We start from the raw sequence: 144,179 nt of genomic DNA on the forward strand, positions 1-144,179 counted from the left end.
ACACACGCACACACACACACACACACACGCACACACACACACTCACACACACAGTTCTACAGGTTCATCTGCACACCACAAATGCTTCAAACTGCTAATTTACGATGAAGCGAATGTCAATTATTGAAAAAAATAAATAAAGTGATTTTCAGTTTTGTTGACATTGATCAATACCAAACTTCAACTTTGGATCAACGCCGCTGTTCCTTTAGTTCAGTCTATAAATCAACTATTAGTATCATTTTTACAAGGTTAATTGTAATATCAGTTTGTGTTTTTATTGTCTTATAGGTCTAAAATATCCAACGTCCATCTACAATAATAATAGCTGCTATTTTTCAAAATTAGCCAATTAGTCATTTTTCTATAATAATACGAACATTTTTCTGTAAATGAGTTTTCTTTACAAATTGAGTCACATTTATTGAAATAACCCCGCACGATCAATGTCAGCTTCTTGGCACTGAAGTCAAATGTATTTCTTTTACTATTAGTAGCCTATTATTTATTAGGAACTGATGACGATGTATTCAGTATTTTAAATACGCACAAGATGTACACACGTCGATGAAATCCCTAAGTTTTTGATTCAGTTTATCAATATTGTCAGTTCAATATTTAAAGGGATCGTTGCTGCTATTTTGGAGGCTTGGCAGGAAGGGTTTTGATTTATCGCGACACGTTCAGAATAATCTAGACCAAAACTCTGTCACTGCAAGTTGTTTGTGTGTGTGTGTGTGCGCGCACGTTATTTTAAGAAAACAAATTTCCAAAATGCGTCACAACTTTACCTTGTGACTTTTTTTCACTTTGAAAAAAATAATAATAATTAATGAGGCGTTACTGTGAAAGGTGTCAACGATGTTACTGTTTAACACGTGCAGAGTTGTAGTGTTAACTTCAAACTGCATAATCACCGGTTAACGGGACAGATGGTGAACAAAACATAGCTGGGGGCAGAGAGCTGCCGGTGTTCTTTTTTCCGAGGGCCTTTTAACCTCTGAGACACACACACACACACACACACACACACACACGGGACTAGGCTAAGACACGCCGCCTCGGAGCAAAGATACCGTCAGAGTGGGTGAAATAGTCCGAAAACATTCCGAAATATGAATATCATAACGCTCAGGTCTGATCGGGGGGACTGTGGAGAAAATGTAGGCCTCCGGTCTGCTCTGCGTTGTCCCAAGAAACTGGAGCCAAACTGCGGTTAAACGAGAACCAGTCCTGCTGCAGACCGTCACGTCAGGAGCAATACGTTGTCCTGCACTAAACATGGGGGAATCCAACCCACATCCCCATCGCCGTGGACCCTTTTTAACAATCAAGTGTGCACTTGTAGCCAGTGGTGTAGTCTAGTCTACGGGATACGCAGGTATACGCAGTGTAGGCTACCATTGAGAAAGCTCCAGGATTTCCATATAGCCCCTTAAAAATGCCCAATGACACGCAACAACATACTTTCCGTTATATTTTTGATATATTTTGAATTGTCATCTGTGTGTTTCTTCTTCGTATAGGCTAAATAAAGGGATTTCCACCGTACATTGATGCATAAAAGTTTATCCGAACACAGGAAATGAAGTCGTTGATGCTCAAAACATCCCTGGGGGAAGACACCCCCCACCCCCACCACCACCAAAAGGCAGATTCTGGCCATATATACGTATATACAGTGCAGTATACCCATTACAATACATTAGACTACACCACTGCTTGTAGCCAGGGTCCAAATGAACGTTTTTTGTCCACTAGCCAAATAAAATGTTCACATTTTACCAGCCACTCAATAGATTGCCATTGTTATTTTTTGGGGGGCTGGTGAGTGGAGCAAAATTTACCAGCCACTTGAATATTTTAACCAGCATTTGGCTAGAAGATGGTGTTTATTTGGAACCCTGCTTGTATCTATCTACCTCTTTTTTTTCCCTCTACGCGTTCGGGCTGAACTTGGAAAAACTTTTTTGGAACTTTTTTAGTTTAGTTTTTTAGAGGACCAGTCCTGTTAGCAGACCGCCATGTCAGGACTCTGTCCTGCACTAAACATGAAGAAATCAAACCCATATCCACATCGCATGAACCCAATTTTTTTTATTAATATTTTTTGACAATCAGTTGTGCACTTGCAGCCCTGTTTACTTACATCTTCTTTTCTCCGAGCTCGGTCTGAAGCTGCTTTTTTAGTTTTAGTGGACCTGACTCGTGAAACAAATCAACTCGCCTGTGCCTTTTGGACAATTTAGAAATCTAGCTAAATTTGTGGACGTCAAAACTTCTAATAATAATAGGCTAAGTAATTGCTTGACATAGTTGCATTTATTTTTTTTTATTTTTTTTAATCAAATAGTTTTTCCATTTCGGAAGGTTTTGGTATCTTTCTCTGTTCTTATGATGGTGCTGCTGACGGTTGGTTGTTGTAGCCTACAAGAAAGCAGAGAAGTTCATACTTTTCTTCTTCTTCTCATTTATTAAATCGACCGGATTCCTTCAGCCCATTTCTCACACTGACAGCAGCCTCAAACCCAAAACTCTCGTCCTCTCTGACCTTTAAAAAAAAACACACACACACAGCAGGCTGACTCATCTTTTCCAAAAAACCTCCAATCCGAACTGCGTTTATGCTCACACTCTTTTTCTTTTTCAAATTAAAGGCATTGTGAAACGCCTGCTGCCGTTCACACACACACACACACACACACACACACACACGTCTCTCTTATTCCTGAGGGGATTTCTAGTTTAGTTTAGTTTATTGGTTTTACACATAATACAAATACTACAGATTGGTATACATATAATCAATATAAGATGTGATGGAGAGATGAAAAAAAAGGGGCTTAATCTGGGAACTCTCCAATGCATAGTCCAATTAAGAAAAGAAAATAGATTAAAAAAAATGCCCAAACTAAAATGACACACAATATCAGTTCTCACCTGAGCAGGTAACCTAAAGTGTGGATGGAAGAATTTGGCTAATCCGGATTCCTATTTAGAGCAGAGACGCAATTTACACGTAGCAGTAATTAACAATATTTAATATAATTAAAATAGGCCTGATGATGAAATGAAAACATACTGACGGCACGGTGCGCTCCACGCCACTGTCAATCATCTTCTCTTTCCCGCAGGCTACAATCACCAGCACTTTAGAAAAATAACATCACTTTTTTTTTTTTTTTGAAGCCAACCGCGAGGAAAAACCGGATTCGTTTCAGCTGCTGTGATGGTGAGAGTGCATGTGTGTGCAGCCGCTGCAGGTTTTTCTGGCCTCCATGTCTGCTTCAAGTTTGCGCACACGTTTCCAAAAAAACGGGCCGCGCAGACTCTGTCAGGGCGTCAAAGAGTTCATGTGTATAACATTTGCGTATCCAAAATAACAGCGACCATCACCTTTCCTTTGGCTTTCACTGAGCTGAAGAAGCTTTAAGCTTTGAGGCTTTTTCCTCCCTCATTCTGCCGCCAAGATGCGCACATTATTTATGGTTTGCAATTTCATGCATATAACGAGCACTGTTGGGCTTTTTATTTTTTAACTTCACTTTGCAGTTTTTTGCAGCATAGCTGAAATATTCTTGTTTCGTTAGTCGTTCGTTTTCTAAATATCTGAAAGATCAATGTCACTCCATAGTCTCATAATTATGAATAACAGTTTCAATCAGACACAGTCAGACCAAGACATTCATAATTCAGATTCAGATGACTTGTTTTGTTCATTAGATTTGCATCAGATAGAAATTTGTCTTTGGCACTGGCACATCAGACAACACACACAACGACATTTACAACTTGAAACCCTCCATTTTTTAATTCTTCAGTGACCCTCCTGCTCTTTTTTCTCCCTGCCTCTGTGTGTGTGTGTGTGAACTCAGCTATCTGTTTGCCGGAACATGGGTGTGTCTGCGCTATTAAACCGCAGATTAGATAGCGGAGAAGCTCTGTGGGCGCTAATGATGCTCCTCTCTGGCTGGCTGTGGGCGTCACTCACAGATCCCGATAATGTCTCACGTTCAGCCATGCCTGGTGCATATTTTATTCCATCTGCGGCTCGCTGTGACTCTGGATGATAAATTCATGTCTTTAAAAAAAAAAAAAAAAAAAAAAAAAAAAAAAAAGGAAAAGGGACGCAGAAAACTCAGGCAAGTGTGCGCTGAGACGTGATCTTTCTGTGTTTTTTCCCACTCTGGTGAGGCTGGTGAGAGCTGTGGTGGATGGGTTTGGCATCTGTGTGTGTGAGTGTGTGTGTGTGTGTGTGTGCGCGTGTGTTACAGTAACGTTTTCCCCTCTAAATGTGTGACAATATAACAGGAACACCTCATGATGTAACGCAGTTCAAGCGTCACTTAAGTCCCTGGACTACAGCATGTTGTGGCACTATTATTATTTATTATTATTTTGTCCCCCCCCCCCCCCCCACACACACACACATATGTATACATGCACGTGTCTTATTCGTCCCTGCTGTGTGTGGCTGTATTCTCTGAGTCAGTGTGTGGTCCCTGGAAGTGTTAAAGCAGAGAGTCTGGCGTGCTGGCTGTGGTTTGTGTGGCTTAGTGTCTGTGTGTGTGTGTGTGTGTGTGTGTGTGTGTGTGTGTGTGTGTGTATGTATAGAGGAGTGTGTTTAAGCATGCATCCTCTAGCTGGAAGGGCGAGGCCATAAATGCTCGCTGTTAACTCTTCATCCCGTATTATCAAATGAGATGTTTACGAGGGAGCCAAACATGTTTGCCAGAAGGCCTTCGTCTCGCCCCCTCACCCTGGTTATTTTCCTCTGCGACTCTCTATCTCTCTCTGTGTGTGTGTGTGTGTGTGTGTGTGTGTGTGTGTGTGTGTTTGCGTGCGTTTGCCGTAAAGGTCTGTCTTCCACTCACACCAACTCTCCCCACATCACAGCGTGACACATCTGATGGCCATAAACGGCAAATTCCACAGTAATGTAACCTTCCCTAACAGCAATCATTTCTCATAAACGGCCACATAAAAATAAAAATAAAACTTTTATGTTGTTCTCCATTTTGTTTTCAGACTTAAAAAAAAAAACCCAACAACAACAAATTTTGGTTACTTTTTGTGTGCTTCCTTCTTCTTCTTCTGGGGTTGTTTTTCTGGAAAGCATTTTAACACATCCCAGCTTCATTAGTCTGTCCCTCCCTGTGCATACATTCGGTTTTGACAGCAGGGCTTTTAATATCTCTCCCCTTCTCCTCCTCCTCCTCCTCCTCTTCCTCCTCCTCTTCCTCCTCCGTCTCCTGCCTTCTTTTATCTGTGCTGCTGCAGAGCCAAGCATTAACCAATAGCTTGATAACCCTGCTATAAAAGTGGACGGCCTGTATCTGGGATATTTTCCTACATAGGTGACGCCTCCTGTGGGTTCTTCCCCTGCTATCAGTGCTAATAATGCCCTCGCAGGTCACTCTCTCTCTCTCTCTCTCTCTCTCTCTCTCTCTCTCTCTCTCTCTCTCTCTGTCTGGTTTTGCATGTTAAAAGGAACAACCCTTCATTAGCAGACATAGTATCTTAACGGTCGAAGAGATACCGGAGAGGCAGTTAGAGAGGAGAGGGTTAGTTGGGTTAGTTGGGTTTCTTACTCACACTTTGAGATCCATTAGTTCCATACGTATAGGACAGATTCAACGTGATCCTGCTGTTTTCGGATGATTGCGTTCGCTTTTCACCCACAATTATCCCTCTCATGCTTCTCTCTTGTTTTAAATCTCAGAGAGTAAGTGTGCGAGTTGCTGCTCTCTGTTTCCTGCACACTTATCACAATGGGATTACAGGGAAGTAGTGTGTGTGTGTGTGTGTGTGTGGAGGCAGGAGGCCACACAAAAACTGCTTTCTGTGGAGCATTCCTTTTACCCTACCTGTTGCTTCCCCTAAATCTTTACATTTTGTTCTAGAGCTGCAATAATGAATCGATTAGTTGTCAACTATTAAGTGGGGGAAAAAAAGTACTAATTCTCTGATTCCAGCTTGTTAAATGTGAACATGTTCTAGTTCCTTTTCTCCTCTGTGACAGGGAACTGAATATCTTTGAGTTGTGGACAAAACGAGACATTCGAGGACGTCACCTCTGGCTTTGGGAAGCACTGATCCACATTTAAAAAGAAAAAAATCTTTTTCTGACATTTTATAGACCAAACGACTAATCGATTAATCCGACTAATCGATTAATCGAGAAAATAATCGACAGTGAAACGAATGGTTAGTTGCCGCCCTATTCCGTACACACGTTGCTTCATCTGAGACCTAACATTTAAAAAGTGTGGTAACACTTTACTTGAAGGTATCTACATAAGAGTGACATGACACTGTCATGACACATGAACCCTAACCCTAACTTGTCATGACAAAAAACGAATGACACTTACTAAAAGAAGCATTATGTCATAAACGTTCATGACTTGTTTATACTATTCATGACACGTTCATGACAATGCCGTGTCACTCTTATGTAGATACCTTCAAGTAAAGTGTAACCAAAAGTGTTTTCCAAAACTTTACAGGTGATGCAAAAGTAAAAGCACAATAGAGAGTGATGGGGATAAAAATACATTAAAAAAAATAACATAACGCAGCTTTCATGGACCATTTGAACCAGTCATTACACCATATGTCTTTGAAATGAATGGGACTAGCAATCAGTGTTTGTCAGCCGTCTGATTTGTAGAGTTTAGACTGGCTTTGAATTACACGTTAGCCTTCGTTTGTGTGTGTTTACGTCTTTGAGCTGGACATATTGTTTAGAGGTGTGTTTGTTGTTGTGTCCTATACTCTTCTATTTCTCTGGGCGGGTCTACATTTTTGCTCCGCAATCTTGTCTTTGGCTCTCGATGTGTATTTGTTATGTCTAGAACGCGTAATAATGTGGAATTTGATAGTGGCTTATCATCAAAAACACGATGTCGTCCCAGCGTCATACACAATGCGGGACAAACAGAGCAGAGGGGGGCTTTTATTTCTTTATATCTGACCGTCTTTAAAGCAGAACTATTTAAAGGGGAGACTGACTTACGTTTTTATCAAAGAGACGGGAAGTGACGAAGATACAGCAGCTCAGTTTGACTTTTATTGACGATTTCATCGACAGGTTTGAAAGGAAATATCTCTAATAATTCATTACATTGTCTCTCTGAGAGGTGTGACAGTTGAGCAGAGAAGCAATAAATTGGGAAATGCATCATGACCGCTCTCCTTATCAAAAAGACATTACATGGTCTCCATAGCAAATATATAACAGCTCCTCTTATCACTTCTTTATTAACTGCTCCAGCTATCACACGCCTTATCAAACAATGCAACACAGATGGATTTAGGATGAAGAAGATAACCATTACAGTGTTTGAAGGCTGATATCAGGCCATGATTTAACCCTCGTGTTGTCCTCGGGTCAAATTTGACCCAAATTTTTAAAAGTTTCTATATCAGAAATTGGGGTTTTCTTTCAACCAAAATGTCAAAAAAATTAATAAATACAGTGGACAGTTCCGTACAACGCTCCTCGCGGGTCAAATTAATGATCAGTTCACTACTTTCATTGAATTTGGGTGTTTTATTCAATTATATAGCATCTAAAAAAAGAACTGATACAAGAACGTTGTAAAAAGTGACCAAAATATTGGAAAACAAATTTAAAATGTGGGGAGAAAAAAAAAAGCGCAGAAAAAAAGTCAACAATAAAGTGACAAAAACGTCTGGAAAGCTTCCAAAACATTGGTGACACAAAAGTGACAAAAATGTAAAAAAAAAAAAAAAAAAAAAAAAAGAAGTGACAAAGACATTGGGAAAAGCTACAAAAGTGTTGACCCAGAAAACCAAACAAATTGCACGGTCGATGGGAGGCAACACAAGGGTTCATGTGATGCACTGTGCAGCGTCACACACAGAAAGACAGTGTTTAGAACAAAAGGCGATTGCTCAACACGCCCGTAATAATTGCATAAAACAGATTAGCATTCATCAGTCTGTGGCTGGATGTTTCTTTGGGCACGTCCGAGTCATTATATTTGGCTTTTAAGATTGTTTGCCTTTATTAGACAGGACAGCTTGAGATGTGAAACGGGAGAGAGAGGGAGAATGACGAGCGGGAAAGGGCCAATAGGTTGAACACGAACCCGCGGCCGCTGCGGTAAGGACTGAGCCTTTGTACATGGGGCGCACGCTCAACCAGGTGGGCTATCCAGGCACCCCCACATCATTCATCACCTTTCTTAAGGTGAAAAGAGAGAAACTGGGAGGTCAGCAGGGGCGGAGCCAGACGTTTTTTACTCCTATTTACGGCAGCTATTTGCACTATATTTCAAGCCATTTGATAAAAATCTGTACATCATTTGGGAAAATACATGAAAGTTGTCAAGGAAAAATAAATCCTCCTGTTGAGCCTTCATCCTATTTTGTATCTGTTTGTTCTGTCTTCATCGTTCTACAACGAGAACACAACAAATGTTGAGCGTGACTCACTTTCAGTCCTGTGGCAAAGAAATTGTCTGATGTGTCTATTTTTAAGTTGCGTGACGTAGGTAGAGTAGGAATTTGGCATAAACGGCATTACTAATCTTGAAACGCATAAGCAGAGTAGCAGAGAGCATTTATTTTGCCGGTCCAATCACAGAGACTGAAGGGAAATGACACAAAGTTAAAGTTATTTTAAAAAGCTAAATGATTTGGAGCTTTTGAGAAAACATTTTGAGGCCGGAGCCCCAGAAGAGGAGCTTTTCTTCGCCACTGTCGCACTAAATGCTTGCTCTTGGGGGAGCTGGAATTGTTGGGTCTTAGTAAATCATAGAGTGTGGTCTAGACCTATCCTATCTGTAAAGTGTCTCAAGATAACTCTTGTTATGATTTGATACTATAAATAAAATTGAACTGAACTGAATTAGAAGCCTACCCCTTGGACATCAGGACATGTATACAAGTTGTCAATGAATCGATCTCTCCCACATATTTCTTTACTGCACATCCAGTGATGCAGCATCTGCATCTTGGCTCTCTGATCTGCACGACACAGTTGCACTCACACTCATTTATGTTACTCAAAAACTATATTATTACACAATGCTTTACTGCTGGAATGAGACGCCAGTTGTAAGATATACTAAAACTCAGTTGCAGACTGGAAGTTCATTGATTCTTAAATCAATTAGAAGATCTTTTGGTATGAACTGAAATATTCAGCACAAAGCACCAGCTACAGCACAGCGACACAAAGTGATTAAAGTTGGGAGCACCCTCCCAGTGTTGGAAGAAGTATTCAGATCCTTAATCTAAGTAAAAGTACCAATACCGCGGTGTAAATATACTCCATTACAAGTAAACGTCCTGCATTTAAAAATGCAAAGATGTTTGCTTTACTTTAACAGAAGATGTAAAAAAGCAAAAAATCTGCACAATTAGGGAGTGGGAACCAACAAATATTTGATATTTTTGCTTGAAAAATGACTTAAAGGATTAATCAATTATCAAAAGCTGTAGATTAATTTTAACGCACTTCCTGTTTCAGCTTTTATTATCAGATTGTTAACACTGATCAAATGTGAGAGCAGCATGTTACTGTTGTAGCTGCTCCAGGTGGAACGACTTAAACTTCTTTATACACACGAAGCTAGTTTAGTCCAGTGGTTCCCAACCTAGGGGTCGGGCCCCTCCAAAGGGTCACCACATAAATCTGAGGGGTCGTGAGATGATTAATGGGAAAGGAAAGAAGAACATCTGTTTTCATCTTTTGAACTTTTTTCCAGGGGCGGTTCTAGGACCAGACCTTTAGGGGGGCTCAGCCCCTAATGAGAATGGTGACACCGATACAGTGCCTTGCAAAAGTGTTAACTGCTAATTCAGTAATTTGATTAGCCAATAATCTCTGAGCTAACTACTGAACAACCACGTTAGCTAACGTTTTTTGACACTATGATGGAACTAAACCTGATACTTTATAAGTCACAATAATAACGTAGCCTGGCTCCGCCCTCCTACGTACTTCCGCTCAATTTTCGTTTTCCTTCAGTATTCCGTCTGGGTTCGCGGTATATTCTTGGGTTTTCTCCGGCCAAATCTTTACCGGTCCAATCAGCGAACAGAGGGAGGGGCTGAGAACGATGACGTTGAGGTTGTGCGCTAGTTTGAGTTGTAGTTCCGTAACTGCGGCGGAAAAAGATACGAGCGAAGCCATTCGGTCCGTTGTGGCAACGCTGCCGAATATCCAGAAGTTAAAGCCCGAGCAAGACCAATCTCTGCTGAGTTGTGTTGGTGGACATGATGTCGTGGCCCTCCTCCCCATGGGGTTCGGGAGAAGTTTGATTTTCCAGCTCGCTCCGTTAGCGGTGAAGGAGTTGGCTAAGGTGAACGCTAGCCATGCTAAGCCAACGTCACGACCAAACGTTAGCGATTGGTTCTGGCGGATCCAGAGTGGCTCTGGGCAGATCCAATAGTTTTAAACTTCAACAGAGTACCCGCCTTCAAGGAAGTTGAACACTTGTCAATGGAGAGAGGCCAGACTCTCTGGACTAATGAAATGGACCAGAGTCTGGTAGGACCAGGCTAATGGACCAGAGTCTGGTAGGACCAGGCTAGTGTACCAGAGTCTGGTAGGACCAGGCTAGTGGACCAGAGTCTGGTAGGACCAGGCTAGTGGACCAGAGTCTAGTAGGACCAGGCTAGTGTACCAGAGTCTGGTAGGACCAGGCTAGTGGACCAGAGTCTAGTAGGACCAGGCTAGTGGACCAGAGTCTGGTAGGACCAGGCTAGTAATAACGACCAGTTTGACACAATGTTCTAACATTCAACAATTTTAGTTGCTTACGTTTCAATTTGGGTACTAATCTGCGCCATGAAATGACCAACTTTTTTTTCTAGAGACTACCAACGTTAAACTTCACAACCGCACTCCTGCGCTCCCTCTGACAGATCAGATAGAGACTCAGCCAAATGCTTGTGCCCCCCTAAATAGGGTCTAAAATCAGCAATGCTTTTTTTCTAACATCTCCGACAAAATGCAAATAAAAAGAGACTTCTTCTTTTTGCGAGGAGTCACAAACCAAGAATGTTTGGGAACCACTTGTTTAATCTTTGACAATGGGTTGTATTTTGTAAATATATATAAAATCTTACTTATTTCTTACTACAACTTGAAATTACGTCAGATTCAGGAGGATGCGCTGGTCTCTAGTGATTGGCTAGGGAAAATGGAATTGCCCTCCCCCATGGAAATCTTATAGAGTGGAGGCAACGTCAGACTGAAGATGGAAACAAAGTGTAACAAGTTGACAGTTCTGTCCGACGTACAGCTCTCCCCACAACATATCAAAATGCTTTAACAATGTTACATTATTACAACTTGTCTAATTGTGTACCTCGTTGGGTCATAAAGACATATTGTCATATTTATTAATGTAACGTATTTGTCAAGAATCATAGCTTGTCCTACGAAGAATATCTAATATTATTACAACTGTGTTGACCGAGCCCTGGGTATCCTGCTCTGTCTTTGAGAAAAGGAAAGCTCAGATGGACCAATCAGGAATCTTCTCCTTATGAGGTCATAAGGAGCAAGGTTACCTCCCCTTTCTCTGCTTAGCCCACCCAGAGAATTTGGCCCACCCATGAGAGAGAGACATCATGGCTTTCAAACAAGCAAAGTGGCAGTTGGTCAAGGCCACACCCCCACCCTCCACCTTGCCCCCCCCTCTCTCCTCCTCAATAGCTACAGACACAGAAATGGCACATCCTAAGGAAAGCTCATTGTGGGACTGGCTCTAGTGGCTGTAATTCTGCACCAAGGCTGAATTTCGGGAAAGAGATTTCAGATACAGTATTAGGGGACCACTAAGGTCTATATAAAAGAGACTTCAGATACAGTATTAGGGGACCACTAAGGCCTATATAAAAGATACTTCAGATACAGTATTAGGGGACCACTAAGGTCTATATAAAAGAGACTTCAGATACAGTATTAGGGGACCACTAAGGTCTATATAAAAGAGACTTCAGATACAGTATTAGGGGACCACTAAGGTCTATATAAAAGAGACTTCAGATACAGTATTAGGGGACCACTAAGGTCTATATAAAAGAGACTTCAGATACAGTATTAGGGGACCACTAAGGTCTATATTAAAGAGACTTCAGATACAGTATTAGGGGACCACTAAGGCCTATATAAAAGTTACTTCAGATACAGTATTAGGGGACCACTAAGGTCTATATAAAAGAGACTTCAGATACAGTATTAGGGGACCACTAAGGTCTATATAAAAGAGACTTCAGATACAGTATTAGGGGACCACTAAGGTCTATATTAAAGAGACTTCAGATACAGTATTAGGGGACCACTAAGGTCTATATAAAAGAGACTTCAGATACAGTATTAGGGGACCACTAAGGTCTATATAAAAGAGACTACAGATACAGTATTAGGGGACCACTAAGGTCTATATAAAAGCATCCATAGTGCACCATGTCATGGGACCTTTAACTTCTGGGTGCCAACAGGAGGAGTTATAGTTATTAACAAATACACGAGTAAACACTTAAACAATACGTTTCATGTGGCCGCACGTGACCTGCTGATCATTCGACGTGACAATTGTCACTGTTGTCGCGGTGGGAGGACTTATCTGAGCGAGGGTTGAAAAAAGGAATACACATCGCGTTATCATTCGTTATCTCCTGGGTCAAATACCAAATGAAATGTAATTGAAGCAGTATGTGCTCAGAGATTAGATGATGCTAGGAAACTGTGATTGTGTGTGTGTGTGTGTGTGCATGTGTGTCACAGTCTGTATGAGCACTAGGAAGGTATTTCTCTATTATGTTATTTCTTCAGTTTGAACTCTTTAACCATCAGCTTCATCAGAATCAGAAAAGGATTATAACACTTACAAGGAATTTGTAAGTGTGTGTGTGTGTGTGTGTGTGTGTGTGTGTGTGGTGGTTAGATGGCGAGATGTCGGCAAGGCCAGGTCTTGATAGAGATCAGCAGCGGGGGAGCTGCAGCAGGTTGGGACCTGTCGGTGATAACAACAGATTCTTTGGAGGATTTTCTTTTAAATAAGAAAATTAAACCATTTTAGTTTCGGCCCCCTCTAGTCCGTCACACTTTCACAAGGCCGGTCAAGTTCCACTTATCATCGTGCTGAAGAGCACACTGGATGGAAACTGCAACTGACAGCAGCCAGTGAATGCCTCTCAATGTTCTTGTCATATTTACTTGTTCTTTTATGGGAGCTACAACATAGTTAGCGGTTAAACTCATTGCTTTCCACTCAGTGCAACCCTTTAAACTTGTTTTCTTCCTCTCTTTTTTTTTTTTTTTTTATCAAAACCACTTTTATTAAACTCTGCCTCTTAATTTGTTTGGCCTCTTTGCCTCCCACACTTTTTAATCACGCCAAAGCTAATGTTTTTAATTTATTATACATTTTCTTTTTAAGCTCTTAATACTTCTCAGATTGAGAGTTTTATTTTTGTGAGTTTGTGGTGGGTGTTTTTTTCTTTTCTTTTTTAGCTATGGTGTTGTTGTGAAAGAAGAGTCGAAGGTAGAGAGAAGGCGAGAGGGGAGAGAGAAAGAGGAGGGAGACAAGAGAGCTACACCACACAAAACATTGTCTTTTGTTCAGATTTACGACAGCCGGAGCGGCGAAAGCTGCCGAAATAGTACAAAGCGAGAGAGGGGAGGGTGCAGTTTCTAATCAAGCGCGGTGGAAAATGCCACACTCAAACAATAACCACGGATTCTCCCTCTCATTTGTTCTGGTGGATAGCTGGCCAGTGTCCCCGCCGTACAGAAACCTTCTGTGTTTTTCCACTCCCAAATCTGCTCCCTAACTTGATTCCCATACTTGCTCTCTTCACCATTTTTCTTTCCGCAGACACTTCTTCTAATCTCTCTCTCTCTCTCTCTCTCTCTCTCTCTCTCTCTCTCTCTCTCTCTCTCTCTCTCTCTCTCTCGTCATCGGGGGTCACACATGCTGGCAGATATTGTCCAGGGGCTCGTGTGTAAATAAAAGCAGTGCATTTGGCCTGAGCGAGCTGGCTGCTCTTTCACACGTTGGCGCGCGTCCGTCCTGTCTGGCCTGTCAGCGTTTCTAATGGCATCACCCTGTATTAGACGTTTGGCTGACGCTCCCTTATCAGGGGACACCGCCCCTCTCATGAATGTGTCTGTGTACATGTACTCGTACATATTAAACACACAAGTGCTCCTACGCTGTCACCGCCTACTTTACACTCCCAGCGAACACTGATAAAGGACTGTCTCTCTCTCTCTCTCTCTCTCTCTCTCTCTCTCCATTGTCTTCTTCTGTCTCTATTTGTCTCTGTTTCAAATCTTTCATTAAATCTGACACATTTGCCATTTCTTTTGCCACTTAAAGGATCAGTCTGGTGTTCTTTTTTTATTTTTCTTATTGTCAACAAATTCCACGAAAAGACCCAAACACAAGAAGACATAAATCTTTAAAAGAAAAAATGGGTCTCAAATATAAAGTTGTAATATACAGCTGGTCACTGTAGTTTGTAGCAAACGTTACTCAACCAGGAGGAAATAGTGCTTTTGTTGGGGACTATTTTCACCTGCGTATTAATACACTTTTACAAATCATGGCTGGTTTCGGTCTTTTCATGGGATTTGTTGATAATACAAAAAATAACATAGAATAGCATCGACCTTAATAGTTGAATTCTATGGACTTTTAACAATGCCTACCTCTCAAAAAAACTATTTCCCTTACACGTTTCCAGACTCGTTCTCTCTGGCTGGAGCTCCTCTGGGGATCTGGAGGAGGATGGAGCGAGGAGGGGAGAGTCCCATGACCCAGGACAGTCCTGAGCGGAGGGGAGGCAGCCCGGACCTCAGCGGCCTCCCACCGCCGGGGAAGAAGGGCCGGTTGGAGCTCAATGGGAGCCCCACTGGGCCACGCATACGCCACAACGGAGCCCCACTCAGACCCCTAGGAGGTGAGCAAACATGTTGATCAAGACAGAAACGTTTATTTATTGCATGACGAGATTCATTTTCACGTGGTTTAAATAGCAAATGCACCTGTGCACCCATGGGCGTGCTGGTCTTACAGGGAGGTGTGTTCAGGTGCATTCTGGGCGTATTGCTATCTTAAGGCAGCGGAAGGTGATCGCCCCATTGACCAACAAAATCCTGATCTAAAGTCAATAGCGCAGCATTTCATTGTTATTTTAACAGCAAATTAGTAAAATGTGCCTAGGCTTATGCACAGCACGTACACACTATGCTTGTTACACACACACAGGGAGGTGCAGCAGCACACAAACATGCAAAAAATTACAAATAAAAATATTACGGTGCAAATCCGCCATGATAATAACAATGTACCAAGGTACAAATGCGCCTGGCTTTAAAAGGGAATGGGAGGTGACCCTCTGATTGGTTTATTACATGTTACGCCCAAAACCCACCTATGAATTAATGAAGACACTGAGTACAATCCTTTAGAACCATGCGCCCGGCGCATGGACCCTTTTTTCCGCCGTCAAACTAGCAAAAGTGGATTTGGACACGCCCTAAACACACCTGCGCCAGGCGCTTCACGCTGTGCGCTTATATCATTAAAATAGGGCCCTAACAGTGAAAAGAATGCTATTTTTATATAGTTTTTGGTACGGCCTCTGCCCAGGTTAGATTTTTCCCATTTTTGGGGGGTTAGTGCGCCGAAGGGAGGGGGAGGGGAAGGGGACGAGATGAGGAGGAGGGACAGGCGAGCTAGCCTCCGTTTGTTAACGACAATACTTTGAACGTCAACAAGATAAGACGTCACCCAACATGGCTCAGAGCACCTTTAATGCTTTGGCTCGTGACCCAGTGACAGTGATACCCGGTTTAGCTCACGAGACATCCAAAGTAGGCAAAGTTAACGTATGCAACAATCTGTAACGTATTCTCTTATTGAAATTGAATGATTTTCTGTCTGAGCAGAACATTCATCGTGACTATATGACCACCCCGTTAACACTTACTCTGTAATCTACAGTGGGCAATACAGCACCGTAAAGAAAAGACCTTTAAGTCAGCAGGTGTGGTAAAAACACTTCCGCTTTTCCCCAAAGCGGCCCCTAGAATCAACACAAACTGAAAGGTACATATAGCCACTTTAATACATGAAACCACTGATAAGAACTGGGTACATTGTTAGAGGCAGTGGCCCATGAAGCCAAAAAAGTTCAACTTCTGCGTACAAAAGGACGGCGCTGTGCGGCCCGTAGAGCAGGCGCTCTAGATGGCGACATTCTGCTTTAGCACTCCACTAACTTCAATGGGGATTCAATGGCTTGTGTTGTCTTCGGTTCAAATTTGACCCGTTTTCAAAATATCTATATCAGAAATACGGGTTTCTTTTTAACTTCCTAATTTTAATTACCCCAAAATAACATGGATGTTTCAATACAACGCACTTCGCAGGTAAAAAAAATGATCGGGTCTCTACGTTCATTGAATTTTGGGTGTTTTATTCAATGTCTCGCAACAGTATACTGACTGAATGTTGACGTATACCAGTCTGTGATTTTTCTTCCTTTAATATTATGCTTTATTATGCTATTATGCTTTTTTAAACTCAATAAATAGGTATAATTTTCTGTAAATGAGGTTAATTGACCATGAATTCCAAAAAATAAGTGTAAAACTAGTAGAAATAAGTTAGTTATCTGTGTTTATACAAAAAAAAGAAGCATTGAACTTCAAAAGAAGTGCCAAAAACATTGGAAAAAAACAACTTGTAGACTTTCCAAATGTTATCAGACCGAATGGATCGAATTCTGCTAGTGAAACGAAATATTTCGTGGGGGTTGTAACGCTAAAAAATGTATCCACTGATTTACAGATGTCTTTTTCACCATGTAAGTCTATGGGAAAAAGTCTTTTTGGGCCCTATGGCATCACATGACGGACACGGAGGTAGAAATTCCATTATTTGGCTGCTCTGTTAAATTGGCTTCAAAGCCCGGCGCTCTTCCTGGGGGCCTGGTTTTCAAACCGAAACGGGAGCAGCAGTGTTTCTAAAAGTTTCCACTTCAGGGGCTCGGAATGGCCATGTCGTGGGGGAGCAAGGTGTTAACGTAGCAATATATATTTGTTTTTAACATAGTAGTTTAGAGGCCTAACATTAATACATGAAACAAACCATTATTTCCATCACATTGACTATCTCATTAACTAGCATTTTCTTTTTGTAGATGTTTTGGAAATCTGGTCAAAATGTGAGCTAAATTGAGATAAAAGCTCGATTTATGAAAAGTGAATTAACGCCTACTCTTAAAATGTGGTTTATGACTAGAAAATAAAATATTTGATACCTAAGGAATTAACAATAGGGGCCATCATTTCTTTTTCTCTCCAAATTGAATACATAATTGGATTCTTGCCGAAATAAAGAAAGCTAGATGACGACATCTCAGAACAGCTGTCGCCATTTCACTCAGGTGTCAGAGGTTCTGGAGTACCAAACCCAAAGGCAGCGTTTGGCTCGGCATCGCCATCCTGGCCGCGAGGCGAGTTGTGTTGTAGTGTGGCAGCGCTGCTGGGAGAAGCCGGGCTGTTTCTGCCCTGTTAATCTATAAGCCTGGGGGGAACTGTATAATACAGGCTTACCAAATAAAGGAGATTGCTCCATATAAACAAGATTTATACAACTCACTCTGGTTTATCGATCCCTGCATTCATTGTGAAAGTTGTTACTTGTATACGTGCGTGCATGTGTGTGTGTGTGCACTTGTCCCTCTGTCTGGGCGTTCGTGCTGCCATATGTTTGCAGACATGCCTCAGGTATTCCCTATATTTAAAAAGAAATCCTTTTTACGCTGTTTCTACAGTCTGCTTTGATGGATTCAATTCAAGGATGCAATGGTTTTAGCTTCGTCCGGCAATGTGCGTGAGCATTTCTGCAAATCTCTGGGATCTTTGCCGGATGAGGGAAGCTACATTTCTGTGGGTTTGAACAGTGCTTGGCTGCACAGTATGAGTTTGTGAAGATGGACTTGTTTGTGGCTTTGGAAAGAGTTAAAGGTTAACAAAGCAACGTGGAGCTCAGATTTGACCGCAATAAGAAGAGAAAATGAGAGCACTGTGTTAAAGTGAGAGAATGACATTGCAAATGTTGAAAAGGAGGAGAGAGGGACATTTCTGAGTGAGAAAAGTGTGGAGGCATCGAGGGAGGGACAGAGAGAGAGAGAGAGAGAGAGAGAGAGAGAAGGAAGGAGGAAGGGGTTTCCTGTGCTGAACGCAGGGTTGGCCTGTAATGACGACGGGTTGTCTTTGAAGACAGGAAACTCGACGTGTCTCCTCCAAACCACACTGCTGCCACGAGAAAAGGGCCACACACACACACACACACACACACACACACACACACACACACACACACACACACACACACACACACAGCATATGTCCACAATCACAAAAATGTCTACGCTGTGACACTCACACCCAAGAAATGCTGCCAAAACACACACCCACTTACACTCCACCCACCCATACACACACACACACACACACACACACACACACACACACAAATATCTTATTTTAATATCCCCGTTCACTCATCCCCATACATATTAGAGGGATTAGAGGTTTGAGGCAACATCACATCATCCAAACCAGATCACACAGCGGGCGGAATCACAGGACACTGGATATAAGAGAAGACAGACTGGAGAGGTGGAGCCAGAGAGAGAGAGAGAGAGAGAGAGAGAGAGAAAGAGGAGTGCTGGTCGGAGGGAGCTGCTCTGTGTTGACAGTTATATTTCCCTGTTGGGGGAAATTCACTTACTTGAATTGGCACCGTGCTCCAGTGTGTAATTCACTCCATGAGAGCCTGGAGGACTGGGAGCGGAGTGATTAATGAGGAGGAAATAGAAATATAGGAATTGACTGATTAAAACAACGGGGTGGGATGGATCAGAGGGGAGGGGGGGGAGCTGATGCTGCATGCACCTCATGGACGAGCATGTGTGTGTGTGTGTGTGTGTGTGTGTGTGTTTGGTATTGTGTGGTATCCATGTGGTAAAACCCATTGCTGTGCCCTGTATTATTAGTGCTGGGACGCTGCCTAATGCTCTCACTCCATCATTTCTTCAGAGGGCTTTAATTAATTGCCAGTTGACAGGTGGCCCAAAACCAAAAGCCTTTTAGGAAAAAGGTTCATATTGGAGAGGAAGGATTGATATTAGCGCAGGGAGCCAAAAAGGACAAAGATGCTGGGAATCGGATACGTAACGTAGCCAGATACTGAAAATACTGAGCAGGAACAAGAAAAAAAAATTAAAATAAAAAACAATAATGCAAGTCCAGGTGTCTTGATATGAGATTGAGATGTAAAGCAGAGGACAGCCTCATGTACATTATTGGCTCCTCAGAGTCTATTATAATGCAAATACTGCAACAAGAAAATAATTCAATTATATTCAATTTCATTTATAGTGTCAAATCATAACAGAAGTAATCACAATTACAGATAGAGTAGGTCTAGACCACACTCTATAATATACTGAGACCCAACAATTCCCAACATACAGGCTGTTCTTATTCGCTGTTTGTACTTACACCTATGAAAAGTAATGCGCTTTTAATTCATATATAGTCTCGCATTGCCAGACCGCACTGCGGAGGAAGGTCTGGCTAGTCCAAACAGTGTTCCGCGATGGGAGAAAAATGTGCTCTGGTTTATTGGCATTTCTTTAAACCAATCACTATCGTCTTGGGCGGCGCAAAGTGCCAGACGGAGCCACGGTGCCTCTGCAAAATAGCCTCGGGAAGGAACTTGTTTTGGTGGAACATATGTACGTTCAAAAGTAGTTTTAGTCGTGTAACAGAAAACTCAGATAGGACAGACAGTCTAGCTAGCTGTCTGGATTTACCCTGCAGAGATCTGAGGAGCAGTTAACCATAGTCCTCATGAATCTACCGGAGGTTAGAACGTCAACACAAAGAAAGCGTAACGTAACGGACATCCGGACGTAAAAAAAAGAAACATCCGGCGGAATTTCATTCATATATAAACCACATAATCGTGAGGAACAAAGTCTGCTTAGGGAGGAGGTCAGGGTGGATGGATGGGTTGCTCCCCCACGAGACTGCTGTTTGTGTCTTTTGCTTTCCGTGTGAACTTACATACTTATTTGAACCCAAACCTTGATATTTTAATAAACCTAACCTAGTAGGAGTTTTGTTCTCTAAACTGATCGCTCGTGTTGCTGGATATTGGTAGTATAGTCCACGAAATTGTGCATAACTTTTCGTAAAATATCATGAAAACTGTTTGTATGCATCTTTGCATAGTTAATAGCGAATATAATTGTTAAAAAAGTTTTCCCTTGTGCACATGTGCTGCTGTGAAGTGGTTCGAAGAATTATGCAGACTTTGAAAGTATGTCAAGGTCTGTGTGTGTGTGTGTGTGTGTGTGTGTGTGTGTGTGTGTGTGTGTGTGTGTGTGTGTGTGTGTGTGTGTGTGTTGGCTTGCTTCATGCAAACTTTTCTGGAGAATCTGGTTTGGTTTTCACCTGGCCTGAATTTGCATAATTGAGGAACACTCACAGCGTCATGCAAATTCATATACATCTGTAATAACAATTCTTAACTGCATTAACACTAATATTTAGCACAGCTTTTGCTTCAAATTATTGTTAAATTGCCATTTTAAGCTGTAATTAATACTCTAATGAAAGTAGCAGCTGTTGTCAGTGTAAGTCTTTTGTATATTTGTATATGTTTTGCATATCTGTCAGAGCAGCCATTATTATGACCGCCTATCTAATAGGCCGTTAGATTAAATGCCTGAAAATGTCCAGCGGACAGTTAACAGCATTGTTGCAGTTGATTTAGGAATGCATATCATTTGTTTTACACCCCAGGTTGATCGTAGCGTATTGAGAACTTCAGGTGTTGCAACACTCAACAGTGTGAAACAAAAATCATGACGTGATTACAAGCTTGACCCACGTTAAATGCAAGCCAAATGTCTGCTGTTTATGAGGGATACACTGTGTTCTGATCACAGACAATAAAAGCCATAAATTAAAACCAATCTTTTTCTTGTTGTCTTTTCCTTTTTGTCCTCGTCCACAGGTCTGATGATTCCAGTCTTCTGTGTAGTGGAGCAGTCAGACGGAGGGATTCAGACGGACGGATGTGAGGGAAGAGAGGAGCATGCAGAGTTTGTGCTGGTCAGGAAGGATATTCTCTTCTCTCAGCTGGTGGAGACGGCTCTGCTGGCCCTTGGGTACTCCCACAGCTCGGCGGCACAAGCCCACGGTCAGTCAGAGAGACACTTCTTATTCGCTGTTTGTACTTACACCTACGAAAAGTAATGCGCTTTTAATTCATATATAGTCTGTGGAGGAAGGTCTGGCTAGTCCACACACACAGTGTTCCGGGATGGGAGAAAAATGTGCTCTGGTTTATTGGCATTTCTTTAAACCAATCACAATCGTCTCAATGACGATGACTCTGCAAAATAGCCTCTGGAAGGAACTTGTTTTGGGACATGTGTACGTTCAAAAGTTGTTTTAGTCGTGCGAGAGAAAACTCAGATTGGACAGATAGTCTTGCTAGCTGTCTGGATTTACCCTGCAGAGATCTGAGGAGCAGTTAACCATAGTCCTCATGAATCCACCGGAGGTTACAACGACAATACAAAGAAAGAGAAAGTGTGACGGACATGAGGCCGAAACTTAGGGACATCCAGCAGAATTTCCAGCGGGAACTCAAAAATCCCAGAAATGAAACTTCATCGATATAGACAACACTGTAAACCTTTTATGTAAATTTACAGCTAAAATACAGTATCTTAGAAAATATTAAAATTACACCGCTATCTGCAAATGTTACAGATTACAGATATTTACTGTTAATACCAATGCATCTTGGGAAAATAAAGGAAAAGGTGGGAATTGCGCTGCAGCCAGTATATTACTGTAAATTCAAATAATACAGTAAGAAACTGTCTGTTTACAGTAAAATACCTTAAAACAGTATGCATACTGTAAATAAACATAATAGTTTATTGGCGAGGCTGCTGCCAGTATATTACTGTAAATTTATGGTGAAAAGGTTGACAGTGTAGAGGGACACTGCAAACACCAGCACTGTCACATCTCTTCTTCTTTCCATATACTGTAAGAAACTTGAAATTCACTTGAAAGTGGCCTTGACCAACTGTCAATTTGCTCGTTTGAAAGCCATAATGTCTCTCTCTCATGGGTGGGCCAAATTCTCTGGGCGGGCAGAGCAGAGAAAGGGGAGGTAACCTTGCTCCTTATGACCTCATAAGGAGAAGATTCCAGAGTGGCCCATCTGAGCTTTCATTTTCTCAAAGGCAGAGCAGGATACCCAGGGCTCGGTTTACACCTATCACCATTTCTAGCCACTGGGGGACCATAGGCAGGCTGGGGAAATGCAAATTAATGTTAAAAAACCTCATAAAGTGAAATTTTCATGCCGTGGGACCTTTAAAGCAACACCATGCTAATGCTACGACTACGATCTCCCCGCCAACTGATTAAACACCAAAACTGCCGAGCAAGCAACGAAACAAGCAAAATGTATCTGTGAATCAAGATTTCCGAGCGTCTGACAGGGACAGACATCACGTTTTGAGAGTTTACACGGACTGAATTCATGAGTATGATGGAGGTTTTGAACGCACAATAACAGCTGTGTCCCTAAATTCTAGCGAGCTACAGGGCATGCTTGGCTCACGAAGTTGCATTGACCTCTGGATTGTGCATCCAAACCTTTCTTTATGCTGATCTATACTTGCAACCTTGAAGGAACAGTTAGGAATAGACATGTTGGGAAAATAGCTTATTTGCTTTCTTTGCTTTCTAGATTTTTCAAAATAAAGCTACAGCCAGCAGCCAGTTAGCTTAAGCATAAAGTCTGGTATCTATCTAATAAAATCTGCCTACAAGTTCATCTAAAGTTCACTAATTAACACGATATGTCTCCTTGGTGTAATACTTACAAACCAGGGTCGTTTAAAACAGATATAACGTGTTGATTAGTGAGCTTCAGAGGGCCTGGTAGGCAGATTTTGTTACGTTCAGACAGAGCCAGGCTAGATGTTTCCCTCTGTTTTCAGTAGTTATGCCAAGCTAAGCTAGCCAGCTACATGTTTATCGTACAGACAAGAGAGCGACGTTAATATTCTCATTTAACTTTTCCCAAAATGTCAAACTTTGAATCTGTCCTTGCGCACTTTTAACTTGCAGGACTGATTACTTCTTCACTGTGTCTTTTCTTGGTCATTAATAAAACGCTGTAACACTTAGAACAAAACCAACTTATAAAAGCAGATGAAAGACTTTGTCTGGTAGGTAATTGCTCAGAAGTTATGTGTTTTTAGTGGTGACAAATTGAAATTAATAAGAAAGAAAACAGAAGAACTCGTAGCTAGCTGGAGAAGCAATGGCAGTAGAGATGGCAACAAACTTCAAACAGAAAATCCAATAAATTGAACAGATTACTAACTTTAAAGTGGTTTGGCTTGGCAGAGAAATACATTAAAACAGTAATATTATAGGTCCGAGGTCTTTTGTTAGTATGAAGAGGGTTTTAATCAAAGGCATTATTAATAGTCATGATTTTCCAAACTACAAGTGTCTCTCTGTGTAAACTATGGTGCTACTGACTCAGAATTAAATACCGGGCAGCTAAGGGGTCAAGACGAGAATGATCCCTTGAGAGGAGACGCTCCCTCTAATCAGCGCCCTGAGAAGGAAACTGAATGTGAGGTTGTCTATTTAGAGCAGACACTGTACTGTTACGCTGGCAATAAGCACAAGAATGTTTTAAAAACACAACTAAGACACAGACAGAGCCTGTAAAACTCATTAAAGACACAACAAAGAGCTGGACGGGAATGTCTCCGCAAGACAAAAATACATTGTGCGTCTGTCTGTGTGTGTGTGTGTGTGTGTGTGTGTCTGTGTGTGTACGTACAGTATGTGTGAGAATGTTTATGAAGCAGAGGAAAAGAAAAACTCTGTAATTTACTGCTGCACACATGGTAGTCATCTGCAACAGGACAGTGTCATTTACTGCTGTCTTTTCTCAAGTATGCAGAAAATGCCATCTGGGGAAGTTGCCTCACATCGATATAAAATGGTAACAACAGAGCGACAGTAAGCAACAAGGCTATTGCAATAGACTGCAAATGGTGGGAGATCCCCATCTGTTTGACATCTCGTTCCAGAGAGGGAGAGAGAGAGAGAGAGAGTGTGTGTGTGTGTGTGTGTGTGTGTGTGTGTGTGTGTGTGTGTGTGTGTGTGTGTGTGTGTGTGTGTGTGTGCGTCATCTCCACCAGATCTCGTTTGAATCAAGTCTGCATACCCATGAGTGTGCAGACGTGTAGGAGACTGTGTGTATTTGTGTGTGTGTGTGTGTGTGTTTCTCCCCATCTCATAAACACACTGCTGCAGGTAATCCCTTTACTGCCTCAAGGCCAGCAGCTCTTATCAGACCGGCAGCCCACCTGACACCGACCGTGTACTCTCGACCTTAGTTAGGTACTATAAACCTGGATCAAGATATCCTGAATTTAAACCTGAAATCTGACTCCAGTTACTCAGATTAATCACATCTACTTCAAGGCAGGGTTGGTAACTACTCCCAATATACACTTTTTGTTATATATTGTTTGAAATGGTTTTTACACCCCAAATTAATTTAAGCAATATATGACACAAATGCAACAGCGTTAAAATGTAACTTAAAGGTCCCATATTATGCTCATTTTCGGGTTCATACTTGTATTTTGGGTTTCTTCTAGAATATGTTTACATGTTTTAATGTTCAAAAAACACATTATTTTCCTCATACGGTCTGTCTGGATATTCCTGTATTCACCCTCTGTCTGAAACGCTCCGTTTCACCGCCTGTTACTTAGAGCCCCCACTCCTGAAAAAGCCCAGTCTGCTCTGATTGGTCAGCGTTTCCGGGTCCTCCGCATCTACGCTCTCGGCGTCTCTGCACCGTCATTGCAGCCAGGGAATAACTGTAACGGCACTGGAGCAGCACTTATAGCACACTATACCTATATATAGTATAGTTGTGACATCACAACCGTACAGAAATGCTGACAGCTCGTTTAAAGGCACAGTTTCTGAATACGGACTGTGTGCATTTCTCTGTGGATTTAGCGTTTTGATACTTTTACAGTATTTATACAGCACCCTGACCATAGAATAATAGAAAAAGACATTGAAATCTCAATTTTTACAATAAGGGACCTTTAAGACATGGCTGAAAAGCAGTGTTTTCAGTTAAAAGATTCAAGCCTGTGACACCTCTAACCACACCCAACTGTGACATCACCCTGGAGTACACCTGCACATCACTGCGGTGGGCTGAGACGGCTAGCCGCTGGAAGTCCGTAGAAATCTTTAGGGAGGGTTCAGTTACTCAAATTATGCCAAATGTGTTACTATTACTGGTCCTTCCAGTGTAACCATATACGTATATATATATATATACATATATATGTATATATTGCAGATCTTTTTTTTTTGTTTCTTTTGGTTGTAAAATTCAGAACTGCAATTGACAGCCTGTTAAAGCGAGTTAGAAAAATAAACAACATGCAGATGCACATTATACTGCAGCGATGGCTGAAAGCAGCCCACTAAATTGCACGCCGAGTGTTTGCTACGGTTTGCAGATGAATGCCATTAGTAGCACTTTTAGCCTCAATGTTTTCGCCAAGTATCAGGGGGAGGTTTTTCTCTCTCTCCGTCTGTCTCATCAGTGTGTGTGGAAAACAGTGAGCCACACTGGTCCTCCTTTCACATCAATGCACTCCCCTCTAACAGCACCACACCAGGGGCTTCAAAGGCAAGACTAGACGGGACATCACAACTCAACAAACAATACTCTGAGAAATGACTTGAGCACTGTTTACTTCCAGTGTGTGTGTGTGTGTGTGCCAGTGTGTGTGTGTGTGTCTTGTAAACTCAATTTAACCCTTGTAAGGTTGCATTTGCTCACACTAAAGTTCACGTACACTCGGCGTGGAATACCGTGTAGTCATGCAGTATCACGGACAAAACACGCACACACTTCCCCCGAGCTTCTCTCAAATGAATACTTTTTGTTTTTTAAAACAAGCGTTTATGTTAAATGAATAATTTCTGGCTTAAATTATACATTTTTTCCCTTGCGGTCCATGACCAAAATTACACAGAGTCCCAGCTATTTTCTCCCAGTTTGAATTGTGTCCTGCATTCTTGTGTCTCAGCGGTGTATTTAAAGTCTCCGCCGAGGACCACGGCCTTTCTTTAATTAGCTTAGCCCAGTAATTAACTGGGAGATATTGTTTATTTCGATTATAAGGGTCTGAAGGCTTTTATAGAATGGATGGGAGCAGACCTGTACTTTAAGGCTTTAGCCAAAGAACAGTTAACAGTGGTCAGTGAGAGCGAGAGCATTGTTGCAGTGCCACGTCTAACAGGCCACAAAGGGTCACTGCTGCAGACCTCGTCAGCAATTCACTGGACATCTGAGTCTTAAGTCCTGGTTCTAGCAGTGTTCCTTTACTTTGGAGCTGGAAAGATGAATCGATTAAGCGATTAGTTGTCAACCATAATATTAATCGGCAACTATTTTGATAATCAAATAATCAGTTTGAGTCATTTTTGTGTGGAAAAAAAGTAAAAATTTCCTCTGAAAAAAGCCAAAACTACTTTCCACAAAGATAACAATGTCAGGCCACTTGTCCATGACTACGCTTTCTTCTGCGCATACAGTTTCCTGGATGTAGTTCGGTAGAAAGAACAATGCAGCCTGATAATTAGCACTACAGGTAAGAGAAAAATTATGTATTTCTGATTTTGGGGTGAACTGTCCCTTTTAGAACGAGCAGTATTCCCCAAGACAAGTCAGCTGAACTTTGTGTGTAAAATCAGTGGATTGCCCCTTTAAAACACAACCAAGTCAATTGTATTTGGAAGAGAAAATATTATTTTATCACGCAAACTAACTATCCATTGGAATCAGCCATCACAGACTTGGTACAACATTGATGCACTTGTCATATTTGTGCACACAGTTTACATGTGAAATGAGAGATTAACACCAACACGGCGGGTGTTCCCTTTCGGTTTTTACCTCAGGGTTGAGTGTTTTTAGATCATCTGTTAGTAGCATCAGACTTTGTTGTAGTGATGTCTCCATTGTTCCCAGATCCCAGCAATAGGCCACGAGTTCCCTGTTGTAAAACAAACATAGGTATAAACGTTACAACGTAATTTATCAAAGATTATTCTAATTTAATTAATCATATCTGAACTTGGAATTGTTAAGAAGAAGTTAAGAAATGGATCTTGCTCTGCCGCTTTAATCCACCAGGCAAATGGTCTTCTACAAAATGACAGAGTGAGCTAAAACGACAAAGCTGAAGATAAAAAAACTCAAAGTGTTCTTATTTATGGCTATCAATGTAATAATTATAATTGACCATTAATAAAGACAAATCCTGCATAAGGTATGCCTTATTAGAAAGTTGCAGACTTGTTTTTAAGTATGTTGCATTAAAACTCCTAATAAGCCTGAAACACTGCAGTACTCTCAGCGGAGGGTTTCGACCTTGTGCACATTGTCTTTTCTTTTTTACAGATGAGCATTTCAGAAGCGTTTCAGCTAAGAGGAGCACTCCTTAAAATAACAACATGACAGATTTTCATCAAGAGGAGTTCCTCAGGGTGCAGTGATGGGTGATAGGCTTGAGTCAGGGGTATGAGGTTTCCCTCAGTGTGGGCCAGGGCCGGGAGCTGGAACCAGTTTGGAAGAAGCCTCGCATGCGTGTGCAGGCTGCTGCGGCCATTATGACTTATTCCAGCACGGGACAATGGGATTGCTGTGTGTACACGTGTATTTGTGTGTGTGTGTGTTTGTGTGTGTGTGTGCGTGCACGCAGGCCTCCTGCAGGCATGTGCGAGTGTTGACGAGAGGAGTCAGAGACATCAGTGTGTGTTTGTGTATGGATTTGCGTTTGTGCGGATGGGCACACTCAGACATGAGCCAAGCCACCAGCCGGCCACATAAAAGCGTGTCTCTGGGAGGTGGAATTTTAATGTGGAAATGGGAACAATGATTTCTACTTTTAAATGTGGACAAGAAACAGAGCCCATTGAACAGCAGACCAAAAAATGATGGATCAATTATTAATGCATTTACCGTCACACTGTGAGCGTGTGAGTGAGTGTGTGTTTGAGTGTGTTTGTGTGCTTGCATGCGAGCGGGTAGATGTAGATGTACATGTCCACTTCACTGTGTGCTGCCATGTGTCCTCTGTGAGTCTGTGTTTGTCTGCTTATTCAAGCGTTTGCTTCCACCTAACTTGGCATTAGTGAAATTGTTATGTTATTTTCAGATGCTACATGCTGAAGATGGACTGTGTGTGTGTGTGTGTGTGTGTGTGTGTGTGTGTGTGTGTGTGTGTGTGTGAAAAGAGACAGACAGAAAAAATAAGAAAAACAAAAGAGGAGAACGTGCGTTCAGTTTTTTCCTCTGTGTCATAAAATGATCTGAGTATTTTCTTCCATCTCTTTAAAATGCATTTCATTACGTCTTCCCTTACAATGAAAATACACAAAACTCTTGAAACAGGTCGTCCCAAGTGCAATATTCCACATAATAGTTTTAGACATATATGTGAAAATCTAATTTCAAATTTGAAATTGATGATTTTACATGCACTGACTTAAATTTAAAGTGCATCTTCTGAAAGTCACATATCATGTGAACTTATAAAAATGTGTAATATCTTAAAACCACATGTGCATACACTTTTGACATGTTTAAAAAGAGTACTGTTGTGTGAACACTTTTTACATAAGTAGATAAAATGTAGATATTGTTTTCACATAAATATGACGATACTTCCTATAAATAGAGAGAAAACCAAGCTTTCATATTGAAAAAGAAGATGCCAATGCAGCCCAGATGACTTAAAACTAAAAATCTAATGTTATAATATAGCTATCGGGTTCAGTTTGGGTTCTTAAACGTCGCCGTGGTGGTCTTAGGTTCCTCTGGGGGTCTTCCCAGCCCTGAGGGGTCCGAGTCCATTCAGTTCTTAGTGGAGTTAAATGATGCTCCCCCTGTACGGCCAGATAATTAAGAACACAGCTCGGCCTGACGGGAATCAAAGATATAACTGAGATATAAACACAGTGGAAGAGAAAAAAAAAGAAAGAGAGAGGAAGATCAGAGGGGTCTGGGGAGATGAGACGTCTGAAGAGAGGAAAAAGAAAAGAAGAGAGGGAGATATGGGAGTGAGGAGAGAGGGGGAACAAGGGGACAGAGAGAGAGAGAGAGAGAGAGAGAGAGAGAGAGACTTCTCAGGACCCGTCTGGATCTCATTTAGAGGATAGTAATGCGATTAGCTTTGTTTAGTTTTCACAGCTCCAGCCAGTCCTCGTGAAAAACCTCAGAGTGTGTGAACGAGTAGGCGAAGTGCACGTGTGTGTTTGTGTATTATGTCTTTTTTGTGTATTATTCTTTTTTTTAGTCCTTAATTCAGCTAGAGATATTAACATATATGACTGCACTGCTGAAATACAAAACACCTACTAATTCACAAACACACACGATCAGACACAGAAAGCTCTTTTTTCCGTCGGTAATTTTGGATGATTTTTGGTGGCTGACATACAGTAGGCCTACACCCCAAAATATCAGCTAAACTACAATTCAACCTGATGAGAAGGTAGCATTGCTTGCAGGATGATATTGTGTCCATTGCATGGATACTTGTGAATATGAGCCCTCAGTTGTGTAAGTCTGAGTGTAGTCTCAATACACGACAATGTGGACAGCAGTTATTCAGGACATTGTTACGGTAAAGTCAAGAAAAGATTTATTTTAAAATATACCTCTTCAAAGCCTTGAGCAGCTAATTCAATTCACCTTCGTTATATTTGGGTGGTGGATACATATCGCAAAACTTAAAGGTCCAGTATGTAATATTTTTACTGTAATAAATACAAAAATGACACCAATGTGTCATCATATATTAAGGAAACATGCTGAGGTGAAATACTATCTTTTCTGACAACAATGCCAATGCCAGTATTTTCTCCTTTTGAAATTTCCGTTCCGTGACGGAATTTATGTTTATGTTTTGGTCTGTGTGTTGTTATCAACGGCCCAGTTTGACAGCCAGGCCGGGTTGCCAGATATACCTGTAGAAACGTAAACCCACCACGCTACAGCTGTAACAGTAGGACAGCCATGAAAGCAGCAAACACACGAACAGGATCAACGGAGATAGATTCTACCCGCCCTAAAAAACAACGGCATGTTTCTAACAGTTGCGTGACCAGAGACGTAACAAACACTGAGTAAATATTGGAGATGTATTTGAAAGATGGAGACAGCTTAGAGCCCAAAAGGACGCCGAGTCGGCTAATTTCCTCCTGAACAGGTAGCTAAGCATTAGCTCCAGGCTAATTTATGCTTCAGGGACGTTTCATTTCAACATTTGTGTACTCATATTGAATTATATAGCTAGGGTACCCGAGTTGATTACTCGCAAAAAAAGCCAGTAAAGTGTTCCCGAATTGTCCTGGCTAACGCCGCAATGCTAACCCTGCTAACTGCTAACGTTACCCGGAGGACCAGGAAAGCGGGCCACGGCTGTTAACAACGTGTAGCCTATTCAGCGGCCGTAGCCGACAACGGTGAGTTATTTTAGGCCAAGAGAGGGGTGCTGTAAATTGGGAAGAGAGGACCGTGACTTTGCAGTGTGTTTAGCGATTGTTGTCGTAATTCTAAGCCAATAAGGTGTGTACAGTCGGGTGGAGAGGACGGCAAGGTAGTGTTATTTTTAGCGGTTCCTACCGTAATTCTAAGCCAAAAAAGTGTGTCTGTTAGTTGGGTACAGAGCTCCGCGTGAGCACGGGGTTCTATGACTGTCAATATAGCCAGCCTCTAACGTTAGCTACTCCGCTGTGCTGTGGAGTAATGTCTGGCTATGTGAGACAAGTGTCTAGCAACATTGTTGTGGATGCTCCTTCAGCACTCTTTGGAGGAGGGTCTGGCAAAGCGAGACTATGGATGCTGCGGTCTCAGTCTGGCAACCTCCGTGAACTTCGAGTCTGGGGAGCAGGGGGTGTGGGAGACGACTCTCTCCAGTATTTTAAATTTGTACTGCAGTAACTATTTTAAACACTACCTATATAGTATATGAGATTTTCTTTTCTTTTGTAATTTGGTCAAATAAATCTCAAGTACTCAAACTAGAATATGAAGAAACTGGAGATTAATTTGTCAAAGGGATCTTGAAGATTTATGGCGGCACCATAGTGGCTGGAAGAGTCCACATAGACACGACACAGAGCATGGTTAGGAGTTAAACTCATGACAGAAACTGCCAGGGTAAACAATGTCCAAAGCACAACCAGCCAAATCTAGTAGAATTTTCGGATTTGGAACATCTTAAAGAGGTTATGAGATACTAGTTAACAAGATATCAAAGGAATAGTTGGGAAGTGTGGGCGTACGGAAGAGGTACTGGAACTGAAGCAGTTATCTCTGCTCTTTTCAAAGCCACCAGACTCCTTTGACAAAAACATTTTAGTCATTTTACCTCGCAGAACACATGGGAGTTGCTGCTCTACCACTGCCTCGATCGGTTAGTTTGTTACGTTTCGTTAATTCCTAACCCCTTTAAAACACCAAAGTCACACATTAACACAAACAAACTAATCGATTGAGGTAGCAACTCCTGTGTTCTGCCAGGTAAAATTACGTTTTTTTTTTGTAATTTGGAGTCTGGTGGCTTTAAAGAGAGTATAGATGTCGGCTTCAGAACTAAACTTGATCCTGGCTCCCTAAAAAATAATTGCAAAAAAAAAAAAGCCTGTGTTAATCTATTGTGAGTTTAGATGTTCTTCTCTAAGAATATCACAACATCATGAAACTAACCCCAGAATCTAGATCTTTCAGAGAAAAAAATTCTGAGCCATTTCCAGAAAATAATGCTTGTCAGCCATTAGTCAAAAATCGCCTAAATCTCTAATTTTCAAAAGTTATTGAAACTGTCTTTAGGAAATGTCTGCTTTTCCCGAGATACATATCTGAGTTCATTTATAATACCACCTCACCTTTGTAGTAATGTCCGTGTGAATCAGTATCAAAGGAAGTTTTCTCAGAATTGTTGGTGTCTTTCTAGTTACATAATTCAGTGTTTTCCCCTTTCATGACGGTCCACAATGACGTTAAAATGCACACGTTAGCACAGTAGAATGACATTTAAAAGGGTTCCAGGCATCCCTGAAGCTCTGATCCTAGAATCGCCCCTGCCCTCACGTAAACTTAATCCTCTCTTTTATTTTGCTTTCTCACATTTGTGCAATCCGTAGGCCTATTGTTGTACAATGTCAACACGTTAAAACCAATAAAAACTAAAAGTGACAGAAATCTTTAATGTCTCCGTCCAGGCATCATCAAGGTGGGAAGGTGGAACCCCCTGCCTGTCCACTTCCTGACTGACGCACCAGAAGCTACAGTAGCCGACATGTTGATGGAGGTCTACCACATGGTCACTCTACGCATCCAGCTGCAAAGGTCAGATTGAGTTTTTGGTTTCACTTTTCCAGACATATTTGGGTCCAAATTCATTTGTTGTTGTCATGTGTGCGACATTTCAGAGCGAGAAAGTAGAAGTCTCTCAGTGAGAAACAAACCTGGAAAGACTGCATGTCCGTATTTAAGCACACACATAGGCGTACAGGGGTGATGGAGGGGTTACAACTAGGGATCAGCCAATACTGTTTTTTTTAAGGCAGATACCAATGCCGCTTATTAGTAGTTAATGAAACAGATTTAAACTTTGTTTAAATGCTTTAAGCAATTATTTAATAACATAGAAATGTTCAATATAATCCCCAGTAACAGAGAGTCAGACAGTGTTGTGGGGGGGACATTAAGTCAGACTCAGTGGTGAGTGAAACCGAGCTGTAGCCGAGGGGCCAGGGCCCATAATGGGTCTATCCCTAGTTACAACTAGGGCATCGAGAACCGATTCCTACTTAGAATCGTTCCAAAATTTACAATTCCATCGGAATCGTTTCTTTATTGGAGTCGTTTGGAGGATTTGGTTTCAAATCTGATCATCGGTTCCAAATTTAACATACGCAAGTTTTGGTTTCCATAGCGGCCAGACACTTGTTGTGTTGCAGCCTTGGAGCACAGTAAGCAGTGCTCTAGTCTGGCTTTGTTTTACGCCCGGTAAAACTGCAAAACCACCGCTGAATCAAGATAAAACTTTCCTCTTATTTGTGAAAATAGGCATGTGACCCGTTTCAACTCCACCACTCAAAGAATCGGAATCGAGAATCGTTGAGAACCGGAATCTAAAGGAAGAATCAGAATTGGAATCAGAATCGTTAAAATCCAAAAAGTGCCCAACCCTAGCTACAACCCCCAATAATCAAAACTGGCCAGTGCACCTCCCCAAATATCTCATTATAACGATAAATGAAAACTATTAACTGTTGTAAAACATGATAAGTGGTTGGCTTTCTCAATTCAATGTAACTGGCAAGCAAAAAAAAAAAAAAAACTTTCGTCCGTCCGAATTGTTGCTGAAAAATTCACCAGAACGCAGGAATTGAAGTGTTTGATGCCCCAAATTTCCTAGACCCCCCCCCCCCAGTTATAATGTGTCCCCGCCCCCAATGTTGAACCCAAAGTTATGCCCTTGAGCACACAGTAAGGCTTTTAAACCAGACACTTGGTGTGTGTGTGTGTGTGTGTGTGTGTGTGTGTGTCATTGATGTCATTGCATCTTATTGCAGTTTGAGAATTTTCCATATCTGTCAAATTTGAAAGCAAGCAAACACTAAACAACCCGGTGGGGATTTATCTATTATCTGTCTCCGCCAGAGAGAGTCCGTGTGCCAGGAACTCCTAGTTCCCTCGAATAAGTGAAGCAGGGTCCTGATGGACAGATAAAAACAGATAAACTCCAGATGAGAGGGGTTATTATTGTTATTGTGTTGGAACATACCAGCCAGGTTTTGTTTACATGTTTGTGCGTGTCTCCATGGCAAAAGCAGCGCTTCGGCACAATGCGCTCAGTGTCGCAAATGATTCATTCGAGGTTCAGATGAAAATAAAAACAGGGAGATTGTAGGAAGATAGGTTCATACAGGAAGTAGTGGGGTTGGAGGTTGAGGTGAATACAGGATGTTTGAAAGATCAGCGGAGCTAGGGCTTAATTTGGGTTTAATTTAGGATTAAAGGAAAAGTTTGATGAGAAGATTGATAACACTCTCAAAGACTGTACGGTAGGGAGTGGAACCGGAGGAAACGGCTAGCTCGGCTCCTCTACAGATCAATAATTAACACATCATATCTTGTTTGTTTTTAGACATATAAAAGTTAAAGCATAAAAAAAGTGTCGGTTTTTACAGTGTGGTTCTGGGTCTGACGTGAGAACTTGCCGAGCAACCAGATGTTTCATTCACAACCCCTGGCCAAAGATTAGTCCAGAAAAATGAAGATGATAAATCCTAGGATTTGTTTTGCTGTGTGATGGAAAAGGATATGAAAAATACATTTATTATGTTCAATTTTTTTCTCAAACCAATTTATTACTATTATTGTTGTTGTTTGTAGCTATTTTTGGGGGCGCTGGAGCGATTGGGGGGAAGTGTGATTGTAGAGCTGGGCAATATATCGATATTATATCGATATTGTGATATGAGACTAGATATCGTCTTAGATTTTGGATATCGTAATATCGTAATATGGCATAAGTGTTGTCTTTTCCTGGTTTTAAAGGCTGCATTACAGTAAAGTGATGTTTTTTCCTGAACTTACCAGACTGTTGTAACTGTTGTATTATTTGCCTTTACCCACTTAGTCATTATATCCACATTACTGATGATTATTTATCAAAAATCTCATTGTGTAAATATTTTGGGAAAGCACCAACAGTCAACACTACAATATCGTTGCGGTATCGATATCGAGGTATTTGGTCAAAAATATTGTGATATTTGATTTTGTCCATATCGCCCAGCCCTGGGTGATTGATTAGTTTGATTTCTTGGGACGTCATTTTTCGTTTTTTACACTTCTGTGCTAGAAAATGGATGTTGTTACCTTTGGAGTAACTGACTAGCTGTTTCCCCTTGTTTCCAGTCTTTATGCTAAGCTAAGCTAACAGGTTGGTGGCTGTACCTTCACATTTATTGTAACTAGTGCAGTGCTCGTTCGGAACGGGCCCAATGCTTGGCCTCTGATATTGCCAGCAGCTTTCTAGGGAATTGTTAATCTAAACTACTTCAAACTTGACACTGCGCTCCCTCATGTCCTCAGCGATGCACCAGCCGAGTGTTAAGCCGATCGGATGGAAGGTTGTCGAGAAAAAACCTAAGGACAGACACAGTCTCATTTTAGTTAGAACAGACGAGAGCGATATCAATCTTGTCATCTTAACTCTTTGCAGGAAAGTGAAAGCACACAACTATTTCTTTAACTGTCACTGTTCAACTGTTACAAGTTTGTTTTGTGTCTCAACTTAATAAGCCAAAGATGGGTCTGACTCCTGTGCGTGGTTTTGGGCTCGTTGTAGTTTTTCGAAGCTGGAGGATCTGCCGTGTGAACAGTGGAACCACGCGACTGTCAGGAATGCTCTCAAAGAGCTGCTGAAGGAAATGAACCAAAGCACTCTGGCCAAAGAGTGTCCCCTGTCACAGGTAATAACCACGAGATACTGCTACAAAACAACATTAACAACAACAACACAGACCCTCATGTTCCTCAACTTGAATCAAACGGTGCTCATCAGAGAACTGCTCATCAATTCAATAATTCATTCTTTAAGATGTTCTTTATGAGTGTCAGTCTCTCTCACTGATTAGACCATCCCATGTCTAATGACTAATGACTAAAGTCAGCCCTCATGAGATAGACATTTAGGATTAATCCAACATGCATTGTATTGATTATTGCTACATTTTAACCAAACTCCACCCCACAATATAAAGCACTGTCTCCTCAATCACGTTAATCTCCCCAGCTGCATGTTTAGCCATCTATCCTGGTCTCATAATGACTGCTGTGTGAGATTTATGCGTGTGTGTGTGTGTGTGTTTTTGTGTACTGTGTTTAAATGCAGCTCTGGTGGGGGTGTTGATCGCAGTATGAATTGCAAGCATATGTGTGTGGGGCAGGAGATTCCCTGTCTGCACTGTACTGGCTCCAGTTTCCATGGGTGGCTTCGAATCATGATTAATGTTTGTCTATTTCTATTGTGTGTGTGTGTGTGTGTGTGTGTGTGTGCGTGAGCATGCCATGAGGTTGTTGCGTGAGTGTAAGCATTTCACATTATGTTGGTTATTAATTATCTTTCTGCCCTCTCTTTTTCTCTCTCAGAGTATGATTTCCTCCATAGTGAACAGTTCGTACTACGCCAACGTCTCCACTGCCAAATGCCAGGAGTTTGGTCGTTGGTACAAGAAGTATAAGAAAATGAAAGGTGAGCTGTAGACGGTGGTCCAACTTTTTTCAACGCTACAGTTGACTATGGGTTCCCAATGTTTTACATTAAAAGCTACTTTTAGGCTCTTTTTTTTTTTTTTTTTTTTTTAATGAAGCTTCGCCATATTTTATGCCGTCATCACCCTACAAAGAAAGAAATCCTCGGAACAAAAATCCTAAATCCGAATGAAGCGATTGATCGGATTAAATGAGTTGGTCTTTGTTTTATTAAAACTAACTTTCTTTGATAAATATAACTCGTCAGTTTCGTCAACATAAATCCATGCAGCGAGCAGGCTGATCCAATTAGGACATAAAATAATGATGAAAAAATAATCGCTCCCTGAGGCTTACGGCGACATTTTACAACGACAGAAACAGCACTCTGGAGTTATTGGAAATGTTTGAATCACACGAGTTGGAAACAATCCTACGCAGCCACAACTGGAATCTAATTCTACAATTAGTATAAAACTAATTATATTAGTGTGGCTTAATCTTTATCTGCAACTGTACAAAAATACCAGCTTTAAATATAATGCATCTAAAACCTGCACAGAATTGTCAGCATTATCAATGAAGCTTCAAACTATTTGGGACAGCCCTAGATGGAACTTTATTTATCCCGAGGGGAATTGTTGTGCAGCAGTCCCAGTGTAAAGTTAGGAAAAAGTGCAAATATATGAGTAAAAAAGTATTGATGCATATTGGTGCATATGAGGGTAAATATGGTGCAAAATGTGAGAGCTTGTAGAATACGATGTGAGAACAAAAAAATCTGAATTTGTATGTAAAAATTTGCACTTGTAAAAAGTGTACACATACACGTGATCTTAATTTGAAGTCACAGAAAGTAAGGATGATCATTCTTGGTGGGTTGAATATAAAATGTATGAGAAGTGGCTACATACAGTAGATGTGTATGTACGATATCAAATCTCGAGTAGGTTGTTCATGATATTGCACATTATGTCCTGTTAATCAGAGAGTTGTAATGATTGTAATCCAGGGGTCGCAACATGATTCCTGAAATAAGAAAAAAGTAAACTTTTTGGACTTCTTGGGAAATATTGTACAGTTTTCCTTCTAAGAATTAGTGAAATCAAACAATCGGAGAAGGGAAAATCACCTTTCTACTGAGCTGCTAACAATTCTTAAGATAGATTTATAGCTAGCTACAGAACCACCACACGTAAACACATAGCTACGCCCTTAGATGATGTGCAACTCCTTAAAAAAAGTAACTTTACCTTGGGATTACGGTGGCTGCTGAGATACCACGATCTGTTGGTTGGGTCACCCCAAGAATTGTTTTTTTTTTTTAATTGAGCCAAAGATTGTTGTACAGACAGTAACATAGTCGAATCAGTGCTCATATTTGTAGGAAAGTGAAAGTAAGATTATAATAATGAATCTATAGGACATTTGGTCCAAAAATACAGAATTAAAACAACAAAAAGAAACATAAAAAAAAAACTTCATTTCTGTGGTTGGGTCAACTTGAGTTGCTTCTGATGCCAGTGGGAATTATGATACAGAAGGAAGTTGAAGAAGGCTCAGCAAATCTTCTGCTTTTCAGTAACACACATGTATTTTCTGCTGGCCTCTCTCTCTTCCTCTCTCTCTCTCTCTCTCTCTCTCTCTCTCTCTCTCTCTCTCTGTATGATTGGATGAACGTAAACACAGCGATTGCATGGCAGCCGTCTCCTGTTCAGTAAAAGACGAGGCGGCGCGCACGCAGTCGCTCTATATCATAAAGTAAATACAATAATGTAAACACATTTAGCTGTGAGGAATATAATTCAAGCGCTGTGGCCTGATCACAGGGGGGTGCAGGGGTGCTTTCATTGAGTGCAATCTGACACTGGACTATAAATCAAAACCTGCGCTGTAGGTATCGATGCATCGGGTATAAATCCAGCTTCAGAAAACACCACCTGTGATGAAGGGATGAAGTCAACGTGGCTTGGTGTAAGAGGTTGGGAATAGACTGATCAGTGTTCATCTAGTGCAGTTTTACAGTGAGTCTGATCAGCGGAGATATGAAATTATGAAACTGAAATAGCAACAGGTCCTCTGACACAGAACAAATCATCTGTAATGACTCTTCTGTCTCCCTCCGGAGAAGCTGCACTTATAATCATCACATTAAACACTGGGCCCGAATGGAAAAAAGGGATATAGGAAAAGAGAGAGAGAGTGAGAGAGGATGGGGTGATGGTGGGATGTTGATTGACAATTTTCACCATTTTCTGACATTTCATAGACCAAACAACTAATTGAGGAATCGAGAAAATAATCAGCAGATTAAAGGAGAAATCTGGCGCAAAATGAACCTAGGGGTTAATAACACATGGGTAACATAGCTCACGCACGGCGTTCGTCGTTCGACTGATCGTGACTGTTTTCCCAAGATGGCACCTGCCTGTATATGTGAACGGTACAGTCTTTATAAACTATCAATTTAATAAACTGTCTGTACACTTACAACGTTCTCAATGCTTCAGTTTACATGTAGGGACCCTCATTATGCTACCGTGGAAGTGTGGTGCTATTTTGAGTCTTGTTAGTTGTGTTGAAATAGCGATTTCTTTTTACTTTACCTGTGCCACCGCGACTAGTGTTATAAGCTAACTAGCGGTTAGCATTAAAACTGGTCAGATTCAATTAGCATGAAAACATATCCCAGAGAACGGTCGACTCGGTACACATCTTATTAACCCCTAGGTTCATTTTGCGCCAGATTTCTCCTTTAATCGACTATGACAATAATCGTTAGCTGCAGCCCTACAACGAATATTTCGGGGTTTTTTAATCGGAGTTTAGAATAAATCTGTTCATGAGCTTCAAAGTTAATTTTGTTTGTTATATAGACCTTGGGGATGAGAGTTTTGGCTACTATTTGGTCATGTACTGTACGTAGATCAACCACATCCCCTCTGACTGATTTTCCATATGTGTTTTGCTGAGCAGTAGATTACCTGGAGAAGATGTGGTCTGGACGGGATGCTGCTGACATCAAAAGTAAGAAATTCAATCAATCTGACTCTGTGCTCATGTAGTCTACTGTATATCCCCCACGTTCCACTTCCGGGATTGCTCATTTCGCCCGGATGTCTGCCACCTTCCTCTTTCTTTGTGTTGGCGTACTAACCTCCGGCTGATTTGTGAGGACTATGGTTAACTGCTCCTCAGATCTCTGCAGGGTAAATCCAGACAGCTAGCTAGACTATCTGTCCAATCTGAGTTTTCTGTTGCACGACTAAAACAACTTTTGAACGTACACATGTTCCACCAAAACAAGTTTCTTCCAGAGGCTATTTTGAGGCACCGTGGCCCCGTCCGGCGCTTAGCACCCCCCCAAGACGATTGTGATTGGTTTAAAAAAATGGCAACAAACTAGAGCACGTTTTTCTTCCATCCTGGAATGCTGTGTGGACATTGCCAGACCTTCCTCCACAGCGCTTTGGAGGAAGGTCTGGCAATGCCAGACTAGTGCTCATGTAAAGGTGTTTGACCCCACTCACTAATGTCTTCTCCTCTCCAGTAGAGAGAGACAACATGGCCGACTTCTGCGTGCTGGGACAGAGACCTCCCCCCCACCTGGCCGGCCTGGCCCAGCTCAGTCACCTGGGAGCCGGCGGCCCCCTCCTCAAGGCGGGGTCTGGAGACCTGCAGGCGCCCTCTCAGCCGCCTCAGCAGCCTCCCCAGCAGCAGCCGTCGCCCCACGGCCCCCTCCACCACAGCCCTCCTCTCCGTACGGGCCAGGTGCCTCCTCCTCCGCCCCCGCCCCCGCCCGGCGCCCTGCAGCCCCTGCTGGGGCCAGGTGGGCTGCTCTCCCCTCAACTCTCCCCGCAGCTGGTGCGTCAACAGCTCGCCATGGCCCACCTCATCAACCAGCAGCTAGCCGTTAGCCGCCTGCTGGCCCATCAGCACCCGCAGGCCATCAACCAGCAGTTCCTCAACCACCCGCCCATCCCTCGGGGTTCATCCAAAGGCGGCGGCGGCGGCGGCGACCATCCCGGGAGCAACCCCTCGGCCTCCGAGGTCTCCTGTGAAATCTACCAGCAGGTCAGAGACGAGCTGAAGAGAGCTAGTGTCTCCCAGGCCGTGTTCGCCCGTGTGGCTTTCAACCGCACACAGGTAGGAAAACAGGACAGACTGTGGTCAAGAAGGTTAGGAGACAGTTGGGAAAGTGTGGTGGTGAAATGATCCCAGGAAGAGGAGAAGCAAGGGGACAATGCGTCAACGATGAGAGAGGGTAGCTTCAGATGGAGACACAAAGACGGAGATAATCTGAATTAGGGCTGCACGATACAAGGAAATTATGCAATAATGTTTTTGAAAATCAAGATAACAATATTACCTGGGAGAATTAAACAGATATTAAAGTGGACGTAGTTCTTCCTTTCTGCTGCTTTCAATATTCAGCTTAAATATAACAAATTGCTTGTTGATTTTCAAACAAATGAAAGTAAATCATTTCCAACATTCTTTTAATGAACAAATTGAACATTGAATTGAATATAAAAGGCCCCACTAAAAAACTGATGACGATTACATTGTAAAGTGCAGTTTTCTACTGATATTTTCTTTCAACTAACACAAAAGAATCTCTGTAGCAGCCTCTTGCGATGTGTTTATTGTGCAAGTTGCTATCACAATGACGATAACAAAAGACAAAAAAAACCAATATATTGTGCAGCCCTAATCTGAACATTAATAGATATCATCCCGTGGTGGCATCGAGTCAGGCAAGACCGAACGATCCCTTATTGAGCCACGTTTTCTCAGACTAAACGGATCATAGTTCTCGTTCCCCGCAACATCTCAGGTGAGAGCAGCTATTTGGCAGAAATAAATAGAAACTGACGTCACTAATAGACTAGGATTTTTCACACAGCGTTGGTCTAATTCTGCACCGCGTGGTATTTTCAGCGGCTTAGCGGAAGCGTGGCAGGGTATCTTGCTGGGTCATTGGGTCTCCTTCCCCGCCCTCGCAGCAGCACAAACACCTGATGCATTCAGGCTGTGCTAAAGCGGTTAGCACACGCCCCATTAGATCAGTGTAATGGGAGGCGACTCATAGACCTGTTGGTGTAGAGGCCAGGTGTGTTTCAGTGAGTTTTTGCACGTGTGTGTGTTCAAAGTGTGTGTATTTGTGTGAGCATCCAACCTATACTATATGCTAATACTGTATAAAGTTCATCGTTTTAATTTTTTACTTACTTTTACCCAAAAATAACTGATTTACTCAAGTGCTGTACCTATGAGTACAAATCAAATGAGGTACTTCACTTAATTATTTTCTTTTGCTTTTGACTTTTATTAAACGACATCTCAGAGGGAAATATTGTACTTTTTACTCCACTACGATTACTTGACAGCTTTAGTTACTTTACAGGTTAAATTGTTTGCATTAAAAAAACAAACACAAAAGCTTCTAAAATATGTTTTGCTATAAATTAAACTACCCAACAGTTTATACTAATAGGTAAAGCTGAAACGATTAGTTGATTAATCGATCGTAGTAGTAGTAGTTGTTAACTGTTTTGATATTTATTCATGCAAAAATGTCAAACATGTCATTGTTCCAGCTTCTTACATGCAAGGATTGTCTGCTTTTTCATAGTCAATCAATCAACATTAATAATGAACTAAAAATGTCAAAAAATAATAATGTTGAGGTTTGGACTGTTGGTTGAACAAAACAAACATTGTGAAGGTGTCGCTTAGTGCTTAGAGTAATAGTGAAGACATTTCTCACTATTTTGAGATTTTTACACAACCAAACAATACATCAATTAATAAAAAACAACCATCAGATTAATCCATAATAAAAATAATTATTAGTTAATAGTAGGGCTGTGCTCGATTGAAGAAATTCTTAGTCGACTAACACTCATTCAATTGTATCGACTAATCAATTAGTTGATTTAATCGACAGATCTGAGTTTCTACGCAAAAGAGTCATGCAAAAGCACCACTTTAATTCTTGTGTTTACCAGAGATGTGCTCGTACATTTCTTGGAAATAAGTCATTCAGCATGAAAAAAACATAAAACATGACTAATCGACTAAAGAAATCTAAGTTGACTAAGACCAAAACGACCGATTAGTCGACTAATCGACTAAGAAGGAGCAGCCCTAGTTAATAGTTCAAAATGAGCTCCAACTCCCAACAGTGAAATCCAGCTTTTACAAGTCAAGTCAACGTTATTGACAATTCTGCTGTATGTGCCAGACACACAGAGCAATTGAAAATACATTTCTCTCCGACTCAACATTAATGCATGAGTCATAATCATCTAATGATATGATATGTAACAGTTTAACAGCCATAGGGGACATTAATATACTTTACTTAATGCTTTAAGTACATTTTCTTGATGATACTTGCATACTTTGACTTAAGTAACATTTTTAATGCAAGACTTTTACTTGTAACGAAGTACACTTGCAGTGTGATATAAGGTCAGTGTTTCATTACTTACAGTAAAAGCTTTTTCAACATCAACAGATAAAACAACTTGCTAAAAAGAATAAGCAAGTAAAGCAATATATTTATGTAAACCCATTTATTAACAATCCCTCTAAAAAACTAAAAAGCCTTTCCTAAAGCCGCCTACACATGATCCGCGGTAAAAACCGCTCTGTGCTGGCTGTTCCATTGTTTTCCTATGGGGAGAGCAGCGCTTCCTTTGGCTTAAATCAAGCGACAGCAAGTACCCCATCAGCCCACATTTAAAAAGAAAATATGGTTTGAGATAATCCACTTTGGTAAATATTAGGCTACGTTCAGACTACAGGCCTTAATGCTCAATTCCGATCTATTGCCAGATCCGATTTTTTTTTGACTGACTGTTCACATTACGCCTGAGGTCGCATTTTTATTTTATTTTTTTAAATCGGACCTGTAACGGATTTGGACCACATATGAAAGTGGCCCAAATCAGAACTGGAAAAGATTGGATGCCATGTGACTTGGGCTGTTTACACTGTTCATCTCATATGAGCAAGAAAATCGGATTTGGGTCACTTTGGCCTGCAGTCTGAATGTAGCCTCAAGTTTGTGTATTAGAAATAGAGGTTTGAAGTTAGTTGCTGCAAAGTTAAGCTCACAGTGTAAACGCGTCTCCATGTGTGTCTTCATTGATTAGGGCTTGCTGTCAGAGATCCTGCGGAAGGAGGAGGACCCTCGCACAGCCTCGCAGTCTCTGCTGGTGAATCTGAAAGCAATGCAGAACTTCCTCAACCTGGCCGAGAGCGAGAGAGACCGCATCTACCAGGAGGAGAGAGAGCGCACCATGAACCCTTCAGTCGGCCTCCCGGCCTCCAACTCCTCCAACCCCGGCCCTCCACGCCTCTCACAGGTTAGTGGGCCATGTAGTCACTGTGTTGTTGACATTTGTGTCAGGACTCCACGTGTATTCATAGTTATCTCCACATCGCTGCGGAGTAAGGTCTGGCTACAACCACAGATCCATTCTGGGATAGGAGAAAAAGATCAAAAATCAAATAACACTTTTTGTTGGCCCTAAGCTCTGTTTGCAGTGACTCTGCAAAATAGTCTCAGGGAGGAACTTGTTTTGGGGAAACATTTGCACCCTGCAAAAGAAAAAGCCACATACAATATTACATGAATTAACTGTTCACACAATACAGTAATGTGAGCTATTTAAATTAGCTGGATACATGGTCAAACCTCATTAGCTCTTACCAGTGTATCTCCGTGTGTACTTGGTCCACAGCGATCCCACCAATCGGTCCTAAAACGTCCCAGTTAGAGAGGAAATGCCGTAAACTTCTTTGTAAATCTTTACAATCATTCCCCGAATTAAGCAAGCAGGCCTGCCTTGTTGCACGATCCAAATTTTCTTCAAAACATGCTGTTTTCAGCGTGTAGTTTGCTAGCTCGAAGTTTGTTGTTTTTTTGGGTAGTGAAGGGATTTTGAGCAGAAGGAGAGGGGCAAAGCCTGACGTCCAGCATGTGAGCCATGTACCGGATGTCAGTCTTTATCCTGGAAATGTGCTTCTGTTGATCCAGACTATATTTATAGTGATGCAAACATGTGATTGCAACATGCCGTGTGTCTTGTGTGTGCATAGAAAGTGTGGGAGAGGGGCATGGATGACCAGATAACCCCTGATACCTGGGCCTCCATCTGGAAGAACAAGACTAAGATCTCCAACTCGGTGAGTTATCTGCAATCTTGAACTCCCAGAGCAGCCTGCAGGCACGGCATGCGCTGTGTCTTAAAACCATAAAACAAATTCCATTTATAATGGAACAACAGCTTCAAAGCCATCATAGGAACATATTGTAAACAAAAAGGACATTATACAGCATTTGGACATTTCTTTCCATGTGCGCATAACACTTTAGCAACCATCAGTGATAAGAGGCTCCCTCTGATGTCAGGGCAAATGCCCATTCATGGCTGTGGGTGAATTTGTGTGCTATTCTTATTATGTCTATGTAAAATAATCTCCGCATCGTTTACACTGTGGGAATGTAAGCTAGCTGGTCTGTACATGTCTTGCGGACGACTTCAAACACTGTGTATACAAGCTTTCTGAGAGCCAATACATGTTCATTCAAACAGAAACAACAAAAGACAGACAAAAGAGCAGGACTTAATGACTTTGATCTGTAAACAATATTCATGTGGAGACGTGCGCTGCAGATGTGCGGCCGATGCTCGCACAGGGAACACTGCATGTCTGCTCTCGGAGCAGCTTGGCCCGATCATCAGCTGATAACCTTTTCCTCATATGTATACACATGATTTGCTTTTGTGGATAGATCTCTCTTCGGAATATATACTATACGTCTTTGATATTTCCTGTCCAAACTTATCTGACGCTATCAGATAAGCTCGGAGGAACCCGCTAAACATTAACCATTCAGAGGGACTTTCATTTTTACTCACTGTGGTGTTACATCATCCTGTCGATCCCCTCTTCCAGCCGAAGCCGTCCGGCCCGCCCCCCGACCTCCCACTGAAGCTGGAGTCGCTGGTCAACATCACGTCAGGCATCTACGACGAAATTCAGCAGGAGATGAAGAGGGCAAAGGTGTCCCAGGCTCTGTTCGCTAAGGTGGCCGCCAACAAGAGCCAGGTGAGGGAAGCACTTGAGAAAAAAAAAAAAAAAAGAGTCTAAACTGGCTCTTGACAAGTGTCTATCAAAACAGCTTTGAAAATCTCATACAAACCACAGAACTCAGGGGGGCGTTCAGGGCCAAAACACACTACTGCTAGGCTGGAGAGCTGCCACCGAGTTCACACTCAGTCATCACTATCTATATAAATATCTATATTTATAACATTAGTCTTAATTACTCTAAAGCAGAGATCTTCAACAGGGGGTCCAGGAGTTACTTCAGAGGGGGCCCCAAGTTATTGTTTAATCATTTAAAAAAAGAAAGAAAATTGTCAGTAGAAAAACACCATTGCATAATTCAACGCATAATCAGCCAAAGTCCGCATATTTATGCGGGGGCTGCATTTTTTCAAACACGCCACACTTTCGCCGCATAAATGGCCGATTTCCACGCAATATATGCGGGGCTTGCATGATTTCATAATCCCCGCATTTTAGTTGCAACAAAGTCACATATATCTTAGCAGAAAGTTTACTTGACACAAGAGCAGCCATTTTGCCCTGTTGCGACGTGAACATCATCGAAAAACAGGGTGTTGGGGGAATCACTTAGTTTTCTTTTTTTCATCAAACTCTCAATTTTCATCGCATAAAATTGAACAACCCCGCATTTTTCTGGAAGGACTGGAAAATATACAAAAACATGAGTCCAACATATTTTTTGCAAAGATAAATTGGCCCATGATTTTGTTTTTACATGTACACAACATTGATGACAGGCATATCGGCCTGTAGGTAAGGTAGCCATTAAGGCAGCCAACCACCGATACAGTTAAGCTTAAGGATTCACTGTGCTTCATGTATGTATACCATTAAAACACAATGTATAAATATACGAATGTCAATTATTTTTTTAATAGCTCAGTATTGTATGCACCGCAAAAAGGTATATGTAAAGGCTTTAGGGCGCCCAACATGTTATTGTAGGCCCAGTTTAACATGCAACTCAATTTAATACAATATGTAGTAGGGGGTCCCTGCTGTCGTTCAGCTAAGAAAAGACCCCTGCTCTAAAGGTACTGCCCATTTGATCCCTTGAAAGTGAACTTTTTGAAGTGCAGTGTCACACAGAGGCACACATGCGCAGCGAACCGCTGAAAAATCTCTTTATTTATGGATATAGTCCGTTCAAACATGTGGCTATGCGTGAGAAAGATAATTTGTAGAGATATACGGTATGTGTACAGTAGATGCACGCATGCTTGTGGGTGTGTGTGTGTGTGTGTTTCTGTGTGCGCAGTTAGCGAGGTCCCCCAGGTTGGCGGGTCTGGGGGTGGCGGAGGGTCACGGCTCAGTGCACCCATCTGCTGCAGCTGGCCACAAGGACAGAGAGAGAGGAAGAGAGAGACGATCAGGCTATTAGCGGTGCATGCTGCCCGAGGTGGCTGGTTGAACACAACAGCTGGTGTCACAAACTGAACCAGTCTAGCAGATATAATTGAATCTTTTCCATCTCTCCTTCCCCCATCTTCCTCTCTGACATTTACCTCACAGCCCCTGCACAATTTTCAACTTTTCTGTTCAATTTGTATCTCCTGACGTTTACATTGTTCTTTGTCTGTCGTTTCCCCATCTGACTCTTCCTGTATCCCTTCATACCTTAACTTGTCTTTTCTCTCATGGACCTGATCATCCTTCTTCTTCCCTGTCATTGCTAGTAGGTGAGAGGTGTTGATTATTGGGCTCCACAGCTGGAGAAGGCTCATAAAACGGTTCATAAAACAGGAAATACAAGGCTGGCCCACTGTGATATTCTTTCAGGGAGAACAGAACCCTCTGCTTAAAAATATTTCTATAAGACAGATTTAACAGAATAGTCATTTGGGAAAGTACTTATTCACGTTCTTGCCGAGAGTTAGATAAGAAGATTGATAACACACTCATGTCTGTGTGGTAAACATGAAGCTACGTCTAGCAGTAGGTTAGCCTAGCTTAGCATAAAGACTGGAAACAACTTTACAGTGATGTCAAGACTACAGGAAGTCACTGCGTCTGGGGGAAAAAATGATTCCTGCACATAATTTACCGTTTTTACACCTAAAATATGACATGTTCATTAGTGAGCTTTACCTTTGGAAAAATCAGACAAGCGGTTTCCGCCTGTTTCTAGTCTTTATGCTAAGCTAAGCTAAGCTAACTGGCTGTCTTCTTAAGCCCAGTTCAGACCAAAGATTCCCAACAAGACTGACCGTTTTAGAAGACTGCAGGGAAACGTTGCACCGGTCTGAACTGGCCCGTCTCTGCGACTCAGCTGGTCAAGTCTCCAGATGCTGTTTTTACAACATATAAGCAGGGCTTGACATTAACACCCACTACCCTGCCAAATGCATGTAGATTTTGGCAGTGGCGGGTAACACAGTCACTCTCACTAGCCACTTTGGCGGGAGGCATGCCTTTATATGCAGCAAGAATCTCACTATCACTAACGTTATCCACATTCATATTTATCCTCAACAAATGATATATCCAGCTACAAAAATGCCTGAAAGTCGGAAGCTGGAACGGAAGTACAAAGAGTTGTTGCTATGGGGATGACACAGCGCCTCGTCTCGCCACATTGGTGTGACCTGGCAGGTTTCAGAACGCTCGTCTCGCCGCTTATCTTTGGTCTGAGCTGGGCTTTACTGTACTGACATACGAGTTGTTTCAAACTTTTCATATAACTCTTAGCAACAGAACAAAAAGCGTATTTGCTAAAGTATGGACATATTCCTTCAACTCCACCTCTGTGTTTAACCCCCCCCCACTCTCCGTTTCATCCCCAGGGCTGGCTGTGTGAGCTGCTCCGGTGGAAGGAGAACCCGAGCCCGGAGAACCGCACACTGTGGGAGAACCTGTGCACCATCCGGAGGTTCCTGGCGCTGCCGCAGGCCGACAGAGACCTGGCGTACGAGGAGGAGTCCAGACACCATCACTCGGAGAGGCTGCACACCGTCCTCCACCTGCCGCAGGACACACAGGTAAGACATGTCTACAGCTGCTGTTAACCTGCGCCTCGTATCTCCATGTCCATGACATAGAATTGCTGTTTTACAGCGGCTTATGTACTGTATATGACTATTTCTTGGCTTGGAGTCTGCACTGGTGTCCCGGCAACTGGTCCCAGTCAAGAAATAGTTCAACACATTAGTACCAGTATAACTACAACTTGCCGTTTTTACACTTTTGGTTTTGTACAGATTGAACAAATGAGACATAACATGCTAATTTGTGAGCCTTAAAGGTGCTGGTTGAGGTAACTGTTGTTGTAAGCTGTTGTCTGTAGACTTATATTGCTAAATATGTTCCACCATTCCTTTTAGAATTAGGGTTCAGTTAAAGTGCCCATATTATGAAAAAATCACTTTTTTTCTGGGATTTGGGGTGTTATTTTTGTGTCTCTGGTGCTTCACACGCATACAAACTTTGAAAAAAAAAACATCCGTGCTGTTTTGAGTGAGATACGGTTTCTGAATGTGTCCTGCCTTCAGTCTCCGGCTGAGCTGTTCAAAATCTGCACGGCTTTCTACGTCACAAGCCGCAACAAGCTGGCCAACCGCAACCGTTAGCATGCTAGCGCTAGCATGCTAGCGCTAGCATGCTACCTCATTCTCAATGGCAAAGCACTGCTACAACACACACAAGTCCACCATAATCTACAAAAGAACTACTTACACGTGTGCCCTTGTTTAGAAGAAGTCTCCCAGCTAATCCTGCCTTGTAATTGACCGAAGTTGGAGAAACAGCCTTTCTTTTACTGTCTATGGAGCTAGCTAGCTGACAGGATCTACATCTGAGCTACTGCGCATGTGCGAGTGCAATCAAAGATAGTACAGAAGAAAAGAGGTCTCACTCTGTAGCTAAAACAGAGACCAGGTGAAAAGAGGTTCTGCAGCAGTGAGAGAGAGCTGTGAAATACAAGAAAAATATGGTGTTTTTTGAAAATTAAACCATGTAAACCTATTCTGGTACAACCTTAAAATACAATTATGAACCTGAAAATGAGCATAATATGGGAGCTTTAAAGCCGTTCTTAGTCGACTAACACGCAATAGGATTTTGTCGACTAATTGATTGACAGATCTGTTTTTCCACAAAGAATCATGCAAAAGCACCACTTTACAGTAGATCTTGTGTTTACCAGAGATGTGCTTACGAGTATCTTAAAAAATAAATCATTCAGCAAGAAAAAGCATTAAAAAAATTCCTAATCTACTAAAGAAACATTAGTCGACGAAGACCAAGGCGACTGGCAGCCTATCAAATAAATGTAGTGAAGTAAAAAAGAACATTATGAATCCCTCTGAATGATAGTGGAGTTTAAGCGAATTTAAGGGTTACACTTTACTTGAAGGTATCTACATAAGGGTGACATGACACTGTCATGAACACGACACAGTCATGACACATGAACTCTAACCCTAACTCTATCCCTAAACCTAACCCTAACTTGTCATGACAAAAACCAAATGACACTTGCTGACAGAAGCGTTATGTCATTAACGTTTATGACTCGTTTATAATGTTTATGACACGTTTATGACAGTGTCATGTCACTCTTATGTACATACATTCAAGTAAAGTGTGACCAGTTTAAGTCAGTGATTTTCAACCACTGTGCCGCGGCACACTAGTGTGCCGTGAGAGATCGTCCTGTGTGCCGTGGAAAATTATTTGATTTTACTTAATTGGTCCAACATTTTTTTTAATCGAGTTATTGCAAATAATTTTCCATTGTTGCGCATCTGTGCCTCAATATGATGACTGGCAGAGAAATTAAATACTATTCTGTGTCATTAGGTGGCAGTATAGCGCAATAATGACCTTGTTGATTTAAGACAATAGAATTAATTATAAATAATAAATTTTGCGACCAAAATTTGAGAGTGTGCGACTGAATTTTACATCCAGTCGCACATGTGCGACCAGTAAATTTGCCCCCTTTCTTTACACGTTAAACGTTGACTTTTCGGTACCTGAGAGCGCGTAAGCCCAAGCTTATCTGTCCTCTCTGAAACACAGAGACAGAGAGCAGAGCTCTGACACACTCTGGCACACACACGCAGAGCTGCGGACGATGCAAACTACGTCGGCTCTGCAGTTGTGTTGAAGTCACAGTGAGTCACGGCGATGCCAATAAAGTGGTTTCAAGTGTGGTTACAGTTTTTCATAACTTCAAGCAGACAGCGAGCCGAAAGTGGTCGCGGTGCTGTTGACGTTACGCTTCCTCGGAGCCGAGCAGGCACAGCAGTAGTTTCTGTGCCCTGGTGACTGACTGATAGGCTGAGGTTCTTTATTTCTACAGCACCTTTTGGTTGTGCCCCTAAAATTTTCAGTTGGGGGCCACTGTGCTCCTAATGAAAAAAGTTAGTCTGGAGCCCTGCTGCCCCCTTTCGCGCGCATCCCGCAGTGACAGGATGTAAGCAGTAGGGCCGAGATCATCGATGTAAGCCTGCAAAAGCGATGGATACATTTAAAAAAAGGAAAAATGCAGATTCTGATTATTAGGCTACAATGTGTCATTTTTGGTTGGTGGTGTGCCGCGGGATTTTTTTAATGTATAAACTGTGCCGTGGCTCAAAAAAGGTTGAAAACCACTGGTTTAAGTATTAAGTAGCCTCGTTGCTTACTGTCCACCGCTGCCAATGAAAGCGACGGTCAGAAGAGGATGAAACTGTGTCTATCCGGCCTCTGAGACCACGCCCGTCGCTATTAATTCCTCATTACATTCATTTGGTGTCTAAGTACGTACTGTAGCGTTTGATCTCGTTGTGTGTGCGATGTGTTTGTGTGTGTGTGCGTGCCCCAGTGGAACAAAGAGTAAACAGTGTTGCTGGGTGGTGTGGCACTGGAGGAAATGCCCCATTAGTGTGAGAGGAGGGAGGCAGAGGCTGAAGGAGGGCTGAGGGAGATCGATGCAGGAAACACGATGACGTGAACAGTTGTCCTCTGTCATTACTGGAAGCATCCCACTCTGACACACACACACGCACACAACCCTGTTGTCTTTATTACTCTTCGGCTATATAGCTATTATATTGATAATATCTTTTATCTGTAGCAGACACCACAGAAATATACGTTCTTTTCTCACACTCTACAGACACCATTGAGTGCCCCAATTCTAGGTCGGGCCAGGTATCGCAAAAAACTACAATACCAGTACCCTTAAAGTGATACCAATACCAATAGATTATTCATTCGATACCTTATTATTTCTGTACTTTATTCAATATCCTATCATGTGAATGGAAGCATCTCGGCACGCTGAACTGCCAACTCTGTCTCTACACCCTGCTCAACTTCACCGCACCACAGACTATTTGGGTCGTAGCTGCTGCGGCAGTAGGCCGATCACACGTCGCATTAAATCAAAGAACGCTCGGCGCGAGGAACTTCCGAAAACCACCAAAAAGTGACTAATCAACTAAAGAAATCTTAGTCAACTGAGACCAAAGCAGCGATTAGTCGTCAAATCGACTCAGAGAAGGCAGCCCTACAGCCCACTGCCTGCTCAAACACACTTAAGACTAGGTCCTTCAGTTCAGAGATAGTCTGTCTAACCACCAGCCCCCCTTCGCCCCCCCAATGCAAAGCCATTATATAACACATAAAGTATATACCATATGTCATACATCAAAAACAGGCAAATGCTGAAACGTCCCATTTAGCATCTTGACACGAATCCTATGGTGTTGTCCCGCGACCCCACCACCGAGCCATCTTTCCTGTCTTCCCATTCGGAGCTCTGTATTAAAGGCTGATGATGGTGAAGACTGGGAGGAAACTGTGGTGGCACCATTAACACATTCCTCCGCTCCACTCACACTCTCAGCAAAGACCCAAAATAAAAGTTAAGCCTCGTAACGCCTCCACCCCCCACTACCCACCTCGAAAGACACAGGGAGATGAACCATGGTGATCACAACTGGTGATATATTAACGGGAAATGAGGTGTGTGTGTGTGTGTGTATGTAAATATGTGTGTTGCTGTCTTCAGACCCCCCCACACACCCCTCTGTACCAGATGAAGCCCCCTTACCAAACCTCAGGCTCCAGCCGGCCTGCCACTACAGACCACACATGTGTCCCATCTGCCACACATGCACGTACACAACGTCTCACACTGATAGTTGGTAATGTGAGCGCTCCTTTGTGTTGTGGACAACGAGAGGGTCTCTAAAACTGCAGCAAGCAACCACAGAATACACATTAAACATGAATGTGGTGCTAAGACATCGCTGTACAGTTAATCCACACACCAGCGATGTGAATGTGAGTCTGCGTGTGTGTTTAAACTGGACTGCACGTACAGTAGCATGTAACATTTCTGCATGTTGGGGGCTCTGGGAGATCTCTGACTGTGTCTATTAAGTCTGCAGGTGCTGTGTGTGTGTGTGTGTGTGTGTGTGTGTGTGTGTGTCCATGTCAGTAACCTGCAGCATCACATTTCTTCATGACTGACACGGCCCTGGTGCTCGCTCCACAGCTCTTATTCATACGGCTTTAGCGGTTAAGTGCGTCCCACAGCTAATTTGGCACAGTCTGCCCTTATAAATTATTTCTTTATTGTTTTTGCTAAATTGATTTCTGCTGCAAGTCTAGGGGTTGTTTATGTGTGTGTGTGTGTGTGTGTGTGTGTGTATATGACCGCTCACCGAGGCTGAGACCCCAGGAGTGGTGGACTAGAACAAGACGTACTCTAACAACCACTATGCCCTTCCTCCCCCTTCCTCTTCCTCTCTCTTTGTCTCACTTTAATCCAGGTGCATTACTGACATCGCAAACAAGGGTGCTTATTGCCAAAGCAGCAAATAATAGTTCCTGTCAACACTGTTAAAAAACTCATCTCTCTCTTTTTAGATTATTATCAAGTGGGAGTCTTTTAGTTTTGCACATTCATAACAACACGTTCTCACTCGCAGCACATCAAAAAGCGGCGCCTGGTCAGGTGCCTTTGGCGTTTGTTACTGACGCAAAAAGTCTCCTTCAGCATCTCAGTCAGACGCAGCCCTTTGACTTCTTTTTAGACGCGCTTGGTCGGGACTCTTGGCGTCACTTGTTGACGCTCTGGGTCAGGACGTCAGGCCGGGACAGTTAGGTTTAGGAGAGGATCGTGGGTGGGGTTACAAAATGTACGTTTCAGTGACACGCGGGACAAGAACGGGACACGAACCCCAGTCTTGTGGTATTTTGGTCTCTCATACCAAAGATCTTCTATACTTAAGATAGCGCACTTCCTGTCTCCTATATGAGCGGGCCTCGTTTAAAAGTGTAGTGAACATTTTCACATATTTGTATAATTTATTCGTATTTTATTGTTGTCTGATCTCGCGAGAGTTTGGTCTTGAGACAGAAACAGGTCTCGAACAAAGTTAGTTTTCTTACTGTGATCCTGCCGAAAACACGACCTCCTTGGCGGAGGGAATTTGCAGCCACAACATCAAAAGGTTCGATAGTATCAAGAATTATCAATGAGATAAAAACACCCTCTCTGTCATTGAGACAATAAATTATTTGCTGCCAAAATATATTGGAATATATATAACATTTGGGGAAAGGTTGTCAATGCAACAACAATTTAGTTTTGAGAGGAAGTAGCTGCCTCTCTCTCCTTCTCTCTCTCTCTCTCCCCTCCCCCAGTCTTAAGTGAATCCTGGTGGCCTCTCATTCATTGTTTGCAGGGGGGAGTTTGGGCTTTTTTGGCAAACCACAATTAAGTTAATTGTTTAATTGCAGATACATGGAATGAATACCACACACAGTTTGAACATAAAAAAATAAATAAAACAACAACACAAGTGTACACACACACACACACACACACACACACACACACACACACACACACACACATGACCACACACACTCAGCTGCAGTCCCAGCTAGCCTCAATAACATTACGTGTATACAGTTTTTCATCAAAGAATCATTATTTTACAAAAAAGGATATGTGCAGTGACTCATCTACTCCCTCAGCCCTGAATCCAGTCCTCATGACTTGCAACCACACACACTTATTTAGATACAAGCGGGACAGACAGACAGACAGACACACAGACAGACAGACAGACAGAGAAAATAAGAACAAAACTGATTAACAGAAAAGGTGAAGTCATGCAAAGAACTAAAGAAAAAACCCTGTAGAAAGTGATTTTTCCTTCATTACATATGTATCTCTGTGTTAATGGTGTCTCTGGTGGTCATACACACTGCCCCCCCCCCTTCTCAACACACACACACACACACACACACACACACACACAACAACAGAGAGAGAGAGAGAGAGAGAGAGAGAGTTAGGGGCCCTGGAGGACCAGAGCTCATTAAGGAAATGATGAATATTTCATATTCTATAATTCTTTCATAGTTCTGCACCGTAATTTGCCTTGATTTACGTTTTAAAGAAACTTGTTCATTCGTACTACAGTGCACTGACAGCGCTGCCAGGAGAGAGAGAGAGAGAGAGAGAGAGAGAGAGAGAGAGAGAGAGAGAGAGAGAGAGAGAGAGAGAGAAACTAAGTTTTTCAGGACTATTGAATGATGCCATGAGAAGAGCAGGTCTGGCCGCGGGGCTCAATTTTTTGTGGCTTTGGGAGAGCAGGGCTGTATTGTGTTGCTCTGAAGTGACATGTAGTCTCTTCCTACGTGCTACGGTCAGAGATGGGACGAGTAAAAAGGTACTGCTATTACTACTAGAGCTAATACTCTTGTGTGGACGGAGAGCGTTTTTTGTCTCTAAAAGGCCACTTAAAAATGAAAACGTAGTAGTGTAGATGTAGCCTTAGCTTGAACCACATAGTTTTTTTTATCCTTTCTTTTAACTTTCCGAACTTTAATCATCGAGGTGGCAGGTCAGAAAACAATATTGTCATGGCTGATGGGTGCATGGGGTCAGAAATGTGGGTCATTTTGGAAGGCAATGACAAACAAACTTTTTTGTCATTTAGTTTGGAGCACCTGTCGGCCAGTGACATGTAGGGCTGAGTATCGCTCAACACATTTCAATATCGGTACGAAACCTTGACTTCGATACCGGTCGAATGATACTTTTTCCGATACCAATTTTACCAATACCAAAAGAAATTACATATTATTTTTCAGCTGCTTTACACCTATGTGACCCACTAAATACACACACGTGAGCCCACTGTGTGTTAGGTAGGTAGAGCTTTTATAACGTTAGACAGCCAATCACAAGCATTATTCAATCTTGGTACAAGCATGCTGCATGCTTACTGGCTCACTGACGCTGATGAAATTTATGTTGGTTTCCTTTCTTGGTAATTGTCTCTGGGTGTAAGTCTACCCTCCATGACAAATGACTAAGGCTCAATGTTTTCATTTTAAAATCATATTCACCGAAAAAGGAGTAGATGAGTTTAATGATTTTCATCTGGATTTAATGCTCCCACGCACCCAAAAGCTGTGCTGTAAGAACACACTGATTACCCACAAGGCATTTTGCAATGTTTAGAAAACGCTTCCAGTAAGAAAGTGTAGAAAAAATAAATAGCTAATTATGCAGCAGGGTCAAAATATTTGCACCAGTTTATTACAGATCTATACACCTGATTCTAGCCTGAAATATTCATTTTCTAAAATCAGATTTTCTCACCTTAACTAATACCTGTTTTGACGACTGTAAATCAGTACACCATAGATAGTCTGTTGCAGACGGTCGAGGTCGAAGAGCACAAGGCAAATAGACAGAGTAGGTAGAGGGAGCCTCAGGCATAGATCTGTATTTTAAGGCACGGATGTACTATAAAGCCTGGATACAACATTGGAGGCGGAGCCCCCTTCATTCCTATACGAGTTGCTCAGTGGCGTATACGCCAAAACAAGTTTCTAAAAAAATCAGCGGAAAAAGCTGAGTGCTGTTGGTCGGGGCATGGCCTCAGGCTGCTGGGACTGAAGGTGTAAAACGTGGGGTGGGACAGCAGTCAGAAGGAATAGAGGAGAGATGGAGGTGGAGGACATGGGGAGGTGGGGGTGGGATCTCCTGGCATCTACCCATTCAGGGCTGATTTGGATGTGGAGTCATGTTGGCTTGGCAGAGGCCCACTTCATTAGTGTCCTGATGCATTAGAAGTGAGGGGAGAGGGAGGCGGAGGAAAATAGAAAGTATAGTAGAGTCATAGAAGGGAAAGGAAAGGAAAAGACACTAAAGGGAGAAAAACCAAAAAAGTAAGGAAGAAGAGTGTGAGCATAGAAGAAAGAGGATGACCGTTTGAAGGAAGAGAGAGACAAGGAGAGATAAACTTCGGAGCCAACCAGCCCTGTGTTTGGCTCTGCTGTTTAACATCATCATTAGTGCATGAGGGAGACCAGACCCGCCATTGTTGCATGCATGTGTGTTTGGCGATTGATCCAAGAGTCCTTGCTGTCAGCTCAAATAAGCATGGAAATGATGAAGGTCTGTGGGTGGAGGTGGGGAGACGGTAGGTTTTGCAATCCCCCACTCCATGATTTACCCTCAATTTAGTTATTAAGTGTCTCAGTAGGTTATGGGGGATGTTTGTGGCTGTGTGGTCCTCATTAGGGCAGGGGTACATATCTTTTTTCTTTGTTGTTGGTTTCCCAGCATTCTTAGTCTTTTCTCAATATCTAAAAAATGTCACTTTGTGTAACAGAAACAGAAGATTGGGGGAGGGAGAGAGGAAAAATGACCAATAAGGGGGAAAAAGCGTACTGAATTCCTGTAAATTGGTCATCTCCCCCCCCTGAAAATAAAGCCCCTGCGAATGAAATCGGAGCAATTTCATGGTCTGGCCTGCCCTCAATATTATTTATGTAATACCCTGTTATTATTGAAGAGAAGGGAGAGAAAAGCGAATGACTATTATCTTTATGTGGGTCCTTTAATTTTAATGCACCACAGATTTATAGCTGGGCATTCCAGTGGGGAGGCCCCTCCCTGCTCTTAAAGCGAGCGGGCGGGACACGACCGCAACGCTCTCACAACAGCCACTACCTTCTGACAAACAACCAAAGTTCCCACTTTCCCTCCCAACACTTCACCCAGCCCTCCTTCACTGCTGTCAAACAGCCCTCACACTCGCCCTGACAGCCAGAGGACCCCCTCTCTCTGACAGTGAGAGCTCCACCCATCAGAGTTACACACACATTGCTACACCTTCCCTCATTGTCTCTATTTATAATTTCGCTTTACACCTCCCTAGCCCTTCTAATATGGGCTTTTTTAAGATCCTGTGTATGAATCTTGCTGAAAAACTGAGAAACCTTAAACTCCTTGTGCCAAACTGTGATAATCTGGATTACTGAAAAATCAGAGTCGATTTAAAATCCAGATACAATGATCTGGAGTTAATCCTCTTCCAGAATAAACGTGCACTTGTATCAAGTGCTTTACCAGCAGTACAAGGAAAGTATTTCTCAGTCTGTGCGTCAGAAGCTCCAAAAGCAATCATTTTTTAAAAGCTATAATTTGTTATACGGGTGCGGTTTATAAAATACAACAAAAAATATGAGAATCGAAATTAAAATAAAACTACTGTAATTCAGTTAAGGACTATTTGAGTCCTTAGTTTAGATTTTTTAAGAACAGTATTTCTCCAAGACTATATCTTTAAAACTACATTTAATTTAATAATACACAAATTAGCAATTCTGTAAACCTCTTTTTAAAAAACAGTGATCTACACAAGCAGAATTAGCAATTAACAATTTAAGGCCAGAATATATTGTATATGTCTAATATGTTGGACCGTATCTTATTATTAGACCGACTGGAGCTCTGAATTGGCTCAAATCCAATTCCTGTTATTACAAGAAAGTCTTGTTGTTGCTGTAACTACAAGTCAAAACAAACAGAAATGACTAGTGGAGTTCCTCAAGGTTCGATTCTTGAGCCTTTTCTGTTCAAACTTAGCACAGTGTCTTATAACTATGCAGACGATACTCAAATTGTTAACAACTGACTGCGGTCCCATACAACTGAGCAAATCTTTGATTTGATTTGCCTAAATTCCCTGCAGTTGAAAAAAGATAAACCTGAAATAATTATTTTGGTGGTTTTTGGTTGTTGTCAGACCTCCTCTGGCTGTCAGGATGTTGACATTTCATAACTTGTTTAGAAAGCACGCATGGTTCTAATCTGCTTGTGTAATATCAAGTTATTATTTGTTCATTGTTTTGTGTTTCTTAAAACAAAGCAGAGCAAAACATTTTCGTTTCTATGCACCAATTATCTGGAGCACACTGGAGCAATTTAAATTATCCTCTTAAATCAAGGCTAAACACACTCTGCCACTGCTTTTCAATACATTAATGGTTGTTATGTAATTAATATATTCTTAATTATTCTTTTTTTTGCCTTCTAGAGTAATAAGTCTGCCGCCTTTATGTAAAACATTTCAAATTGCCCTTTTCTTTTTCTTTAAAAAGGTGAATAAACAAATGAACTTGCTTTGTGCTGAAAATAAACCAACAGTTGCAACCGTGGTACTTTCATACTTTTTCTCCATATTTTGCTTTTGTTCCTGACTTCCACTATCAAACTACAACAACTGTAGTGGTTCCCGACCTAATCTAAGTACTTCTTCCCCTCTGCACGCTGTTCTTCTGAAGTGTTGAGTGGGCTGGTTAAATAGTGATGGGGTGTCATAAGTTTGTAAATAAGAGACTTCCTGGCAGACAGGTGGTTGGCCGTTTTACTGGAGCTAATCTTACACACATTAGGTCAAAGGTATACGGGACACAAGGCAGTTTGAATGCCAGCCTTGGAGCTGGTTAATAGACCGTGACACTCTGTGAGCTGTGAAACATGTTCTCACCCTGTGTGCAGCCCTGGCTACTGTTTGCTGGACAGCTTACTGGTGGTTTTATAAGATGTGTTGCACCATACAGGGTTACTGTCCGCTACAGAATATACCAGAGACGGTTTAGAACAGAGATGCACCAACTCAGAGGTCATTTCCTGTATGTGTGTCACGTGGGTTTCTCCACTGCCACGCCTCTTTAGGAGACTATCAGCAGGTCTATGAGTGTATTGATTCCAATGGGAGAAGCGACGTGAACACAGATTATGAGCGATACTTTCGCCCCATAGTCACCAGAGTACATTAAATATTGGAGCCATTATTCACAAGCCCAAATCTCCAGGACATTCTGACACTAAAATGGCTTTTTTCAGACGGACACATCGCGTTCCAGACCTGTTTTCTGTCTCAGGAGCAAACTCTCGCGAGATCTGGCAACACTGATAGGCAAAACTAATGTTCATAATGCTTAATGTCTTTTAGCTGTGTAAATATCTAATGTTAACAAAATAAAATATTAATAAATTATGCAAATATTAATTTTAATCCATCCACACGACATTCAGTACACTTTCAAATGAGGCCACGCCCCATTTAGGAGACAGTGTGTGGCGTTTCATACCATTGACACAGCGTGTAATGCGCTACCTTTGATAATAGAGAATCTTTGATTACACTCAGGAAATATTTAGGTCAAATAACAAATGCATAAATTAAGTATCATTGTTGTCAAAATAAATTCCTGCTGCAGTCTTGATCAGGGGTCACTGTGCCCCATTAATCAATCAGCTCTTTTGTCTTTCTCGTCAGGCGCTTCACAGGCCACCCCCGGCCCCGATGAAGGAGCACCGCATGTCTCCGATGCGTGAAGAGCAGTTATCTGCCCCGGTGAACGAGGAGGGCTTACAGAATGTGGGAGCAGGAGCTGCTGGCAGCTGTCCACCTGGCGCCGTTGGCAGTGCCGGGAGCAACAAGAAGCCACGATCACGCACTAAGGTACAGTTATTCTACTGTCTCTGTTAGGACCATCACCAGGACCCATGAAGTGATTATTATGCCTTTTGGAGCTACTTTTAATTCCATGGCTCAGGTGCAGCACCCGAGCCATTTTGGGTACCACCGAAGCAGAATGAATGTAAAATCAATGTAAGCATCAAAACTAACTAAAAGACTTTTTCTCAAATTTAATGATTGTAGTCGGTCCCCAGTTTTGTCTTCAAGCTTTTTGAGTGGTATTTTTGTATTATCTGCTCCAGCTTTTCCAACGTTTTAGACACAGATATGGTAATAGTAACGATCAGATGATATAAAACTCCATTTTGTTTTTATTGAAAAAAGTAACAATTTCCTGATGGATGAACCCTAAACCCCGCACCAAATATGTGCAACTAAGCCTTCCCCCAAACTAACACTGACTTAACGTTCTCTTTCTATATTTAGATTTCCCTGGAGGCCTTGGGTATCCTGCAGAGCTTCATCCAGGATGTTGGCCTGTACCCGGACCAGGAGGCCATCCACACCTTGTCTGCGCAGCTTGACCTGCCCAAACACACCATCATCAAGTTCTTCCAGAACCAGCGCTACCACGTCAAGCACCACGGCCGCCTCAAGGAGCTGGGCGAGGGGGCTGCGGCCAGCGGAGGCGTGGACGTCAGCGAATACAGAGAAGAGGAGCTGCTTTCAGGCTCAGAGGACCCGGAGTCCAGTGAGGACGGAGCAGAGGAGATCTACCAGTCCACAGAGGGGAACTGTGGGAGCGCTGGAGGGCTGAACCAGCCACCGCTGGCCTCCTCCGGCTCCAAATCTAACTCCAGCTCCAGCCAGTCGTCCTCAGGGACCAAAAATGCTCAGGAGGAAGGAATGGACAAGGGGCACGGCCGGCCTGGTGGCCCCCTGGGCCCCGGGAGCTCCTCATCCAGTCCCAGGGAGCCGGCCGACTACCAGAGGTAGAGACTGACACACAGAGAGGAGAGGACAGAGAGAAAGAGAGAGAGAGGGAGAGAAAGCAAGATGAAGAAAAAGCTGTGGAACTGGTCATGAATTAAAGGAGGGGGGAACGTCAAGAAACCATCAGGCTGAAATAATGTATACATCGCTCAAACAACCAGACGGAGTTGATCTCAGACAGACATCTGTGAACACCTGATGTGGGGAGTAAAATTTACCTCAGCGAAAAGACAGCAGCTTTGCGGAGCGCTGTGCCACAGCAGCGTTTGTGTAACTGTGAAAGAAAGTTTCCCCAATCCACATTTAATTAACTCTCACAAACAGGTAATCCACTGCTGCTCATGTCTACAACCTAAACAACAAAATCTCCAAGTGTCAACACTTTCTCTTAATCTAATCGCCAGAAAGGACACTCTTTCGGGATTTCATCGGCTTCGGCCAGAAGTTGTTCCTGTTCCTCCTCTTTAAAGTCTCAGCACAGTCACATAGAGCTGCCTACACACGATATAAGCGATTTGCTCTCTGCGCACCGCTAGAAGCTGTTTCCCATTGCTAAGTAACGACATGCTGTTATCTCATTGGTTGCGCTTTCGAAAAGGTCAGCGGCAAATAGGTCAAAGTTTAAATAATTTGAACTTTGAGTGCAGCGCAAAGTGGCAAATCCGAGCGGGTGCATGACGTCAGGGGTAGCGCAGTGCATAGTTGGGCGCCACCGCCCTCCCCATAGGAAATCAATGGAACAGCCGGCGCAACGCGGTTTGGCCGCCTATCATGTGTAGGCGGCTTAAGACGTACTCCCTACATGCCGGGGGCTTTCCGTGACCTCTACAATCCCTCTAAATCCTCAGGACACACACGGATGTAGCTAATGCTGTCGCCTGCCTGACAAACGTGGACGGACGGCACTTGCTGTTCATCCTCCAAACGTCATCTCATCTTGAAAAAAAAGAAAAGAAGGAAATGACCCCCACCACAACCTGCCCTTGCCTCATTGGGATCAGGCATCGAGAAACGGTACCTTTTCAAAAAGAAAAATTACAATTCCATTGGAATCGTTTGGAAAATTTGGATTCGAATTTTGCTCATCGGTTTCCAAATTTAACACGTGCAAGTTTTGGTTTCCTTTGCGGCCACCGTACTTCTAAGCGCTCGTTGTGTTGTAGCTTATGGAGCACAATAAGCGGCGCTCATTTGTTGTTAAAATAAATCTCGGGGAAAAAACTGTAAATCACCACTGAATCAAAATAAGATTTTCGTCTGCGAAATAAGCAGGTGACCCAATCAGAATTGTTCAAATCAAAACGATGCCCAACCCTAACGTGACACTCCAGAATCACCACCAGTCCGATCTAGCACTTACTGTTCACGGAGACACTGATATTTTGTGGATTTGATGTACTCTTGCCTCCCTCCCTCCCTCCCTCCGTCTCTCCTCTCGAGGCTCACAAAACAGTGTGAGGTTAAAATATGACAGTGAAATGACAGTTTGGCGGGAGGAAAGTGGACCGACATCGAGAGGATGTGGCGTGGACGGACACTGTACTGTATACCCAACACTCTGAACCCTTCCTGGCACCACCCCGCGTATGTGCGGCGAGAAAAAATGTCAGGAAAGGAAGGACACGGAGCGGAGATTCAGCAACCAAACAATCAGTCACTTTATGTGCGGTAGTCCACTCGTCCTCTCCTCTCTCCATCTCCCTCTCTCCCCCCTTTTCCTCGCTCTAATTGGTGCCCACAGTCTTGTGTTTCACCACACCTACCCGCACTTAAACTTCACCAACCCTATTTATTGCTATCTTTATCCATGATTATTATTATCATTATTGTTATTATTGTTGTTATTATGGTTAGAATTGCTGTCATCGCGTGTTATTTTTAGTTTTTATTTCCATCGTTTTAAATATTGGTTTTTAGAAACTGGGCGGTGGTTTGGGAAACAAGAGACATTAAGAGTGCTCTGCCCTAAAAAATAAATAAATAAAAAAAAAGAGGAAGAAAAGGAGCGGAGAGTGAAAGAAAAGAAAAAGAAGCAGTTACTGAGTGTTATTGGGTACAAAAAAAAACAAAAGTCCTGTCATGTTGTATTATGCCTTTTTTAATAGTTCCCAAAAATAGCAAATGAGAGAAATACTTAAATAAGAAAGCAGTTATTTTGCTGCGGTTGATGACAATCTACTTTTTTGAGCCATTAAAGAGAATGTGGCAGGTTTGACTCATGTTCTTCACGTTTGATGTCTGTAAATACCCCACACGGGATAAATTGTTATTGATATACTTTTATTTTTCGCTGAGTGACTTTACGTGTTTGAGCCAGTTTGGAGTATCAGAAGAGTGCTGTTTTTTTATTTTTATCTTCCTTTTGGACAACTCCAGTGAAATCAGTTCATTGTGCCAGGCCAATTCAATCACGAGAGTATTTAAAAAGAATTAGAGGAAGTTTTTTTTTTTTTTTTTTTTTTTTTTTTCTTGGTGTCAGTTGTGTATACAGTATGTTAAAAAAAAAAAAAAGATCTGAGAATGGATAGTGTCCATGTTGTTTGACTATCCTTATTGGCTGCTACACTCAAAACAGATGACCTGCCTTTTAATGATTACGTCGACTCCAATCACTCCGTATCAGATGATATTTGTGCTTTTCTGTATGACAGGAATCAGGGTTAGACTCAAATGCAGTTCCAATGAAATCTTCATTCATCCAGCGTTGAAGTGAATTAAAATTTGTGAATTCAAAAGAAATCCTCTGTCTTTATTTCACAATCATTTTTATTTTTATTTTTTTTTATGGATCCTCGCACTCGAACACAAACACACACATATTGTAGCCGCCGCGCCAAGCCTATCAGGTAAAAGTCTGTGTAAAGCCACAGGGGCTGGGGTTTCTAATACGTGTGTGTGGGTAGTGACAGTAATTGACACAGAAACTCAGCCATTGCTCTCTCTCTCCTGACCCAAAATATTAGAGTCACGGTTTACCCGGCAGAAAACAACGAGCCTGTCCTGAGAATGAGTCACTAAAGATCAGTTTTAGGGCTTCAACTAACAATTATTTTCATCGTCAATTAATCTGTCCATAATTTTCCCGATTAATCGATTAGTTGTTTGGTCTATAAACAACACGGTCTCACGGCAGTTCGTGAAATGGTCACGCTTTTTTAAATTGATTGATTCGTGTACTGACACGATTATGTCGTTTTTTCCGCGAAATGGTCACGCTTTTTTGTAATTTATTGATTTGTGTACCGGCCACGATTATGTTGTTTTTTTAGAACGGGGAAAGAACACGCCACACACCGACACGACCCGCGGTCTCTGGGGGGACACGCAACAACAACGGGACGGTTGTGTTTAGGGAACGAAGAACGGGGGAATAAAAAGCCACACGCGGGACGCGATACCCGGTCTCCGGGGTGGAAGTCCTGTGTCGTTTGACCCGTCCGCGCCCCGACCGACCTCCCTACGCAGATTTTCACACTACTCTCTACCGTAGTCGTGCTGTGATCACGAAATATGCTTTCCATTTAAATACATTACATAAAAATTCGTGCTCACCAAACGACATAATCGTGTCCTGTTCACGAATCAATAGATTAAATAACATGACCGTTTCACGAACTGCCGTGAGACTGGGTTGCTATAAAATGTCGGTCAGTGTTTCCCCAAAAAGCCCAAGATGACGTCCTTGAATGTCTTGTTTTGTCCACAACTCAAAGATATTCAGTTTACTTTCACAGAGGAGAGAAGAAACCAGAAAATATTCACAGTTAAGCAGCTGGAATCAGAATTTTTACAGTTTTTCCATAAAAATGTACTCAAACCGATAGTAATTCAATAGTTGACAACTAATCGATTAATCGTTGCAGCTCTATTCGCTTGCTTCATTGTTTCAAACGACAATATATGAAAATGCAATGTAGCCCTAATGAGCAGTGGAATATACATATATATGTATCTATAAGTTCTAGGGGTGTTGAAATTAATCGTTGCATGGCGACCAGGATGATTCTGCAATGATGCCGTGACAGACTATAATCGATTGTTGCCTATTGAAGTTGCTTGTTGATTTTCTCACTCGCAGGATGTGTCTTCTTCAAGACGAGATGCAATGAAAAGGAGGGTTTATATATATATATATATATATATATATATATATATATATATATATATATATATATGACTGCTTGAATTTTTCAATGAAAACCATGGATAACAATATATAATAATATTGAGGAGGTGACGCATCGTGATGCATCGTGATATCAAATCGATTCGAATTGTTGTCAGTATAATCGTAATCGAATTGAATCGTGAGACCAGTGAATATTTACACCCCTAATAAGGTCATTGGTTGAACAAAGCAGTCTAATTCTGGTGCATTTTCAGATAAGAAAGACTTTCTATTAAAAAGAATAAGGCTGGTGATATTCTATATTTTTGTTATAGTCAGCAAATCACAAGAAAAAGGCCAAAACCAACGATGCCTTAGGGTGTCTCAAAATACTTTTCTGACTTCACTACCCTGTCTGTGGCTCTCAGTCCCAAGCATATTTGTTCCTACTGAAGACGCACATTTTTTAAAATGGGTCACAAACTTATGTAACAGCTGGACACTAGTATTTAGCAACGGTTACTGAAACAGAAGGAAATAGCGCATTTCGGAGGGACTATTTTCAGCTGCAGATTTGGTGAGTCAGAGAGTATTTACAGCAGTAGAGCATCGTGGGATCGATTTCAAATAAACTACAGTCCATAGTAATGAAGGAACATGATCCATAGTGCAACAGTGTGGCTCATTGATGTGATTTTAACTGGACAACAATGGAGCTCTAAGGCACAGTGGAATTCAGGCTTTGGATGCACATAATAGCATGGTGTGTGGTTTGGTCCCTTTCAGTGGATTTGCTGACAATAAAAAAAACACGTGCCTCCATGTTGGTGTTTTATTTGTTCGTGCCTTTATTCGCAATGCAAAGGATCACGCAAAGAAAACGTCCCCGGTGCGTAAAGGCCTTTATCCTTTAAACTAAAACACAAATCTACGGCTTCACGCAGCAAAAAAGAAAAGGTTTTGGTTTGGGGCAAAGTCTGTGATAAGTGAAGAATAAGCCGAAAAAAAAAAGAAAATCCTGTAACAACTCTGTCTCTTCGTGGTTTCCACCATTTCGTCATCGATTAATGAAACGCAGCTATTAGTTCATAGATGCCTGCAGAGTGTGGGGGATAATCTTTAAGGTTCAACATTAACTATCTAGCATTGGACTATTCTTAAATTGCTGTTATTGTTTGGTTCCATAAAGATGGACTTTGACTAAATTAGCTGTTTTTTTCAAATGTGCAAACATGGCCACCAAAAGACTGATATACTGTAGCAGTCAGGACTGCAGTCTTTGCCCTCTTGTTGCTCACTCCACGATATTCTTTCTCAAAACATACATGAAGACAACTCTTGGCCCAGAGATTACAATCATTTTAGGCATCTAATCCAAAGCCAGTTTATCGTTATGACCCTGTCTAACTCACGCGTTCAGACCGACTTGAGCCCTGCATGAAAAAACACAGCCATCTCATTCATTTGAATAGGGTCAGTCCGTCAGAGCTGTGCAGTGGGTGTGCCACAGCACAGGGCTGTCCGGCGAATACCTTTTACCTGATGCCGCAACACAACACAACGTCATCCAGCAGAGCGCTGCGTTGGCAAATCAAATACATGCAAGCACACATTACTTCTAGATTACTTTGTATTTCTGTCGCTTACCTCGCAATCTAAAATAGTTGCCGATGTGATAACTTTCCAGAGATGTAAAATCCTTCCTGAGAGTATTACAAACTGTTGTTGTGTTTTGGTATCGGATAAGCCTTTAACCACAATAATCTGTTAGACGATATAGACGCAAAAATCCCCCTTGAGCGTCTACGACCTGAAATTCACGTAAGGAGGTAGGTGGGGGTGGTGGATTGGTCAAACTGCGCAGGACTTTCACCCAGGAGACCAGGGGTTCATGTCCCTTGCTCGTCAAGCGTGTCATAGTACAACTCATTCTCATCAACGGGTTCGTATGATATTGTATGAAAAGTTACGCACACTAAAACATATGATATCATACGAAAACTAGGAGACCGGCGAGAGCGTGGCGTTTCTGTTCCGATGTACTTTCTGTAACTTTTGAATTTTTTGTACAGCACTATTTCTGATACCGTGGTGACAGAAATGTTGCCATGGTGGGCCGCCACTACAAAATCAACATAGAGAAAACACTGGTATACTTCATGTAAAACATAAATATATACTGTTTGATTACAGCAAAGACAACGTCGGCAGTATTGACGGCAGAATAGGCTACAGAATATTTCGTTCTGTAGGCTTGACAGTTGCAATCGATAATTATTTATTATTTTTTTTTTATATTACATTTATATCTGCATTTAACCTAGAGACTTTCAAACATCAAAATGTCATTAATTAAAATGTATTTGTGTCGAAACGACGCATGATTAAACGTGTTGAAAGCGTTTGCCTGGAAACTAGCATAAACTTCTCGCATTCACGCGTTTTCGCGCCTAAGATGTGCGTGTCACGCAGGCAGTGTGCAAGCTCTAGCCTGTTAACATGGGAGCCAAAATAAAAATGTACACACCACGCAGAGCTTCGTGACACGGCAACAGTCCTCCGTCACAGCTCGCCATATCAGCGGCAGTTAGTAGATGTGTTTAGACGCTACAGAGCTCTGCAACACCTGCTACGATGCTCCGCATGGTGCTCCGCATGGTGCTCTGCACGGTGCTCTGCACGGTGCTCTGTCAGGTCAGCGATAGTTCGTGGTTCAGTTACCCGAGAATAGGTGACTGTGCGACAAGTACAGAGCATTGAAAGCTGCCAGTCACTGAGCGTAATGCGGCTTAAGTTAAAACTTAAGTTAAGGCACCGAAACAACTAGTAAAGTTAAGAAAAAAGATCATGGTTTGTATTAAAACACTCCTAAGGAACATGCATTTCCTGGCTGGAAGTCTTTTTGTATTTCAAACGTATGGTTCATGAGAGTATTACAAACCGTCGTTGTGTTTTGGCATCGGATAGGCCTTAAACTGCAATAATCTTCTACTGCTCAAACTTGACTTCCTGCGTCAGGTTTCATGGAGAGGGAGTTAGATTTTGAAGTGGCATGTGGCACGGGCTAGTGGCGTGTACTTCCGGTACTTCCGTATGTCAATTGCAATTGCGTATGAATTGACGCCGTAGCGAGTAGTATGAAAGGGCGAAAATCCATTTAGGTACATCGGTCAGGGTGGAGGATGGGTAAAACACAGGACTTCTACCCAGGAGAGTCGCGCGATTGATATTTCTTTTTCACGTTTGTTCTTTTCTCTAAACCCTAACCTAACTCCATTCCCCAAGCGTTTCTTCTTTTCCTGAACGCAACCCTTGTGTCATGTAGCCTCGCAATAACACGCCACGTGGCTTTCAGTCCCTCCAGAAAAACGCAATTATGCGATCGCATAATACAATGCATAATCATTTCCGCGCAAAATATATCATATATCATAATCCCCACATTTTCTTTGCAAAAAAAGTCCCATATATCTTAGCAGAAAGTTGAAAAATGTTGCATTTACTTCACACAACAGCAGCCATTTTTCCCTGTTGCCATGGGAACGTTATGAAGTGACGTAATTATGCGACGTGCAGGGTGAAAAGCAGGGTGTTGGGGGAAATCACTTTTTTTTCTCTTTTTCATTAAACCGCAGTTTTTGCACGTTCCCGCGATTTTTGCAACTTCCCGCAATTTCATCGCATAAAATTGCATAAATATCTTGCATATTCCATTGCATTTTTTAAGTTCTATTTTAACGTTCTAAGTTATATTTTATGTGATACGGTGAAGAACATGCCACTTCCGGCTGCCACATGCCACTTAAAAATCTAACTCCTACTGGTTTCATGTCTCTCCGGTAGCAAAACAACACACACACACTAATGCAGCCAACTCATCAGACCACTCCACATACAATATATTTGGCTCCAGATGTGTCTGTCTGTGGCTTATCGGTTGCAACTGTTCGGTACTAATGTTTCTTCTTTTTAACGACTTTAAGAAACAACCGTGACAGACACACGGACCAGTAGATCGTCATTATGGAACCACGTGGCATAGCTAAAATCAACTTGAGTAAACAAGTAAAATAAAACAGCTCATCTGACAGGTTACCTTAGGACAATCATGACATACATAAACACACATTCTCTCTCTCTAATTGCGTCTCTAAATAGTCTTGTTGGAACCTAACAGTTATGATCAAGACTATTCTGTGAGGCCTGAAGCTTCCCCTGAGGCCAAAGAGTGGCCTGTAGGGAAGTCACCAGCCTGTGACCCCTCACTCCTAACAAAGGAGTCTCCAAAATGGAGATCGTACCTCCAAGACATGAGGAAAATGGCAGACTGGTGGAGGGCTTGAGAACTGCAACGACGAATTTTCACACCTTCGTTGAGTTCGGGATTTCTGATTGGCCGCGGCTCCTTGAACGCACCACTCGCCGCCAGCAGGCGGCGGAGGGGAGATAAAAGTAGCCGGAGGTCACAGCCCGGGGCTCTCCGGGGTTTCATCGCCGTAAGAAGACACATCGTTCAGCGCTGCTCGAGAATCAACATCGTATCATTCGCTGGTCGAGGGAGACGTTTGTATCGTTTGTGATACAACAGGGTCCTGGTGAATACGAAGCCCGTATTACACCAAATCTGCAGAGGGGTAAATCAGCCCCGTCTCAAGGAAGAAGAGACAACGCGTTTTTCTTGCAAGTCGACTGGACCGTGTTTCCGCGCCACTGCCCTGGACGGTACGGGTCGTTAATCTCTGGCGAGAGTTAACTCAGTTTTGTTCACCGGAAAATCCGCCGGATAAGCAACGGACTGTACACCAAAAAGTAAGAGGCTTTTATAGTTCTGGGCAGATTTAAGAACTAGGGTGTTTATTAATGAGTAAAAGGTTTTAAGTGTTTGTTTCCATAAATCGTGTTTTCCCTCCTTTTCTCTCTCACACACACACTCACACACACATACAAGCTAGCCACGTAGCTCCCGAGCTAACGCTGCTAGCTTAACCACGTGTAGCTTGTATAGAGCTAACGCTAGCATAAACGTGCCCCCCCCTTCGGCTTCTTCAGCCCCTGGTGCACCCAGCACCACTATCGCCCTCTTGAGGCTAAGTAGTTATGTGCAGCTCACCGGAGTACCCATTTTAGTAGTCTTGTGTTAGACTACATTTCGACACCGCCCCCTCCACTGCCACTCACCCTCACACACACAAATACACACACACACACACACACACACACACACACACACACACGTCACACAGACACAGACGTGTCCATGCTGTTTTGTTTTGCTTTGTTTTTGATTGTGATATTGTAAAAGGGTATATAAGTTTATTATTGAAGGATTGCTGATTGGCTACTGATAATTGTGACGTTAATAAATCTTATTATACTTAAATAGCAGTTGCTTGTGATTATTTGTGTACTTATTGTAATAACTGCTGGCTGGACGGGTGTGTGCTCGAAATCACCCCTTCCTTTGAACCCTTTTAAAGGATCTTAACAGAAATGAGACTGTTCCACAGTTTGATTTATTGGTGCCTGACTTGCAGGGTGGTGCCCCGTTCTGATTGTTTGTCGATTTGATAAGGTTATTAATAACCATATTCATAACTTTATTAATATTGATAAAACATATTTGATAATTTGCTAATGATCAAATCTGTACCCTACGAGAGTATCCTACAGTCTCAACTCTGATGAGGTGTGGCAGGGCAGAACAATCTTGGTGTTTAACCTGCCACTAAGGGTCAAACATTTTGTGTGTGTGTGTGTGTGTGTGTGTGTGTGTGTGTGTGTGTGTGTGTGTGTTGGACTAAACAATGGAGCCTAAGTGTTGGTGATGAGCTGGAAGGGTCGAGGTCTTCCTGCAGAAGCGTTTTCCACTCAGCTTGCCTTCTCCAACTGAAGACAATCAGCTCACCCTGCGACTCCGCCGCGCCGGGATAATTATACCTGCTGAGAAACACCGATGTCTCCGCACACTTTCCCCTCAAACAAATATCCTGTCTGTCTGCCTCCCTGCTGCACGCTTCGGGAGGCAAACGAGGCCGAAGCCGAGCTGACAAAGCTACAAGTAAGAGTTTAATAGAAATGAAAAGAAATCCACTGACGCTTCTTGAAATGGAGACGCCGTTCGTTCCATTGCTACACCTGATATTTCTATTATCCAGCCAACAGAAACCTGTCATCAATGTCTTTCTCTCTTCAGCATGAATCATTCTGCTCTGAGAGTTTATGTTTAGCCGTCCAAGTTAACCTTGGAATGACTCGTTTCATGATCTTCAAAGGCTTTCAGACTATTTCGGATCGCCTTGTCTTTTGAACAATGTTGTGCATTGTGTATAAACTTGAATAGGGCTTGGCTTTAAGGAGGGAGGGAGAGAGGGAAGGGGGGGGTCAATTCAACTACGTGGCCACAGGAACCAAATATTGCTTCATTTATACATTTATGCAATCAAAGAAAACCAGTGATGGAAAGAAAATACTGCCCAAGAGGCTGTCTCGGGTGGAATTTACTGGAAATTGTGGATGACAATGCAGCTTCCTGTGTTTATATAGTGAAAGAAAACATTTTAAAGGCACTCCTACCAAAGACGGGTGCTATGGAAATTAAAAAATAAACTTTGACAAGGCCAACTCGCAACTGTCAATTCTGCTGAGATCTCATTTAAAGTAATCGGCCTCAAACTAAGTAAAGGACAATATTATGCCAGATAAAGCTGATAAGTGGCCAACAGCTCACTCTGAGTGGTAATTCTATTCAAACCGGACAGTTCTGCTGCAAGCTCACTGGACTGAAAACTGTGATCCATTACCTCACAATACCAAACTGTCGCCTGGCCTCCTCAAAACCGATAAACACGGAGACGCACATTTTCCTTTTAATGGTCCAAAGTCATCAGTTTAAAAACCCACAAACGAATATTATGCAATATAATACAACTTCATCTGAATGGAAATGTTCTCACCCACAAAATCTATTTCCCCACCGTGATGGCATTTGTTCCAGTAATAATATTTCCGGGTCCGTCTGGACTCCTTCTCGTAGCGGTTATTGAAATGCATATCACATCTCTGATTGTGCATTATGGGAATATCAGAATATAGGTGTTTGGTACAAGTGTGAACAAATCTTTGTCAGCGAGTTTTTAAAGTGAACTGACTACACGCAGCATTTAACGGTGGAGCAGATCACAGCAGAGGTGAAAGAAGTACTCACATCTTTAACTTATGTAAAAGTAGTAATACCTAGGGGTGCAACCATACGTCCGAATCATCGACTCAATGGTCAACGATCCAATAACATTGATGCAAAGTGAAACTATCGATGCATATCATCTTAAAGATGCGCATTCATTTTGAAATTCCAACTTTATATTCATTATTTTCATTAAAACGAATAGATTGTTTTTCATTTAAATGTCTGGAAAAGCTCAGTAATAAAATTTGTCAAATGTAACTGGTTGTGTTGAAATTGAGCGTCAGTTCTGGCAGGCCAGGTAGTCAAGACGCTGCTAACGCTATTGGCCATCAACACGGTCTCATCAGCTGATCTGCTCCAGCTGAGCTGCATCAGCTGATCTGGATTAGCCCATCAGCTGGTCAACACCCCTCGCTGCTCAATGGCTACACTCAAACAGGGCGCCCTATTTAAAGCAGGTTCAGTTTGCTCCTACCTGCTTGCTGCTCGCTTCTCTGCCGCCCGCCGCCTCCCCCGCTCCTCCTGGTCGTGTGTGACGTGGCATTTGCTTCTATGTCATCGTTGCTGCTCTTCATGTGGGGGAATAGTTCAGCTCTCCCAGTCCTAAACTGTGTGAGCATTCCCTAATGCTGCTGCTGCCCTCTGACTCTCTGCTATTTCATGGTGCTCGTGAAAGGTCAGAGGACTCCCTGAACAGAGCCATACCGCCAAAATTTAATTCAGAATTTATTAGCTGGAATGCAATTATTCAATAAAAACTTCCTAAATAATGTTTATTGTCATGTGTGTTCTTGACTTTATGGACCTGACAGAATTGACGTTAATGATATCAGCTCATATCGATGGCAGGCCCCTGAATTAAATCAAATTGAAATCGTATCGTGGCAGACTTTGTGATATCAGCAAATGTTGTATCGCTGTCCAAAGCATCGATATAATATCGTATCTTCATTGAACTTGTGACTTACACCCCTAGTTCTACCCTATTTTGTGGAAATATTCTGTTACAAGCAAGTCCTGCATTACAAAAGTATTTGCATAAAAATACTTGAACTTCTTTTGAACTGAAGACAGTCTGGGAAGCGTTCACTTACTGTTGTACAGTACCTACTAGCAGGGCCGGTTCTAGCCCTTTGGTTGCCCTAGGCGCGATTGAGTTTTGCGCCCCCCCACCCCAGTCTCGCATTGCCAGATCTCCACAGCGCTGTGTCAGCAATACAGTAGCAATGTATGTTCATTTTAGTTTCTAGCTTCCATGTAAGTTAGATGGCACCAACATTTGGTCTAATCATAACTGGTCTGGCAACCCAAAGGCCAGTGTTTTGTTTCCAGATTTGTGTGCATGGTGACTTATGATGGAGGGGTCTGGGGGTCCACCCCCTGAAACTTTTTTTTTTTTTATTTATTTTTTTTTTTACCTTTTTCTGAATCAATTATGCTGTAAATATCTTTACCTAAAGGGAAACAGAGATTACAATCCAAATATAAAAACATAATGGAATATTTTGCAGTAAGGCTCTCAGGCATTCTGTATTGCTTTCATCTATTTATTTTCCTTTGGATCGATGTTTGTAATTATATCTGAGACAGCACACATGTAGCCTAGGCATCATTTACTCTTCCCACTTTTGCTTCTTTTGTTGAGAAGGAATTAATTAATGATTCACCTGAATGATACATGAATTCATTTTAATGAATTAATAAACTCCTGGACTGTAATATTTCAGATGTGAGCAAGATTTCTGCTCATTTTCAAAACTTTGTGCACATTCAAAATACAGTATATCTCATCTGTGTTCTCTGAGGTTTGGAGGAGTCGTGATATTGTGAGAAAAATAAAGTGATAAAACAATAGGCTATTACAAGAATAAAGTCACTATATTTCAGAAAATAATCCACCTGCACCATAGTCTGCTGTGCATTACGTGATTGCTCTGCTGAGACGGTAGATCTCAGACCTCCTGACAGACTCAGAGCCCCGTTTGGGACGCTGGTCTCTGAATGAGACAGTTTAGGGAAGTGGCTGTAGGCTACGCTGCTCTACATCGGAGGTGGAAACACAAAACTACAAAGAAATAGGGACAGATTTGTCACAGTGTCTGTGCCGCTGCTCGTCTCTATTTCTCCAGAGAGAGTGGACACCAAGCGACGCACAGGTCTGCTTCAGAGCTCCGTGTGTTTGAGTCTGACCCAGAGACAGTAAACGTTGCGTAATGAAAGGTTGACAAGTAAACGTGTGGCTGAGGGGGCGCCCTAGGATGATCATGTTTAATAAACACGTTTTATTTCGCTTGTCGTTCTAATTCTATTATCAATGAGAAGTAGACCTAAGGACGACACGGCGCTCCCAACACTTTTGACGCCCTAGGCAGTCGCCTAGGTCGCCTATAGCAACCGCCGGCCCTGCCTACTAGAACTACCTCTGAAAGATGACGCGTTCACTTGTCCTGAGTGTATCACTGGGACAGAGTAAGTGACTACGAACCTTCGAGCTGAACAAAGTGACTGCGAATCAGCGAAGTGATTTCCACCTCTGTATCAGAATGCTTTCTCCCCACCGGCATCCTCCCCCCCTCCCCATTACACTCCGACACACAGCCGCTCTGCAGCTTTGCGGTAAGCACCTCTGGTTTTCATTCAGTACCACCCGTCCCCTTCTCCTTCCACCTCATCCCTAAATCTCCTAATTCAACTCATTATTCGCTCAATTGGTGGGCTTTAACCCCTCCTGCCTCGGGTCCTATAGAGCTGGTAGTCATTAGCAGACAGGATTTGTGACGGAGCGGAGCAAGGAGGTAACGGGCCCAAACACACACACACACACACACACACACACACACACACACACACACACACACTGTCATAAAGCGCCTGAAGAGCCTGCGGGGTGTCGCTGCAGTTAAACCCATATCAGCCTCCCAGTGTTAAACAGCGGGTCCGTCAGTAGTTGGATGCGAGTCAGGTCTGCATGGTTAGACGCGGCGAGACCACCCAGAGGCCTGTGGTTCTCGGAGATGCTGTGATCTGAGCATCCGCCTGGGTGATGGCTTCTGGGAAGTCTCAGGAGGGACCGCTACTTTGACCTCACTTTGAAAAGGATTTCATTTATTTTTTTTATTTTTTTATTTTGCAGGCAAATGAAGCTTAGCATTTCTGTCCACTGACAACAAAAGGCCGCCACAGTCATGGATCCTCTTCATGTACCGTAGGTCACGATGCAGCGGCCTGCAGTGGAGATGAGACGGAGGAACAGGAGCGAGTCTTAAAATACATCCGGGAGTGGACCACGGCTAGCAGAAACAAACCTCTTTGAGCAGAAATGGATGAAGAAAGGGGCCTTTTGAATGGCAAGTTGAGTTTCAAAGCCCTTCCACATGGTTCTCTCCACAAGACAAAAGTCATTTGCATGTACTGTCGATGTGAACTGAGTTACAAACGGAGTACGTCCAGTCTCAAATACTAGCCTGGAACCAAATCCGAAAGATTAAGGGTCTGACAATGAGTAATGAAAATGGATTTGGATAATGAAATTGGATAACACTACGACCAATCTCAACAATACACAGGGTGATGTATCCAGAGGGTGTTTAGCGTTTTAAGCCCCCAATGTTGTCTTCCAGGAAGCGCTGCATGGCATCACTGTCGTCATCACTGTCGTCATCTGTTCAGCTCGTCTCTGGCCCCGCCTATATCAGATACACTGATGTAATTGGTGCAGCTCGGCTACAAGGGCTTAGTTAATGAGCATCGTTACTGAATGCCAGAGTGACTTGCTGAGCAAATTCAAATTGCGCTCTTGCGAGATCTCTGGATTTCCAGGGTACTCTAATACCACTTGAGCATTAAAAACTTAAAAAAATATCCCTTTTTTCAGTACATTTAGAACATTTAGAAAAGTTGAGTGGGTTTTTTTTCTGCATGGAGCTCTATTGTAGGTTTTCTTGGAGAGGACTATGCTGATATCACATTAAAAGCTTTTGCAACTTTTGGATCCAAGTGATCATGTAACATCTCACTTATTATTGTTATTGTAGTTGTAAAACGGAGGATGATCATTTTTGTTTGTGTTGTTGTTGTTACTTGTCTGTTAGCCTGATCAGCTGGTCAACTGTTGTCTGAGTTACAGTAAGTTGCTATGTTACATACCAGTTTTAATTTATTTTTTAAATGTAAGACTGGGTTTAAAATTGAAATATAAAATAAAATGACTGAAAGAACAGATAACGTTAACTAGGACACTTCCCACATATTTCTATATTTACTATATTTTGGGACAAATCATAATGAGGTAAATCCACAGTGAATGTAACTGTAACTGGTGCAACAAGTCCTCCAAATGAAACACCAAAGTCGCTGCCCTCCCGAACAACACATGTAAGCGTTTTCTGATCCAACCGCCCTTTAGGCATGATGGCATCATTTTGTCACAAATCACTGTTGCACAAATAAAACCGGTTTCAGATCTGACACTGTTATGGTTAGAGTCTATTATCGATGGATCAAATGACTACAGTAGTGGTTGGTTAAAATAGGGGGTTGCTTGTAGTGACGAACCCACAGTGACTCTGCAGTTTCCCTCAGCTCTACGGAGCTTTATAGCATCTTTAAGCTCATTGTTTTGGTTTTCCGGCCCCGCACCGCTCTCACACTCTACTAGAACATACCGGAGCATTTAGCAGCTAAGGAGTCAGATATTTCCCTCAGGAAGTGGAGACCAAAACTCAGCAAAAAGCAGAGTGAATATCGGATTTACATTGACCAGATTGCCATACACACAACTCTAAATGACTGATAGTGTTGATCCGTACATATAAATAGGCAACTGTTTGCTAATGTTCATTATATCATCTTAAAAGGTGATGGTGTGTCATTGTTATGTTCACAGCTTATGGACAAAAAAAATAAAAAATAATGGCAGGTTTATGGTTTGTTAAAGGTCCTATGATATGGTGCTTTGGATGCTTAGTGGTCCCCTAATACTGTATCTGAAGTCTCTTTTATATAGACCTTAGTGGTCCCCTAATACTGTATCTGAAGTCTCTTTTATATAGACCTTAGTGGTCCCCTAATACTGTATCTGAAGTCTCTTTTATATAGACATTAGTGGTCCCCTAATACTGTATCTGAAGTCTCTTTTATATAGACCTTAGTGGTCCCCTAATACTGTATCTGAAGTCTCTTTTATATAGACCTTAGTGGTCCCCTAATACTGTATCTGAAGTCTGTATATAGGCCTTAGTGGTCCCCTAATACTGTATCTGAAGTCTCTTTTATATAGACCTTAGTGCTCCCCTAATACTGTATCTGAAGTCTCTTTTATATAGACCTTAGTGGTCCCCTAATACTGTATCTGAAGTCTCTTTTATATAGGCCTTAGTGGTCCCCTAATACTGTATCTGAAGTCTCTTTTATATAGGCCTTAGTGGTCCCCTAATACTGTATCTGAAGTCTCTTTTATATAGACCTTAGTGGTCCCCTAATACTGTATCTGAAGTCTCTTTTATATAGGCCTTAGTGGTCCCCTAATACTGTATCTGAAGTCTCTTTTATATAGACCTTAGTGGTCCCCTAATATTGTATCTGAAGTCTCTTTTATATAGACCTTAGTGGTCCCCTAATACTGTATCTGAAGTCTCTTTTATATAGACCTTAGTGGTCCCCTAATACTGTATCTGAAGTCTCTTTTATATAGACCTTAGTGGACCCCTAATACTGTATCTGAAGTCTCTTTTATATAGACCTTAGTGGTCCCCTAATACTGTATCTGAAGTCTCTTTTATATAGACCTTAGTGCTCCCCTAATACTGTATCTGCCTTGGTGCAGAATTACAGCCACTAGAGCCAGTCCCACAATGATCTTTCCCTGCCATTTCTGTGTCTGTAGCTTTAAATGCTATTGAGGAGGAGAGAGGCAAGGTGGATGTTGGGGGTCTGGCCTTGACCAACATGTCATGGGCAAAGCAGAGAAAGGGGAGGTAACCTTTCCCCTTATGACAACATATATGGAAGATTCCAGATTGGTCCATCTGAGCTTACTTTTTCTCAAAGGCAGAGCAGGATACTCAGGGCTCGGTTTACACCTATCACCATTTCTAGCCACTGGGGGACCATAGGCAGGCTGGGGGAACTCATATTAGTGTTAAAAAACCTCATAGTGAAATTTTCATGCCGTGGGACCTTTAAGGTTTAAGCACAAATAAGACTAGAGTTAGGTGTCGCCTGTAGCGTTGTGGCTGCACTCGGTATTGCAACTTCCAGCAGCATCTCGTGACGCACACTGGCCCAAAAAGCTTTTTTTACAGCACACCATCACTGGAAAAGGAGCGACTGTAAAACTGTGAATGTGTTTTCAAAGTGGGATTTTTGCTCCCTCTTTATACTTTATGGCTTTATGACAAAAATCACACAATTTCCTCATTTGCTCCAAATGCACAACTCCTACAGCCACGCAACGTAAAGACGTGTCTCAACTGGTATCAGCTTGAAACATAAAGCATGTGAAAGTGGGATGTTCTAAGTGTGTGTTTCCTCTCTGAGAATGTAATCAAATTGTCATTTTTTGGTCGAGTTTTTCTGGCTTCGGTTTCTGTGTGTGTGTGTGTGTGTGTGTGTGTGTGTGTGTGTGTGTGTGTGTGTGTGTGTATGTGAGGGAGAGAGATTGACAGGTGTCTCCATACCCATGGCCCCTCCGACAGCTGTGAGGGCACCACTGGAGGGTATTAGGCCTGATAGATGGATGATTAGAGAACATTAGAGGTGAAGGGGGGCGGGGGAGCACAGCTGTTGCTGCTAACTATTATTACCCACAATGCAGCATCAGAGGGGAGGCTCCCTGCGGAGTGGGCTCACACACCTGTGGCCTCCTGCTGTGTGGATACACTCAAAGAGTCTGTGTGGGTCAAGAACGTACATATTACCTGATATTCAGGCATGAAAAAGACAAGTATGCACATTCGCTTTTTTAGACTTTTCTGTTGCTTGTTGTGTCGCTTTTTTTCAATGTTATTGTCACTTTTTTGTATTTTTTTAAAATGTTTGTCTTTTCTTCCAAGGTTTCTGTCGCTTTTTTGTTGCAATTCCTATGAGTTTTTTGTTGCTTGTTGCGTCGCTTTTCCTAATTTTTTGTCACTTTCTTGTATTGTTGTAAAATGTTTTCACGCTTTTTTTGACAATTGTCGCTTTTTTCATCAACTTTTTTACGCTTTTAAAAAGTTTTTCTTACTTTTTTTAAATGTCTTCGCTTTTTTTCAACCTTTCTGTTGCTTTTTTGTATGACACATTTTCATAGTTAAACGTTTTGTCAGAATTCACCACAAGTAACCCAATATAATTTCCAGTTGCAGATGTGCAGATGTGAGAAGAAGTAAAGGGGCGAGCCGTGAGCTTTCACGGAGCGATGTCCCGTGGGAAGTTTGCCACGGAGTCGCAGAGTGGCGAGGCAGCTGTTGGGCTCGTGGCGTGGCAGCGCTGTACGTCAACGCTAATGCACCGAAGAAACCGAAGGCAGCGCTGGTAGTCACTCGAGGGGCAGCGTGGAAACTAACAGTAAACAACAGCAGACATTCAATTAGCCGAATGTTAAGGCAAGATTAACAAAGCCTCTGCGAACGCGGATGTGACATTTCCAGTTGATCAGAATACTTTCAGATGTTGCTCTGGGAGACGGAGCGACTGGAAACCGCAGCTGTGTTTGTTTGATTGGACGCGTGTGTTTGAGAGAGTGGACTCATATGAATATGAAGCACAGAACTGCAGAAAAACTCAAACACGGGAGGTTTCAACTGCAAAATGTCGAATGCTGTGTGCATTAAAAATGGCGTGGGTCGCACTGGGTCAGATTTGTCTCATCCAATCTGGGTCTTTGTCAGGCGAGATTTTCAATATGAGAAGGCAAACAGCTGCTGTGATTAAAAATAAATCGCACTCAGCATTTCTCTAAACCCTGGAATAACTAATCTGGACTGGGACATGAAATATACATGAGGGCAAATGTAATGATTTCATCCATCAAAGGATTTACTCAAACACTTTAAACCAAAGTCTTGGCCACACATACACACATACACACAAACAGAGAGAGAGAGAGAGGATTGTTCCAGCAGAGCCGCATCGAAAGAAGGATGAAGATAATATTAGTTTAAGGAGTCACCTGGGGAAGAAGTCTCTGAGTTTTCGGTTCAGTTGTTTGGGATCGTTGGGTCTTTACCAGCGTAAATAAACCTATCCTAGTAAATCAGTTCTCACATTTGGCTGCTTGGCTAAACTACATGTAGTCATTATTAAAGCAAAAGTGATTCATCATGGTTTCCTAAACATTTTCATATGAAAGACCCTGAAAGAGGAACATCGGAGAGCGGTTATAACAGAGCTTGGAGCACCATGTTCTGCTAATGAGGATGATTTAGTTGAAGTGAAAGAAAATTCACCATTGAAAGGTAACAACAGCTGTACCACTGGTCTAATTTTGATGGAAAAATGCATCTTGTGGCTGAATGATCTTGGTGCGTCCGCGTCAACCGTGGAAGGTAGCCGTGAACAGATCTGATCGATCGGTTCAGACAGAGGAACCTCAGGGGCCTTTAGATCAGCCTTCAGTCCCCCACGGGGGACAGCTCAGTCTCCCTCAGGCTGTGATGGTGGAGGTCCGAGGCTCTGGGTGAGCAGGGGAAGCCAGGCGTGTGTAGGACAGAGCCGCCCGGGGCCGTCCCTGGGCGCCGGCCCCCACTTTGCCCAGCACTGATGCTTCCTGACAGAGAAACTGGAACAACTGCCGGACTGAGGTAGTGATGAAAATAGCAAAGAAGATCTGATAAACAGTAGTCTATATGGACATCGATTCATTTATGGGTTTGCTCCAGTGCCGCCGGACGATCCTTCAGATGTTCCTGATTTTTGGCCGGATGTTCGTCACCTTCCTCTTTCTTTGTGTTGGGGTTCTAACCTCTGGTGGATTTGTGAGGACTATGGTTAACTGCTCCTCAGATCTCTGCAGGGTAAATCCAGACAGCTAGCTAGACTATCTGTCCAATCTGAGTTTTCTGTTACACGACTAAAACTAATTTTAAACGTACACGTTCCACCAAAACAAGTTCCTTCCCGAGGCTATTTTGCAGAGGCACTGTTGCTCTGTCCGGCGCTTAGCGCCACCCATGACGATTGTGATTGGTTTTAAAGAAATGTCAATAAACCAGAGCACGTTTTTCTCCCATCCCGGAATGCTGTGTGGACTAGCCAGACCCTCCTCCACAGCGCTGTGGAGGAAGGTCTGGCAATGTGAGACTAAGGGCACTATTTTAACGATCTCAGCGCACGGTGTGAAGCGCCTGGCGCAGGTGCGTTTAGGGCGTGTATGAATCCACTTTTGCTAGTTTAACGGGGGAAAATGGTGTCCGTGTGCCGGGCGCATGGTTCTAAAGGCTTGTGCTTAGTGTCTTCATTAATCATAGGTGTGTGTTGGGTGTAACATGCAATCACCCAATCAGAGGGTCATCTCCCATTCCCTTTAAAAGCCAGGCGCGTTTGGACCTTGGCACATTGCCATTATGATGGAGGATTGGCTGAGCAGGAAGGAGAGATTTTCAGGAGAAGAAACTGATCTGCTTGTGTGTAAAGTGACATCGCGCAAGCAGATCATATCATAATACTATTTCACATTGTTATATTTTTATTTTGATCTTTTGAATGTTTGTGTGCTGCTGCAAGTCCCTGTGTGTGTAACAAGCATAGTGTGCGCGTCCTGTGCACGAGCCTAGGCACATTTTACTGATGCTCTGTTAAAATAACAATTGACTTTAGATCAGGTTTTTGTTGGTCAATGGATTGATCACTTCCCGCTGCCTCAAGATAGCAATATGCCCAGAATGCACCTGAACACACCTCCCTGTAGGACCAGAACGCCCAGGATGCACCTGAACATACCTCCCTGTAGGACCAGAACGCCCATGGGCGCACAGATGGATACAGGTGCATTTGCTATTTAAACAATGCGGGCACTGGACGGGAAATTGACAACTGGGTCGGTCTAAAACTAGCAGAGACACTTGTGTCGGGCTTTGCTCTGCGCCGGGTGGAAGATATGGCCCCAGGTGAGCAGAGACTGATGCTAATGAACAAACCTCAATCAAAGTCATTTAGAAACCTCTACAGACCCACTGTACACTACTGGCTCAACACCAAACAGCAGACAGACACAGAGACCAGCTCATAGAGCTGAGTACTGGTACTCGACTTTAAAGGTCCCATGGCATGAACATGTCACTGTATGAGGTTTTTTAACATTAATATGAGTTCCCCCAGCCTGCCTATGGTCCCCCAGTGGCTAGAAATGGTGATAGGTGTAAACCGAGCCCTGGGTATCCTGCTCTGCCTTTGAGAAAATAAAAGCTCAGATGGACCGATCTGGAATCTTCCATATATGTCTACATAAGGGGAAAGGTTACCTCCCCTTTCTCTGCTTTGCCCATGACAAGCTGGTCAAGGCCAGACCCCCAACATCCACCTTGCCCCCCCTCTCTCCTCCTCAATAGCTACAGACACAGAAATGGCACATCCTAAGGAAAGCTCATTGTGGGACTGGCTCTAGTGGCTGTTATTCTGCACTAAGGCTGAATTTCGGGAAAGAGACTTCAGATACAGTATTAGGGGACCACTAAGGTCTATATAAAAGAGACTTCAGATACAGTATTAGGGGACCACTAAGGTCTATATAAAATAGACTTCAGATACAGTATTAGGGGACCACTAAGGTCTATATAAAAGAGACTTCAGATACAGTACTAGGGGACCACTAAGGTCTATATAAAATAGACTTCAGATACAGTATTAGGGGACCACTAAGGTCTATATAAAAGAGACTTCAGATACAGTATTAGGGGACCACTAAGGTCTATATAAAAGAGACTTCAGATACAGTACTAGGGGACCACTAAGGTCTATATAAAAGAGACTTCAGATACAGTACTAGGGGACCACTAAGGTCTATATAAAAGAGACTTCAGATACAGTATTAGGGGACCACTAAGGTCTATATAAAAGAGACTTCAGATACAGTATTAGGGGACCACTAAGGTCTATATAAAAGAGACTTCAGATACAGTATTAGGGGACCACTAAGGTCTATATAAAAGAGACTTCAGATACAGTATTAGGGGACCACTAAGGACTATATAAAAGCATCCAAAGAGCACCATGTCATGGAACCTTTAAAGTAACGACTGAAAAAAACCAGCACCAAGTAGTATCGACAAACGATACCTGCATTCAATTCCTTTTGTACCCATACCAAGAAAAAAATGACCACTTGTATGATTTTGCTCGCAGAAAATCACCGCAAGCGTTCTTTGATTCATTGTGATGTGTGATTGGCCCACTGCTGCAGCAGCTACAACCCATACAGTCTGTGGGGAAGTTGAGCGTGTTGTATTTGACAGAGTTGGCAGAGATTATTTTCTCAAAGTTATTTTGGTCCCACTTTTTGCTGTACTGGAAACCAATAACCTAATTTAACAAGCTATCAGGATAAACCTACTTAAATTAAAAGACCAGGGGGTAAGTTTCCATTTGACACTGGACTGTATGGGCTCTCCTGTTGACACTGTGTCCTGTTGGTCAGCACAAATAAACTCATCGGCTAATTCATTATTTAAACCTGTGCTTTTCCAACACATTCTCATAAACGGGTTTTGTATGATATCGTACAAAAACGTATTCACACCAATTCTTATAATATGAAATAAGGCGACCGCCAGCTGGTCCTTTCAGTGGCCGGGGGAGTTGAGTTTAGCCTACGAAAAGTGAGTGTCATGCGTTGACGACCAAATAGACGACTAGTTAAGTGTAGAAAAAAGATCGTGGTTTGGATCAAAACACTCTCGGGACACAGACACGCGTTTCCAGGGTGAAAGTCTTTTTTTTTCTCTCCGTGAAGCAAAATCGGCTCGCCAGCTAGTGTTATATGACCCAGGCATTCCCCCCGACCTCCTGTCTACGAGGACCAGAGCACTCTTATACAGCGGCAGTCAATGTGGAGCATACAGCAATAATTAAGTGGAATACATACAAATACCATTGCTTTACTTTTCATAGGCTATATATACGAATGGTTCATGAGAACAGACTGGCTTTTTCCTACAGTGACATTTTTTATTTTTATTGTTGTTTCAACCTTTATTTATTCATTCAGGGAAGGTTCACTGAGAGGCAGCCTCTCTTTTGCAGGAACACCCTGATGACATTCACACAGTTCCACATTCATACCTGGAAGCTGCCCAGTACAACCACAGTCTGATTTGCTGGCCACTGAGCAGCTCCACTGCCCAAAATGTCAAAATGTCTTCTAATAAAAAGGTGCACTTGCAGCTGAAAATCAATATTTTTGCAAAAGTAAACTTTGCACGTTTTAAGGATCCTGTGAAGCTCCTGAGTCATCCTCACATGTCCAACCTGTCCTTATAATTTCACGTCTTTACATTAAGTGGCCAAAACGTGCCGGGCCGCAGCGTGCTGTCAGTCAGTAACTTCTCGTTTCAGCATTTGCGATCGTCAGTGGTGAATTCTCAATTAGGCATTAACTGCATCAGTAGCCTATTGAGCAGCATGTCCTGGTTGAACGGACATCTGTCACTTATTCTCTCTGTCTGTTTATCTTAATATTCCCAAACGATCATTCTGTAAAATTGGCAGAACGTCAGTGTCCCTCCACCTCTGGTTCCCTGCTATTCATTCAGAACAAAGATAAACAAGAATCATTCAAATATTTACCACTGTGAAAATAAGTAATGAGCGCAGTGTGTGAACTAATGCAGCTGTGTGTGTGTGTGTGTGTGTGTGTGTGTGTGTGTGTGTGTGTGTGTGTGTGTGTGTGTGTGTGTATAAACCAAAAATCAAGATGAGCATGCAGCTTCTACAGTGCATTGCACGCATTTTCCTCCCCAAGAAATCATCATTCAGATCAATCACATATTTCACAGAAGAAAACACACACACACACACACACACACACACACACACACACACAAAATTAACATGGGCTCACAGTGTATTCAATATTTATCACCACAAGCTGTCACATAATGGGCTCCTTCCGTTGAAATAGCTAAATAGCTGACAGAGCAACACACACACACACACACACACACGCACACACACACTCTGTGATGGGGATAAAGAGAAAAGAAAGAGATACAAGCAACGAGAAGTGAATAGAAAAGGATAGAAGTGTGTCCTGATCAAACAAGACCAATTATAGTCCTCTCTTTAAACGAACCAAACTTAGTCCTCTGAAAGTGGACCAAAAAGTGGAACGACAGAAAAGGGACTCAGTTAGTTTTGCCTTCACGTTGTCAGTTTACTTAAAAGAGTACTCAGATGTCTTTCTGGTGCACTTCAGCTCTGATGAGGCTTCAGGGCTAAAATACATCGACAAAAGGCAAAACGAACCTGAAACGTGTTAGGTTCACAACGCACAGGTAAAAGAATCGCAACGCTGAGTGTTTACATATGTGCAAAAATGCTAATTAATAGGTCTGAGTTCTTTTGGAGTGCTGAACTGTACCAAAGTATTGTACAAACTGAAAATTTTGATTTGATGATGTCGCTAGATGAAAAGTTCACCGAAGTAATCACAATTGATCCTGAGGGGGACATGAATGTCTGAGAACCATTTTATGGTAATTCACCCAATAGTTGATTGAATACCAAAAAAATAAAAGGGAAAACTCGTCTGGGAAACACTAATGTCGGTACAAAATTTGGGTCCTATCTATTGAGCAGATGTTGAGATATTTCACTGAATAAGTGAAGACTTTGACCTGCTGGTGGCACTAGACAAAATGTCCCTTAAAGTCCTTAGAATTCTTTTGGGAGTTTGAATATCCGTAGCAAATTGTATGGGAATCCATCCCAACATTGTCAAGATATTGCACTCTAAACCACAAACATCAACCTCATTGTTGCACCAGAAGAAAAAAGGAATATCGGTGGGATTCATCCTCTTGGGAACATGAATGTCTGCACAACATGTCACAGCAATCCTTCCAATAGATGTTGAGTTTTTTCAGTCAGCACCAACCAACACTGCCTTCCAAAAGAAAATCAAGAAATCTGCAACCTGTCTTCAGTCACATTTTGTACTGTAAAGCGGATTTCTTTTTCTTCACTCGGCATCAAACGCAGAAGTTTGGTTTTTGTGTACGTGTTCTCCCTCAGGTCTCGCCTCCCTGTAAGAAAGGTGTATTAGCTCACCTGCTCAGCAACAATACCAGCCATTTCCACTGTCACGCTAAATTAGCCTTCGTTGGGCGCGTGCGCGCACACACACACACACACACACACACACACACACACACACACACACACACACACACACACACACACACGCCACACAAGTGATTGGGTGATGACAGCAGGCGATATGACTGCACCCCTGTCTGCCAGGTAACGATGCTTGTCTGTCGATGCCAGTGTGGATAACATTCACAGCTCCTCTCAGAAGTCTTTCATCCACACACACACGCGCACACACACACACACACACACGCACACACACACAAACAATCCACGAATGTTTGTGTGTTTTCCAATGTTAACCTTCAGTCATCGTACTGGGATGATTACAGGCCCAGCAATAAAACCAAACAGGGCATACCAGTGAGAAGCAAGAATCTTCCAATGGCTACATATTTGAAACAATGCCCCCCCTTTTTATTTTTTTCCTTACTCTTTCGCAGCATGTGAGTGAGTCATTGTGTCACACAGCGGCCTCGTTTGAGTCGGCCGCCCCCACCGGAGATCTGGAAACGGCTGCCGACTGGAAGGCCGGATGATATCATGGGCTGGAGTGACATGTTGTGATCGGCGACTGCTGGAACTCCGCCACATGTGACACTGGATACGAGCTGAAGGTGAACGGGTGAAATAAATCAGCAGTGACAAAGAGAAACAGAGGACTGATGTGTTTTTTATTATTTGCCAAATTTATCCTGACCTCATTATGGGCCAACATACTGCCATCCCATCGCCAGCAGTGGTGGAAAGTACGTTTACTCAAAGGACCGTTTTGTGGTACTTAACTTGAGGATTTCTATTCTCTGCAACTTTATATTTCTGCTTTACTACATACGCAAATATAACTTTTACTCTTACTACTAGTTGGGCTGTATCATATGGTGTTTTTTGTATCGTCCTCGCGATATCAACTGGCGGATAAACACGTTGAAAAAGGCTGCTACAGATCGGCAAAGACACTCAGAGATTTTTTTAAGTATCAGTAGAAAACTGCACTTTAAAATGTGACTGTCATCAGTTTTTTAGTGGTGCATTTTATATTAAAGTCAATGTTTAATTTGTTCAATAAAAGAATGTTGGAAATGTTTTCCTTTCATTTGTTTTAAACTCAACAAACAATTTGATGTATTTTGGCAGATTGCTGAAAGCAGCAGAACTGAGAATATTTTAATATCTATTTATTATTTCCATATGGTGCAGCCCTAACACACACACACACACACACACACACAAACACACACACACACACACACACACTTGGTCTCCTTTGCTGTGTCTCAAATTGCGCACTTCTGAACTAAACAAACTCGCTATTTTGTTATTTTCATTCTGTTTGGTTTCATATATTTTTAGCAGAATACACTTCAATATCTGTTTGTTTGTCACAAGTAATATCGTTAACAGGATTTTCAACTATTTTCCTCATATCGTGCAGTCCTAACTTTTCAGATTAAGGTTTTACATTTAAAATGTTGATTATGATTTATAAAATACAATGGATTGTCATGTTTTAGATGTCTATGAGTTGTTAAAAGTTCCAGTAAAGTCTCCTTAAAAGTGCTTCATTTAACAATAATTATACATACTAAACAATATATTTCCTAAAAAGGCAAAAGTTAGAGAAATGGTTAAAAGATTAATATGAATTTGTGGAGCAGATTTTTCTTGTTTCTTTTTTTCCTAACCCATAACTTTTCTGAGGAGCCTCCAGATGTATCGTGTGAGCCTTTGGAGGGGACCCGACTATAGTACCTACCTGTACAAAAAGTAGTAGTAGAGAAGTACAGTAGTACACCTCATCTACCAACAACTAATTTTATAATATTCAATAATACAACACTCACAGGAACCATTTTTCTCTGAAATACATACTGTTATTTTTGATACTTGTGATGAGTACCTTTTGCTGATACTTCTGTACATTTTAGGGATCGACCGATACTGTTTTTCCAAGGCCAATAGCGATTTTTAGCAGTTAATGAAACCGATAACCGATATTTGGAACGATATGCATTTACAGGGAAAATGAAAATCTTTAAATCAAAATTAAGATTTTTGAATGTTACAAACTCCAACACAAAACCTTGTTTAAATACTTTAAGCAATTATTAAATAAATGAGAAACTCTGAACATAATCCCCAGTAACAGAGAGTCAGATAGTGTGTGTGTGTGTGGGGGGGGACATTAAGTCCGACTCAGTGGTGAGTGAAACCCTTAGCAGAGGGACAGACACAGAGCTGGAGCAGAGCCAAAGTAGAACAACATTTTAATTAATTAACTTCATCGGTTATCGGTCAAATAAAACGCAGCCAAAAAACGCGGCCCGATAATCAGTCGTCCTTTTACTTTTTGAATGCAGGACTTTGATTTGTAATGGACTGTTTAAATGACTTGTACTTCTACTTAAGTAAAACGATCTGAGGCCTTCTCCCACCACTGCTCACCAGGTCACTGCAGGTCGGACCATTTTGGTCACTAATGGGCGAGTAAACCAACCGAGGAAGTCCTAATTACACCTCCACTCTTATTTCCTACCTTTCTCTTTTTACCTGTTCTATCTCCTCACTCCGAATTCATTTCCTCTCCTCCCTCCCTTTCGACTTCCCCTTACTCCTCCCTCCCTCCCTTTCCTTTAACTAGGCCGTGCCAGTCAGTGGGATCAGGCCCGGGCCTCCGAGCCTTGCCTCCCAGACAACTGCAAACAATTAGGGAAATTAGTGGCTCCAGCATCACCATCAGGAGGCCTGCTTGTTTATAATTTAATCGGGGCGCATGTCAAAACAGTCAGGGCTTGAGAGAAACAAGATGCGTCGGCAAGATGAAATTCAAACTGCCAGCCAGCTCAAAATATTAGGACTGTTTGTTTAATAGCGTGCGACCAACTTGGTAAGAGCAAAATGTAGAGAGGGCAGCCGGAGGAGGGAGGGAGGGAGGGAGGGATGGAGGGATGGAGGGAGAGAGAGAGAGAGAGAGAGAGAGAGAGAGAGGCAGAGAAGGAAAATACAAATGAAGAATATAGGAAAGAAAACAGCATGGGAAAAAAAATGAAGATGTATTAATTTAGTTTTTAATCCATTCCACATTTTGGGAGTTAATGCATTTTGTTTTTTTCGGCTTCTCTTTCTCTCTTGCCCCCCCCCCGTCTTTCACTTAGCAGTGCTCTGGGAATTTCAAACGCTTGGATCTGTGCCGCCTTTCAAATTCATTATAAAAGCTTTTTGCTAACTAAATAGAGAGAGAGAGGGAGAAGAAAAAAAAAACTGCCACATTCATCTCTTCGCCCCCGTGCTCCCTCCCCGCTGCCCCCTGACAATATATAAATAAACTAGAGTGACCTGATTGAGATGTAAAAGGCAGGGAGTTAGCACTGGGACCCATACATTACTTCCCAACATTAACAGTAGTCTACTCAGCCGACACATGGTGGTGGGAGTATGGCCCCTAGGCAAATGGTGAGGTTAGAACTAATGCCCCCCCCCCTCCTTTAACCACTCGCCTGTGCCCACACCCTTGGAAAGTATGGGCTACGGTTGGCAGCGCGATGATACTGCCACAAAACTGACATATTTCACATAGACGCTCCCGGATTGTGGTATCCGTTAAAGTAAAGAGTTATCATATTCAGACCACTTGCCCATTTTTTTCCTGCCCAGATTCTACTTTTCCTCTGCGCTCAAAAACGGCTCATGCCTTTACCCCCGCCACCCCCCAAAAAAAGAAGAAAAACACTGACTGAAACGATGATTTGCAAAGGCTCTTGAAGCAAATCCAAAATTAGAAACTATAAAAGGTCTGTCAAATCAGAACATTTTATCTGCTCTACAGGGCATTATGTAGAGTAAACCATGCACCACAAGGGAAACTTAAAACTACATATTTAGGACAGGGATGGAAAAACACAGCCTTTACTACCCAAAGAACAACAATGGTTCTTAAAGACAACAAAAATCCATCTCCAGGTAGACAACTGGCAGTTGATTTGAGCTGCAGAGATATGGGAATATCGGCAAACTTGTTGGCGCTAGATGCCAATAAGATTCTGAATGGAAAGTTTATTTTTAAAAAGTTGCCAAATGGTTCCATTGACAAGACCAAAGTGATCTGTGTGTTTTGGAATTCTCCGCCCCCTTGTCAAAGCCAGGCGACAAAAGCACAAAGCAAGCCGATCCACTTCTCCATGTTGATAAGAGCATTAAGATGAGAAAAAATAATGGGACAAAAAGAAATCAAGGGACATTTAGAATAGATAAAAAGGTGCGATTAATTGCGAGTTAACTGTGACATTAATGCGATTAATCGCGATTTAATATTTTAATCGTTTGACAGCACTATAGTTAACCACTAGGCCTGTAAAAATTATAACAGAATTGTCTAATTGTCAATGTTTTGGGCTAAGCCTGTTGATGGTAATTGTTGATTTTGTTTCCCACCTTATATTTGTTTCCCACTTTATATTTATTCTTTTATTTAAAAGAGTAGTTTGTTTTTAATTGAAATGTCTAGAAGAGCTTTGTAATTGTCAAATCATATTTCAGTTGCTTTTTGTAAGTATATATAAATGGGACTGATTGTGTTAAATGGGGTTATCTATCATCTCATATCGGTCACAGGCCCCTGAATTGAATCAACATCGTATTGTGATATCAGTAAATATTGTATCGTTGTCCGAAGAATCAATAGAATATCATATTGTGATAAAACTTATGATTTACAGCCTTACTGATAACACCGCTGGATACGAGAATTGTCACAAATCGCTCAAATAACAGCTTGCCTCCTGTGCATGTAGGCAGTAGTAGCATTATAAACTGCAGAAGATAATTTCACAACAGCTGATAGCATCAACAACAAGGTAAGAAACGGCTGCGGTCACAATTTGCTGTTATCCATGTTGAATTAACCACTGGTAGACAAGGCTGATGTTGTTTGTTTTCTACTGAAAAAGGGTAAGGTTACAGGGGCATGAGCAATCAGGGAAGGACACATCGTGACTGATAAGAACCCTTCAGGGAGCGAACATGGGCGTCTGAGTCATCGTTTCCAAAGGTCTCTAAAGTGGCTTTCCAATAACTCACTATAGGTGCTGAGTGTTGGCGAACGCGGGGCTGTAGACATTGTGTCTAGGTGACTTAGCCTGGTCCTACTAGACTCTGGTCCATTAGCCTGGTCCTACTAGACTCTGGTCCATTAGCCTGGTCCTACCAGACTCTGGTACATTAGCCTGGTCCTACCAGACTCTGGTCCATTAGCCTGGCCCTACCAGACTCTGGTACACTAGCCTGGTCCTACCAGACTCTGGTCCATTAGCCTGGCCCTACCAGACTCTGGTACACTAGCCTGGTCCTACCAGACTCTGGTCCATTAGCCTGGCCCTACCAGACTCTGGTACACTAGCCTGGTCCTACCAGATTCTGGTACACTAGCCTGGTCCTACCAGACTCTGGTCCATTAGCCTGGTCCTACTAGACTCTGGTCCATTAGCCTGGTCCTACCAGACTCTGGTACATTAGCCTGGTCCTACCAGACTCTGGTCCATTAGCCTGGCCCTACCAGACTCTGGTACACTAGCCTGGTCCTACCAGATTCTGGTACACTAGCCTGGTCCTACCAGACTCTGGTACATTAGCCTGGTCCTACCAGACTCTGGTCCATTAGCCTGGCCCTACCAGACTCTGGTACACTAGCCTGGTCCTACCAGACTCTGGTCCATTAGCCTGGCCCTACCAGACTCTGGTACACTAGCCTGGTCCTACCAGACTCTGGTACATTAGCCTGGCCGTACCAGACTCTGGTACACTAGCCTGGTCCTACCAGACTCTGGTACACTAGCCTGGTCCTACCAGACTCTGGTCCATTAGCCTGGTCCTACCAGACTCTGGTACACTAGCCTGGTCCTACCAGACTCTGGTCCATTTCATTTGTACAGAGAGTCTGGCCTCTCTCCATTGACAAGTGTTAACTTCCTTGAAGGCGGGTACTCTGTTGAAGTTTAAAACTATTGGATCTGCCCAGAGCCACTCCGGATCTGCCAGAACCAATCGCTACCGTTTGGTCGTGACGTCGGCTTAGCATGGCTAGCGTTAGCCTTAGCCAACTCCTTCACCACTAACAGAGCGAGCTGGAAAATCTAACTGTTCCCGAACCCCGTGGGGAGGAGAGCCATGACATCATGGCCACCAACACAACTCAGCGAAGATTGGTCTTGCTTGGGCTTTAACTTCTGGATATTCGGCAGCGTTGCCACAACGGACCGAATGGATCGCTCACATCTTTCTCCGCCGCCGTTATGGAACTACAACTCAAACTTCCGTTTCCCGGGGGGACCCCCTGTCAGACATTTTTGGTTCATTAAATGTAACCAAATTCACAAATATGTAGGATTTTACTACAGACATTCCTGTAATCGCAGGTTGTAACGTCTGCTGTGATGTATATATTATCATCAGCTGGAGCGTGCTTGACGTCGCCATTTGCAGAACGTTATCGTTCAGCAGTGTGGATGCTCACATCGTTACAGTTATGGTTATAGTTATCGTTCTTGGTATGGACGGTCCTTTACAGTCTCCGTTTTTGCCTGTGCAGACTAAAACACAACCCCAACTTAACTAACTAAAACTAGTTCAGCAGCGTTTTAAAATGTCTTCATTTTAGGTGCTCGGAAACGACGGATTAATGTGGACGCCAGGCGTAAACGTAGCAAAAGATACACGTTTTAAAATGTAACGTATTAGTGTCGATGTAAGCTAAATCTACCCAAATCTAGCAGTCCAACTGGCGGTGTGCTGTCACTGTTGGGTAAACTCAAGCCGGCATTTTTTTTTTGTCTGTGGCCTGACAGGTAAATTAGGTCTCCAACCTAACGCTAGTGAACATGTTGTTATTTAGAAGCTATGGAAGCAGTTAACATGCATTTAAGATGAATGAAATGTATACACTTTGAAATAACACAACAAAACAAAAGAGATTATAAGAAATAACTCCCCCCCCTTTTGTGCAGCGCCGCCAAATTGTATACACAGACGTGACACAGGGGGGTTTTCTACCCGGAAGTTATTGGATCTAGAGCAAACCTATATGTGTGATAAACAAAAGAAACACCAAAAATACGTCATAAAACGCACATTATTCACTCTCTAAGAAAACTGTAAACTGACGAGCGGCAGTGAGCCGAGTATAGATGGAGGGCAAAGGGTGAGGCTGATAGAGCCCTGACGATGATGGTCTCGGTGGACCATCATTATGATGATGAGAATCACAACAAGGCAGTAATTGGTGATAAGCTGATGTATGGTGAAAGTGATCCAGAGCCAGGGATCATGATAGCACAAATAGAGAGCAACACACACACTGTGACAGAAAACCCAGAGAGCAGACTGCCAGGCTGGCAGACATGCAGGGTCCTGGTCAAAGAGCATTATTTAGAGTACATGACTGCATGCAGTGCGGCACCAAACGGCTTTCATTACGCCAGTCTGCTAGCGCGCTAATGCCTGCTCCCCCAGCTACCTTGGCCGAGCAGTCAGACAGACACACAGGCCCTGGCCATCAGCCGCCAGTCCCACACAATCAGCCGCCTGCTATCAGCTCTCTAATTGGATCAGTGGCACGAATGTGATTACAGCAGGCGTATTTATTTACATAATAATTATTACCGCCCTCCCCAGAGGAGCCAGGGGAGAACGCCAGGGTCTGGGGAGAGATAAAGGGTGGGATAGAGAGGGGGGTGGGGGGAGAGAGAGCGGGGGAGGAGGTGGACAGTGAAAACAGCAGGAAGGGTGACGAGTCTTCCTGTTGAGAAAGCAGCTTCATAAGAGACACAAAAACATGTACGACATCCACAGAAGGTGCATGCTTTATTGACAAAGCCCCGTTCAGAAGATGTGGTATGGACATGAATTCACATTTTCAGCTTCAAATTAGAAGTATAAAGAAAGCGACAGCAAGCAAGACACATTGAAGAAGTGAGTGAAGACTCCTTGATGTTATGCAAGGCTCTGTCTTGCTCTTGGATTTGTGGAAATGTTACTCTCAAGCAACCAAGCCTATTATCCCAGAGAAGTTTACATTCCCCAAACACATTTGTTTGTCCTCTCCCTGAAAGCATTTTCCCTCTTATAGGGCTGCAACTAACGATTCTTTTCATTGGCGATTCATTTGACGATTATTTTCTGGATTAATGGATAAATTGTTTGGTCTATAAAATGGTGAAAAAAATTCCCAAAGCCCGAGATGACGTCCTCAAATGTCTTGTTTTGTCCACAACTCAAAGCTATTCAGTTTACTGTCACAGAGGGGAGAAGAAACTAGAAAATATTCACATTTAACAAGCTGACATCAGAGAATTTGTTACTTTTTTTCATAAACAATTACTCAAACCGATTATCAAAATAGTTTAATAGTTGACAACTAATCGATTCATCTTTAATCTTTGTTAAAAACATGTTAAAAATAAAGCACACCTCTGTGTTGCTTGTCTAAGGTATGTAAGTTCTGAGTTGTAAGACTGAAATAACTGTCTTAGTCTTAAATTATTCTTAATACAGTACGTATAATACCAGGACTAACTAGCTCTACACTGCAATACAAGTTTTTTTATTTCCATGTCACTTTTTGCCTAATACAGCTTTAGAACAATATGTTAGCCATCAAATGCATATAAGACCCTTGGCCAGTTCGCGATATTACGAATCCCACTATGGCCATGCCAAGACCCGCCCTTCAATAGCATTCACACACTACTATTGGCCAGGCGTCCATGCTTACATGTACAGGTCCTATCCCCTGACCAATCCCCTAACCCTAACCTTAACCACTCGAGGTGAAATGCCTAACCCCAACCAATCAAGCTGCTTCGTAGGGCGGGTCTTGGCGTGGTCATAGTGGGATTCCTAATTTTGCGGCCAGGTCTCTTGAAACATTATAAAGTCAGCCCGAGACGGCATTTTCAAATCACAAAGCTAAGGTTAGCTTAACCCTCTAAGGACTGTGTGGACGCAAAAAGCGATATTACAAAATTTCATTTCAGACATTTATTTACTATTTTAATCATATATATATATATATAACCTAAAGACCGAAACAATTCATACAGCACATCATAAGATAAGGTTTGTTTTTCAAAAAGAGATTTTAGGAATTTCAAAAAGCCAACGTCAACGTTTCAGCTTTAGCGCCAAAGGATCTCTTCACACATTGCTCTGGGACAGATTTGGGCGTCACTATACAGTCCCTCCAGAAAAACGCGATTATGCGGTCGCATAATTCAATGCATAATCAGCCAAAGTCCGCATAGTTATGCGGGGGCCGCATTTTTTCAAATACGCCGCACTTTCGCCGCATAAATTGCCGATTTTCTGCGCATAATTATCCCGCATAGTCCATCACATTTTTTAAGAAAACGTGCCGCATAATCAAGGATTTTTGCCCGCAACAATCACACAAAAAACGAAAACTGAGTTTGTTGTGAACATTTTGATTTGAAACATGCAAAGTTATATGCAAATACCATAAACAGGTAAAATGAGAAGCTGTTTCTGTTATGATTTGACCCTATAACCCTCATGTCGTCCTCGGGTCAAATTTGACCAGTTTTCAACGTTTTTTTTTATATCAGAAATATAGGAAGTCGAAATAAGCGCCGAAAATGTTGAAAAATGTGACAAAACGTTGGAAAAAAGCGTAAAAAATGTTGGAAAAAGCGACAAACACAACAATAAAAACTTCATCAACACCAGAAGAAAATGCCAAAAATGTTGGAAAAGGGACAAAAATGTTGAAAAAAGCTACCAAAACTTTAACAAAAACCCCCAAAAAATAAAAAAAGAACTTTGAAAAAAGCGACAAAAACGTTGAGAAGGGACAAAAAAGTGTTTTTATATGGTTGATGGGAAGACAACACAAGGGTTAAATAAAATTTAATATTTGGGTCTGAAATCAAGTACCCATTGTTCAACACTATTCAGAATTTAGATTGGTAAATGTGCCCACATTATTATTAGTAGTAGTAGTAGTATTAATTGCATATGTTGTTTAGTTGTTTTATCAACAGAAAGCCTTTCTCTGTTGGAACTGACTGTGTGGTCTGGACTTAGGCTAACCAGATTAGAATTCAGGTAGGAAAAAAAATGTAACCAGGTTAGCCATTAGCATGCTGATGGCAGGGACCGGAGTTATTGCAGTTTCTGTCTGGGGATGCTGTTTGGCGTAGCGCCTGAACTCCACTTCTTCATCCTAACATGCACTGTACAAAATGACGTACAGACCCAGAGATGCATGGACCGATTAATTCGGGCTCATAATTTCCCAGAGTGGGAGCAGGCTTTCCAATACTCCCTCTACAACATGGATTTCCCATTTTGCCAATGGCAAGTGACGTGATATGTCTTTGCTGTTTGCACAAAATTTAGATACATTTTGCCCCCCTGAGAATCATTCCCCAAACTCAATATAAATACAGCTCTCCGTTTCAATAACAGAGGCAGGCAGACAGACAGAGAGACGGAGTAAGACAGACAGAGAGGGATGGAGGGACTCTGGGGACACGCTTGCGTTTACGTTTGCTGCCATTGAAGTTGTCCGAAGCCTGGCTTTGCTTGCCGCTTAATGGCGCTTAATCACAGAGCTCCTAAAATAGGCCATTATATCGGCGCTGAGCTCTAGAATTACACCGAGCCCTCAGGGCCTGAACAACAGAGCTTTTGTTAATAAGCTGCCATTAATCAGATCCATTAAGGAAGCCATTGGTCCAACGGGCGGCACCGCACTTGATAAATACCTCAAGAATAGAAAACAATTTACTCACCTAGTCTAAACCGCAGTTTTTGTGTGTGTTTGTGTGTGTGTGTGTGTGTGTGTGTGTGTGCGTGCGTGTAAAAAAACAGAGAGGCTGGGTGGAACAGGAACCACGCAGGCTGACTAAAGACACCCAGAGGACTGGTAGCAGAGCCACTGTGGGGTAAATATTTCTCGGTGAGTTCAAGATAGAGATTAATACCACGTACTACTGATTATTAGGGGTGGGAAAAAATACATGATCACACATGCATCGTGGTTTTTAAAACCGAATCTTTTCCCTTAAACCGTGACTTTTTTAGAAGTTCTTTTACCAATGATTCGCCTAAATGTTGTCTGTTTATGCGGTACCGCCGATAGTGTACTCAGGAGGCTATTAGTTCATTTTTAACAGGGGGACGGATGTGGTTCATTCACTTGCGACTACCGAACCGCCCTATTAACGACTCTTTCGGTTCTGTAATTTTTAATACCCCCCCTCCATTTATGGTTCTGAGAATATTATAGATCCAAAACAAAACTGACAGAAGGGCAGGAATATACGGGTGGGAGAAAATAATGAGAACGATTTTTAAAACCAATTCTTTCCCTTAATATTTTCTGTTTAAAGGATACGGCCGACGGCGACTACATCATATCCATTTCTGGCAAAACAGACCGAAAGCAGAAAATGCAGAAAATCCATGTTATGTTCTACTTCACAAATGAAATAAATGTCAGACTGACTGACTGACTGACTGACATGTGATGTGCATTTTTCTTATATACTGTATATTGTCTCTAGAAGTGGATTATTCAACTTTTGTTTTTGTTAAAGAAGGAAAAGAAAAGATCCGCAATACTATTTAATCACAATACTTTTAGAATCGGGTACAGACAGATGTGTCTTGTGTGTTTATGTGCTTCAGGTATTTAAATGTTAAATTTTTTTTTTAGTGACTGTTTAAATGCCCTTCTAGGAACAGACATTGGAAATTAGCAATAGCTATAAATGCTGTGATGATGTACATTGGAGATGTGTTGTACAAATTCAATTCAATTAAATTTTATTTATAGTATCAAATCATAACAAGCGTTATCTCGAGACACTTTACAGATAGAGTAGGTCTAGACCACACTCTATAATTTACAAAGCCCCAACAATTCCAACAATTACAGTAATTCCCTCAAGAGCAAGCAGTGCGACAGTGGCGAGGAAAAACTCCCTCTTGGGAAGAAACCTCGGACAGACCCAGGCTCTTGGTAGGCGGTGTCTGACGAGCCGGTTGGGGATATGTTGAACAGTAGCGATAATAGTCAAATTAATAATGGAACAGTGACTTCAAATGGTAGTCGTAGTAGTTCACGTCATATCAGGGCGCTGCAGGGCGTTCCAGGATGTAGCGTGGCCCAGCAGAGCATGGATGGATGTAGCAGGAAGCAGCAGGGTTCAGCAGGAAGCTGCAGGGTTCAGCAGGAAGCAGCATGACATTGCAGGGCACCGCTGAGCTCAGCAGGGAGTGCAGCAGGACCACGGCGACAGCTGCAACTAGGATCTTGGTGCCGACGTTCTCCAAGGAAATACGCTGGGGGAAAAAACATAAGGACTCCGGGGAGTAAACTCCCCAGAAGCTAGGATTAGTAACAAGCATTTCTGGGACGGGATGCACACAAATGGTAATAGAAAGGGAGAGGAGAGCAGCTCAGTGTGTCAAAGGAAGGAAGGAAGTCCCCCGGCAGGCTAGAACTATAACAGCGTAACTAAGAGAGACAGGTCATATGGAGAGGTAGCCTGTTCGGGCTTTGAACTCTCCCCTGCCGGATAGGGCTGTGCTGGCCTGCCTCCCTCTACTTTTGAAAGTAGACAGAAAAATTTCTGTCGTAGAATCTGTCGCCAATCAAATAAACATGAAATGAAAATAAATCGAATCGGCACCCATGTATCGTGAAAGGATCGAATCGGGACTAGAGCATATGGTCCCAGCCCTACTGATCATTACCGAGCTGAAAGAGCAAACATCTGCTAAAGGCGAGACTGTTAAAGCCATGTGTAAGAGTTAATATGGTCTACATGTCTATATGGTCTATATGTGCACTCAGTGATGGACACCCATCAGGCGCTCGCTGTCAGCACAAAGGCTCCTCTGGGGGCAAACGCTGTCCACGCTAATGGGGGTTAATCAAATATCTGGCAACCCTGCTCTCACTAACGGCCGCCGAGACCACAAGTCATTGATCTGCACTTTTTCAATAGCTGACCTCTAACACAACCGTAGAGTCGACAGACTAGCAAAAGCAGCTGATTGAATCGTGCGTAGCTTGCGGCAATAATATTGAAGCATACTCAAATACTCACAGTTTTTATCTTCACAAACTTTCCACCAATCGCTTTCTTTGTGGCTCATTTGAAGCTTTGTATATATGCACTTCCTCTCAACTCTCTTTCTCTCTCTACTTATTACTGCCACTCCTGTTAATCAGTTGTGTCTTTCCCATCAATCTCCCCCTCCTTGCAGCCCCTTCTCTTCTCTCTTCTCTCACCCTCTTCCTCCTCCTTCCCCGTCGTCTCCCCACCCTATCCGTCTCTCTCCAGTCAGCCAGAGACAGATGCAGGGCTCTTCATAGCAGATAAAGCCGCTAATTTCATTAATTATGAACCAATATGTTGCAGTGTGTGTTAGTGTGTGTTTGTGTGTGTGTGTGTGTGTGTGTGTGTGTGTGTGTGTGTGTGTGTGTGTGTGTGTGTTTGTCTGGAGCAATGGGGGGATTTGAGGGTCCCCTGAACTGGCATCTGATCCACTCTGGCATCCAGGGAACACGAGAATGGGAAGGGTGAAGGGAGAGATAGCAGCAGAAGGAGAGGGAAATAAATTAAAGAGAGAGATGAAGGACAAAAGTGAAAGGAAACGGCAGTACAAGAGAAAAGGATTAAGGTAATCTGGAAAAGGCCACGACTTGCTAAACCTGTAGAGAAAGACAGAAGGGAGAGAAAGTGACAGTAGGGCTGGGTATCGCCAATGATCCCCGAATGGATTTTATTCTGATCACAATGTCCGGATTTGATCAACTTTCCGATTTGGTGAGGGAAATTTCAGTTAGAATACCAATTTTGCCTGGATATAAAGGAGATTCTCAGAGAACCTATATTGGGTAAATAGTACAAGCAAAAAAAAAAAAAAATCAACCCTGAGATATTGTATATTTTTTTATTATGCACCAGGTTAATAGTCCACATTAAGAATTGACCCCCAAAAAGTTTGTTTAAAGTACTTTTTACTTAACAGTACTAACATGACAGTCGAGTTGAAAAGGCATATATTACTAACCTGACTCCGCCAGATGGATTGCTTCGCATTTGCTCGGCATATCCATCTGGGAACTTTTGGGAAGGGGCGAAAATACTGGTTAGCTGATTGGATAAACCATCTGTCTATCACCACCTATGTTGGTGATAGACGGGCCAAATCAACCAATCAGATCAAACTCTTGCCGAAACCAGTCAGGAGAAGTGCAAAAACATCTTTTCCTTCGAGAAAATGCCAGACTGATCTGCAAGTAGAAAACTGGAGCTTGCGAGATCAGGACAGTCTCACGAGGCTAATATACTACAAGATCAATTTTGAAATTTTATGGAATCAATATCAGATTACTTAAACAACATTTTAATTGGAGAATGGATTATTTTAACCCAGCCCTAAGTGACAGAATTAATGAGTTCACTGTAGAGACACCAAGCACCAAGTGACTGAGTACAGTATAAATATGTAGTATACATAAACAGTACTGTGTGTTCGTCAGTATAAGTTTTATGATCTGATTCCTCAGTTTTTATGAGCTGTCATTGCTGCACGAGGACTGAAACAGCTGATGTATCAAGGTCTGTATAGGTGTATAAGAGGTGGTAGCGGCGAGGTGAAAGGTTTTCTACTGTAGCACACACAATAATACTGTGACACTGTGATAAAAGTGTCAATGATAATATAGTCTCGCATTGCCAGACCTTCCTCCACAGCACTGCGGAGGAGGGTCTGGCTAGTCCACACAGCATTCTGGGATGGGAGAAAAACGTGCTCTGGTTTATTGACATTTCTTTGAACCAATCAGAGCCACGGTGCCGCTGCAAAATAGCCTCGGGAAGGAATGTGTTTTGGTGGAACATGTGTACGTTCAAAAGTAGTTTTAGTCGTGCAACAGAAAACTCAGATTGGACAGATAGTCTAGCTAGCTGTCTGGATTTACCCTGAAGAGATCTGAGGAGCAGTTAACCATCAAAGTTAGTTAAAGTCCTCACAAATCCACCAAAGGTTAGAACGCCAACACAAAGAAAGCTGGGGGTCAGGGACATGCGGCCGAAAAGAGTAACATCCAGTGGAAATTACACCGGCACCTGAACAATCTGATATTCACTCTTTGCAAACACGTGACCATGACCACGTGACGATGCCATGATGGACGGCAGAATCGTCAGAAGCACAAGCTAAACAGTGTAGTAGACGAGTGGAAAGTTTCATTAGTTTCAATCTCAAAAGTTTAAAATAAATAACACTAAATAAACTGAAATAATAATAGTACTATCTTCTTCTTTATGGCTTGTTCTATTGAACAACAAGTTGTTGTATTTGGAGAAGTTGGAGATCGCAGGATTGGATACCGACCCTTACCTTCTTCCTCCCTCCGTTTTTTGACGGACCTCATTAAATCGCCAAGTCTGCCAGACTTCAGTCCACACGATCTGCACCACTGTGTGGCCAACGGGGTATCCCCATACACTGATGCTGATCTCAAAGCTTTTAAACACATGGAGGATTATGGCGTTTCATAACACCGAGCCAGTTAGCTGCCCTCTGAGCCAAGCTAACTACTGTATAACCCACCAGAATAAAAACAAGACAAACTAATGCTAGCTCTTGGGGGAATTAATGGAGTTGTTGGGGCTTTGTGAATTTTAGAGTGTGGTCTAGACCTACTCTATCTGTAAAGTGTCTCGAGATAACTCTTGTTATGATTTGATACTATGAATAAAATTGCATTGAAAATTGACACAGTTAAAGACAGCTTTGACTCACATGACAGATCACGATCAAACTGTAAATGTGAATAACTTGTAGTAACATTTGAATTTTCCCTTCATATTAAAGGCAACCTCTGAGCAGGCTACTGTATTTCAACAGCTGACTTCGGGTATAAATAACATGTTATCTTGGAAGCTAACGTTAGCTAGCGACCACTTGTTGAGCTCCATGCAGAGTCTGCAGCTAGCAGCAAAGACAAACTCCCAAAAGAACCACATAAAGTGAAACTGAAGGGAAGTTGTGCACCATTCAAATACGAAGACAAACAGAGTCGGTGTGGTCTGTTGTTGTTATTACTTTAAGATAATTAAACTTAACTAACCTAACTAAATAGAGGCGGTTTAGGCAGGCTAATGCGCTAGCATTACGTGGCTAATAGTTAGCTAGCTCTACGTTAAGAGTGATTTAATATGGGCCAGTTTGTGATACATTAAACATCGAAGGAACCTTAGAAGTGTGTTCCCCTTGTTAACACAATGACTCAAACCAGACATAACACAAAGTCTACAGAAGCCCACCGCGCAAGAAATAACCGTTTTATTATATGAGCGAACACGTACATGTTTGGCTTGCCGTCCGTCTACAGCACAGCCCTTCCACCGTCCGTCATGGTGTTCATAATTTGCGGCAGTAGAGCATGACGTCACGTGCAAAGGGTGAATACACTAATGATAATACAGAAAGGTAGAAGTGGCAGGCCATACGTGTCGTGGAGTAGGATCACATAACGCGGGGGTTGCTGGTCTACCGCTGCCTCCATCGGTTAGTGTGTTATTTTATGACTTTGGTGAATCTGAACTAATCATTTAACATGACCAAAGTCACACAATACCACATACTGACTAACTGATGGAGGCAGTGGAAACCAGCAACTCCCGTGTTCTGCATGACTGCAGAGAGCAGAGATAACGGCTTCAGTTCCCCGTCGTAAAGACCTGTCTGACAGCCAGGTAAAGCAGTGAACTTATTCTAAATATAGCGTACATTTAAACTGATAACTGATAATGATGTTTTTAGGTGTCTAAAATGCGTTTAGCTGCTGCCCTCGTCCTCGCAGCAGGACATCGCTTAGCTTCCGTGTCGGTACTCCTGTCTGCTTCGCCAAACTGGGCTAACACACGGACTCTGGAGAAGTACCTACATACAACCACACTTCAAACTAAACCCTTTTAAGGAGTGAACAGGATCTTCCAAATAACCAACCTGTAGTAAAAAAAAACATAAATCAAAAATTTCACCACATCCAAACCAGACTTGTCGACTCTGATAACAGACTTGTCAAACCTGGTCTGTGAGATTAAAACCAAAGCCAGACTGACCCTTTAATTCATCCTTATCATTACAGCCCACTCACACTCGACTTGCAGGGTCACTACATGCTCACATTGTGTGATAACCTTGCCAGTGAGACGCTCTGTTTGTGAACGTTCGTGTCTGTGCCTGTGCTGTCCCTAACAGGTGTGTCCCTCACGCTACACTGCCTCCTGCCTCTTAGCTCCGTCTTTCTCCCTCAAACACACACTCAAACACACACACACACACACACACAGCAACATAATCAGTCGCGCTCACACACACACACACACACACACACACACACACACACACACACACAGAGCAGCCTAATCAGTCGCGCTTCACGTCCAAAAGATGGCACACAGAGTGAGCTGGATAAATAGCCGAGGCGCATGTGTCTTTGGTATTAATAGTAATTGTGTGTGTAAACTGTTTCACATCAGCCCACTCTATTACAACAGCTGCCCTGCAAATCACCACAGGCTGTGGCAGCTGATGGCTTCTGTGTGTGTGTGCGCGCGTGTGTGTGTGTGTGTGTGTCAGACAAAACAGCCTCGATAAGCACATCTGCGCGTTGTTATAGTATACGGCTTCATTTGACACATGCAAGTTTTATTTGACAAAGGTGACCAAGTGCTCTTCTATCGGAGGATTATTGCCATTTCATTGACGTTCCGGATATTGAAGGGAAGCGACAGTATTGGATGGGGTGTGTTGTGTGACTTATACACAAGAGGACGGCCCAGGTTGTTAAATTGTACTCATAAGCCAGTAGTTAAATGTTGGTTAATGATGCGCCCAGAAAACACAGAGAGACAGACAGCAGAGCAACCTTTGGACTCTGCAGAGTGTCCTCAGGATAATCCCTGGTCATAAATATCACCCTATTCACTCTGCACGTACACACATCCATGCACACTATAAAGCAGGCCTCAACAATAAGGCCTGACCTATGGCCCGCCGCGGAAAGTAAAACGCCACGGCAAGTAAATATAACAACCCAAAAAATATCATAATTAATATTATCGTTCTGTTAAAGTGTTGGCATAAAACATGTCTCATGACCAGTTATTGTAGGTTTAGAAACTAAAAAATTCAAATCCTCCAACTCAAACTCGATGACACAGTAGAAATGAGGGTACCTAAAAATATATGCGGTCAAACAAATGACAGATGGAAACCACCGACTCTCCAGTAAGTTCATTATTGCAATCAGATTTGATAGGTTTTTTTTAAATTAATAGCCTCCACTTTCAGTGTGAACTTTAACTCATCGATGACACTGTTCATGATGGGTTTATACATTGTAAATAAAGATAAAATATAACACTTTACTTGAGTCTTTGTCATTATATGATAAGCACTAATAAACCGGGCATGTCCAATCCACACACACGCACACGCACACGTACACACAGGTTTGTGGCACTATCTTTGTGGCGACCCCTCATTGACATAATGCATTCCCTAGCCCCTTACCCTAACCTTAACCCTTACCCTAACCTTAACCATCACAACTAAATGCCTAACCTTAACCCTTACCCTAACCTTAACCATCACAACTAAATGCCTAACCTTAACCCTTACCGTAACCCTAACCATAACCTAATTCTAACCCTAATCCTACAACCAAGTCTTAACCCTCAAACAGCCCTTTAAACTTGTGGGGTCCAGCATTTTTGCCCCGCAAAGCTGTCGGGACCCCACAAGTATACCGGTTTTTGGAACCCACGAATATAGTTAAACAAGAATATATATACACACACACACACACACACACACACACACACACACACACACACACACACACACACACACACACACTGCCGTGGAGAGGTCCTGTGGTCCATAAGGGTCAGTGGTGGTTGTTAGAGTCGTTGCTACACAAACACAACCCGCCCTGGCCACAGACGCCTAGCCATGCCTCATGATTAGCATTGCCTGCTCCATGCTTTTGTTTTTTGCTTTGTTTGTTTGCCACTGTGCAGAAATATTTCTGTGGAATCTCGCGTGATTGCACCATAGGTTAGCGACACCCATCTATTACAGCAAAGAAGAGCCTTGTATTTAGACTGCCTCCGCGGCGGCTATATTTATCAGCGCATGCCTAGCCGGGGCCAGACGCAGGCACCGGCCGCTCCACTTTACTGCTGAGCTTTCCCCACACATTCCTCTACAGCCATCACGATGCACGTCTAAAACTGGCATGACGATGAACACCAGTTCCACAGATCAGTGTGGGTGTGTCGTGCATGAAGAGAGTTAACATTTATTCACATTCCTGTACAATTTTGAGGTACTTAACTTGAGTATTTTACATTTTCTCTTCTACATTTTAGAGGGAAAATTGTACTTGTACCACCACATTTTTCAACAGCTGTAGTTACATTGCTAAGATATTACTTACAAAGCATATGATTAACTGTATGTTATGTAAATGTATGTTAGATTAAACTGCACTCCACTAAAACAATGAAAGGCAATTACAGTTTCCATTCTGGGAGGGGCCTTTATGCATATTTTAGGACTTTTTCCTCACAATATTTACTGTAAGTGTGTTTCACCGACCACACTACAACCCATAATAAATTTATTCAAAACGCTGGATGCGAATAAAAGCTGATTTTACAGGAAACGTTAGAAACCAAGAATAAAAACTGTCCACGTGTAGAAACATCAGACACGAACATCTGGCAAATCATCTCCCGTCTTTGGCTAGATGTAGAATCATATAGAGTCAATATTAGACCGTCCATCTCTCATACAATCAATAAAAAAAAATCCATTCACTGGCAGCTTTGTGGAAATGCGACCAAATCACTGAATACTGCCTGTAAAGAATATAATGTTTAATGCATGGAATAGACAGGCGGAATTTTCCTACATGAAAGTCGCAAATTTACAAGTAAAAAGAAAACACATATTTCTTTGAGATTATAAAGTAATAAATGTAGTTCCTGACACACAAAAGCTATCACCTCATCCAGATCAGTATGGTTTTTTCTTCTGAACAGGCCCAGCTCACAGTAACCTCTCTTCACTCTTCAAAGTCGGGATGTTTACGATGAAATGCTGATTCTGGGCTAGAATCACAAGCATTTATTTATTGCTAAATCCGATCGCAAAGTTTATTTTGATTAGGTCATCCACTGCGGGCATAATACGCGGCAAGCTGTGGCGTCTGTGGTTTGATGAGACTAATCCTACCTTGCAAAGTGAAGCGATTTTTTTCATGTACATTTACGGCTTTAATTTCAGAAATTTTGAGTTCTTTATCGGAATATAACCCCCCTCTCCCGACTTCATACCTAAAGGACAGCTTTTAAATAATTGTGAAAAAATAACTGTTTATTTTTCAAGTATAGGGAGATGGGAGAGGCAGGTCATTCTAGTTTTTTTTTTTAACCAATTGTCCTAATACGCCATAGTAGCTTTCCCCTCATCTAGAACACATATTGAAAGGTGGTTGACTAACACTTTGGATGCTAAAGCAAAATGTTATACATACAAATGCTGGCACATAGTGAGGTGTAAGTAAGTCGATGGATATGCAATACATGATCAGAGAGAAAAGATCACTGCTGAGATGGTGTAAAGAGTCGATGGTGTAATGAGTCAATAAACAGTTAGTCTAGTGGTCTAGTTAGTGAAGTAGTATCAGTTAAAACACAATATATACGGATAGACAGTCTAGATAAAAAGTGTAGTGAGGAGTCAATACACAGTTAGTGCAAGTTGCGGTCTATTAAGTGAGGTAGATCAGTAATAAGCAGTAATATGAATGCTGAACACAACAAACTAGTCTGCAGTAGCATGTGCCGTACGTGTGTGTCAATTGGATAAGTTCTCAAGGTGATGTTTGATCTCATGACAGTTGAGGGTAAAAAAGAAAAGACTTTGGAGTACATTTTGGTTGCTAAAGAGCGCCTGTGTTACTGCATGGCTTCAGTGCCCGGCCCATTATCGCCTCACACAACCCAACACACTCTTGTTTACCATGTTTGCAGGCGCTGATTCCCTAAATAATGCAGGATACGGGGGAAGTGAGGGATTGACTCTGTGTGTGTGTGTGTGTGTGTGTGTTTTGATGCATTTCTCTGCATTTGTGTAAAGGTAAGTTTCTCTGCATGTGTGTAGATATTCACATGTACGTATGTATGACTGCATGTGTGCGCGTGTGATTGCATTTGCACGTGTGCGTTTGTGGCCAAGTGAAGCTAAAAACCGAGCAAAAATATTTTTCTTTTAAAACGACAGGGTCAAAGAGGGAGGAGGCGAGAGCTGAGGTGAATCAAGCAAATCATCCCGTTGACTGAAAAACGCACTCATTATGTGCAGTCATGAATAATTTTGTACCAAAACACTAATTTTGCATTAGACTTACAGTACGCTGATTCTTTCTGCAGCTCAGGAATATTCATACACTCGTGGGGATATTTTTTTTTTCTATCCACCACACCGTGTTTTTGCCCATTTAGTGATGCTTTCCCTGGCACACAGAGCGCCGTCGTGAATATAGGTCATATACGCAGTGGGCTCACCGGTGGCACTAAGGATGGCGCTGCAAGTCTCCAGGCGACAGCACCAGTACCAAGGGAGTCTCCTCTGCTTGTGTGTACACACACACACACACACACACACAAAAAAAGTGACTAGCGCACCACATTGCTATTAATACAGCCACAGCCATTTTAATATTTAATTGCGTTGATGGACTGCATCTGTGCTGCTCTGTGATGCAAACATTATTATACATACTAAGTGGCTTAATTGTAATTAGAGCTGAAAATTTAATTAAACTCAACAATAAAAGGAGATCGCAGCATCCCCCCCTCCCATCCCCACCCCCCACCCCCCCCGAGCAGACCCTTTCTTCCCCCTCGTTGCATTTTAACTCCTTCCGTGCTGCAGAGCTGCTCTTGTCCAGATGCCTCGGCTCGGTCGGTTGCTTTCATTACAGACCACAGTGTCAAACTGATTGAATCAGCGTTTTCAATCTGATGCTTTGAATACAACACTTCAGGTCAAATATTAAAGCTGAATTTGGAAAATGTGTCCTGAAATGTGACTTTATGCTCTGTCCCTAAAAAAGCATGAGAAACACTGTCAACCTTGGAACCTGGAGCAGCTTCTGCCTCAGGACTTCCTTCAAGTAATAGATTGACATTTTGGAAGATTTTCATTCTTGCTAAGAGTTAGATGAGAAGATCAATACCGCTCTCATATCTGTCCGTTAAATATGAAACTATAAATCAAACTAAAAATTACACTCAGAGAGCGCAGACCTCCACCAAGGCCAATGCTGCATTCACGTGTTCCTCGGATGGTCTCATTTCCAGCGCTGGGAGGTTGTTCTTCCGACTTCAGCGTGTTCGTGAGCTTTAAGTCTTAGGGCCCTATTTTAACGATCTGAAACGCAAGTATCAAACGTGAAACGCAAGTAGCTTTGTGGGCGGATCTCGGCCGCTGTTGCTATGATACCGGCGGGATAAATGACTCTTGCGCCTGACGCAAATCTAAAATGGGTTCGTCTGAAGTAGCTAGGTGTGGTTTGGGCGTAACGTGCAATAAACCAATCAGATCGTCATCTCTCATTCCCTTTAAGAGCAGGCGCGCTTGTTCCATGGCGGATTGCTATTATGACGGCGGATCTGCCTGGCGCACGCCAGCGGGAGCTGTCCGGGATGCAGCAAAGTCATAAATACCCGTCTTGACCGGGTGGCGATGTTGCTGCGGCCTCTCGGGCGCATCTCCTCAAGTCTGGAGAGGATTGCTGCAGCCATGGAGCGTGGGCCTCCAAACGCACCATCTGCTCCTGTTGTGCCCCTTCCTCCTCCCCCCCACTCCATCTCCGTCCACCCGCTCCACCAGGAGCACATCGCACATAACTCTCGGACCAGATCCCGCCGGAGTGTCCAATCCCGCCGTAGTTCAACATCACGTCTCCTTAAGTCCTCTAATATTTCCTCATTTATGTCATCAAAACATCCATGATTCATGGAAATGTTGTGTAAAACACAACAAGCCACAAAGAATGCTGGGACTTTTTGAGGACTGTACTGTAAAGTGCCTCCTGATCTATCCAAACACCTGAAGCGCATTTTCAGTAATATTTTTCCTTGTAATTATGTATGGTTTGCAAAAATGGGAACTGCTGCGTCCGTGTAGACGAGAGAAGCAAAGTGTATGTGCGTTGTGCACACGCTACATTATGGCCAAGCATGCGAAATAGGCCAAAATAGCATCTGAATAACGCGCCACTGACTTTAGACTAGCACCACTGACTTTAGACTAGCACCACTGACTTTAGACTAGCACCACTGACTTTAGACTAGCACCACTGACTTTAGACTAGCACCACTGACTTTAGACTAGCGCCACTGACTTTAGACTAGCAACACTGACTTTAGACTAGCACCACTGACTTTAGACTAGCAACACTGACTTTAGACTAGCACCACTGACTTTAGACTAGCACCACTGACTTTAGACTAGCAACACTGACTTTAGACTAGCGCCACTGACTTTAGACTAGCACCACTGACTTTAGACTAGCACCACTGACTTTAGACTAGCAACACTGACTTTAGACTAGCACCACTGACTTTAGACTAGCAACACTGACTTTAGACTAGCGCTACTGACTTTAGACTAGCACCACTGACTTTAGACTAGCAACACTGACTTTAGACTAGCGCCACTGACTTTAGACTAGCGCCACTGACTTTAGACTAGCGCCACTGACTTTAGACTAGCGCCACTGACTTTAGACTAGCACCACTGACTTTAGACTAGCACCACTGACTTAAGACTAGCACCACTGACTTTAGACTAGCGCCACTGACTTTAGACTAGGTTTTTCCTGGTCTGTGGCGGAATTGTTTTCTGAAACTGCAAAATAGCACCAGAGAACGTTTACACCTGAACACTTCTCCTCTTTTCGCTGAACCGCCCCCCCGGGAACGCAAATACATTCCCTAATTTACCAACGTGCGTCTGTGGAGGGAAAAGTCAGCTGTGCATCGAGTGCAAAATAGGAATGATACATGCGTCGGTGTACAAAGGCAATTGCACTGAGTGCAAGATAGGGCCCTTAATGTGGAAAACAAAATGGATGCTACGAAGAAGATGTGTTGTATTTTATTGCTCAGAGCATTTAAACAACTCCTTAATAGCAGTTTCCAGAAGAGCAAAGGAAAAGGATTAGGTGAGAGATTAAATATTTTTTCAGGATTATGCTGACACCACATGAATGCAGTACAAGTGTCCTATCTCTAAGATAACAAAAGTGAAAAGTAATTTGTGTTTGCCCCCTGTGATTCAGATCCGCTCCAAAATGTAATGGGTTCTCCTGCGGGCAATGCTACACCCTTCCACCAAGTTAATGAAAATTGAGCCAGGAGTTTTTCCGTAATCCTGCTGACAGACAGACAAAGCAAAAAACAGCAAGGCTTGCTGTTTCCCCTGTTTCGAGTCTTTAAAGGTCCAGTGTGCAGGAATTTCTCCCATCTCTCACTCAACTCTCTCACACCACGCAGTTCAAAGTACGTATTACAGCTACGGTAGCCTTCACGCTTCAAAACGCCTCTTGCTCTTTTCAATATCCTTTTTCTTTTTTCAGGGCGAAGAAGAAGAAGACTCCTGTTCCTGAAATTTGGATTTTGAATATGTGTTGTCCTCCATGTTTCCTTCTTCAAACTCCCGGGGCCGGGAAGCTACGATACCCATTAGCAGCATTAGCAGTATGTCCTGTATGTCCCTTACCAGCTAACGTATTTCAAGATGGCGCATGAATATCGAGCATCTACCCAAGTTCATGCAAATGCAAATGTAAAATTTCAAACCAAAAGGAATACTTGGAATTGATGGTGGTGGTAAATATTCATGAAAATGGACAAGTAGGTGAACGGACAACACAGATTTTGATAATGAACAACTAAACACATTACACACTGGGCCTTTAAGCTATAAACTAAGACTCTCCTAGCTGTAGCTTCATATTTAATGAACAGATATAAGAGAGAGGTGTCAATCTTCTCATCTAACAAGGCGAATAAGGGTATTTCACCAAAATGTCATACTATTCCTGTCAAACAAAGCAAAGCAGGATGATATCTCCTCATCATAGGTTACATGTGTCTATGAGAGGTGAGGAGAAATTAACCAGAGTGACTTTCAATTTTCAGGTTGTTTAATTTGAATCCTTTTTAAAGGCTTGGAATGTCAAAACTATCTAACATTTTTAACAGAAAAAGGAGGCAAAAATGTAAGAAAAGTTCCATATTCATTCATATTAGTTTGGATAGCAAAAATACTATAATATTTCCTATCTTGTTCTTATGACCCCTTAGATTTATTATAGGACCCTACAGGGGTCCTGACACCCCTAGTCTCGCATGCCATATCTTTCTCCACAGCACTGCAAAGGATGGTCTGGCCCCTCCACATATACACTCCATTGGATTTCTTTAAATCAATCACAATCATCTTGGGCGGCGGCGCTCAGCTCCAGACGCAGTAACGGTGGCTCTGCAAATTGGTCTCGGGAAGGAACTTGTTTTGGTGGAACATTTGCACACCGCAAAAGAAAATGCCACATCCAATATTAAATTAACTGTTCAAACAATACAGTAACGTGAGCTATTTAAATTAGCTGATACATGGTTAAACCTCATTGGCTCTTACCAGTGTATGTCAGTGTGTACTTCCACAGCAGTCCTCTCCAGTCAGTCCCAAAATGTCCCAGTTAGAGAGGAAATGCCGTAAACATATTCTTTGTACATTTTTACAATCATTCCCCGAATTAACCAAGCAGGCCTGCCTTGTTTTTAGCGTGTAGCTTGCTAGCTCTAAGTTTGTTGATGTATCCAGAGACCAATGGAGTTTGATACGTTGTCGATCCGGACTGTGACACCTCAGATTGGGACCCACTGATCTAGAGGCACCGTTGAACTCTTTTTCAGTGATTCTGTCGCTCAATACATCACAATAACTCAGACTTAAGACTACAATACATCACATGCACGGAGTGGATGCATGCAGCAGTGGCCGTCTGGTGGTGTGTATTATTCATCAGGAACGAGGCGAGTCGGTGTGGAGTGTTTGCGGCCTGGAGTGTAAACAGCTGTGTGTTGCTTGACATGCTTTTGCACTCTCAGCTCAGCGTTAGCCGGGTCTGTTGGTACTGATCAGACTAGAGCTGAGGCGACAGGACAGCCTGCCAAACAACAACCACCACGGGCCTGGCCCTGCCCCAACACACACACACACACACACACACACACAGATAAATATGAAACAAAGACACATAAACACACAGGCTGAGGCCCGAGCAAAAAATCAACACAGCTTTACAGTAATACATAAAAAAATGAACAGACCTCCCGTCTGTCTTGGTTTTTGTTTCAGGTTACACGACTCTTCTCAAGCTGCAGGCTCCAAGTCTGGAGATAATAGTCGGGTGGAGACCGGAGGGCATTTTCTTCAATAAACTCAGAACAAAGACGCAACAATGATTTCATGAGGACCGGATAATGTGGTACTCAAGTTATGTCTACGATACGCAAGAAGACTCTGAAAAGACTTTGAAAAGACTAAAGTGTGACAAAATCTCACATCTAAAAGACAATCTGTCATGATGTCACTGAGTTTTTAGGCACAGACTAGAAGATTTTACTACAAAGGCTTAAAACTTACGATAATCGGAACATCAAGACAGGAAAAAAGACTGACTTAAGACAGCTCGGACTGAGTTTTATGACCACCCACGATTGAGACGACGGGACCTAACTCTAGCAAAAACTCTCATGATTTCATTCCCATATTGGAAATTTGTCTGCGACAGCGGACTCGCTTGAAAAGTCGGTGTAAGGTCGGCATTAGTCTATAAACAAAGAGAGATAGTGTGACTGTGTGTATCAGAAATATGTGGAAAAACTTGGAATTTTCTTTTACTTCTAAATCTTTTTAGCCTTTTGTGATAGAAAAATGCAAAGAAGAACATTATCTGTAGGGTGATTAAGCATGTTGTCAATGCACAGTCCTTTTGCAGAATAAATGTGTGTGTGTGTGTGTGTGTGTGTGTGTGTGTGTGTGTTTTTTACTTGTAGTATACTTGTGGGGTCTGCACAGCCTTGTGGGGCCCAAAATGCTTGTGCCCACATGTGTAAAGGGCTGTTTGAGGGTTAAGGCTTGGTTTCAGGATTAGGGTTAGAATTAGGTTATGGTTAGGGTGAGGGTAAGGGTTAAGGTTAGGCATTTAGTTGTGATGGTTAAGATTGGGGTAAGGGTTAAGGTTAGGCATTTAGTGGTGATGGTTAAGGTTAGGGTAAGGGGCTAGGGAATGCATTATGTCAATGACGTGTCCCCACAAAGATAGTAAAAGAAATGTACTCCTGTGTGTGTGTGTGTGTGTGTGTGTGTGTGTGTGTGTGTGTGTGTGTGTGTGTGCTTCGCAAATTCAGCCCATTTGCACTGCTGGTACAAAGATAACTGCAATTAGGCCAAGCAGGCAATCAGCATGGACACCATAAAACAGCTAGGACCTCTAAGTGGGGACGCCTCTTTACATGAAGGTCAGCTCATTAAATTAACAAGAATTTGCTGTACACGGACTGGAGGTAAAGTCATGCAGAGAGCAGCGTCTACATCATATAAAATATTTCAACTTCTTGAAGAGAAGAAGTGGAAAGGAGTTAGAATGACTGACAGCGGGGAGAAAAGGAGACAAAGATGAAAAAGGGAAGTTAAATTGGAGGAACAGAGTTAAGGAGGAGGAGGGCAGCGTGGAGAGGCGATGTTTGGAAGGAAAGGTTCAAATCGATGCAGGGACTAATGTATTCAATGCCCACTCTGTTTACAGAGCAGGCAGCGAGCCTGATGATATCCAGACTTTTGGCAACTATCGAATGAAAACCTTCCACCAACTGCCTTTAATGCTCGTCGTGTCGAGCGGGTTTTGGTCAAAAGCCTCAGCTCTGCAAACGCCATGTGAACAAGCAGTTTCAGGGAACTCCACTGTGTGCTATAGAGCGGGAAGAACTCCAGTGTAGGGATGTTAATTATTTACCATTACGCTAACGACAATAAGAATGTTGACCGATTAATACTAGCTGTTAAAAACAATATTATTGAAATAGAAATTGAAAGTTTTTGCACTGTAAAAGAAAAATAGGCTATAGAATATACTTCTTAACTGTTAGGTAACTTGCTAGTGAAAACATAGCATTGCAAAAAGTTTGCAACGCAAAAATAATCATTCTAATATGTTGGGAAAAAACATTAATTGAAATGAACCGGACTGCTTGGTGGAAATGAGGCTCCCAGCCGGTTCTGCGGTCCACTTTGGGAATCTCTGAGGAAACTTTAGGCTCTAGCACGCAAATTTGGACAAGCAAATAAAATGGTGGACAGTAAATATAATATACTCAGTAAGCGATTTGGGGGGGACATAATGCATCCCCTTGCTAACCCCAGCACGGTGGCCCAATGCACTTTAATAAGTGCTTACACCCACCATGCAAGTTTAATATATTTAAAAAGTTGTGATCTACTTTATTTTATCTGTTTTATCTTAAAAAGTATCAATATACCTTGCCTTTACTTACAATGTGTCAGTAGACACACAACAATATATTTGAAATAAAACTATCAATGTTCATATGAGTAGTTATTACTATGTGATTATTGTGTACATGAAGTGTTATAAAAGTGAGTTGACATACACAATCAATGTGAGTAGTTATGTCTGTGATTGCTGTATTACACAATTCAACTTCATAGCCTCGGCGCTGCAAAACAGATGATTTTACATGGTTTAAAAATGCCAGAATTAGAGCGCCTGATTAGCTCACCTGGTAGGGCGCCCATATAGAGGTTTACTCCTCGACGCAGAGGCCGGGGGTTAGACTCCGATCTGCAGCCCTATGTTGCATGTCATTCCCCTTCTCTCTCTCCATTCAAGTCTAAGCTGTCCTATACAAATGAAGGCATTTTGTCTTTTTTAAATGCCAGAATTAGCCAAAAGGCTATTTTCATCTGTAGTCCCCTGGCCTCGATGTTAAAAAGGGCTTTTTAAAATACAATAACATATAAAACTGATAAATCCGTGGTGCTGTCGGTGAGGCTGAAGTAGCAGACAGATTTGTAATTGCAACTTTTCCTCTGAGTCCCAGTCTCTAGTTTTCGAATCATCTCCCCCTTTGTGTTCTTCTTTTGGGACACTACCGCTAATATGTACTATCGCTACTATCGCTTATAGAAGAGAATGGAGAAGAAGATATTATTTTAAAAGTGAAAACTGTGGCTGGGCGTTGTGAACCTGGAAACATCAAACTTTCGAGTAGAAAGTGGTGAAAAAAGAAAAAAAAAAACATTAAAATAAACATTAAATCAAAGGTGCGTCCACCAACAAAGCTCTGTAATCCGAATGGATCCAGGAAGTACCTTTCAGCATCATTAGCTAATTGAATCTAGTATTGATTCCATATCAGTAATAAGTGATATATGGGGCTCATATTAGTTATATTAGGTTAAATAGGCAGCCATAAGGTCATGTGCAAGGAGACATTTCGTATTCAGTCATAAATTGATCTGCCATGTTTTATTAGAGTGGTGTGTTGCAGCGGCTGTGGATACTTATTAAACGCACAGGGTGGTTGATGCAGTGCAGCAGGTAGTGGAGGCATTTTCTCATTCTAATTTATGTAATATAGTTTTTATAAAGCATGTTTCTAAAGATGGGTAACCAAATGCTTATCCGTCTCGTAAGACAATTTGAACTGTGCTAAACAGGAAAAACAGATAAAATAACGGCGCCTGATGAAAGAAAAACATATTCGAAAATTATTTTAAAGTGCAAAAGAGAGAAAAAGGTTTCAGGAGCAATTTTCCAAGCCATCTACTATTAGCTGCAGCAATTCATCGATTTGTCGATTGACAGAAAATGAATCAGCAACTATTGTTAGTAAACGATTATTTGCCTTTTTGTCAAAGCAAAAATGACAAACATTACCTGGTTTCAGCTTCTTAAATGTGTTGATTGGCTATTGACAAATGAACGTGTTTACATTTTGCACCGCATACTTAAACATTTCAATTGAAGGCATCACAGGCATTTTGTCACTATTTTAAAATCCCCCCCCCACTCAAAAATCTGTTTTTCTTCTTGTCCCTACAGTTGGATGTTTGAGCTTCACTGTGCAGAATGAAGATTGTGCAGTTTGACACAAGAAGGCTGCTTTAACATTTTATCTGCTGAAAGTGGAAGGTTTCTCTCTGCTCATGTAAAATCTTTAAGGGGTGGGCCTTGAAGCATGATATCTGATACCTCATCATACCTTTCAAAGTCAATCCTCCAATATGTACATATGTTGTATATATGTCTTGACACAAAAGTTAAAAAAAATTCATAGATTAAACGATTACTTGGGAAAATAATCAGCAGATCAATCGATAATGAAAATAATCATTACAGTAGCTGAGACCTGCTATCTATCTATTGTGTGATTACAATTTTTACAATTGGCTTGAGTTGTTTCGAAGAATCAGCAGAAAATAAACTGTGTGAAGGGTGGCACAAAAAAAAAAAAAAAAAAAAAAATCATAAAAAATAACCGGGCTGATACTCTTCTTGTAATTTTGTCCATTTTTATAGTCTGGTCAAGGTTTAAGGTGCATAATAACCAAGGCTGCGATGTGTTTTCCATGTGTTTATGACGGGTGAGTGTGATGTATTGGCAGACGACGATGTTGTTAATGACAGCGCTGTTTTATGAGTGGTGTCACTTGTCAACTAGAGTGTAACCAAACCCACACTTTGACCCCTGATGGTGTGACACAAATGTGACTGCAAGCATCACTGTATGTGTACATACAAGTCCATACAACGCATTTTTGTGAACGGGTTCGTATGATGTTGTACAAAAACGTATGCACACCCATAAGTATGATATGCTGCGAAATTAAGCGACCGCCGGCTGGTCAAATGACGACTGGGGAGGCCGTCACTAGTCAATTATGGCCGACAAAAAGTGACTTTGAGCGTCATGCAGCGGCGACAGTTAAGTTTAGGCACCAAAACGACTAGTTAAGATTAGAAAAAAGATGGAGGTTTGGATCAAAACCATCCCGGGACACGAACATGCGTTTCCTGTGTAAAAATCTTGCATATGCTCCGGGATGCTCCATGGTGTTTTAAGCCCCCAACGTCTCCTTCAAGGCACCTAACCCTAACCTTAGCCCTAATCCTAACCATTGCCTAATCCTAGTGCCTTTCAGGCAGCGTTGCCTGGAAGGAGATTTTGGGGGCTTATAACACCGATAAACCTCCGGGACACAAACTTCGCTTCCCACCTTGAAAGTCCTGTGTAAGATAACCTGTGAAATTAGTTGAGCGCTGGCTGGTCACGCGACGACCGGAGAGGCTGTTGCTAGTTGATGTTAGCCAACAAAAAGTGACTGTGACCTGGGTACAGGGCACCCTGAGCTGCCGGGCATTTCAGTTGACCTTACAGTTAAGTTTGGCCGAGAAAAAGTGAGCATCATGCGTAACAGTTAAGTTCAGGCACGAAAACAACTGAAAGATTCCAAACATTCCCAGGACACAAACATGCGTTTCCTTGGTGAAATCCTGACGCAAACTGCGTGAAAGCCCCGTGTTTTATGACTCAGCCACCCGACCCTGACCTCCTCCCTACGCGGTCTACAGCGCTCCCATACAGCCGCAGTCAATGTGGTGCGTACAGCAATGAATACGTGATATACAGCACATTCGGATTATGGCGCTTTACTTTTCGGAGCTATATGTACAAATGGTTTTCTGAGAACAGCCTGGCCCATAATGTTCAACACTGCGCCTTAATCAACATTGCTCAATGTAATTTGACCATTTGTAAGCATTACCGGATTAGTGTGCCCAATTATCTGCCATCCTAAACGCTGATATGAACAAATGCTGTATCCATAACCTGGACTTAATAGACGCATGTTGGGTTGATGTATCACACAGCTAATTTCGTGATTACATTTTCAGTGGCCAGACCTTTTCCTGTCTGCTAATTGCAGCAGGTTAAGCAGCAAGCAAGGCAATACCAATCTATTGGGTCATGTTCCAAACACAGAGGTCTGTTCTCTGTGTGTACTGGCCTCCATCAATCAATCCTCAATGATGTACATGGTGTGTGTGTGTGTATGTGTGTGTGTGTGTGTGTGTGTGTGTGTGTGTGTGTGTGTGTGTGTGTGTGTGTGTGTGTGTGCGCGCGCGTGTGTGTGTGCGTGTGCACGTGCACACGTGTGTGCATTTGCACATCATTCCCTGTGAACTCTCGCCTCGTCCTATTGATAGCTCTCATATGACTACCGTCTATAAAGCAGCATCTCCATTAAAATGAAATACATGTTCAGCAGTACCTCTTTACAACTCCAGTAAAAATAAAAGTGTTTTACAGCGTTATTGTTTTCAGGCAGTCGGTAATGATAGTGATGAGGAGGTATTTTATGGGTATTTTATGGGGGTCGTCTTTATGGAGAATCTTGTGGTTATAGATAATAAAGGGACAGATTCTCACGCTATCTCCTGACCGGATGTGACCTGGGGTTTAAAATGTGCGTTATTAGGAGACCATCCTCCCCCGAAAAATGCTCCCAGAAGCCGTTTCTACAAGCAGCAATTACAAACAATATTTATGTGGCTGTAATAGTTATGACAGGAGCAAAGCAAGAAGTAAGGTGACATTTCCGCGTAAGGATGTAGGTTGGGGTGGTGAATGGGTCAAACCAACTTCTAGGTGGGGTGACGATCTTTTACTTAAATAAAAGTACTAATACCAAACTGTGAAAATACTCCACTACAAGTAAAAGTCCTGCATTCAGAAACATTACATTACTAAATTGATGTATCAGCTAAATGTAGTAACTGCAGATGAAAAGTAGCCTTTTGGCTAACTCTGGCATATTGACAGAAATGTTTATTAATATGCATCTGTCCCTGTAATAGTTGAAGAACACAAAGTACGCACTGTGCAGTAAAATGTTGCCTATTAAAGATGTTGCCTTGACTATCCTCCCCCGAAACCACACTTTCATCCGGGAGAGCGGGAGTTCGAGTCCCGTTTGAAAATAAAAGTAAACTGCAACTGTTTGTTTTTTTTAACTTCACGCATGTCATGTCAGCGCCACGTGCGTAACCGGAACGAAGTAACGTCTGATTTGAACCCAAACAACGATCCGTTAAAGACGTGTTTAAAATCGCGACCTTTACGTTCAAAACCGAGCCCGACGTTATAGATATGATGTTGTATTTTCTGCCACCGCTTGGGGTGCTATTTTATACACCGCTCCTGTGGGTCGTATTAGAGCATGAGTCAAAACTCAAGGCCGGCAGGCCAAATCCAGCCCCTCGGAGGTTTTGATCCGGCCTGCATATCAATTAAGGTTCACAATAAATTTTGGCCCACATAGTTGTGCGCAGAAACCAAAAAGACAAGAAACTGTTACGTGTTATTACGAGACACTCAAAATTTACCGGCTTTGACACTCAGAAATTCTCACAGAAGCAGTGAGTTTGCATATCCAGACCTGTGAAACAGGTTGTTGTCAAATATGTCATCATTGTTTTGCTTGATTTGCTAAACTCTATGAAGGAACTTTTTTTGCTGACTTTTTTGGGGGCTTCATGTCGACCAAACTGTAAGTAACAAAGCTATATGAGACATGCAACAATACAGTCAAAAAATATATGACTTTCGATTAAATCGAAGCATGTTAATGAACTAAAAATATCTGGCCCTTAATGTGATTCTCATTTTCTAGTGTGGCACTTAGTGAAGTTGAGTTTGACACCCCTGTATTAGAGGGTAGGAACAGACGACCCAGCTTGTCTTTTGATTAGGAGGACTTGTTGTTTATTAGACAAACATGATTGAAACTTGAGGACAAACTCTAAACTCAATCGGTCTCTTCTTAATCAAAATATTCATTACCACCCACTGACTCCATTATTTGAGCTTTTGAGCGGATAAAATCAGATAAAATCAGCTTCTGATTAACCTTATCCTTATTTTGCAACTATTGATTTTCACTAACTGGGAGCAAGACTTACTGAGCTCTTTGCATGCAAACTTTTCATGCCGTTCTGCCGCTCTCACAGGTATCTATTAGAGAATCTGAGCTCCGTTTTCTCAATAGCATGTCAATAACTCAAGTGGCTGAGCGAGTGGTTTCAAAAGGAATGAAGGAACCTCTAATGCTTCTATTAATGCCTGTATATATATTTTACAAAGAACATACAGTATTTACACATAAGTGGCTCAGAATCTGCATGAATTAATGACAAGCATCAATGATCAAAAGTCCAATTCAAAGGGAATTGCATTAATCACTATTATTTAATTCATATTCATTTAAAATGCAGAAAACCAATAAATGATTATGAATGTCTATCATTAGCTGGTTGTTTTTTTCCTGATTGAGATCTAGGCTTCAGACCGGGCTACGTGTCAGAATAACATCTCCGAATATAACTGACACCAACTGAACTTTATTCTAAAGATTAATGACTTTAAAGATACTTTCTACAGCAGTTCATTCACTGATTTAAACATGCATTCAGTCAGTCAAACATCCATCTTCTCATTAGAGTATCTGTTGCTGCCAGGGCAGTAAACGTATAGCTTCCTTCTTTCGCCAAAATTCATAAAAATGAGTTATTAAAGACGTCATAGAAGGCAAGATTATGTGCAACACCTTTAAACATAACGCAATTCAAACTGCTTTGCATTGAAGTGCAATGAATTGTGCATGATAAAGAATAAAGGAATTGACAATACAGTGCATACATTATAAAAGGTCTCTTAAAACCTTTTAAAAAGCAGTTTCAAACAAAAGATCCAATCCAAAGTGGAGCAAATGTTCAGGTCTTTCAGAAGTTTGTTCCCAATATTTCATGCATGAAAATTTAAAAGCCACTTCGCCACATTTTGTTTTAAATCTCAGAATAAACCACTCAACCTTTTTTTAATTTCCACCCGAGGGAGTTCATAATGCAGAAGAGGATCGGAGATGCGTTTGGGCAAGTTATAGTATTAGTAAGCAATAATAGTACCAATAGAGTGAGCACTGCCTTTTGAATCCTCCGTATTTGGTACCACAAACAATGATCTTGTGATTGTTGTAAATCATGAACTGTTTAGTACATTGGACTGAGCCAACAACTGTCTGATCATGTGTTTTCTCAGTTTGAGCAGAGACAAATGCAATATGACAAGTGACTAAATTATAGTAATACTTATTGTGCGTGTGTGTGTGTGTGTGTGTGTGTTTGTTTGTGTGTGTGTGTGTGTGTGTGTGGGGGGGGGTGTGTGTTTAAGTGTGTGTGTGTGTGTGTGTGTGTGTGTTTAAGTGTATGTTTGAGTGTGTGTGAGACAGAGAGTGTGTGTGTTTGAGTGTGTGTGTGTGTGTGTGTGTGTGTGTGTGTGTGTGTGTGTGTGTGTGTGTGTGTGTTTTCTTGTTTAACTATATTCGTGGGGTCCAAAGACCGGGAGTTCCGACAGCTTCTTGGGGCCAAAATGCTGGACCCCCCAAGTTTAAAGGGCTGTTTGAGGGTTAAGACTTGGTTTTAGGATTAGGGTTAGAATGAGGTTATGGTTAGGGTGAGGGTAAGGGTTAAGGTTAGGCATTTAGTTGTGATGGTTAAGGTTAGGGTGAGGGGCTAGGGAATGCATTATGTCATAGTGCCACAAACCTGTGTGTGTGTGTGTGTGTGTGTGCGTGTGTGTGTGTGTTTGAGCCTATCAAAGCTATCCTGTGAAACACATACGTATCCTTTCTTGAGGACCTCCAAATAAAAGCCAGACCACTGTGTGTTTTGACGAGTTTTTCCAACAAGATCTGGTGGGGATTCTTTTTTCATAATGCTAAAGTCGTGGATGAGACATGAAATTGATCAAGGTTGAAGATGTGAGCTTTTTTACAGCACGTTGGTGTGTGTGGCGACGTCTCACAGTTCTTTCCTGTCTGGGTGCGAGCAGATGCCAAGCAGCCCTGTGGTTAGCCCCCCCACCCCACCAGATCTCTGTCTCTGTTGTTGTCCAGTGTGTTTTACGGTCCGTGGGGTGCAGCGGGCCAGAAAAGGCCCTCGGCGAGCCCGGACTGAAGGCGCCTATGTGGGTCAGCTCTGGTTTCTGCCACCCCAACCACCCCCCCTCCCCCCTTCATCCTCTTGACCACAGGCTGAAGTCCTGCCCGGACTAAGAAGAAAAAATAACGGATCACAGCCGAAGAGGCAACTGCCAGCAGGACAGGATGGCGTTAGAGGTGTCGGGGGAAGGGCTGCACGATAGGAGGAAAATATGCGATACCGTTGTTGAATATCGCAATAACAACATTACTTGGGATAAATAAAAAGATATTAAGGTGTTCTCAGTCCTGCATTTCTCCTGCTTTCAGTATTCTGCTAAATACAACAAATTGCTTGTTGAACTTAAAACGAATAAAAAGGAAATTATTTTCAACATTCTTTCATTGAACAAATTGAACATTGAATTGAATATAAAAGGCACCACTAAAAAAAAGAATGACAGTCACATTTTAATGTGTAGTTTTCTACTGATACCTGCTCACAACTAACACAGTGAAGTGTCTATTACGATGTGTTGCTGACTTTCGCGATGTATATATTGCGCCAGTTGATATCGCGATGACGACAATAAGATGATTTATTGGGCAGCTCTAGTCTGATTCAGCAGGTAAAGGGTAAAGACCGACAGGTGAAAGGTGAGAGCAGTTAAGTGTGTGTTATCGGCAGACCCAAACGGAATCTGTGGATTTTTTTTTTTGTGTGAATATTAAATTCAATGTGATTGTATTTATAGTGTCAAATCACAACAGGAGTTATCTCAGGACACTTTACAGATAGAGTAGGTCTAGACCACGCTCTATTATTTACAAAGACCCAACAATTTCCAGAGCAAGCATTTGATGCGACAGTGGCGAGGACAGAACCTGGCTCTTGGTGGGCCGCCATCTGCAGCTGCTGGTTGGGACACAGAGACACAGATACACATATGGAGAAATATGATTCATAATAATTATAGAAGTTGGTATGATGAACAGTGGCAATTATTGCACAAATAAAGATAATAGAACAATTACTATTTTGAGTTTAATTTTCATTTGTTTAAAATCTACGGAAAATTGGCTGAAAATTCTGTGGAATTCTGTGTACGCAGATTGGTAACGTTACGGCAGAGTTAGCAAGCTAACGTTAGCCAGCTAACATTGGCTGGCTTGCTTGCTGGTTCTGCCGCGCTTTATGCTGCATCGGTTACAGAGAATGAGCTGAACAACAGGCAGGGTCTAACCCTAACCCTAACCCTAACCCTGACCCACTGCCGCTGTGCCGATATGCATATACAGTGAAAATGAAAATCTTTAATTCAAAATTAAGATTTGGGGATTTGTTACAAACTTTGAACATAATCCCCAGTAACAGAGAGTCAGACAGTGTTGTGGGGGGAACTTAAGTCAGACTTAGTGGTGAGTAAACCAAAGCACTTTTTAATTCATTAACTTTATCGGTTATCGGTCAAATAAAACGCCCGATACAGATCATCTGCCCGATAATCATCCAGGGCCGATGATCGGTCTATCCCTAAAATATATATATATTTATATATCTAAGTTAGATAAATCAAGTTATTGTCTTTTTAATACAGAATTCTTTCCACCACAAGAAATTAGGAAGAAACACTGTTTGGAGACACTTATACTTTTTCTAAAAAGTCTATAACTTTGGGGAGGATGCCCACTTGATTTGTCTAATTCTGAATACTTAAATCTCATCTTAGCTTCAGATAAACTTTGAAATATGCTGTTAGAACAATCCTAGAAAGATAGAACACCCATCACTGACAGGGGAAACATGTCACAGACGAATCTGTGTCTGATGCCTACATAAATTATATAATGAATTTAATTACTTATTCATATTTTTTTTTGTTAAATATATTTTAGCCCTATATCTGCACTTTTTCTGTGTCTTTTTGTCTTTTAGGTATTTAAGGAGCATTGTTAGAGATGCCTAAGATTTTCATTGCCAACGTCTGTTATTGTTGTGCACGTGACAAATAAAGACCCTTAAATCTTGACCCTTAATCTCTTAAAGGCCAGTATTGAGAGGAGCAATGATTACAACTTTTGTAATGTACCAACAGGCATGTGAGTATGGTTTTGTCTGCAACTTATTCATGTTTTCATCATTATTTTTGTAATAGATTGTCTATAAAGTCTATAAAATGTAGGGCTGGGTACCGAATTCAATATTTTTTAGGCACTGACCAAATTGCCTCTGAAGTATCGAGTTTCAAAAAAATGCCTCGTCATTCAATACTTAAGGAGTAAATCTCGTCAGCGTCAGTGGGCCAATCAGCACGCAGCATGCTTCTACCAAGCTCTAATAATGTTTGTGATTGGCTGTCTAAAGTTACACGTCGTAGAGATACGCAGGAAAAACTCTACGTTACACAGAGACGAGGCTCACGTGGTAGGAGCTGAACCATTAAAACATTTTGTGCCGTAATGTGTAATGTAATTTCTTTTTGTTTTATAAAATTGGTATCAAAAAAAGGTATTGTTTAGAAACTGGTATCGAAGTCATAGTATTGGTACCGGTATTGAACATTTTTTAACGATACCAAGCCCTAATAAAATGTAAAATGTACAAATTTAAAATGTCCATCACAAGAATCAAATTGTTTTGTCTGACCAACAAGACATTTAATTTACAATGATATGAAACACAGAAAAGCAGCAAATGTTCACATTTGAGAAGCTGGTACCAGACAATATTTGGCAACTTTTGTTAATAAATGACTTTCAGTTGTTGTCAGTCAGTGTTGTGTTGATTGATTGATTAATTGATTAATTAGCTAATCATTTTAGAACTAATCATCACAATACAATCCCACTCAAGAGTCAATTAAAGGATGTGATTTATTATGACTGAGCCCTATGCACAAAGAGGCATCACAGAATTTTGAGTCAAATCATCATTTTATGCCACTTAAGTCATACATTTAAAACTATCGCTTCAGTGATTAGTAATAATAGCTTTCAAGGGGACCCAAGGGACGATTTACATGCAGGCAAAACAAGGAACGCACAAACAGAACTAAGAAAAAGCTTTAAATACGCAAACTCTTTCTCACCCCTCTCATATAACGACCCTGTCTGTCTCTTAAACTTTAATCCTTGTGTTGTCTTACGGCCGACCATGCAACCTGTTCCTAAAAATGACCACTATTTTGACATTTTTAATGTTTTTTTCAATGTTTTTTGGTGCTTTTTAAAAAAATGTTTTTGGTGCATTTTTTCTACGTTTTTCGTGCTTTCTTTTACTACCACTAGTATATACGCCACTAACACCAACTTATTGGCACTAGTTTTACACAGATTTTTGAATTCATGGTCAATACACCTCATTTACATGAAATTATGCCCATTTTTTTGGGTTAAAAAAAATTGAATTCTGAATTATTTTAAATAGTTAACATCAGAGGAACATATGTTGATGGATAATCACAGACCATCAAAGTTGAGTCACTGTTTTGAAACTTCAAAAAAGACATCCAAAATTCAACTGATCATTAATTGTACTCACAAACAACGTTGTATGGAACCATCCATGTTATTTTTGGGCAATTTTGGTTGAAAGAAACCCATATTTCTGATATACAAAAAACTTTGAAAAACGGGTCAAGATTTGACCCGAGGACAACAGGAGGGTTAACATGCTCAGCAGGCCACCGTGATATCTATACACACTCGCTCCTCAGGAGATAAACTCTAACAGGACACATTTTATTTTAACACACACTGGTTATCATAAAACATTTTGGCGGAGCCGAGCCCCGATCCTATACTTAGAGTAATGACTGGTGCCGTTTTACATGGATATGTATTCTGATTAGACTGTCATTTGGATGGATGTATGCGGCGGTCACAAGGCCACCAGACACAGTTCACATGGAAAACAACAGGAAAACAGACAAACAACAGGCATGAAAAGATTTGAATGTGCTCACTGCAGGGCTGTCCAATTAATCGAATTTTAATCGCGATCATGAGTTTAGCTATTAACGATCCCAAAAACTGAGCAAACTGAGCAATCGGGGGGGGGAAAAAGTACTTTGCATAGTATGTTTTGCAAGTAAACCAATTTTTTTTCTTGTGTTCTGAATGGAGAAAAAGGTTCTAGTAGGAAAAGTATGAAGGGAAATGGCACAGTTCAAGGTGTTTTCACTGTTGATTTGTTTAACTCTGCTAGTGCTTTTTAACTTCATTAAATGCAACATCTTTCTCTTAATCGTTCATTTCAATGCTGACCAAAATAATGATTAATCGTGATTATGATTTGTTTCACAACCGAGCGGCCCTAGCTCACTGCCACCCATTTTCTCTCTCATTCACACACAGATGTCCATCGGTCATGTTTGTTTCAAGCCGGAACTGCATGAGCAGCGTTGTTGAGAGATGTTTCACAGCGCCGGCAGCACGCCTCGGCCTGACTGGAGGCTGCTGGGAAGGCAGGGTAAGAGTCTGGGCCAGGAGTGGAGGCCAGCAGAGGTGAGGAGAGGGATGTATGTGGAGCGCTGGGTCAATCATGTGGTTAAAAGGCCTCTACTGCTCCCTGTTGGCCACAGAGGAAAACAACTCAGCCATCTCTGTGTGGACTCTCTATGAATGTAAATGGACTGTATATAGACTGTATTTATACAGCGCTTTTCTAGTCTTAACGACTACTCAAAGTGCAGGATTCACCATTCACACACATTCATACACTGTGCCCGAAGGCTGCCATGCAAGGTGCCACCTGCTCAGCAGATAAACATTCACACACATTCACACACATTTACACACCGGTGGCGATGAGCCTTGGTACATGGGACACACGCTCTACCAGGTGAGCTACAAGGGCGCCCCATTTCAGAATGGTTTGACGCATATTTATTGTGCCCCTCCTGCGATTCGGATAGTGCACTAAAGTCCATATTGCCATTTCCATAAAATTGTGATTAATTGTGCAAACCTGTTTATGTTCATGTGTACTCAAATGCCTCCTAAGTCCAAACCTGTGGCGCTTTTCTCTTCAAAAGGCTCTCTCTCCCCGATCCCTTCAGAACCCGAGACAGAATTTATTTGATTGCTGGTCAAACTATGTGGTGTCTCTACGGGATAACAAAAGCCTGTAAGCCTCCTGCATTACAGAGCGCAAGCACAACACCACACATCGTGCATCCACACACACGCAGCTGGAGTTGCAGACGCTAACCACCGCAACCTGTTATTCAAGCCTCTCTCCTGTAAACACGCTCACTTTCATCTCATCCTCCTTCTGATTTTTGTGGAGAGATGTTCTTGAGAGAATACACTGACACACACACACACACAGTGAGAGTCAGTTACAGCTCTTTGCGGCGGAGCTGTACACAAATATATACACTTGTGCTGAACCACGTTTCTTTCAAGTTACAAGCATGCAAAACGTGGTCCAACTCAAATATGAGAAGTAGACAAAAGGGGAAGAATGTGCACTGTACACTAGATGCAGTCCAGACGAAAGCAAGTAAAGGACAATCTTAATTTTCTTGAAATCAGTGAAGATATTAAGATGTGGTAAATTCTCAAATTTCTTCTACGAGAATTAACCAAGAGTATTTCCTTTCCTCTAGCTATTAGTGTCAGACAAATCACACTTGATTCAAGAACAATGTCAAATTCATTTTCTTTTGGAGGACTTCTGAAGGAAAGTTGGACAAAAATCTGATTTTTTTTCTTCCACTTCGAAAGATATGTTTTGCATTGCTTTAAGGAGTGAGAGAGCGAGGGTCAGTGTTGAGAAGTAACCAAGTACATTTACTCACAGTTCTGTACTACTATTCTTTTTAAAAAGGTACCTGAACTGTACTCAATTGTTCTATTTTCTGCTATAGTTATGACTAAGTTTGCAAGTGAAGATTTTACAGATAAAACAATCCTCTTATGATGATATACACACACATGTATGTACAGCTTTATAACAAAATGATATAACACTCATGCATGCTTTACTTTATTATATGCAACTTTATACTTCTACAACACTAAATTTTGGGGGGGGATGGAGATTATTGTACTTTTTACTCCAACTCTTTATCTTGCATCTCTAGTTGCTCTGACTTTGCAGGTTCAAGTGTTATGATCAGTTTATAAAAAATATAATGCATGTTATAAATCAAACCACCCAACAGTATATCACTTCCCCCTTGAGTCAAAAAGGTGTTTTTCAACTTGTTACTGTGCAAAAGTCCTGCAAGTACAGGAGTACAATCAGCAAAATGTACTTAAAGTTACTACAGTAAAAGTACTCATCTTCCAGAATGACCAATTTTAGAATAATATGCATTATAATTATTGAAACAATGTGATCATCACTTAAGTGTTGCAGCTTGTAAATGTGGAGAGGATTTTATTTACTTTAAAATGACTCGGTAGGCTGAATAAAGTTGTGTCTTCATTTTATTCAAAAAAATAAGATAATTTTTTGGGGGCTTTTCCCTTTATTTGTAAGTGGATAGATATGAAAGGGGGAGAGAGATGGGGGATGACACGCAGCATGGGGCAGCAGGGGGGATTTAAACCCTGCGCTGCTGTAGGACTCAGCCAACATGGGGCGACCGCTCTTACTGGGTGAGCTAGGGGCCGCCCCTGGAGGCGATTTCTAACATCATTAAAATACTTTTGATTCATGTACATTTTGCTGTTAACGTGTAGTATTATTTTCTACAGTTATGGTTGTGAAAATGTCTCCCATTACTAGTGAAAGTCAACTCCAGAGTGCGATCTCTCTCCTGCCTGCTCCAGTCTTATCAGAGGGTGTATCTGAGCGCAAAAGAAGCAGAAAAGAGGGGAGTGGGGGGGGGTGGAAGGTATGACACACTGCCTGGTCTGAAGCCCAGACACCAAGCTCCTCTTACCAATGAGAGGCATTAACAAAAACACAATGGCCCAATGGTGGTGGCAGGAGGGAGTACAGTGTGTGTGTGTGTGTGTGTGTGTGTGTGTGTGTGTGTGTGTGTGTGTGTGTGTGTGTGTGTGTGTGTGCGTGTGCGTGTGGCAGGTTTGTGAATGCATGCCTCCTGCACGGTTGGCAGCCGTCTCTGCTGACTGCTTGCATGCACCTCGTGCGGATGTCGAAGAGCGAAGACACTAGAAAATATTCACATGAAACGAGCGGGAATCAGAGACATTAAATCAAAACAAATAAATTGATTATGAAAACAGTTGACAACTAGTCGAATAATCGATTGATCTTTGCAGCTCTGTATGTGTCTCCGTTTACAAACTGCTCAGACTGCACTCAAAATCGGCATCTGAACCCAAAGCCACACTACCAGCGGGAAGTTGTGAGAAAACCATCAAAGGGGAAAGAAAGAAGCAGCTAAAGAGCATTGACGGGGGAGAGAGAGAGAGAGAGAGAGAGAGAGAGAGAGAGAGAGAGAGAGAGAAGGAAAAGACAGAGCCGGGGGAGAAAGAAGATGTCGAGTCAGGCGACATGTGTGCGGTCAGCTAAAGAGCATTGACGGGGGAGAGAGAGAGAGAGAGAGAGAGAGAGAGAGAGAGAGAGAGAGAAGGAAAAGACAGAGCCGGGGGAGAAAGAAGATGTCGAGTCAGGCGACATGTGTTATTTATTTCCCCCATGTAAACACAGAGAGAATGCAGACATAATCAATAGGAAACTCCAGATTGTAAATAGACGGCTCTAATAGCCTAAACACTGGCCGCTATAGTTACACTCTCACACACACACACACACACATATCAGCAGCACTTAGACTCCACACACAGAGACGAGGGAGGGGTTGGTAGAAGCAGGGATGGGTAGATGGAGTAAATGGAAAAGATGTAAGAGCATAAGGAGTGGGAAAGAAAAAAAAAAGAAAGTAGAGAAAGAAGGGGCCAGTCTGGGCGGGCCACCCTTATTTACCAATAAAGAGTTCTGATGAGAAGATAAACACACAGGAGACAGTCTGGGCAGGAGGAGGGAGGGAGTGAGTGAAGGAGAGAGGGAGGAGGGAAGGAGAGAGGGAAGGGATTTGAGCTTTTTATCCTCCACTTTGTTCCAGCAATAAATAAGCAGTAGTGGGGAGCTGAGAGAGAAAAGGTGTGAAGGTGTAGAGGTCAGATGTCTGTCCCGTACAGACTCAGGGCCCTATTTTAACGACCCAAATCCACTTTTGCTAGTTTGACGGCGGAAAGAAGGGTCCGTGCGCCGGGCGCATGGTTCTAAATGGTTGTACGTAGTGTCTCCATTAATCATAGGTGTGTTTTGGGCGTAACATGCAATAAACCAATCAGTGTCATCTCCCATTCCCTTTAAAAGCCACGCGCGTTTGTACTTTGGTGCATTGCTATTATGATGGTGGATTTGCACCGTAATATTTTTATTTGTATTCTTTTGCATGTTTGTGTGCTGCTGCGCTTCCCTGTGTGTGTGCGTGTGTGTAAGAAGCGAGCCTAGGCGCAAATGACCTAGGGCTGGGCCATGTGGAGAAAATCAGATATCGCGATATTCTTTTCCTAATACCTCGATGTCGATATCATGGCTATATTCTATAGGGTTGACAATTGGTGCTTTAACAAAAATCTTCACAATGAGATTTTAGATAAATAATCTTCAGTAATGTAGATATAATAACTAAGTGGGTAAAGGTAAAAATAATACAAGAGCTAGACCAGTCAGGTAACAGAAAATGACATCATTTTACCGTAATGCAGCCTTTAAAAACAGGAAAAGACAACACTTAGTGATGGTTCGGAGTAATTTCACCCTAGGCTGCTTTGCACCTTGACCTCGAGTCAAACAGGTCAAGGTGCAAAGCAGCCTAGGGTGAAATTACTCCGAACCATCACTTAAAGCCATTTACAATATCCAAAATCTAAGGTAATATCTAGTCTCCTATCACGATATCCATATAATATTGATATACTGCCCAGCCCTAAGATGACCTGAATCAAATTCGGAATATTGTCATATTCTGAATAATGGTGGAATATTGGTGTGCATGTAAACGTACTCGGTGGCTAACTCTCTGCAAAAGTTGCCTCAGAGTCAACTTTGGGAGAGCGGGGTTGAGTGGTGAACATCCAGGCACTTTCTCCGCCGTCGGCGAAATTGGCTCATGCCGTTGTTCTTATAGGGATCGGATTGAATCGCTCCGCTGTGCCGTTATTTCAGCCGCCTGTGGAAACCCAGCGTAATGGGGGGGGGTGAATCTTCACTGGTCTTACCACTCGATTACGATTTTCCTGTCAACGATTCGAATCAGTATCACGATGCGTCAACCTCCTCAACATTATTACATATTGCTGCATGCATACATGGCTTTCATCAACACATTCAAGCAGTCAAGATATATACAAACTCCCCTTTTATTGTATCTGCTCTTAAAAAAAAAAAAAAGACCCTATTATTGCCTAATCATTAGGCAATAATCGATAATGGTCTGTCACTGCCTCGACGCAGAATCGCCCAGGTCTGCATCGAATCATTGCATGGCTGCAATGATTCATTTCAACACCCCTAATGAGTAACATACGGTGGCCCTGACAGCTCAAAGCACTGCAAATGAAGAAAACACGAGCAAATAGAAACAACACAAGGAAATGAAGTAACATCTTTACCAATTTACCAGTTTTCCAGGGGACACCAAAAAGGTGGTGCACACGGCTGGGTCCCGCTTGTTTCTGCCATTCGTGGATTATGTAGGTTGTTGAAGTAGGCCATTGTGATTGCATCATTCAGATATTGTCATAAACAAAAGGCTAACAATGTTTTATTGTTGTAATAAGCCAAAAAAAGAAGAAGCAGTTTTCTGTTCCAAGCTTCTTGCAGCGCTTTTTAAGTATTTATTTTTTAATGTTTCCCAAACCCTAAAAGGGGAAATAAAGTTCCATTTAAGTTGTGTCATCAGTTGTGGCTACAAATATTGTTTGGTTTAACAATACCCTGAAAACTGCAGTCAGGATTAGACATTTTTCTCAGCCACGTAGACTTTAAAACTCTTCAGTTTTAGCAGCTAACAGTTATCATTTTGTCCCTCTTCAGGAATGATTTAAAAGGTAAGTTGAGCAACTCTGCCCAGTCCTTTTAATATTTCTTGAAGTTGGGAAAAAAAACAACAACTGTAAGTGCTCCTCTTATTTAGTCGCCCACTCTGCTTTGCCGCCAGACGCTCAGAAAGTCTGGAGTCCTGTTTAAAAACATGTATTATATGTGAATACATTTCATTTTTAATTACAACTTGTCTGACGCTGGTACGCTTTCACATAAACGAGTGAGTAAAATGAGACCGGTCGCGTTCAGAACCCCAAATTACTGCTAATTTGGTGATATGATTAGAGAGCAACCTTCCCGTAAACATCAACCATAAGCCTGATGTTGACCCATTAATTGTTTGCAACAGCTACTTAAAAATAGCTTCTTTATCGGCTCCGATTTTGTAGAAATGTTCACAGGGTTTCCCTAATGTGGGAATAATGAAGCGAAAGCCTTTGTTTAGAAGCTGCTCTTTTACTTGGAATTGATATTTTGGGCGATACTTGTGCAAGAGTAGTTGCACTTGAGTTAATTGTATCAGTGCTCCAGCCGTCCGGATGTGGCTTTTTGTGCTCTTGAATTCAGAACCACTGTGTGTGTTTGTGTGTGTGTGTGTGTGTGTGTGTGTGTGTGTGTGTGTGTGTGTGCGTGCACACGTGTGGTTTTGGTTGCTCATGCGGTGTCAGAAGTCATCAGGGTGAGGCTGAGCGGCGACCCCATGACCCCCATCAGAGATCAGAAGTGAAGCACTTAGCGGTTGCCCCCCCTCCTCCCTTCCTTCCTCGGTGATCCACGCAGACAGCCTTCTCTGATTCCACCGCTGCTGCTAATAAAGGCTGCAGGAGGCTAATTCAAGTCAACAGTTGAAGGGGAGTCCTTGAGAAGGAGAAGAAAAGTTAAGGGAGGCGCTGTCACTCAGCTCGTAGCTCTGCCTTCTTTAAGCAACTGATATTATACTGAAAGTGAAACGGGAAATTCATTCCAGCGGGACAAATATGTAAAGAGAAGCCATCATATACCACAGGGAGCAGAAAGGGAACTTCTGCCATTTTAATAGTTTCAGATTTTTTGCCAGGTCAAGTACTCTAGTCCAATTAATTACCATCGCCAGGTTCATATCCACGTAGTCTGGTGCAACAGATGTACCGTGCTGGGATAAAGCCTGATGGAGACACAGGATGTCCCGCCCCTATCTATTTTTGCAAGGGCCCCGTTGCATACTGATCTTAGCAATGCACAGGATGGTTTCGATTGATTTTAAAGAAATACATACAAGTCAGAGCGCTTTTTTTTCCCCCATATCTCAGAATAGCTAAACGGTGTAGCCAGACCATACTCCTGCGCTGACACAGCACTGAGAAGGTATAGGTCAGGCAGTGCGAGACTAACAGAACTTTGGCAAGTTCTTCACAACTGAGACAGAAATTGTTTCGAAAAGTCTGACGGTGTAAAAAGTCTGTGATAGTGCTGTATTATTTTATATCAGTATTATACATACTGTATAGTGGATGTTGGCAGATTTACAAGTAGATATTGCTGTAAATAAGTGGTTTATGGGCTGCAACTTTAGCTATTTTGACACCTTAATTAATTTTAAATATTTTAAGATATCACATCCTAGGTTTTCTTCTATTTTTTGGTCTTTTTCCGAAAGATTTACTTGTACTGTATATATATATATATATATATATATGAAAATGGTATCGGGCCATCTCTAGTATATAGGCTATATTAGCCCTACTACACACTCAGGACTGTGGTCACAACATCTACATCTTACAACTTATTCCCTGTTATATATTGTTCTTAAAGTATATTATTTCTTTTCTTGTTTGTCAAGCAATTCTATTACGTTTAAATTCTTGTCTTTTCATATTCATAGTTAATACTTAATAATAAACTGTTGCACTGTTTAATCCCTGCACTGTTCACTTTTTGCACTACTACTAATTGTTAACTCTTTAAATTTCTGGGAGTGATTTTTATGTATGTGACACATATATATATATATATATATGTGTGTATGTATGTTTGTTGTATTATGGTTGTCTAAGCTACTGGATGACTAATATTTCCCTCGGGATGAATAAAGTATCTATCTATCTATCTATCTAGTAAGTGTATTATTCAAGATTCACTGTTTGGTAAAGTTTAAATATTCATCTGAAAAATAATCTGTCTATTGCCACAACTATTTCATAACCATATTTGAGGGCCAGACATTTTTGTATGTAAAACAGGATATTAGTCAATTTGTATCCTTATCAGATTTCTCTCTCAAATCATATCTGTACCGCCCCGAATTTTTGGGCTCTATAGTTTTTTTGCTTTGTGAAGGAGATTCCTTTTTGCAACAAATGTGAGTGTTGGAGAGCCTCCGTACTAAAACAAAATATGGAGGATGAAGTGATTAGTGATTGTACAAGTTATCAAGTAAGTCAAAAGCACAACTCCCCCCCCCCTGCATATACATGATGAATTAAAACTTGTTTTACTGCACCTTCAACAGTGACTAGGGCTGGGTACCGCCAATGATTTCCCAAATCAATTTGATTTTGATTCACGAGGTCCTGATTCGATTACATTCCCGATTCAATTTGATGTACTACGACTACTATTTCTAATCACTGTTCCATTATCTTTATTGTGACTATATTTGCCACTGTTCATCACACCCCCAACCGGCACCGTCAGACACCGCCTACCAAGAGTCTGGGTCTGTCCCAGGTTTCTCCCTAAAAGGACGTATTTCCTCGCCACTGTCGCTTGCTTTTGGGAGAATTGTGGGGTCTTATAAATTATAGAGTGTGGTCTAGACCTACTCTAGCTGTAAAGTGTCCTGAGATAACTCTTGTTATGATTTGATACTATACATAGAATTGAATTTAATTGAACTGAAATTGAATTGAAATTGAATTGAATTGAATATAAATTAGGTTAGGGACATTTTAGTTACCAATACCAATTTTGCTTGGATATAAAACGAGATTCTCAGACAACTTCTGCTGTAAATTGTACAAGCAAGAAGCAACCCCTTAATTATGTTTAGAATGCACCAGGTTAATGTTTACATTAAGAATTCTCCCCCTAAAATGTTTGTGGTGGGTTATGCATTGATGGTGAAATGGATGTATTAAAAGATTGATTTCTAGATTTTATAAATCAATATCAGATCACTCAATCTTTTTTTAATAGGACAATGGATTATTTTTAAACCAGCCCTAGAAGTGACGGTGCTCCAAAAGTCATATTGAAGAGTTGAAAGGGTCTGACAAAGGCTGGACAAAGACAACAGAGAGACAAGTGATAATAACATTGTTAGGATAAACCTATGTGCTGTAAGAAAATCCCTGTCTCCTTCCCGGAGGTTGTTGTCTAGAACCATTAATTGCTGGTGCTGCATGGGACTGTGGGAGTTGTTGCTCATTTCCCTCCGTTGGAATGCCTGCTTCATTAAATTGACTGAGCGGGACAGTTTTGAGGAGAAAAAGATGATAGTTTCTCAGGGTAATAACAGGCCTCAGGATAAGCTATGTTTAAGAGGCTACCGCAATGGCTGCCCTGTCCTGCACCGCAGCACTCCCATGACCCTGGCTGCTGGGGACGGCACTGGCCAGACACAATTAGTGGTCACAGATACCTAGGTGCGTGTGTGTGTGTGCGTATGTGTGTGTGTGTGTGTGTGTGTGTGTGTGTGTGTGTGTGTGTGTGTGTGTGTGTGTGTGTGTGTGTGTGTGTGTGTGGGTGGAGTCTTGCATGCTTGGACGGATGGGCGTGTGTGCATGTGTGTATCAGCGTGTGTGCACATATATGAGTGCATAGTGTGTGTGCATTTGTAAGCCCATAAAACCCACATTCCACATTCGGTATCAGTGTTGGTGGGTTTGTACTGCCCGGTCTGTCCGTCCGTCTGCCCGTCTGTCTGCCCGTCTGTCTGTCTGTTGACAACAACAGTGTCTAATGTCAACGTGTCCCTGACTAACCGCTGGACAGTGACTGTTGGTCAGTGGGAACATATCTGCCACCTACAGTATATGAAGCTAAAACACAATGGGATTGAAGAACTTTATACCATTTTTTAGTAAAGCTGATGATGGATTTTAAACTGAGAAAATCTTTACATGAATATCAAAAACCAAGCACTTACACCCCTCCCTCCCTTTAATGATTTTAAAGAAAAGGAAAAAAAACGTTATATTTCATGATTACTCATCATTGTACATCATTACCTCTGAATACATTCGTCCACTTGCAGCACTCTTGCAGGCTCTTTTGGGGCTTCTTTTATCATTCTTTTCACTCAGATTAACAAAAGGACAGCACTCTATAGCAAAAGAACAAGAGAAGACATGGAGCCAAGTGTTCGCAACGGGGAGGCTCATGTGGACAATTTGGCCCTGCAGGAGACTGGACAGCGGCGTGTGTGTGTGTGTGTGTATGTGTGTATGTGTGTATGTGTGTGAGTATTTATTTTCATGTTAACCAGAAAATGGCTTTCTGTCTTTTCTTTGTCTGTCTAGAATGTTTGCAAAGGGCACTTTACAATGTATGCTTTGATCTGGAACTTTTTTACTGAAGTGCGGTAATATAATTTGATTATTTGATTTCTGGACTTGTTCACTTTGCCTCCAGTATTTATGAAATCTGAACTTGCAGCCAGTGCACGCAGACAGCGGGCTGTATTTGTTTGCATCAATCATCATTTTTCTTTCAACTGTAAGGGCTCTGAAAAGTAATTACTTTACACATGTGTATTGTCTAAATATCAAAGGGGGATTTTTGTGTCTTTAACATATTTTGTACAGCCTTGTCATTCGACGTCACTCATAGGTTTCTGCTGAGCCAAAATGAAGCTCAAAGTGGGCGACTCCCGGTAGCTCCGGCTAATCCAAAAATGGGTGGATGGAGCTGAGGCGGGCCGAATGACGCCTACTGTCCATACTTTCCTCCTGTGACGGCAGCAATCTGTCACTCAAAGCGGCCACGCCCTTAATAATGCGTAACTTTAAGCCTGAATACCATTTAGATGAGTGAGTTATATAATATATACACTGGTTGGTTATACTTGGTCCAGTATTAAACAAGATCGCTGCAGTCGGCAGTGGCGAAACAGGCTACAGGGCAATTGTGCAGCTTGTATTTACAAAAGTGCTCGTTTTGCCTCTGACAGGCTCAGAATAATAGTTTAAGTGTCTGACAACATTATGGAGAGGATTTCTAAGGAGGTCGACCTTTCTGTTTGTTTTTTAAAGTGCCCATATTATGAAAAAAAATCACTTTTTCTGGGATTTGGGGTGTTATTTTTGTGTCTCTGGTGCTTCACACGCATACAAACTTTGAAAAAACCCACCCGTGCTGTTTTGAGTGAGATACGGATTTCTGAATGTGTCCTGCCTTCAGTCTCCGGGTAAGCTGGTCAAAATATGCAGGGTTTTCTACATCACTAGCCGAAACGAGCTGGCTAACCGCAACTGTTAGTATGCTACCTCGTTCTCAATGGCAAAGCACTGCTACAACACACACAAGTCCACCATAATCTACAAAAGAACTACTTACATGTGTGCCCTTGTTTAGAAAAAGTCTCCCAGCTAATCCTGCCTTGTAACTGAATGAAGTTGGAGAAACAGCGTTTCTTTTACTGTCTATGGAGCTAGCTGACATGATCCTTACCTAGCTACTGCGCATGTGCGACTACAAACAGATAGTACAGAAGAAGAGATGTCTCACTCTGTAGTTGAAAAAGAGACCTGAAGACAAGGTGAAAAGAGGATCTGCAGCAGTGAGAGAGACCTGTGCAGTACAACAAAAATATGGTGTTTTTTAAAAATTAAACCATGTAAACCTATTCTTGTACAACCTTAAAATACAATTATGAACCTGAAAATGAGCATCATATGGGAGCTTTGAACTGAAAAACATCCGCGAAACTGTGTTCTCTAAAGCCACCAGACAGTAATTTTAGCATTGTAAAATACACTTCATTCAAAGTCGACAGAAACAAAATAAAACTATGAAAAGCCGTTTTGGGTCATCTTTCCACCTTTACAACCATCACAACTCTAGTTTTGGTTGAAACAAACATAAAGTTTACCGATTAGTCTACATTTACGTTGGCTCTATACGCGCTAAAAGTACTGCTTTTTAAATGGAGTCTGGTGGGTCAAATAGGTTTTAAAAAGGTCTATCTCTAGGGATCCTTTCCATAATGCTGTCAGACACTTAGAATAATAATCTGAGCATTTTAGTGGTAAAAACAGCTTTTAGTGGACCAAACTGACCCTGAACATTTGCCCCATAGGGTTACATTACAGCCCGGTCTGTGGCTGCCGGTTACAGCGTTCACGCTTAATACTGGACCACTTTCAAAGATTGTTATTACTATCAGTCACTTACACACAAAAACATAGGACAATAAGATCCAGGTTGAAAATTTTTTTTAGTAACTTTGTGGGTGGTGTAACTTTAAAACAAATAATAATAATAATAATAATAATAATAATAATAATAATAATAATAATAATAATAATTTTCTAACATTCTTTTATTGAACATTGAATTGAATATAAAACGCAGCACTAAAAAAACAAAAAAATATTTTCTTTCAACAAACAAAATCTCTGAGTGTCTTTCAAAATATGTCGCAGCCTTTTGCAATGTGTTTATTGCGGCAGTTGATATCGCCATGACGATAACAAAACTATTTATTGTGCAACCCTACGCAACGTCTTAAAGTCCTCCCTTATTATTTAACTGGATTTTGCATTTATGTGGAATTTCTAAAAAATAAGTTTGGCATATCAGTTGCTCTGTGAACCGAGTCGAGGCTCATGAAGGCCTCTGGTTATCCTCACTGTACCTGCTCAGGACCAACAGGCTCTCTGACACACACACACACACACACACACACACACACACACACACACACACACACACACACACGTTTGTATGGCAGTTCTATTGGGGCTCTTCACATTGTCCAGACGGCCCAGTGTCAGGCAGCGAAATGAATGGCTGTTTATATTAGAAGGCTGGTTTAATGAATTAGACCCACAGCTCCTCTGTGTCAGCGCCACGCACATACAGACCAGACCCTCTCCTTTTCCTCACCCTTCCTCACCCCTTACACTGATTGCGTCCTTCGGGACGGGTGAGTCAGGACGCCCGACGGCGCCCCTCTAAGGACTCCCTGCTTATTTACTAAGGGCATCTGGCCCTTACCATCCCCCTTCTCACTAACCTCACCCATGGCATCTCCCCCATGGTAGCCGAGATGGGCAGCGGCCTGCCTGTTTATATACACGTGTGGGAGGGGGGAACCGAGTGGGGAGGATTACTGAGCATGTTTGAACAAATATGTATACAACATGAGGTTTGCCACCCAGCCGTACATATACACAGGCCTCCAACGAGAGCCACCTCTGGTTCTACTCAATCTGTGCGAGAGGAGAAGAGAGAAAGATGGCTGTCATCTCACATCTTCATCAGCCGGCTGAGAAGAGGAGCTTCTGACTGCGTGCCTCAGGATAGACAAGGATTAACAGATGGAGAGGAGGAAACAAGAGAGGAGAAGAAAGGGAAAAGGAGGGTAGGAAACAAGAGGATAGGGGAAAGGAACAGAGGGAATGAGAGGGGAGGAGAGAACAAGAGGGTGACATAAGAGGAGATAACGAGAGGTGAGAAGAGAGGTAGGGAGGGGAGGAAAGGAGAAAAGAAAGGAGGAAACAAGATAGGAAAGCAGACGGGAGGAGAGAACAAATGAGGAGAAGAAAGGGGAAAGGAGGAGAGGAGGAAACGAGGGGGTAGGAGAGAACAAGAGAGGAAAGTAGAGAAGAGAGGAGGAAACAAGAGAGGAGAAAAAGAGAGGAGGAAACAAGAGGTGGGGAGGAAGGGGGAGAGGAGTAAACAAGGGGAGAGGCAAAAACAAGAGTGGAGAGAGGGAAGGAGGGGAGGAAACAAGAGAGGAAAGTAGAGAGGAGAGGAAGAAAGGGCAAAGGAAAGAAAAGAGGAAAGGAGGAGAGGAGCATGGGAATGGAGGCTGAGATAAGTTTGTCTCTCAAGTGACTCTTGACAAACTATTACAATAATTTCATGAATCCGAGTAACATTTATGGTAAAAAAAAAAAAAAAAAACGGAAGAACACGCGGATGCTCTCTGGATGTCAACTACAATTACAACAAAACGAGACAAAAAGAGACAGACATTTTACAATCAGCAAAGCTTCTTCTCTCCACACACACACACACACACACACACACACACACACACACACACACACACACACACACACACACACACGCTTCAGGAGCAAATCACCAACTGTTCACATGCGGCCATGTGCTGAGAAATGATTCCTTCTTCCCTTCATAAACCAGTAATCATTTTTTGCGCTCATCTCCCTCTCATTTTCTTTTGTTGTCTCCCTCGCTCGGTCACTCTCTCCCTCTCGTCCTCGTCTCTAATTTACCCAGCATCCTGCAGTGCACAGGAGCCTCGCAAATTGCCTTTGTCCATTTGCGTACGAGGCTGGGGACAGTGTGTGTGTGTGTGTGTGTGTGTGTGTGTGTGTGTGTGCGTGCGTGTGTGTGTGTGTGTGTGTGTGTGTGTGTGTGGTAGGGAGCGTGAGGCAGCGGGGTGGTGGGTTGAGATTGCTGTAATCATGGAGTGCTACCTGTTCATTAAACACACAGCGGGAAACCTGCTCGCAGCGTTTAGGAACCAATTAAAGCAAGCACAAGCTATTAACATTAGCAACATTAGCTGGAGGAGTGTGTATGTGTGAGTGCCTGTTTGTGGAAAGAAGACAATTCAATATGCAAACTGTACAAGTCATTTTACAAAGCAGTTCCTAAAGTGACTAAGTGACTGACCAACTGTTGATTGATGAGTCGTCGAACATGCAATCAAGTGAGAAAATAAAAGAATGGAGTAGGAGGGGGGATTCAGGAGGATAATACGGCAAGGTAAATTCAAACTTTAGCAAGTTTGTGAATGGCTGTGATTATAATACAGCGTCTGTGAAGATGGCGTGTGATTGCTCAGGTGGGGGGGACTTGTTAGGTCAGAGAGGTGCGACAGCGATTCTACCGAGTGTAATTATCCACGTACTCCCTACCTCACACAATAGAGCGTGATTTGATATAGACGAGCAGCCTTGATGGGACCTCGTTTGCTGCGTCCCCGAGTGCATGGAACGGAATTTTGGGGGGATTCATCCATTAAAAAACTATTTCCAGTTGGCTGTCTGTTGTGAATTCGGTACTTGTGGGAAAGAGAATGAACCAAGTTGGAGAGGTTTTGACCCATTTTTTATTAAAGATGGAAGAGGATAAAGAGTGATAAAAACTCACCAGAGAAAGTTCACAGAAAGAAAGAAACCAGCAGAGTCTTCAGCCACTAGCAGCTCTTTGAGGCTGTACTTAGAAAGAGCGGTGGTTTGAGCTAAATGCTAACTGCTATCAGTCATGTAAGAGCCATTTTCATGTACCGTGTGTGTGTGTGTGTGTGTGTGTGTGTGTGTGTGTGTGTGTGTGTGTGTGTGTGTGTGTGTGTGTGTGTGTGTACAGGGTTCAACGTTACGGTTTTGTTTCCACTTGTCTGTGTGTGAAGTGAAAGAAACAATCTACTTGCCGGAAGTCAATTTTTACAATATTTACAATAGTTTTTTTTTTTTTTTTTTTTTTTTTTAAACTTCAAAAGCGTAGAGAGAAAAAACGTAAAAAAATATGTGGAAAAAAATGGCAAACTTTGGAGAAAAAAAAACAAAGTGAAAGAAACAATCTATTTGCCGGAAGTCCATTTTTACTGGCCCCATTTACAATAGTTTTTTTTTTTTAAACCATCAAAAGAGAAAAAAGAGAGAGAAAAAAAATATGTGTGAAAAAATGGCAAACTTTGGAAAAAAAAAAACATTTGAAAAAAAAACCTGTCTAAAGCGTCGACAAAAAAATAAATAAAAAAATTCTAATTAGCACACAACTTAAACCAAAGCTGAGGCTGATGGGTTATCAGTTTTTGAAGTTGCAGGAATTTGGAGTATTTGACAAATTTGAATCTGATGATGGCGTAAGATGAAAAGTCAGAAGATTATATTTCGTACCAAAGTTTTTGGAGACATTCCACTCAAAACCGTGAATGTCAACTTCATAGTGGCGCCGGACGAGTCAGAGAATCACCAAATACAACAACATTCATCATCTGGGAAAAATGAAAATCTACACAACATTTGGTAGATGTGCAGATATTCGAAGGATAAGTGAAAACTTTGACCTTCTGGTAAGCGCTACGGCTTCTTCCTCTGGGGAACATGAATATCTGAACCTAATTGTACAGCGATACATGTTGAGATATTTAAGTCTGGACCAACCAGCCGACACACGAACAAAGAATCGATCTTTAAGTCTCAAAGTGGAGGAAAGGCCTGACACAAAGTGTGTGTAAAAATCATAACCAGAGATGAGGCATTAAAGCTGAACCAAAACGCCTCTCTGCATCAGGCAGGTGGTTAAAAAAAAAAAAAAAAGTCTTTCATCTAAACTTTTCCATCAGAGCTCCACTCTGGTCGGTGACCCGACACCGGATAAGCGGACGAAGATGGATGAGCTCCACTCTGTGTCACCTCCTCTGTGCCATATTTATATAATTGTTCACCAGGAGAGAAACATGCAGTGCCATTGTCCGTCTGCCTTTTGTAGGTAGTTAAAAGGGGGATAAATAAGATGCAATTTAGAGACTTTTAAGAGATGTTTCCCCCCCTCCTGCCTTAATCACCGTGAAATTACCTCTGGGTGAGGGCTGTCATTAAAATAGAAGAGGCACTTGCTTCCTGGATGCTCATGGCGCGGATGAAGTGCTAATAGCACAGTGCCTCAATGGCGCTAACAGTTTTAACGGGCCTTGTATTATCCTGCTGTGCGTGCAGTCGCGTCTACACCACCCACTCAG

The 144,179-nt window shown here is 42.1% G+C and overlaps 1 protein-coding gene across 1 annotated transcript; it reads left to right on the top strand.

The window, feature by feature from the left end:
- The first annotated feature begins 14,750 nt into the window (after positions 1–14,750).
- satb2 (SATB homeobox 2) lies at positions 14,751–63,812 on the top strand. The gene is made up of 13 exons (XM_028590388.1): positions 14,751–14,952; positions 21,093–21,278; positions 32,465–32,591; positions 35,608–35,731; positions 36,411–36,513; positions 38,061–38,069; positions 40,063–40,151; positions 40,218–40,658; positions 43,676–43,888; positions 45,486–45,638; positions 48,446–48,640; positions 60,254–60,439; positions 60,884–63,812. Exons 1-13 carry the CDS (start codon positions 14,781–14,783, stop codon positions 61,391–61,393), a joined length of 2,508 nt encoding a protein of 835 aa, XP_028446189.1. The 5' UTR covers positions 14,751–14,780; the 3' UTR covers positions 61,394–63,812.
- The last annotated feature ends 80,367 nt before the right edge of the window (positions 63,813–144,179 follow it).

This window comes from Perca flavescens, chromosome 11 (genome assembly GCF_004354835.1).
Source record: "Perca flavescens isolate YP-PL-M2 chromosome 11, PFLA_1.0, whole genome shotgun sequence".
Lineage (NCBI taxonomy): Eukaryota > Metazoa > Chordata > Actinopteri > Perciformes > Percidae > Perca > Perca flavescens.

Coding starts and splice junctions, on each gene's coding strand:
- satb2 (XM_028590388.1), top strand. CDS start 14,781: ATGGAGCGAGGAGGGGAGAGTCCCATGACCCAGGACAGTCCTGAGCGG. Junction 35,732..36,410: donor AAGAGTGTCCCCTGTCACAG/GTAATAACCACG, acceptor TTTCTCTCTCAG/AGTATGATTTCCTCCATAGT. Junction 60,440..60,883: donor AGCCACGATCACGCACTAAG/GTACAGTTATTC, acceptor TTCTATATTTAG/ATTTCCCTGGAGGCCTTGGG.